This window comes from Calypte anna, chromosome 4A (assembly GCF_003957555.1).
Source record: "Calypte anna isolate BGI_N300 chromosome 4A, bCalAnn1_v1.p, whole genome shotgun sequence".
NCBI classification, from domain to species: domain Eukaryota; kingdom Metazoa; phylum Chordata; class Aves; order Apodiformes; family Trochilidae; genus Calypte; species Calypte anna.
Window position 1 is genome coordinate 33,179,752 of NC_044248.1, and position 136,622 is coordinate 33,316,373.

At 39.1% G+C, this 136,622-nt stretch overlaps 4 protein-coding genes across 6 annotated transcripts; 1 reads left to right on the plus strand and 3 right to left on the minus strand.

Annotated features, from left to right (window-relative positions):
- Positions 1-22,561: 22,561 nt before the first annotated feature.
- On the minus strand, positions 22,562-34,639 carry RBM46 (RNA binding motif protein 46). Its single transcript, XM_030450315.1, has 5 exons — positions 34,630-34,639; positions 32,644-32,805; positions 28,423-28,890; positions 26,227-27,009; positions 22,562-22,608 (listed from the first exon to the last, which is right to left on the minus strand). Exons 2-5 carry the CDS (start codon positions 32,792-32,794, stop codon positions 22,562-22,564), a joined length of 1,449 nt encoding a protein of 482 aa, XP_030306175.1. The 5' UTR covers positions 32,795-32,805; positions 34,630-34,639.
- A 13,474-nt stretch (positions 34,640-48,113) lies between these two features.
- LRAT (lecithin retinol acyltransferase) lies at positions 48,114-51,268 on the minus strand. The gene is made up of 2 exons (XM_030449855.1): positions 50,632-51,268; positions 48,114-50,114 (listed from the first exon to the last, which is right to left on the minus strand). The coding sequence occupies exons 1-2, from the start codon at positions 51,175-51,177 to the stop codon at positions 49,962-49,964; spliced, it is 699 nt and encodes a 232-aa protein (XP_030305715.1). The 5' UTR covers positions 51,178-51,268; the 3' UTR covers positions 48,114-49,961.
- Positions 51,269-55,555: 4,287 nt separating this feature from the next.
- LOC103528516 lies at positions 55,556-116,833 on the minus strand. Of its 2 annotated transcripts, none has more exons than XM_030450180.1 (20): positions 116,649-116,833; positions 116,163-116,263; positions 115,709-115,778; positions 114,718-114,848; positions 112,978-113,066; positions 110,668-110,767; positions 109,304-109,347; positions 108,063-108,140; positions 96,074-96,270; positions 93,900-93,964; positions 92,446-92,552; positions 89,284-89,395; positions 83,394-83,493; positions 73,449-73,488; positions 72,294-72,345; positions 69,673-69,784; positions 65,848-65,931; positions 64,213-64,336; positions 59,177-59,267; positions 55,556-57,323 (listed from the first exon to the last, which is right to left on the minus strand). In XM_030450180.1, the coding sequence occupies exons 1-20, from the start codon at positions 116,812-116,814 to the stop codon at positions 57,249-57,251; spliced, it is 1,938 nt and encodes a 645-aa protein (XP_030306040.1). In that variant the 5' UTR covers positions 116,815-116,833; the 3' UTR covers positions 55,556-57,248. The 2 variants fall into 2 exon arrangements, with proteins under 2 accessions (XP_030306040.1, XP_030306039.1); XM_030450179.1 differs by having other exon boundaries at positions 83,394-83,496.
- An 8,699-nt stretch (positions 116,834-125,532) lies between these two features.
- FGG (fibrinogen gamma chain) lies at positions 125,533-131,193 on the plus strand. 2 transcript variants are annotated; one of them, XM_030449635.1, is made up of 10 exons: positions 125,533-125,688; positions 125,780-125,824; positions 126,296-126,479; positions 126,588-126,681; positions 127,594-127,724; positions 128,386-128,519; positions 128,653-128,837; positions 129,817-130,094; positions 130,415-130,661; positions 130,954-131,193. In XM_030449635.1, the coding sequence occupies exons 1-9, from the start codon at positions 125,614-125,616 to the stop codon at positions 130,612-130,614; spliced, it is 1,326 nt and encodes a 441-aa protein (XP_030305495.1). In that variant the 5' UTR covers positions 125,533-125,613; the 3' UTR covers positions 130,615-130,661; positions 130,954-131,193. The 2 variants fall into 2 exon arrangements, with proteins under 2 accessions (XP_030305495.1, XP_008492021.2); XM_008493799.2 differs by having other exon boundaries at positions 125,534-125,688; positions 130,415-130,584.
- The last annotated feature ends 5,429 nt before the right edge of the window (positions 131,194-136,622 follow it).

Below are 136,622 nucleotides of genomic sequence, written 5' to 3' on the forward strand. Positions count from 1 at the left end.
GTGAATTTAGAAATGAAACAGTAGATGAGTGGAAAAAAAAATCACACAATTATGCTGTAAATGTGTCATTATGTTCCATTGAACCAGTACTTCAGAGGGACAAAAGGCCCTCAAAACTCTACTAAAAAGCCCTTGAAGGAACCCCAGTCTGTCCCAGACTCAGTTTATACCCATACTGATGAACATTTATGTGAGCAATCACTGCAGGATACTGTAGAGTGAGGCTGCTGATCTGGGGCTCCTGCACCGGCAAAATCCAGTGTGCACACCTTGAAAATAAGCTGCTATTGGGAAAAGCTGTGTGGAGAGGACAGCAAAGGAGAGCTCCACATAAACAGGATGCTGATGGTAATGGACGGGAACTGTGAAGTTCTGTCTTGTATTTACAGCCTGGCACCACTGCCTTAAAGTCAGAAACATCACTGTCTCTTTAGGCCCTGAAATACCCATGTTGGGTATTGGAAAAATGATGGGAGAAGTAATGCCATCAGAAACTTTGACCAGGTTCATCTGTTCTTTTCTCACTCTTCTTCCCATATTTAAAAGGTTTATGACAAAGAGAGGACAAGACTCTTCCGCCTACTAAGGGATTCTACGTATTGAAGCACCAACTCAATTATTTATGAAGCTTTTCAAAAATCTCCAGCACTGCAGCAAATTTTAGCCTGGATTAGCTTCTAGCTGGGAAAATAATAAGTGGAAGTTTTGTTCTTGTACATGTGGGAGAACAAATACATGTATATTTCTATATAAAATGGTTTCTATGTATAAATAAATGCTGATAACTTGATCTGGGGGAAGGAGCTAATGATTTTGCAATTGTGCTCTCTAAATACATCATTGTATGCCTAATAATTTGACCTTGTTCATGTGTATTTACTCTTTCAACCCCAAATCCCTTCTGTTTGCTGAAAACACAGACTAGAAGAGCAGAGAAGTTACCACAGTGATCATTTTCATTTGAAATCTCATTTCTAGGTTGCTTGCAATACTTGCAGCACCTTAATAAAAAAACAAAGGCTTGGGGTTGAATTCCATGGCATGGAAATACTTTTGAAATACTACTGATCAAAACTTTGGACAGGCCCTGTGAATTACACTGGAAATGAGCAAAATCAGCTATTGCTTTCCCCAGAACTTTGAAGAAATGTCTGTAATGCTTTCACAGTTTTTTGCTCAGGCAAATGCTTCAAATGACAATTAGTACCTCATTCTTCTGCAGCTCCAGCCCAGGATCCCTCTTGCACAGAGCCCTTGTGGGAACTTCGGAGTAACCTCAAGGGTGCACTCCTTTTCCAAGAAAAAAAGAGTACTGTACCAGATCCTCAGCACCAAAGAAGTTTTACCTCCCTGGGGGTCCTACAGGAGAAATTGCCCATTGCTGTCAGCTGGTGCTTAAGGCAGATCAGGATCTGGGCAGGTCCAACATCTCACAGTTAAGTAAGGATGTGAGCAGGACCTGCCATGGATCTTCTTCCTTCCTCAAGGAACAGAAGTGACAGAAGCATATTTTCTTATTGTACCTGGGGATATATGATGGATATGTGCTGTTGAAAGCTCTGTGAGGTAAGGTAACACCATTTTTATGTGCTTTTTTCCTATCCATATTGTCCACCAGCAAGTCAGCTCTCTCCGCTCTAAAGAACATTTGGGGGATGTTCTGGTTCACAATATGGTCAAAGTGGTGCTAAAGTTCTCGCTGATATCTTGTTGGTGTAGATGGTGGGGAAGGGGAGAAAGCATTTGTTTGTAAGCAAGTGGTTTGAGCACTTTTTACTTAGTAGTTTACTTGGTGTGTCACCTGAGAAATACAAATGTAGCTGAGAAAGATTAAATGACTGTTTTCTGCTTATTTCCTTCATGGTTGCACTTCTTCATCTGTTTTGCTAAGCTATTATTCTTGCACCTGAAAGGTTGTGCTGTGGAGCCAGAGGAAGATATACAGAGAAATGAGCCTGCAATGCAGTTCCATGGTATCACCCCCTGTCAGGTTCTTTTGGTGAATGCAGAGAGCTCTGCTCATAGGAAGAAGATAAAATGGTCAGGTCTAACTTTTTGTCTAATTTTTTGCAGAGAGGGGTGTAGAAGTAGGGAGTGAAACAATCCACATATTTATGTTCCAAGAGAAGGAAATTAATTCTATTCTCCAACACCCTAGTTGATACTAACACAGTGGTAGCTGATTACAAGAGGAAGTGTTCATGGTAGTGAACTTATTTTCTGATTCAGTTTTCTTTCCATCTGTTTTAAAATACATTTTCCTGTTAGGACACTAATAAGTGCATGTTTTTTAATGCTGCAGGCTGGGCACCAGTAGCTCTCACGGATTGCAATGCAAATTATATTTTGCCTGAATCTGGTATGCTAGGTCTACTCCCTCATTGAATTACAGATCTGGGAAAGGAGTGAAATGTTCATGGAAATGTATATTCACTTGTCCCTCCTCTTTTACTTGGGAATGGTCCATCAAAATGTAGCTAAACTCTGTAAAGTTTGTGATTGTGTTTTGAGTGGGGTGGGGGGATTTATAGCAAGTAAATATCTGATTTTCTTCATTAGCTGCTGCCTGACAGTTTTCATGATTATGCTTGATGTTTGTGCATTTCTTACAGTTCTAAGTGAAATGTATCTACTATAATGAAATTCGAGTTTTCCAAAATGGGAATTTAATTTATCGGCGTAGTGGGAAGTTTTCTCCCAAGCAAGGAAGAAACTCAGTGTTTTTTTTAACTGTTTAATGGGTTTTAAACAGTTTAATGATACTCTTATCAAAGGTCTGATGGCAAATACTTTGCATTTGTATGATATTTTTAATACCTGAAACCTCTGAGGACTGTGGTACAGTCTGCCAGTTGAAGTTTCTAGCACCACCACACCCCTTCCCTCAAACCTCAGTGCTTTGCATTTCCTAGAAGGGTTTTCAGCTCCTCAATAACAGAGCCTGTGTGTGAATGTGTGTATATAAAACATTTATCTGACTGTTCAAACCAATGGAGGGAACAGGCAAAGCATATGTGGGGTTTGTAGCTCATCCATAAAATTGGGGTTTTTTTGGTGTGTGTAGCCATATGAATCACCACCATTTTGCTCTCAGAGCCCACAAGAAGCAAAGAAAGCAGCTGAATGTTGAATTTGGCTGGTTTGTGGGGATCTGTATGAATCATCTCTGCTAAAATTAGCTAAGCTTAATTTGTAACTTGTTGCTCAGTAAACACACCAAAAAAGAACCTAAAAAAACCAATCAGACACTAAGGGGTGGCACTGACTTCTTTTTCTCAATAAAAACTTGACAAACTAATACCACTTGCTGGTATTCCTGATAAAGTCAGAGGATGACCTATGAATGAGCAAGCTGGAGTGTTTTTCTGTCCCCTGTCTTGACTCAGTTTCACTGCTGCTGGGCAATAAGCAAGAACATCTGAACTCTAAGCCAGGAGGTAGTACTGCAGATTGGACTCCCATAGATACCTTGTTTAGTTTTATAGCAGATGCTGGACAGTACAAAAATTTGACTGAATATTAACCTTGTCATTTAAACTTTGTCGTAGTGCCAAATAAATTAGTTTAACTGAACTTAACACACTTCAATATAATTGTTTTTTAATGCAGTCGGTTTTGTGTGCAGACTTCTTTCTTAGAACATGGATGTTTGGATGCTGTTTTTTTCATCTGAAATGACAGCTGCATTAGCCAGGAGAGTTATGACAGTTTTTTGCACTATTGAAAACGAGACGCATCTCCCCCAAAATGGGGATTCATTTCCTAAAAGGATGACCCTTAACTCAATTGTAACTGATTTCATAGATGGACATTAATACTGAGCAGATGATGATTCCTTCCGGATTTGCATTTTTATACCTTTTTTGTACCAAAAAATCTCATCGTGACGAAGTTAATTTTTGGTGTAGTAATAAACCTTAATCAGGAATGACTGCCTCTCATTCTTAATGTTATAAGCCATATACAAGTTTTCCATCTTAAAAAAACTTATTTGCAAAGAGGATTAGACAAGATCTTCTAATCCTCCTTCCATTTCATCTGTTTTATTACTAAGCTATAAATACTCATTCTAATTATACCACGCTCACTCTGGGCCTGATGCTGAGTAACCAGGCCCATGTGAACCACCACCAGCATCCAGCTCTAGCATCACCCTCTCTTTCTCAGCATCCTGCATTGGCCAGAGTTGTTTGTCCTCTTCTGTCCTGGCTTTGGTTGTATGAAATCAGTCTTTTTTTTCCAAGCAGGCTACCAGCATATTGCAGTTGTTTAGATATCTGTGGTTGAAAAATAGGATGTAGCTGAAACAAATTTCTCTGGGTACCAAGCCTGCAGAGGCCCACCTGGGCTTAAATTTCTACATTGCTTATTCTACCAGGTTTCACAGACATGCAAGCTTAGAAGGCATTATATTATACAAAGTAAGATGAAAAACTGCAAGTTCATGTCTGTAAGAAAGTGGAAGCCATGGCTTGAGATGAGATGAGATGAGATGAGATGAGATGAGATGAGATGAGATGATGAGATGAGATGAGATGATGAGATGAGATGGACAACATTGCATGAGAAGTTCTGGTGCTGGCAGACTGCTTTCTTGGGAACAAACTGGAGGCAGTGACAGGCTTGGTAATCCTGAAGAAGTGCCCTTGTTGGCCAAGGCAGGTTGAGGGAGATGAGACAAGACACACTGTGTGTGTTTGCTGCTACATCAGATGGCTCTGCTCAGACAGCTCATAAAGACAGAGACGGTCTTGGGAAAGTAGGAGAAAAACTAAATGGATAAAAGACTTAGTCCTGTGTCCATCAAACCATGCAATTTTCACTTTTAACAGCTACCTGAAAGAAATCATTGAAACCCACAATAACCCTCAAAATCGTGCCCTTACTGCAATATTACCAAACTCTTGAGACAGACCCTCAAATAGCACTAAAATAACACACAGCACGCTCTGTAGTTCTTGTTAAAAATTTATTGTTTGTCTTCTGATTTTTGAGATGTCAGAGTTCCCCTGAGCCATACTTACAAGTTTTTCTTTGTAACGAGTGTCAGGAGGAAGACATCACTTAATTGGTTAGACTGCTTTTTCCTGACAACAGCCAGAGCTAAAAAATAAACCCCATGTCAAAAAGTTGCAAGAAATCTATGAAAGCTGGAGTTTGAATCAGAGACAAATGCATTTGAAAACAGAGGTTAGTTCATTCTTTTAGCACAGTAAAATGGGGACAAGATTACTGTCTGTGAACTTCAGAAGGTAAACATCTATGTAACTCAGAGAGCTGTGTCAGGAAAAGCACAGGAGGAAATCTGGCTGCAAATAAAACTTCATTGCAAAATGTCCTTATTCTGAAGAGCAAAGTTCTGGGACAACCCCACGTCATAGCAATGGGAGCCAAGTGACTTGGCTTGTGGAGGGAATTGAGTTGGGTGCTCTGATTTCTCCATTAACATATACATATATATATATAATATAAATATATTTATTTTAGAGGTTTATATATAAACCTCTACCCTGGCAGCTCCCCAGTGGTGCTTCTTTGAAAACAGTAAAGTGCTTCTAAGGGAAAGCCGAAATGTTTAACTGTCTCACTTTATCTCCACACTAGGAGATTGCATTTTCTTTGAGGTGTAAGCCAGTAAGGATCTATACAATACGTATCTATGTATCCAATAGAAAACACTATTATATATGTTAGACTGAGGCTTTTGCTACTGCCTCCCAGACCACTCTGAGGTGCTGGCTAGGCATGATATCAGGAAATGTAAAAGAAACCAAAGAAAAGTAATTTTAACTTTTTAAATTTTAGATTGTGGCTTTTTTTCTGTATTTAAAATATTAAACACTTCAGGGTCCTTTTTTTTTTTTCTCTTTTTTTTTTTTCAGTCACCTCAAACAAATGTTTTTTGATATAACTTGTGGGAGAAGAAACAGATTTTGAACCATGCCCTATAAATGAAGACTTGTACAACAGTTTCCTAGAAATTATAGTATAGTAAAATGCAATTAATGTTTTGATGTGACTCAAATGTGGCACTTCCCAGTCTCCAACAGTAAGCTTGCTCTCACAAATCTTCTGCTCCAAAAAGCTGATGTGTGTGCTGGACATACTAAAATGAAAAATACAAGCTGATTTCTTCCCAGCTCCCAGTTCTCACTGAACTATCACAAATTATTACAAAAAATGGTGTGGGTCTTCAGACCTTGGGGGTTGAGGTGCACTGCTGGCTGGAATGTCAGCCAACTGGAAGGGCACCCTTGCACCTTTCTGCATTACATCCTTCACTGGAAATTTGTCTCTTCCAGACCAACACCACATAACCAACCCCTCACCCCTCAGAGCAGTTAGGTGGGAATGCAATTCATAACTTGTTGGATCCATTAGGAGAAGCAGATGGGATCCCACAGATGGGGTTTGACATCATCTCTTGATTTTAAAGACTGTGAAGGTGGCTTTAACTCAATTCAGATTAAGACAAGGGGAAAAAAAATAATTTATGAATTCAAACAGAGCTTACAGGGGTTTTTGAAGACTCAGGACAGAAAAAAAAGGAAACTTCATAAAGCCCAGGTGTTGTACCATGGAACCTCTAAAGGCTTCTCTTGCCACATCCCATTGAGAAGCAGACTTACCTGACACTCATTGCCAGTACTCCTGCCCTGCTGGACATCCTCTGTCCTCAGGTAGCAACCATGGGAGTTGTGCCCAAAGAGGGGGCAGGGAGAGGCCTGATCATTTCCCATTACTTTGCTTCACGTCTTGATGAGAGAGGAGTGCAAGGGTGTCCTTCAGTCTCAGGACTTCAGGCTCTCACAAATGTAGTGTTTCCCAGCTCAGTTACCCCCTGGAAATGCTGGCTACTCTGGGCATGACCAGCCATTATCATCTCCTATCCAGGCAACTAAAAATTTTTAGTTGGCTTTCCTCATGTGCTTTCTAGGCTCATGGAATAATTCCAGTCTGATGGGACCTCCGGAGATCTCTTGCTCAACCTTGCTTCTGCAAGACCAACATCTAAGTCATATCAGGCACTGGGAATCCTGTCCAGGGGAAATTTGAGCATCTGCAAAGATGGTGATTCAACATCCCCTCCAAGCAACCTTTTGCTGTTCTTAACCAACTCAATTGGGGTGGGGGGGGAAATATTTGGAATTTCCCATGCTCCTACCAATGACCATTTCTTCTTGTATTCTCACCATGTGTCTCTAAGAAGGATCTATCTGTCTTCTGCCCAGCCCTCCCCACACCAGCAGTAAGCAGCAGCAGCCAGCAGTCAGATCTTCTCTCAGCTGACAATTTTGCAGGATGAGAATGCTCAGCTCCCTCTGTGGCTCTTAGGGCATTGTATGCTCCAGCTCTTGACCATTACAGGACCTCTCCACTGAGCTCTCTCTCCTGTGCTGGAGAAAACACAGCTGGACACTGTTCCAGGTGTGTCTTTGAGTGATGTGTAGCAAGGAAAAAAATACTTCTCTTGACCTGATGGCTAATTCTTACCTAAGCCCACAGGCAGGTAGCCTTCATCATCCCAAGGATGTACTCCTGACCTGCCTGTGCTCTGCTGCAGAGCTTTGCCCCTGCAGATCCTGTGCTGCTTACACAGCCAGAATGCTGCAGCTATCCAGCAGAACAGAGTTTTCCTTCAAGTTTACAACATAATCCTTTTCCCCACGTACTGAATCCCATTTTGCATGAACCACATTTTCATCAGTCACATTCTGCATCACTGTATAGATACAATCGTATACTGCCTACCTCTTGCTGAGGACAACACTTGCCAGGAAAGGAGTACTGCAGTGACACTGGGTGATTTGAGATGACTGAGCTCCTCCATCCTCTTGCTGGCATGCTCTGTGTAAATAATATGCATCTGGCACAGCATTCTTGAATACAGTGGTATGATAACATTCCCTCTGTAAATCAAAAAGCTGTGACTTTTCCTAATGGAGGGAACATCTGACAAGTTATTGCTGAACCTGAGTACTATTTAAAGGTTGTTTTACTATTTAGTTCTGAACTCATGGTGACTGAAGATAAAAATGATACTGTACAACCAAGAACTATTTTTGACTTCTCTCCAGTAGGTTGCTACTAATCCTTTACTTTTATTATTTTGTTCATTTAGTAGAGAGAAGACAAAGTTTAAAACAGTTGTTCCTTTCCTTTTTATGGGAAAATAACCACTCAAGAGCATATTTCTAATCCAGAGCCTCCATAAGAAATATTGCACAATAAAATTTCAACACTGAAGTATCAGCTCACTGAACCCCGTGATTTTTCCAGGCAATTTCGTTGCTGGTCTTCCTTTACTCCCTCTTTCTGCTGATGGAAGGTTGAATCAGTCAGGGAGGAGTTCTCTCTGTTATAATTCAATAAAATTCTTCTCTGAACCAGAATCTCTGCCTTGCCTCCTGTTTGAACCCTATTTTTAGCCCATTTTAACTGCATAAATAGATTGAAGCTGTGCAGGTGTGACAGATACCAGAGCAATTCCTCCACAGTGGCAATATCAGACTGCAAGATGCTACCACAAGTAAATGTAGTTGTCACCATTGGGATGCAGCCAATTGCTGGGAGGACCTTTTCTAATTCCCTTCATATGTCAGCATGGAGTAAGGGTTTGAGAAATGTCACGGGAGGGAGACTGACACAGAAAGCAACATTACTCCCCTTTCCTTGCTGCTTGCATCTCCTGAGGAAACCCCTCTGTCCTCTTCCACAGCTGGAGGAACTTCAGTCCTGAGGAGAGTGGACTGAAAAGTGAGTAAAGGAAGAGAAGTAGGAATAGGCTTTATCCCTTGGGGTGCAACAGCTTGGACAGGTCTCCAATAATCCATTTGTGGCAGACTAAATGTGTAGGAGGGGAAGCAAGTTATTAAGGGCACAGAGCTGGATCTCACCCAAGTTACTTGCTGAACTTGCAGGACTTGCCCTAAAACCTGGCATTCCAAATTCCTGGGCTTGTGTAAGCATTAAAACTGAGACTGGGGGGCAAGAGAAGTGGGAGATGCTGCTGCAGGGGAGCCCCTGGGGAGCTCTTTCCTCCTCCCTGCCCAGCACAAGCTGGCACTTGAGCCCAAGCATCCCCGTGGATCCCACTCATGCTTTATTTTTCACATCACAGGCTTCTGCAGAATTATATTTTATTTGTATGGGCCAATTAGGTCAGAACATTAAAATTCCTTTTTATCCTCTGACAGAATAATCTCTTAGCCATAGTGTTAGAATTATGAGGTTTTTCAATTCATCTTTTTTAAAAAGTCATTTTTTTGCCTGAGTGTTGAGACTCCAGTTCAAAATAACAGCAGTGTAGCAAAGAAAAGCTGCTCCTGACAGAGAAGAAGCCAAGGGAGTTTGCAAAATGAAGTGACAACCAATAGGACCTGCCTGCTTTAGTGCCTTGAGAGGCATTGTTAATTTTTTTTTCACTGAAAGTTAGCAAAATCCCTACCTTTTGAGCATGATAAAATTTATTGTATGACTGGAAGAAGAAGCTGTGTATGTTGACAGCCCTTTGCTGCTCCTGGAGTTGCCCACTAAGGCAGGCATCCCCACAGAGATGCCCTAGGGCCAGCACCCCCAGCCCCTGCTCAGGACAGTAGGACCCTTCTGCATTGCCCAGATTTCACCTGTGGAGATGAGGATACTGCCAGCACTCTCCATCCCATCCCTCAGTTTTCTCCACTAAATTTGTCTTCAACAGCAATAGTAACAAAAATACATTTTTCAAGCCAAGCCTTGCTTCTTTCCCCTTTGCCTTTTCTCATCTCTGCCTGGATATTTCAGGATATGAAAATATAAGCATATGCCTGAGGATTATTAGGTGTGCAAAGCTTTCAGAATGAGCTGTTGTTTTGAATGTTTGATGCTGAAGAACTTAATGCTGAGTTTGGCTGTGGAGGTGTTACACTGAATGCAGGCTCTGGTCCATCACAGCTGAACAAAGCTAAGGCAGACCCCTCTCTGATCTTGTTATCATTCTATGATTCTCCTTCACTTGTAAAACTGATTAATTAGTTGCAGTACAGAGGCTTTTTTCAGTGAAAATTTATTCTGAAAATTTGTTATCACAGTGAGTGCCTTTGATTATAATAGAATGAATAAGTGCTGGGAGGGAAGGAATATTAAATAAAAACCTCTTAGTAATACAAGAATCTGCTTCTTTAAAGCCTCTAAAATTCCTTGCTTATTATCAGGTATTGAAAAGTTGGAGATAAAAGTAACCAACATTAAAAAAATTCCCCTATGTTCCATTTCATAAAGCTGTAAGCTAATTTAATAATCAGAGCCTTCATTGTCTGGGTAATTTAAGTTGCCATTAGTTGTCTCATCATCAGAGGCTGATCCAGATAATGACTGTTACATTTTGCTCTCACTCTGGTACCTTGCAGGTTGTCATTTAATAGCTCGAGATTTCAAGATCTAAGTCAGGTATGATTTGATTAAGAACAGTTTTTAATGTGCCTATAGGATGTTCAAGAAATCAGTGTCTTCATGTTGCTCTCCAACATGTTGGTGAATATCTACAGGAAAATAAACTTCTCAGTGCTTAACACTGTGTGAATTAAATAGTTGTATGTGTATCTCTGCATCTCTTAATGAATTGGAGCTTAGGAAAATAATCATACTTACCTTTCATAATCTTTTCTCAAACATCTGTCTCTCCAAAACCACATTCTCTCTTTGATGATCTCTCAGCTCCATGTGAATGTCTTTGATTTGGTTTATTTTTAACCCACAGGTGATATTGTTCATATTTTCAATATTAAAAATCATGTTACTTTCTCTCCTGGAACTGTAGATTTTTCTCATCAATGACTGGGATGTTTCCAGGTTGAGGACACTTTAATAATGTATTTATTTTCTCATACAGGTCAGGACTTGAGAGGTGTGTTGGTAAATACATACACCAAATATTTCTTTCTAGTTTGGGTTGGTGTTTGCTTTAAATGTTACTTGTTTACAGCCACGTTGGCTCACCCATAACTTACAGAGGCTGATCTGTCTTGAGGGATGGAAAGGGCTTTGCACAACCTCTGTTACCTCCCTCAGCTGGGGATCTGGGATTATCCCAGCTCCTCAACACTCTTCCTTTCCTGCAGTCAGATGTTTGAACTCCATGCAGCAGGGACTGTGTCTAACCAGATCTGAGTTTCCTAACATAATGCCTCTGGGTGCTGGGGAGCTACAGACAAGTCCAAAAAGACTGGAAGCTAAAAATTAATGAAAACGTAGAAGGAAACAAGTAGATGCCTTAATGTGCATTGGCTTTTCAATTTATACACTCAAAATAAAAATCTACCTGTGAGTAATTGGACATTATGCAGGAATGTACATGGAACAGTGTGGAGGTAGAGAGCACTGCTGCTCTTGGCCAGGCTAAGCAAGAGCCTGGCAGAGGGATTCACAATCCTGTGATGGACACAGCTGAGGCAGGGGAAAACTGCAGCATGGGAGGGAAGTCACTTTTTAAGCTTTCCCTCTTCCTTAACCAAGAAAGATCTTGCCCTACTGTAATAACTGTTGTCTACTTTTGAAAAACTTTGATTGAATACCATTTAGACACTGATTAAACAGGAATGAAGTTCACAACATCAAGACTAAACAGCCATTTCTTCCTGTCACAGATTCTGCTAGGATGGATGGTCCTTCATAAAAATAGTTCTCTGGAGAAGGGATTTCCATTGTGCTGCAGGAGTTTCTGATGAGAACTAACATGGGTATTAGTCATATCCATCTATGTGAATATCTGGGTGCATTCTGGATACGGACACACAGTCTGGGAGCATTAGAGTGAACTGGGCTTCCAGAATCTGCCTCATTCTTAATCCCCAGCTTGAAATCTCATTTCAGGAAGCCTTTTCTTGCTTTGGGGATTTTTACCCCATATATCTCTGCCACCTGGAGACCAACCTAACCATGAACTTTCCTATACTTACACTGTACTTTGCTTCAGACTTCCTCTTGCAATCTCTTAATTAATTTTCAGTAGAGATGTTGGCTGCTGTGGCCTGAGTTTGTTTTATATAGACCTTTCACTCCTGAAGTGACCAGATAAGGAACACTGAAAGATTATCAGGTGCTTAGTGAATTGTGTTTACATACTTTAAATGATGCTACAATCACACTGAACTATCATAATACTTGTTTATTAGATATATTAAATAAAATAAACACAATTGTCATGTGGGACCACTTTTCCACTGAGTATGTATCTTCTTAAGAATTTGAGATGTGGCATTGAACTCTCCCTTTGTAAAACAACAACTGCAAAAGTTGAAAAGAACTAAGGTTATATTCAATATTTAGCAGAAGCCTGTAATCTAAGCTTCCAACAGAACTCTGTAGCAGGCCCTGTTAAGTATATGAGAAAATACAACCAGTGACAGACACAGCTGAACTGGCAGGAGCCTTTGTTCCAGTGATGCTGAATCCACACTCAGAGTGATATTCGGGTACCATATCTCAAAAGCATCTTTAAAGATGAAAATAGTTTATCTGAAAATACTCTGGAAACACACAACAGTAGAGTATTTTGATACCGAACAGTTTGAGAGAAGTCAGCACTGTTTTAAGTAAAACAATGAAAGCAGATGTGCTTGAGGGGTGTGCTGGATTTTGGATTTATTTTTAAAGAAAAACCATTGTGTGCTGACAAGGAAAAAGCAGCAAATAGTTTTAACTTAAATACAATAGTAGACTGAAGTCTGCTGTGGAAGAATAATCCATGAACAAGGTCAGGAAGGACAGGGTTCTGAGCAAACTGCTCTAGTTGAAGATGTCCCTGTTCATTGCAGGGGGATTGAACTAGGTGACCTTTAAAGTTCCCTTCCAACCCAAGCCATCCTCTGACTCAGAAAAATACTTGAGGGGCTGGGGAGAAATGTCAAGCAGTGTCCAGAAAATGCTGAAGCAAGGAGAATCTAAAGAGAGCTGATGAGAAAGGCAGTACAGTTTGAGATACATCTTGCTGAACTGTCTTGGAAATTAGACCAGAAAGTGCAAACTTACAATGTAATGAAAAAAGTTATCATAGTTCATTTTCACTGAGTGAAATGTGTCTGAGTGTTATCTACGCTGACTAAGATTGTTTGGGTAGGATATTCTCATTTATAGTCAAAATGCTTATTCTAGAATTATGATTCTTAATGATCCAATAAGGTTTTTTTAAAGTTCTGAAAGATTTATCAATGTAATGCAATTTAAAATGTCTACTGGTACTTAGATCTTTATCCCCCACTTCTCTCATCTCTACAACTCCATCCCACGCAACAGTAATTAAGTTGCCTTTTTTAATTTTAATGAACTGTTAAACTTCCAAGAGTATGAGAAAAATTAATTTCATGTGGAATTTTTAAAATGTTTCATAAAATTCCAGAATAGATACTGACATGAAGTCTCCTTTAGGTTGCTAGTACATTCTTCCTTGTTTAGGTGCTTCTAGCTCTGCTAGCTCCTCTTGACAAACAGTGCACTAGGCTGTGAGCACATGAGACAGGAATCTCTCTGCTCTGGCTGACAAAAAAAAAAAAAAAAAAAAAAAAAAAAAAAAAAAAAAAAAAGGCTTTTCTGGCAAATAATTTCAGGGTAGGACAGAAAAAGTTCTGCAGACTCCATCACGGCAGGGGTTTTGTGCTAATCTTTAACCAGAAATGCAACTGTGCCTCCTTGGTTTTACTGGGGTTTGAAAAATGGGGGAGCAGGACAAGAAACTGAGCTTAGGAAAGACAGTAGCATTAAGCCATTGGCTAACTTTGTACAGAAGCATTTGAGAGTTTACTAAGTGGTAACATAACTGGTACAGTATGCACTACACTTCCCCTATCCCTAGTATTGGAAAGGCCTTAATAAGCATTAGCAGAATTGTTTACAAAAATGACAAGATCTGATGCCCTTGAAGAATTCCTGGTTTGCTTTAGGATGCAAAGTTTTCATGTATTGTTAGATTTTGAAATACAAGTATTTGTCCAGAAAATCCCTGACAGACAGACATACTGCCCTGTGGATACTCACATCCATGTTTTCCCCCTATAGTCCCCAGAGGGCACAATGAGCTCCATCTCCCCTCAGGAACTGGAGACCTGTGGTTCACCAGCAGCTCAGCTCCAGGGGTCCCATGAATAGAAGGCTTTGTCCCTCCTCCAGGTAAACCAAAACCAAAGGACTGAGCTCTGCTGGTGCACAGATCTCATCAGCTCACTGTGGACCAGGCCCAGTCTGGGAGCTCTGTTGTGCTGGTTCTCCAGAGCTAAAGGGAGTGGAACTCCACAATGCTTCTCAGTCCTCCTTTGGTGTTATTCACAGTTATTCAGTCGTGGCTGAAATATTCACACGAGGCTGTGAAAGGGAAGCAGGAAAATACAGCTCATGGCTGTTAAGAGAAAAGCTTTCAGAGTATATAGAGCTGGTAGGTAACTTTGAACATTTCTTGAGCCCAAAGCAGGAGGAGATGACAAAGCTTAGGAAATGCCCTCTGTATGTGGGAGAAATCAAATATTTCTTCAATGAAGATTCAGCACCTTGTGGACTTTGAGACCTTTCTGGAAGATCTCCCTTCATCAATTTATATTGGGCTTGCTGCAGGGGCATGTAATGAAATCCAGTGATGTGTTTGGACTGCTGGACAAAATGGGCGATGTGCCTATTTCCTCTGGTCTTAATCTACCACTTTCATAGCTTAAATCCTTGACTAGGATGAATGGATAAAATAAATATGATTTCACTGTAGCCAAAAACCATGTGCTTTTTTCAAGAAGAAATATGTAGTGAAAATTTATCAAACCATATGCCTTAGTGTTACAGAGATTTCAGGGTTTTTTTTTCTCATTGATGTTGCTTTGTATAGCGGAGATAGGTGGGGAGGGGCTGACTTTTTGACATTTTTGTCTTGTTTAAAAAAAAACAAACAAAACAACCCTCCAAAAAACCCAACAGAACAAAACATTTACTGTTCCCATGATGATAGTTTTCACTATAAAACTTCATGTGTGAAAGCTGCTTACCACCCCTTTTTAGAAAGCCAGTGCTACAAACGCTCATCCAGTTTCTGGAATGCCTCTACTCCCAGCATGAAAATATTACATTAAAGCTCAAACACGTTCTTGGATTCCGTGAAGAATTTGAGGTTTTGCTGTAGCTGTCTACAACAAAACTGAAATTGGGCACTTAGACATTTTTGTGTGGTCCTCAAAATCTGTGCCCTCCTGTAGGCACGTGGACTTCTTTTTTTGCATGCACCCAAGCCCACCTATGCTATTTCAGTTTCTGGGGCATCTCCGCCTCAGCCAGAACATGTAATTTCCTGGGAGATCAAGGCAGCCTCCTGCCCTTGGGGTGAGGGAACCGGCACCGCCATTTCCCGCCGCCCTTCCGACCCGAGAGCGCCGGGACTCCGCGGTAGCCCCGGGAGAGCGGAGGGAGTGGCCAGGTGACCCGAATGCACCAATCACAGCGCTCCTGCACATGGCTCCCAGTACAAAATGGCTCCTCTGGGAGCCCGCTGCTGTCTGCTGTGGGGCTTCCTTCCTGGTTCTGCTGCTCCTGCATCCTCTTTGCTTGCTCCTTCACTGGGACGGGTCACCTTCTGCCTCCCGGAGTGGTACCGGTGTGGCTGTGGTACCGGCTGGACTGTCACAGGCACCTCTGTCTGCTGCCAAATAATAGAGTTTGGGACTTCCCTGGTTGGGAAGGGATGACCAACTGAGGAGTGTGCATTCCATATTTACATATTTTTATGTATACTTTTAATTCACCACCATTAGTATTAATTAAACCTATTCCCATTAAACCTATTCTAGTTTTTTTTCCAACTTTTCCCTCTTTTATTGCCCTTTATATCTTCCCCTGGGAGGGAAGTGGGGGAGTAACAGGGAGTGTTTTGCCACCCAGTTATTGGCTAAATCCATGGCAAAGGGGCAGCTGAGGCACCCAGCACACCTAAGGTCCCACGTGCTGCTTCATGATGCTTGCCCACCCCAGGACAGTCAAGGATCCAGGACACATGTCCTCTCCTCAACCAGAAGAGACAAAAATCAGTTTTGGCAGAAAGGAAGACAGAGCTGAGATGAAAAGTACACAGCCAGGGAAAAACAGGAGCCTCCAGGGCCATTCTTTTTAAAGCACTAGCTTTTATTTTTTCTTCATTAGAGTGACATCAATATTGCAGCCCAGAGGTAGGCTCCTAAATCACAAAGGAGTAAGATTTAAGATGCTTTTTTTGTGTTTCACATTGATTCGCTAAGGTTCCTTTGCTCAGAGAGTTGACTGTTTTATCACTTGAAATGCAGCTCAATAGAGCTCTAGGTTAATGGTTAGACTTCACTTGGAAGTTTTTTCTCAATCAGAAAGATTCTGTGATTCTGTTTTAACTTCTGAAAACCTGTGGAACTTGGCAAATACCATTCTTCACATTCCAGTCTTATTCTCTGTCACGGTTTAATGCTGGGCCAGCAATTAACTGACTGATAGATGCTTTCTATTAATCCCCCTCCCTGATAAAGAAAGGAGAGAGAATAAGGGAGAGAGAGTTATGGGTTGGAAACTAAACTACACAGATTTAATGAAACCATAATGATAAAAAAGGAAAAATTATTAAATATATGCAAATATACAGAAAAGTGATATCACATTCCCCCGTCCTCCCAGTAGCATTCACATCACCACCAAGGCTGCAGGACAGCCTGGAAAAATCCCAGGCTGGGCTCCTGGAGTCAGCAGTAGTTGGGAGCTGGAGCCCGGAATACACAGATTCAGAAGGGCACGGATTGGGACCACAGGCAGACAAACAGATGGAATCCTCCCAGGATGTTGGCCATGGGTGAAGAAGAGGCTTGACCCTTGTGATGCCTCAGATTTATACCAAGCATGATGCGCATGGGATGAAACACTGTTTGGTCAATTTTGGTCCTTGTCAGATCCTCCCTAAAGGAGGGTTGCAGGTGTGACCCCTTTAGTCCTTTTCTCTCTTCAGAGCATAAGATGTTTCTCAGAACCAAGCAGTGGCCTTGGTTCTGCACACCATTCTCTAGCAGTAATTATAAACATTGTGCGTTATCAGTCCAAGAAGCAGGCACTGACTGAGAAACTGCTGTTAATTTCAGCAAGTACAGCTACTTAGCTGAAAGCAAAATTACATGAAAGGAAATTCATTCTAACCTGGCCCAAACCAAGACAGCTCTTTGCTTACAGTCATCTCCAGCTTGAAAAAGATCAGACAGTACTTGGTTTTCATGTGCTGGTGAATACTTCCCTCTGCAGGAATTGTAAGTCAATAGCACCCATAGCCTTTGGCAGCGTAGAAAACAAGGTCTGAGGCTCAAGCTAAATTTACTGAAGTGGCTACTTGTTTCTCAGCAAGCTGGTCCAGTGGCATAGTCATAGCACTGCTTCCATGCAGCAGCACCAGCTCCACCTCCTGAGATTAGGCTGTTATTTCATTACTGACACAGCTTGTGAGCAAGGCCTTTTAACTCCTGATTCTTAAACTGAGTAGTTCAGCCACAGACAACATCAGATGGTGATTTCAAGTTGTAGTAGCACGTAACAGCCTGTTCAGCATGGTGAAAAACTGTGAGAGGTTGAGGAAGGAGCTCTAAATGACTCCTTTAAAGCTTCCCTTCTTTTGGCCATTTTTGGGCCCTACTAGAAAAAGCCCTAACTGCAGGAGAGACTGCTGGATCATTACCTGTTCTCCTTCCTCTGGTTGTCCACTAAATAGCAGAAAGAATGCTAAATTGGCCATTCTGTTAAACACAGCAACCGTGTGAAGAAATTCACTGAAAGACTTTTAATACCTGACTCCTCACACACATTACTTTTACCTCAGGAGTGTGTGTTAACCTAGTAACTCCCGGCTGACTTGCTCTTTAAAACTGTTACCTGTTTAAAAGAAATTCCCATTAATATAATAATGTTTGTTCATGTTATGTAGGACACTAGTTCTTGATGACAAACAGCCTTTGTTACCCTCACCCCATCTACTGGTTTTTTCCCATGAAAAAGAAAGAGTTGGAAAATAGAGGCTGCTGCCCACAAGATGCTTGCTTCCTAACAGTGGCTTTACCATCTGTCACCAAACACAGAAAGCAAGCAGGTAACTGTATTAAGGACTGCCTGTTCTTATTTAGGGCAGATTTTAATGCAGTGGGTTTAGTGCAAATGAATAAAACTTTCTTTCACAGAAGTCACTGACCTCTACTTTCAGAGGGACTTCTGGTTTCTACATCAATTACAGAAGACAGTGTACAGATCCCCTTCTATCAGTTCTACAACAGTGCCACAAAAATTATGCAACACCTTGTTCTTCCATCGTCACGGTATTTTTAGAAAAAATTAATGGTTTGGGTTTTTTTTTTACAAAGGTTAATAAGCTCCAGTGAGACTTAAAAATATGAAAATATGCTTGCAATTTTGCACACTGCTGAGAGATTTTTAATGACATGTTCTAAATAAACTTCAAAAACCCTGAATTACAGCTACTGCATGGTACTGCTGCTTCAGCTCCTCATTCCTTACCCCTTTGTTCTTATCTGAAAAAGAAAGGCCAAAATCTGAGGGCTGTATTTGGCTTGCATCCACTCAGTACTCATTACACTCAAACATTTGATCACAGTTTTGTAAAGTCAAACTTGGTGAGAATACTGAAAATAATTGCTCAAGTACATGCTCATATTAATAATGATGGGAGTTGCTAGTTTTTAGCAACACTGCTTTTTGCTCAAGACTGCTTCAAAGATGGGATCAATTACAAATCCCAAGATGTTACACACATGAAAAATAAATTTATGTGGCTTTCTACAGTCCTGGTCACTACCTCCTTTTGTTTCTGGAGTAAGTCAGCTCTTCTACAGGTAGTTTTTTGAATGCTATGCAATCTTTGTGCAGCTCACCACAGAGTTCCCTCAAGTAGTTAACAGTATCAATTCTACTGAGGCTTTGTCAGCCCAGATTTCCAGAAGTATTACAGAATATTGTTCTACCAAATATTTCTTGCACATGCAAGAAGTCTACCATATTTTCAAGGTGTCATAAGTGATGTCTATACAGAACACTTGCAATGTGTCTTAATCAAGACACCTGAAAAATAAAGCTAACTTCAGCAGTCTGTAGAATAGAATTCTCAGGCTGCTAGGCACAAATATTTTCAAGACAGGTTCCCCCACATCTTATCAGCATGATACTGTACTATTTTATCTCAAGCACTCATTTTTCTCTTGGCAACAATGACCACTTACTTTAAACATGAAGTATAGCAAGACCCCTCCTGTTCCAGCAGATTCTTAAGAAATCCTAACACTAACAACTTTCAAATGTGATATAAGCTACTAAGCAAACTTGCTTTTTAAAATTCACTTTTCTTTTTTCAAGGTTTCACTAAGCAACTTAATTACCCTTCCTCTTGTGTAGCAAAGCACCTGCACTGGAGCCTCCAGCCAAAGCTTGCTTCTAGGGAAAGCAAAGTTAATCCTGTGAAGTGAGTTTGTGAAGGTTCTATGTGTAAAAGAAATAAGGGGTTTTTTTTGCACACACCAAATACTAACAGCGTAAGTTTAATATAAATGTTAATTCAAGTACAGAAGTCAAACACATGATTTCAACATTAAAAATTACAACACTTAAAACAACTACTATGTAGCTAATATCAAATGCAAATAAAATTAAACTGCTATAACTGCACCTTATTTAACATCAAAAAAGACAATTTAGTATGATGATAGAACACAATGAACTGATGTAATGGACCACAGTAGTTCACTGCTTTTAAGAAAACTTGAATCTTTCCATTGCATGGTTTTCTGTCTACATAATATTCCTTTTTGACAAACACTTTTCAGACAAAACAGCTTACAAGTAATACTTGCATAGGTGAGGCCTTTAGACTTAATATATGCCACTTGGCCCATTCCTTGACCAGGAACTGAAACTATATACCAAATCAAAAAGGATGATCTGCTGTGTTAGTTTCAGATTTTAAAACAGACAAAAGAAAGGCCTTTATTTTTTTGTCATTCCATAAATAAAGCAGTGTACTGAGAAATGCTAAACAGTCACAATAAAACTAAAGATGGCTCACTCAAAATGAATTACATATCCCCGATTTAAAACATTTAAGAACTATTTTCAGTTTAATGCTAAACAATGTTTTTTAAGAAGAACATGGCCTGATTGCAAAGAGAACAAGCTGCTATTCAATATGGCAAACACAGAAAATTCTAAGTGCTGGTTACAAGGGATATCCTGGATAAAAGTAAGGCCTCTGTTAAAATGGAAGCACGCACATGTCCCGGCAGAGAGGTGCTAACAAATGCAACTTTGTGAGTTGTACATTAAAGTACACATAATCTGTATGTTACAAGGGGTTTTATTTGCCCATTTTTGTCTCAAAGAATTATCTAAGGTACTGAACCTCAATGCTATGACTACAGCAACATATCTCATGTAGCCTGATGGTACACTGACATAAAGCCCTTCAAAATACCACTTCTTCATTGATGTAATGCTGTACCAGAAACAAAGATTTTGTTGGACATGTTCTTCCTATGAAATTTTGCATCAAGTTACAGAAACAAATCTGAGTGTGGTGTTTAAGGTTCCCATTATGTATGTTTATGTACGAAAAGGCAGAGGTGCCAGGGTGGTGTGTTTCTGTTTGTAGTTTTGTTGTTGTTTTTCTTAATGTATATTTCAGATTACTTACAACAGAAGCTGTAAAATTTTTTGTGAAACTCAAAATACAAAAGTAGAAATGGTAACAAATTATTTCAACACTATAAATAACCTACTCTTGTATAAAGTAATACAGGTAATAAAAACCTTCTAATCAGATTATTTTCTCAAAACAAATTTAATCAAGCTAACCGAAACAATGTAACATTCAATTTCACTAATCTTTAAAGTGAAATGTTTAATACAAACACATGCTTTGAAGAATTATTCACCAACAAACATGTAATGTGAATTTCCAATAATCATGTATCAACATCGTGTTCTTTTTTCTTTTGTAGAAAGATCCAAAGCAACAAATTCCCAACTTTTCTTCTTCCAGGTAATTCAAGCCAAGCAGGTTCTACAGTTGGCTGCAGAAAAAAGAGCAGGAAAGGTTGAAGAGACACTTGATTTCAACGGCATTACTTGTTCCAAGATGGACTTAACTATTAAGGAACTTAAGGTAGCAGCGTAATGAAAGAATTCACAGTCTTATTTATGGCAGTGCTACGTTCTTCCCTTTTCTCTGCACCCCTAATACTAACTCAAATCATCAAGAAATTATTTAGTCAACAGTTCAAGCAAAATCATAAAGGATCATCAGAAAGTAAACAAGATTAATGAAAAATGAAAACTTACTGAGCTCAGTTTTTTCTCCTAAAAGCCTTATACTTTGAAAAAAAACAATAATCAGCACTGAATGTATTTTCTCAGCCTATAGATATGTATTTTAACCAAACTTTTATGATAATGACTCTTGGTTTTACCTCCAATGAACACAAAATATTAATAAAGACAACTTTAATGTGCATATTAGATCACTGTTCTACTATTTTGTTGCATGCACCAGAACAGCAGTCTTTCATAGTGCATATTTAACACTCTAGATTGGGGTCTACAATTAACTAGGCACCAAGTTCTCCCTGACATACACTGCATGAACAAACCCCAGGTTCACTGTGGTCATGAAAAGGTGAATTGTCCTGTTTTGCAGTGACTGACTCTACTCAAGTCCATTAAGTTACTTCATGGATAAACACAGTCCAACACTGTTGTATCCTTGCCTTTTTTTCCTCCAATCTCTCCTACAGAGGCTCAGACTGACAAATTTACATTCCCTGTCCATAAGCAGCAGCAAGAGAAAACTGAATCTTCAGGACAAATCCTGGGTGACTCAGATTAGAAGCTTCCCACCCTGAAGTTAACACTAAGTATGGATTTAATGGTGTTTTTTGAAACTGCCTTCTAAGCTTATAAAAACCAATCTCACAGCACTCTGAGAAGATGGTAATCCCCATTTAAAAATGAAAGAGGCCTCAGAAGTGACAGACATACATTTAAATTCATTCTCAACAGCATATTTGAAAAAGGAGAACATTTACCCTTGGTAGCATAAAACCCAGAGACTGGAGAAGGGGACATCAGTCTCTTTCTTTTAAATGAAACTGACTACCCAAATAAATAATCCAAGTCACCAGTGTAGTAACAACTCCGCTTTTAAACATAAATTTAAATCTAAGCTGGAGATGTAAGTAAGTCAGAAACAACTGAAAAATTAGAGTCATTTTATTAAAATCCATGACCTTCCTATGTGCTGCACAATTCACATGAACATCAGACTGAGTGATCCATCAGCAGATTTACAGTAGCAGAGCTGTGGTCCCCTTTGAAAAAAACAAACTGTACAAAGGATTTCTTCAAAGCCTTCTCAGAGGTGTGTGCATGGGGAAATAACCTTGAGACCAAATTCTCTAACCAACAGCCCAAACAGTGAAACTAAGACAATGTCTTTGAGGGGGCAAAAAACCTCTATCAAACAAAATCCTAGGTCCCAGGGGGTTCACTTACCTCCACTATCCTGCTATACTGCATTCAGGGACAGCAAACTTATATATGCTTGCTCAGGGGCTGTGATAAGAAGCATTACATGTAAGTCATGTGACAAATATTTAAGACTTCTAAATTCATACTGATAAGGAAAATTTTATACTACATTCTAGCCTTTAAAAAAAATCACTTAAAAAACCCCACCAAGCACCACTTATCATCTGAACAAAGCCAGCAATTCCTGTGGTTTTTCAACATCTTGAATTTTGTACCAGGCTGTTGCTTGTTTCAACAACATAGTTGAATCTGATGAAGCAAACCAAGGCAGTGTTGAAGTAAATTCCTATAATGAAACAGTGACACAAAAACACTTCACTTGCAGATTAATGTCCAAAATCTAGGACAGTATTCTAGTGATGTTTGTTCCAAGACCCAGATGCTGAGTACAGACTCCTGAACTAGTTTATACAAGTTTTATCCTTTACTTATAAATTGCTACTGCAGGCAGTATTTAAGAAGCTTAAATAAGTCAATTATAGCAGTAAGATATAATGCCTGCTCCACCTGTTTCTGTACCATTTACTATATATATCCCATGGTTGTGAACTGGTGAACTGGAATTAAACTGGTATTTATGTGCTATAGTTAGTTATTAAAATGTTGTTACTTTATTCAGAAATTTATCCATATATTTTTCTTTTAAATACTTCCTGTTAAATACTTTTAAATAATATCTTCTACCTAAAAAAATTAATTTCTTAAATTGTGACTCAGTGAAACAACACAGGGAATAACATATGTGAGTAAACAAAGAATACCCTATTGTGAAACACACCTAAAGCCTGGCAGATCCCTGAAACTACTGAAGAAACTTCACTGAAACTTCCGTCTCCATTAAGTCAGACTCAGCAAGGAGAGAGCTATTTTGCAAGCAACACTGTGATGTGGTCTAACTTCTAAATACACAGATTTAGTTGTTTTGAAATTAGATTCAAATTAATGAAAAAGGTATTAAATTCTTCTATGGGGCATTCAAATTTTTTCTTCCTCTGTTCCTCATTCTTCTACAAACTTTCACCTTCTGGGACTTGTCAGCTCTGCTCCCCTTCTCACAAGTGGCATCCAGCCATGCAATTTCCCTATATTTAAAAAAGCCTCAATATTTTCCACTCCTTTCACATGTTCATGATTTGTCTTGTAACATAAAAATACAGCTTATTCATCTTTCAGTGAAATCATAGCTTACTCTATTTTCTTCAAGCATCGTTTTCAAAATATTCAGGTGACACCAAGTGGTTCATTGTTGTACTGCTGTCTGTTCAGGATAACTGTGCATTAGCAACCAAGTATTCTGTTACATGAAAGTAAATAACATAAATATGTACCACTAAAAAAACCAGCCAACAGGCTGCTTTGATACTATTAATTGTAACAGTCCAATTTTAAAATTCTACAGCAGCAGCCCTTTCTCATTCACTTACCTTAGTCTGGTTATATGCTTTAAGAAGAAAAAACAACCTGTACATCATGAAAAATTAAGTACCTCTAAGATAAATTACTTACCAGAAAGAATTATTCTCTGTGTCATCTTTGCACAGTCATGCTTATTGCTTCCACACTCAAGATTTTTCTCAAAATCACTGCTTCTTATAAACAAAACCAAAACCACAACACATGCCTTCATGCAGCATCATTCAACATGCCAAATCTCACAACAGGCACTTCAGCAAGAATGAAGGATTCTGTGTCACATCCAGCAACTCTCCTTTAGCTTCAGATGTTTCTTTGAATGTACTGTATATATTGAGTTGGAACAAAACAACTTCTGTACAGTGGATAGGAAAAAGAAATTCTTTTTCTAGACTCACTAGGGCTGTGCTTCAGTATCACAATAATGCCAGCATCAAAAAGAGGGTTTTTAATCAACACGAAGAGCTTTATTTTTCAAAAGCAATCCATATATGTTTACTCTGAAGTAGGGTTATGCATGCTCTGTGCAGAGCCAAATCCTCAGAAATAAGAATACACAAAGCATCAAAAGAAAAAAAGTTTTATAGTTCAAAGATAACAAGACAGCATTACCTGCACTAGGCCAGCTAGGTGGGCAGGTATTAAAACCAAACCTAAGATCTGAGAATTCACATTAATTGTGATCATATGGCACACTGAAGTGCTGTTAAGATTTTAAATACAGTTAATTTATATTCACCTTAAAACGTTTCCCCTATAGCACTTGTTACTACAATGGAAGAGTTAAAAATCTCACGCAATCTGAACATATGCATGCAGAATTAATTAGAAAATTATTTACTCTGTAGGTAAATGCATATGCTCATACAGCAAAGAATGCCACTCCTTTCAAAGCTGGAAGCCCATGGTTTAAGAAGGCTGATACTCTAAACTAGAACATAGAAAAGCACAGGAGTCTATTAATGAAAAGAAAGAATAGTAACTGAAGCACAACCTCTTTGAACTTCCTAGAAACTTGGAAAGGACTTGCCTACCACCACTCCAAAAAACAAACCCCTCTCTCCCAAAGAATTCTGGCATTGCTCCAATTTGGATACAGAAAAAAAAAAACAACAAACCAAACCAACAAAGCCCCCCACAACCTGATCTGAACAAGCTTAACACTTCAAATGTAATTTTTCACTGAAAGAAAAGTAAGAAAAAAAGAAAAAAATCAAATCCCTGACTCTAGGATTTGCCTGGAAGTAGGAGGAGTTTTAAAACATGAAGTATGGCCTTCAAATCTGAGTAACAAAGAGTCAAAATTCTGGTTTCTTTGAGGATAAAGTTTCATTGGATAATGACCACAATTACTAATGAAACAACCTGGTACTAGAAATAAGACCTCTGTTCTGAATGCTGTGTGCTGAATGTTCTGAAAAATGCTGAGTAGGAACTAGATGGCAAAAGCACTATATTTGGTATCACAAAGCAACAAGAACACTGTCAGAACTGCAGTGATCTATCAGTTTAGCTATTAACAGATTTTACCATAGCTTTTTGTAATATAAAACCTTCCCTTTTCTAGCAGCTGCATTCTTATTTTAAGAAACAATATATATATAAAGATGCTCAACTCATGAATTAAGAATAACTTTAATCCAAATTTTCTCCCATTTTCGCAATAAAAAGAATGAGTACTAAATAGCAGCATTCTTTATCCAAAGATAATACATGTGAAGCCATGTAATGATACTCTCCTACAGCCTTTACTATCTATAAAAAGGAATAAAAAGAGCTTCACAGACCTATTTTTTAGCTGAATACGGATCTATTACTTCTGTTTTCCCTACTGATAATATATCAGTATATATCTGGGAGACAGATAGTGTATCAGAAAGACAGACAGCCTTTTAAATACATTTTCAGCACCATAATCATCACATAGATTATCTTATACCTAAGTCTCTTAGCACATCATCTAGTTCTTCCATATAAATCATTATGGTGGACAAACATAAGCAAAAATTCCCCTGGCACTGCCCTGTACAGATGTTTGCACAGCATTCCTTCAGTGCATTCACCTGATGATCCAGACTCAGGTGATGAGAAACTAACTACTAACTATTGCAGACTAACTTTTTATAAACTATGATACACACACACAAGCCAAGATACATACACAAAGAACAATCTTAAAGAAACTTCTCTAGCTTCATTTCTTAACTGATTGAAAACATTTATGCTTACCTAGATGTAAAAGTGTGAACTGTGCTGCCAATTCCTTTGCACCTTCTACAGTTGTACAGAGTTTGTCGGGCATGAAGCAATTCTGGGAAGCATCTGCAATGCTAGGAATAAGCACCTTGTACACCAGGAGTATTTTCCCATCCTGACTTGTGGTCGAATACAAGTAGTATTCTGGCGGTGCCCAGTTATTTTTATTGCAAAAATAATCCAGATGCATCACTGCAGAACTGAAGTGGCTGGGTTTTAAAGAATACATGCTAACTGGAGTAAGCTTTATTCCTGGAAAAAATGGGTATGTACATCTTTCAACTTCAGGGGGGGCTGGACTGTGCTGACCATTAAGACAAACTGCAAGACTTGCTGGTTTCCCTAAGGATTTTTGATGACCATCTTCTTTGTGAGGAAACCCTAAGAGATTTTCAGAACTGGGACTTATCTGACCATTGAAGTGTTGCCTCCAAGTACCTTCTTTGTTTACTGGCTTTGCCAGTGTTACCTCAATACTGGCTCCATCAATGCACTTTCCATTCATTACAGACATTGCAGCAACTGCATCTTCTCGATGGAAAAAATGTACAAAAGCATAGTCTCTCAGCTTCTTTACACGTTCCACTACTCCTGGCTTGAACTTACTGAATTCAGCTTTTATTGTATCCTCTGTGGTAGATATCATTAAATTTCTCACATATAACACCTTAACTCTCTGCATAGTTTCTTCATCAACTTCTTTCTCAGGGTCTGCCCAGTCTACTTGAATAGTGTGACCCCAGAGCTGGAATGTTCCTACAGCAAAAGAAGCATTACATGGATAAGAAATACATAATGGAAAACAAAATAATTATCAAGTATCTCAACAAAAAGCAAACATGATACATGCCACATAAAACTTTTGTTGCCTGAATCTAGTTAAGCAAAATGTATTAAAAGCTGTTACTTGAAATTACTTCAGAAAATATGATTGTGCAAAAATTCAGTGTTCTATTTGCACCCTTTGGGTTCATTAAGTACCATAAGCTGTCAAAACTCTGACTTCATGATTTTGTGACACATATGTACACACATATAAAGCAACCATATGCAACATAGTATTTCACTAGTTAGTAAGTACAGCCTCTTCAACAATACTACCACTTAAAAACTAAGGTAAACACCTGGAAAAAGTCATCTAAATGTATATGCACTAGCATAAGCTTTACTCTGTTGCAGCAGACACCAAAACCATAAACTAAAAAAAAAAAACCCCTCTTTGTTACTAATTTCAACATTTTCAACATTTTGCATATTACTCAAATAGTTTATTTTAGATTCTGTGATCTGGACATATTTTTCTTACTACGTTGCAAGGCCTTCAAATGACTTAGCTAACACTCCTTCCTCACTCTGTCAGCAATTGTGAGACTTGCCTATATCTTAGTAACTACAGGAAGTTTTGTCATTCATTTCAGCAAGGCCAGTGATGCATTTTCTGTTTTAATCTTTCCTTCTGCAACTATAGTTTCATTTCCTCCCTATTTACCTTCTTTTCTATTCTAGAATTTTACCTTTTAACTGTTCTTTTACCATTTCCATCTGCTGTCAGTGTATTTAATCCTTCTACTTTCATTCCCTCAAAATGTCTAAGATTCAAAGAAGAATTTTTCTACTTCTTAAACTCTTAACATTATTTTCTAGTAAAAGATTAAAGACATATTTCCATATATTTTAAAGCTATGAAACACCAATAGCATCAATCATGACTTTCAAAAGAAAATAAGGAGTGCATTCCAAGAATTGTATTTTATAAGGAGTGCATTCCAAGCATTGTATTTTTTAAGCTTAGTTTTAAAAGAATTCTTGTGCTGGAACATGTGCGTGCAAATGAAAACTGGATGTGTGCTCGAGCAAAAATATATCTTGGTGTAAATTACAGTAACTAATGTTTATAAAACAGAAATCTGCTCTTTCATTCTCAGAACTCCTGAAATTTTAGATTCTTTTACAGGAAAATTTTAAAAATTTTAAGCAAAACAACACTAAAAAAACCAAACAAAACCCCAATTTATGGACAAAATAATTCCTCTTTAGCTGAAAGGTCCTACTGCAGCTTTGTAACTCAAAATATCTTAAAGAAAGGAAAACAGGGTTGATACACCACCACCTGCAAAACAGGGACAGATACCTCCCCAAAACCTCCATTTAATTACAAATCCCCTTTACCTGGGATTAGCCGCCTTCTGGCCATTGCAGCTGCTCTGTGAGATTCATACTCTACAAAAGCAAAGCCACGATTTTTAGTTTTGTCAGTGGCATTTGGATAAACAATGACATCCACCACTCCTTCTGTAACTTTTTTCATTTCATTCAGTATTTCTTCTTTCTTCCTTTCTTTTGGAATTGCTCCAATAAATAGCCTGCAGTTGTCCAAACTTACGCAGACACCAATAAACTTTCCTGGACGAATTTCATAATTATTCAGGATCTTGATGGCCAGCTGGGCATCCTCTTTAGTAGTGTACATCACAAAAGCATAGCCTCGATTCTCACCACTGAATTCCATCATCAGTCTGAACTCATAGATCTTCCCAGCTCTCTCAAACACAGGAACTAATTCATCTTCATACATATCACGAGGAATCTTACCCACAAACACTTCACATCCACGAGGTGGTGGAGGACCTTCCCAACCTTAAATTAAATTGTCCAACAACAATTTATTACAAATGCTAGACAGGAACACTTTCTCCCTCCCCCCCATCTCATAATTTGGAGGTGACACTTCTGTCGTATACTTTTAGTCTCAATTTAAAACTAGCATATTCTCTTCTATTATTTAATTTGGGATTTTTTAGATTTAAATAAAAAAAATGCCGTAAGCCCAGAATTTGCATTTCTTTTAATTACATCTTCTGGTTTTTCACTGGAATCTGTATGACAGCCCACTGAACCTTGCACTATTTAAACACAGATAGCTTTGCAATTAGAGTCTACATTTCAGGTTCCCCCGTACAGTACATTTTTTTTCCTTGACATCATTCAAAAGATCCAAACATTTGGCTTCCACCTTCTACATTCACTCACTAAAAGAGGGCTCCCTAAGGTATGACACAGAGCCACACTTTCTTCGGTAATGAAAAAGACTGAACACTTGCCCTCTAAACACAGACCACAGTTTTCACAGGCTGTAGCTGGATGGTAGGGAAAAAGAAATTAAAAACAAATTCACAGAACAAGTAAGTCCCTAGTTCACATCTGTTGATGTTTCTGTCCTTAAGCCATTGAAAGGTATGTTCAACAGATAATGTAAAAATGCATAGAAATATTTTAAAACATGGAGTTGTGGTCTGCAAATATGGCACTCCATTTTCCCCAAAATAGGCATTAAAAAAAAAACCAAATTATTTTGGTTTTTTTTAAAACAAATTAAGACAAACAAACCAGGCAGAAGTTTCAAAGGCAGAGCAACAGTCAATTCAGCTATCAGCATTTTTCTTAACTATCAGCTTTTTGTAAAGCTTTGACAAGAAAGGTCCTCTGCAGAAGATGGAGAACAAAGCTGTTAGAAAAAAATAACACATAACCTGCTAAGTAAGTGCCTAAAATGAAAAGGTAAAGAACAAGAGGCAAGTGGAAAAAATTACTGTTGACAAGTTAAAACAAGAAGCTAATTAAGTGTTTTACTTTGGCTTCAATTTCTGAATAAATTATATTTAGGTTATTTTGTTATTATCTTAAAACTTTTTCCCTCATGTAACTATCATTAAAGAGCATGTAATATACTTCTGAGAAAAAATTTTAACAGAATTGGGCTGGTTTTCCCTTCTCACAGAATAAATTTTCATTTTAGCCCTAGGGTTAGAACTACATGGTACACATGGAAGCTACCAAGGCATCAGAACCGACATTAATTTGGAGCCACTCTGCCATGGCTTACCTAGGAAAAAGCATTCAACACAGCACACAGCATTCAACATCTTTATCATTTTCAACTCCATAAACATTTATGACCACTTCATCTGAGGTTCAACAGGACACAGCAAGTAAAACAATTTGCAAGCTATAGTACTCCATTGCTCACATCATGCCTGTCTTCTGCTCACATTAAAAACCATAAACCAACAGTAAAGCATTTAGGAGCTCCAAAGACAAAAGCAACTCCACGCTTTGATCAGGAAAGGTGAAAGGAAGCTATGTTCAATTCTGTAGGGAAGTAATGAAATAAAAATGTCCATTTATTAACTAGACAAAATTTACCATCATCTTCAGCCTGGTAACTGATTGAACACTAAGTAAAAGCCCTGTACCATTCAAAAAGCCCACCTCCTAGTTTTAAAGCTGCATAATAACTTAGCGTTACAGCACACTACTGAAAACTGGGAGAAAGTTATGGCTCCCAACTTCAAGAAAACCTGGCCTGTGCCACATCTGCTGGTAAGTAGATATTTTAACAGAGCAAATATGGAAAAAAATTAAACAAAAGCACCGTTCCTCAGTTACCAAGTGACTAGAGAACTTCCTTGACTGGGTACTTGGCCCATCACAGAAAGATAGATTATGGGATGCCTTTTTTTCGCTGCAGTACAAATAATCAAACTAAAATCAACATTATAGTTATAATTCTCCCCCTCTTAGCAAGATCCAGGTCATCTGAAATTTTCTTCTATTCAAATGTACTTTGACTGACTTACATACCCAATGACATCATTATGTCTGCAGGAATCTAAGCACCAAACAAAGCAAGGAAAACTTACTTTCATAATTTTTTGTTGTTGTTATCAGGGTTTTTTGTTTGGTTTGGGGTTTTTGTTTTGTTTGTTTTTTACTCCCTACAGATATACGTTGTCTACAAGTGGCATAAGGTGAACAGGAACTGTGCTACTAATTGAGGTGGAAAAAAAATTTTTTTTAAGGTAATTTTGAATCAGATCAGCTGCCTGCTCTGGGTAATGTGCCAGTCAGATGATCAAGTTGTTAACAGGAAAACAAAGCTGATATAGAGACTATCCCGTCTGACAGCAACATAAGCTTATCACAGTGAAATCCTTAATTTACACACAGTTATTATAATTTCCTATAAACCATCTCAAACATTCAACTCTCATCTGGCCTTGAAAAACATTTATTTAATAACTTGGGGTAATTTCCAGCCTAAGCAAGTATGAAAATACACGAAGATTTAAAGGAGAGATATATAATTAATGTCAATGAAGAGATTTATGGAAGATGTACCTTCTCCAACACATCTAATTTCAGAAAAGATTAGCAAATTTCATTAATAAGAGTAACTGCCAAACAAATACACTCAACATTGTGTGACACTCTAATTAAAATCATAATTACATTGTAAAAAATGTATTAAATAATTTAAGAATGGGCTGAGCCTTCAGGAAGTGTGCCAGTGATGGCCTGCAGCTCACTTTCCAGTGCCATTTTCAAAATTATTTCACAGGCCTTCCTTTGGCTATTGAAGAGAGACTTGTAGAATTATGTCTATAATTTTAAACAGGAAAAACTCCCAAAGCAAAATACTTTTCATGCAGCTGTATCTTAAACTACATAGAGCCATGTACAGGCATATGGTTCATGCTTACAAGTTATGAGATCACAGGTCACAAGAGAGAAGGAAGTGAAACAGCAACACAAAGATTTTGCCTTCTTTCTGCCTGTGAAAGTGCATAATCTGACTGATAAAGAAGTTTCTGTATTCCATGGGATGAAGCCAGGACTAATGGCAAAATTCTTGTACACTGCTGATGTCAACAACACTGGAAAAATTATTCAAAATAAAAGTAATGCTTCAGAAAGACTTAAGGCATTTGATTAATTTCATGAGAAGTAAAAATGTTGCCAAAGAAAACTCACAGCATGATTACAGAGAATCACAGGTACCAGGTATTTCATCAAGAAAATGAAATAAAACTATTTCAGACTACAAAGTACAAATTCAGCAGGAAACATGCTAACAATTTTATCAAGGTAAGTGTACCAGTTGATAACCCTGCCTTTTAAAGCTATCTAAATCAAACCTGCATACCTCAGACTCAGCACCATGATTACTGGAGAGAAAGGAAATGTGTAAAATACACAGAAGTTGAACTAAATGAACAAGAAGTTACTTGCTTTCCTAACTCATTCTCCAGAAGAACAAAATGTCATTTTGGTAGGGAAAAAACCTCCACCGGGAATTTTAACTCTTAAATAGGAGAATAAAGACCAGGGGAAAAAATGGTAGGAAAGGAAAAACATCTATGTATTTACTGAACTATTCCTCCTCCTCTGATCAAGTGTCTTGACTCAGAACAGTTACAACTTCAGTCATTTAAGGTTTTACACATTTATCCCATACTGGTCATGGGGATACACAAATTTCCAGCCTGATTCAGCATAGCTCTCCTTACAGAAAATAAACTCGAACTTTGTAATCTCAAAAGAAATGCTTACCTGGAGGAGGACCACCAAATTTTCTTTGTCCATTTTCTTGAACCATGCTATAACCAGTCTTCTCCAGCAGGGCTAGTAATGCAGCCTCATTTTGAATGCCACTTCGGATTTTGCCACACCCATTTGCTGCAGCTTTACTTGCCTCATGCATACCTGCAACAGCTTCAACAGGACATTGCAGGCAACTCAGATAGTTCTAAGCTGTCAGATGTATACTGAAGCTACCAAAGCAGAGAAAACCAACTTACGCTACATTTGCCTATTTACTTGTGGCTTTGTTTAGTATAGGGCTTCAATCCTACATCCAACTACCATCATCTATATGTTTGATTGTTCTGTAGCTGTGATAATCTGGAGCCTTAACCAGCAACTATATATTCTATATTCTAAGTTTCAAAAGTGGTATCACAACCATTTTCTAAGTACGCTGCCCTTTCTTCATCAATTATATAATCATAATTGTGTGGAGACCAATATACTATTCAAAGTTCCCCTTTCTATTACATTTTATAGAAATAACAGTAATTTTGAAACTGTATTTTAGTACAAAAAACACTTCAGAAACTCATTAAGCCCATGCATAATTAATATGAAGATTTCAAAGAATTAATGAAAAAAAATTAATAAAACCAATATATAAAACTAGGCAGAACTGTCTGGCAAAACAAGGGGGTGAAAATTATCCCACCTCTGACATCCTTTTATGACAGTACGCATTTTCACAATTTCAAAACCAAAACAAGTTTATCACTATGGCTGCTGCTGCTCTATTCACAACTTCCCTGGCATGCCAAGATGTTGTACAGCCTTAGGTTTCTGTCATCCAAGTGATGGTAAACAATCATAACAAGTAACCCATTTGGTAATTACCAACTTTATGAGTCAAACTCCTAAAAAAACCTAACTTTCAAGTCAGATTTTTAACTGTCTTTTCCCTTCCCCAATGTACATGGCCTTCTCCTAAGATTTTCTGCCTTAAGGTCTACAATAGTTAGACAGGAAATCTTCAAGACTTCAGTCCTTACCCAAATAGTATATCCAAGGGCTACACCACTCACTCTCCAAAATAAATGCTGAAAAAAAAAACCAACCCACTACCAAAAGAGCTGTGACTCTTATTTCTTTAATGTCCCTTATATTTTCAGCTTGTTCTTCAGCATCCACCTCCAACAGATAATGTCCTGAGATATCAACTGTTTATTTTTACCAAGAAAAACAGTTAAATATTTGTCAACCCACTGTTATTTGCTGAACAATGAGGCTTCCTCAATTGTAAATGCCTCAATTATCTAGACAGGAGAGAAACTAGTTTAAATCATGGGAAGTAAAGCTTACATAAGCATTCATGTGTCTGTCTCTTCATTAGACCCACTGATCAAGGTCTATAGAAACCAACTATCTCAAGAGCTGCAAAAAAAAAAAAATCTGTTGCACTGAACTGAACACTGCCAAAATAGGGAGAAGGGTTGAAAAGCAGAATTGCGGTCTTTTTTCTACAGTCTGAAGATGAAGCTACTCTCTCTTCAGTTTGTCACTTTTGTTGCCTTTGAACTAAATGAACTATTACTTTTATCTTGATAATCCAAATTCAAACCCCATCCCACTAGTAATAACACTAGTGAAAACAAATCCATACCTAGCTGACGTACCAAATGTGAACCCACCTATCTTCTATGTGAAGGTTTTCAAATTACTACCCCCGTATCTCATAGTACAGTGATTTTGCACAGACTTCAAGTTTTTCAAAAATCTGCACCCTACATTTATGGAGTGATCGACCCCCCTCCACAATCAGGTTTATACATGTTATGAAAATCGTGGGAGTCGAGGCTGCGCACAGCGCTTCCCGACAGAAGGGACGCTGAGGCGTTAGGTCAGGTGTCCAGGACCACAGATCGGCCTCAGAGCAAAAATGCCATCTGAGGAGGAAAATCCGCACGTGGGACTGGGAGAGAAAAGAGAGAAAAACAGCAGCCCCGTAAATACCCTGCGATACTCTCGACGACTTGCGCGTTGAAGGCGGCCGCCGCGACCCCTTCTCCACAGGCCCTCGTCCCTCGCGCCGCCTCTGCCTTTCCCCACAGCCCGCTGAGGGCACCGAGTCGCCGCTCTCCCCAGGCAGGCGAGGCCGCGGCACGACTACCCTCTACCCCGTTAACCAATCCTGCGCCACACCGGGAGGAGGGGAGAGGGGTGAGTGAGAGCCGATCGGGAGAGCCGCTCGGGTGACACCGCCCACCCGACACCCCCGCCGGCCACCTCACCCGCCCGGCCCCGCTGCCACCGCTTTCCCCCGCTCTGCACTTCCGAACCAATCGCCAGGCGGCGGGGGTGGGCACAGGGATAATTGACAGGAGGCAGCAGCCAATCGGAGCAAGGGAAAGGGCCGCGCCCGGCACGCGAGCTCTGTTAAACCGGGCGGCGGTTGGACTGGGGAAGGGCGGGGTTGGGGCCGTTAGGGGTGGTGCGTGCGGGCAGCGCCGTGCGGGGAGCTCTGAGGGCGAGGGCAGTGTCTGCGGTTCAGGGCCCGGGCGGGGAGTGGGTGGCTGTGAGGTGCCGATGGGTGCCAGTGGGGTGCCGATGAGGTGCCAGTGGGGTGCCGGTGGATGCGGGTGGCCCTCGCGCCCTCGCCCCGCCGTTCCGAGAGGAGGGGCCGGCGGCGGGCTCTGATTTTCAGAAACTGGGTCTTATTTTTCGAGTATTCCAGCTTGTATATGATCTTAAAAGGTGTATTTGGGCCTCCCAGGTAGGCTTCGGTGAGCCCTTGTGCTTTTGGAGGGAGTTTAGTGTTTTGTGTGCCCATGGGGACAGGGGATACCTCGGTGGGATCGGTCTGGTTTCTGTCCTTACCGATTTGATACTTCAGTCTCTCCGAGGTGAACCATGTGGGTTTAACAACAGCTACAGGCACTTCTTATGCCAGCTGGGCTGCAGGACCAGCATCTCGGCACTGATCCTGAACTTATCAAAACTCTTCAGGTGTCACAGCCCTAAAAATCCACTTTGGGCACACATGAAATGCAGTGGGGATGATAAGAGTTGTAGAGGCTTAGTTTGTTGAGTTTTTCAATTCGTGGTTGTCAAAATGTGGCCCGTTTTCTCCATCCAGCAAATGAAAAAGCTGGAATAATTTTATCAGACTTCTACCCATCTTTTTAAGATTCAAATTTTACTTGTTAATAAGGCAGAGGACCTCAGAAATTTCAGGAACATGCTAAGCAATCTGTGTTAATATGTTGCAGAGCTTTTAGCGATCTAGATTTAAATATGTACTGGCATAAAACTATCTTATTAGACATTTACCCAAGTTTGCTTATTTTCCAGAGAGAAGGCTTATTATGTATTGTTATTAATACATTAATCATCTATTTTGCAAACTATATATCTTCACTTTAAAGGCCTGAATGGACAATATACCAAAGCTCTTGCCTTCAAGATTTAATTTAACTCTCTTCATTTCAGATGTCCTCTTTGTTTTTCATCCTGCTTAATCAGCTATGAAGTCTCCAACAGGAAGGAATTCGGGATATATTAAGTGAAATAAAGTTTGGGGCATTTTGTGATTGCAGCTCCCTGTTACCTTGAAGACTGCTCATTCCCTGGCAGAAATAATTTCAGTCGTTTGCTCGTGGAAAGCACTGAAAGAATGCAGACAACCTTGTCTAAGTGAAAGAAAAGAAAAAAAAGAAAACTGAACTCTAGCAGTTTCTTTGTATTTCATGTAAGTGATGTCTTACTGGATAGGTGACCATGTACAGACATTTCTGGAGTGCAAATTACTGTTTGCTATTCCAGGATAAAGGAGCTGAACAGCTGCCCAGTTGGAAATGTTAATCCATCCTAGCACTTAGCCACAAAGGTTCTCAAAAACATGCAAATTTGCCATCAGGTTTTACTATCTATGACATGAATAAAAGAGAAAAATAACAAAAAAGTATTCAATATCTGCGTTATTTTTTCTTATTAAAAATCAAAGACATAAGAACTAAGGGGTCATCTGGTTCTCTCAATGACCCCTGCCTCTCTAAATGAAATTAATGACCCTTTTCTTCCTTTGTTCCCCATGTGCTAATTGCGTATCAGGGTTCTCACTACCCTCTTTTTTTCTCTCTCAATATACTTGTTCAGTGTAATTAGGTTTTACTACGAACAACTCTTCCTAACCTGTAATTGTCTTGGATTTTTGTATGACTGGCAATAAAGTTGGAGCTGATTTTTTTTTTATTTCATTTCTAATAAGAGATTAACAGGGGTATACAATATTTTCACTAAATCAAGCAGTATGTCTGATAAAATAAGTTCTTCAGCAAAGAGTTTGCACACCTGAAAGCTTTTGATGGCTGTATCAAAGCTATTTATTCACCTCAACACTCCCTGAAATGTTGGTTTTCTTGTATTGCAGCAAGCAGAATTCTCGCCAAGCAAAGCCTTGATCCCATCTCCCATTTTAAAAAGTTTGGCTGAGCTACTTTTAAACTCTAGCAGCAATATTGCAGAGTCCACTAGTAGGGGATAAGCTGCCTCTCTCCTCCTTGACATGGGCACTGCTCCCTGTGAATTCCACCTTTTTTTATTCCAACACTGCATTTTAATTAACTTATTTTCAATAAAAATTTACAAAAGGGTGGGAAAGAAGACCAAGCCCAGACAAATGGTTATTATTTATCAGATTTATTTGGGTTTTTACTGCTTTATTGAATCATAACTGTCTTAAGTTTTAAACCTGAAAAACAGAAACTTAAATTTTAGGATTATTGTACAAGAGTTACAGTATAACTTACAAAAAGCATTCTGGCACAAATTCTGGTTAGAAAATTAATTTAAATTGCAAATAATATTTGCTCTAAAGCTTTGTTCACTTCACATTAACACTGGGTTAAGTCTCCTCACTGGTTTCTTTTTGAAACTCACAAATCTGATGGATGAGGAACAAGGGCGGGGCCCTGCCAAGATCATGACATTTATTCCTTTGGCTAAATTTGAAAATGTGAAAGAGGTCTTTTTCTTACACATTTTCTTTTATAGCACTGCACCAGGCAGTTGCTTTTCTTTTCCTTCTAAGTTATTTTAGCTGTAACACGGAAGCCCTTGATGTTTTTTAACTTCTGTTTCATTGGAATGCTAGCAAGCCCCAGCTTATATATTCCTGGAGGGGTCTATGAGTGCTGTTGTAATACACTTTAATAGAGGCATAAGCTTTTTCTGTCGGTGTAAATTTTACTATGTCCTGGAGCAGGAAAAGAGGGTATGTAGTACTCCTGCCCTCTGACAGGTTTGATATGTAGGTAGTGGAAACAGGTTAAAAGGAAGCAGACGTCCTTTGAAGTTTAAACAAAGGTCTCTGTAGAAGCCCCAGACATAATACAATTGTAAATCTAATTTTAGTAAGCTGTCTAGAAAGACTTAATTTCAGTCAATCAGTCTGTTTTGTTTTATCAAGCAGCTGCAATAGCTGCTTACTAGTATTCCACTAACAACCCACCTTAGTGCATGAAGGGGTTTTTTTCTCAAAAGGTGCTGTTTGCTCTCGTTCAGCTTTTTGCCTTTAAAAAGCTGGAATCTTTTTAAATTTTAAAATTACAAAATCTGATATTGCTGGAATGAAGTGGATTCATTTTGGAGCGCATAGAACTGCTTTCCTCTTTTTGTAAACTACTTTGGGACACCTGCCACACAATTTTGTCACGTAGATATGCAACAAGGATGAAAAAATGGACCCTGAAGCACGTGAAGCTAAGCATACCTCACTTAAATTAGTTTGATTATCAACATCACTGATGTAAATGGAACTGAATCAACTTTAAGCCGATAATGCTGAGTGCAGAATGATGAAAAATGCACATAAGTGCATTAAATCTGTTTGTTTTTTCCTCGTTACCACCAGAACTATTGCTTTCTGCTCCCTCTATGTCTTAAGCTACAAACCTGGATGCTGTGTGACACAGCCACACCTTTAATCACAGAGCAAACCAGCTGTTTTCTGACAACCCAACTGACCCCTGGGAGGGAAGGAGCAGATGGGAATTTCTGAAAAAAAAGGTAAAACCAGGGTTGGCGGAGGGAGAGGTGAATGTCAGGGAACAGAAAGAAAGAAGGATGGGAAAGAGGGAAGGGCCGAAGGAGATAGAGATTCCTGCCCTGCAGTACCGCAGTCTCACAGTGCTCCACTGTTACACAGTGCTTTCCCATCTGCTTTTTTAGGCAAGAGTTTTAAGTGAATTCTGAAATGACAGTGTGTCCTCTGCATGTCTGTACAGCAGCAGTTGAAGACATTTGGCTTTTTTAGTGCTTCTGAGAGTGCCTACTGCCTTAACAACCTGGGAAACAAAGTGTTCTTTCCACAAGGATGTAAAGCACAAAGTTCTAAGGAGCAGGGTCCCTTTTGCCACACCACTGTTGTCTCAGTCCTCACTGGAGGCTCAGCAAGATTGGAAACAGACTTCTCTAAGTCACTGGTCAGTTTTTTATTTTTCTTCAAGTATTGTCAGGAAATACCTGAATTCATGGTAGCTTCTGTCAAAATCTTACAGCATGGTTTCAGGATTAGAACCAAACAGACATCAGACACCAAATTGCCAAGTCTTTGGTCATCTTTGGACATGGCCTAGATCATAGAATCACAGAATATTTTGTGTTGGAAGGGACCTTTAGAGGTCATCTAGTCTGACCCTCTACAGCAAGCATGGACACCCCCAACCAGATCAGTTTGCTCAGGGTCTCATCAAGCCTCACCTTGAACATCTCCAGGGATGGGGCCTCAAAAACCTCACTGTGCAACATGTTTCATTTTTCTACTACCCTCATGGTAAAGAATTTTTTCCTAACATCCAGTCTAAAGCTACACTTTAATTTAAAACCATTGCACCCTGTGCTATCACTCCAGGCCCTTTCAAACAGTGCCTCTCCTGCTTTCCTGCAGGCCCCTTCATGTACAGGAAGGTCACTATAAAGTGAAGATCATTTATCCAGGCTGCACAACCCCAGCTCCCTCAGGCTGTCTCCATAAGAGAGCTGTTCCATCATCCTGATCATTTTCATGGACCTCCTCTGGACCCATTCCATTGGGTCCATATCCTTCCTGAATTGAGGGCTCCCGAGCTGGACACAAGTACTCCAGGTGAGATCTTACCAGGGCAAAGTGGCAGAATCACCTCCCTCCATCTCCTGGCCAGGCTGCTTCTGATGCAGGATTCCATTTGCCTTCTGGGCTGCCAGCATGCACTGTTGACACTGTAGATCCTAACTGGAAGCTTACCAAAGAAGTTAAAGATTATTATGTCCCATTACCTTTTTCATATTTAGTAAGTCTGGAAGTAAATTACATGGTGAACAACAGTAGAGAACAAAATTTAATTTTTCATTTTCCTAGATTTAAATATTTTAAAAACTTTAATTGTAGTTTGAAAAGTAGATAGTTCACTATTTCTTTATGCTGTTCATACTTGTATTTGAATTCCAGTTTACGCTGAGAATCCTGAGAAGCACCAATTTATCAAGCTCACATCCTTTTAAATTATGCTGTGAGCTGCTAACCAGCTTTTAAGTCAGGAAACTCTGGACTGTCAGTGCCAATTACAAGTTAAACAGCTCATGATGCTTCTGTGCAATTTTATTTACATTTTTCTTGAGGCTTTAGGGACATAGCACTTTCCTTGGAGACACAGTTAAGAAAGTCTGAAGCAATGTAACCTTTGTTTTAGTGTGCTTCTTTCATTTATATATTTATATATTATGCACACACAGAGTCCCATGACTTATCTTTGGAGTTCTTTTAGTGTTCATTAAGAACAGCTAGCATAATAATTTTAAAATTATTTTTTCTGTATCTACTATTGTCTTTCCTACTGACACAACCAAGACTGCAGTGAAAACTAAACCAAGAACCACCATGCGGTTATGGGCTGCTGTGAACAAAAGCAGTTTAATTTTTCCTTCCAGATTTCTAGTCAGAGAAAAACAGAACTTCAAAATCAACATTTCTAAACCTAGCTAGCAGTTGCATAAACTTATTATATATTTGATTTACTTGTTTTTTTAAATACGAGTTTTATAGTTAACTGCTACCAATTTGCTGGAGGTCGGCACAGTGCCTATTCCTGAATGTAAGAGAGCCACTAGGTGGGAGTATGTTATCTGAAAAGCTTTGCCAACCCCGCCTCTTTCTATTTTGTAGGAGCTCTGCACCTCCCTTTTCCCAACACCCAGATGATGCTGCAGCACCACCCACACCGTGCTCATTGATTTGGGATTTTTCGGGGCTCGTGTCCACACTGGATGCTGGGCAGGCACCTTCTGCCTCGCTGCTCCTTCAGCCCAAGAGGTGGAGCAAAGCAGAGGCAAAGGCTTACTAAAAATTACACCCTGCAAAAAGCAGATTTCGTATCCAAATATGGACCACACTCTGTGTAACGTAGTTATGTAGAATGCCTCAAGTACCCAGGCTAAAAGATTCAGAGGATCACCTAACTAACATACAAGCTACATAATAATATAAAAAGCCTTATTAAGATGTATCAAAAGACAGGCATTTGCCTGAGAGGAAACGAGCAGATGATAAAGACATAGAAAAGGGCTTTTAAGGAAGTGTAGACCATAGCAAAAACAATTATTTGGTTTTTTTACAGCAATATTCAATACAAAATTGATAGAGAAGTTTTCAAAGGAAGCTGATTCTTCTCTACAGGAAACACATCCTCACACTAGTGCTAAAATGAGGGATGAATAAGACTTATTTAGGACTGATGAGTAAACTCCAAGTAGCCAACTGACAAGGCTGGGTTTATTCAGGTCTTAAGAAACTCCAGGGTGATACTTGTGGACTGAGAGGTGTAATGTGCAATAAATCTCTGAAGGCAACCATGGTACTAGAAGTATGGTGCCAAATGAGCTGCTTTCAGAAGAACTTCAGCACAAATTTATGGAAACTGCAAAAAAACCTGACTTCCACATCAGGAATATCTGAGAGTTGTAAGACTGTAAGTGGAAAAAATGAGCACAGAATGATTATTCATTGTTCCCTGTAGTACAAGAAGGGGAGGGACAGCTAATATAATCATCAGGCAGCCAATTTAAAATAAAGTGCTTTTTCAGATGTCATAATTAATGCTGCCATAGAACCTTTTGGAAGGCAGACAGATAAGCTAAAAAAGAACTAAGACAAGTTCACATAGACCAAGAGTATTAAATGTGGTTAAATGACTGCAAGCTTTAAAGGTGGAAGTTTGTGAATTGAATTTTTTTTTTATTATATCCTGACTTTGTCTGTACCTGTACCCTGCCCCTAAGGGCTCACTGTTGCTCACTGGCGGAGAATGGGATGGGGCAAAACTGACTCTCAGGTATTGCCAAACTCATTCCTGCAAAATTTGGCCCTTGTCTATAAGCTCAAGGCTCTCAAAGGTTGTTAAGTTGTTAACAGTGTCTGTTTGTCTTGCTGCAGCTCTGGACTGAGAGTCAAATTTTTCTAAAGATTAATGGGAGTAGATGTGTTCACAGAAAAAGATCTCAGAATCCAGCTGAAGAGGGCATTGCCTAGACCAGCAAAAAAATTTGGTAGAAACACAAGTGGCAGCATTGAAATACCTATCTGTAGACAACAGTCTGAAGAGATTTGACAAACTACAAAAAAATTTAAAAATCACAATTTCTGACCTTTAAGATTCTTCAAATCCTAACTCATTCCCTTGGTTACTATAGGTTAATAGTGATCAGGGGGTTCATTTCTGAACATCATTATTAAATTTCCACAGGTACAGGATTTTGGGCAGGTCAGGGAATGGGCAGGAGTACTTCATACTTAATCTTGCTCCCTGTGAAGACACTGACAAAGCTCCTGTTGTTTTTATCTGGAAGAAAACACAACCCATTGATGCTGTTGCAATAAAGAAGCCTGGAGTGCTACATATTCAATGGCAGCCCTGGTGAACTACTCAGGACCTGTCCTAATGGGATAATTTTTAAATATGCAATGATAGTAAAGTGAGTTGTTTGTTTTTTTTAAAGTAACGTCTCTTACTATTTTTTTTATTAGATCAAGTGTTTTTTGTATAAGCAGATGTCTTCTTGCTCACATCCCAGGTTCTCTTTCTGCTAAATTATAGAGTGAGCTCACAATTTATGTCACAAATCCAGTGTCTTTCCTACAAAACCAGACTGTTGTAAGCACAAATTTGTTTTTAATTGCAGAACTGAATACTGTCTGTAAGAGAGCTTTTAATACAAACATTCCCCAAACTGAAAAATGAGAAATGGAAAATTACTGAGGGAAAGTAATTCCTATAACTGGTTCGGGTGGATATTTTCAGTTTGCTTGTAAAAAAACCTCTTTGCAAGTCATAAAAACCTTATTATAATTCTGAAACACATTTCATGACTATGCATCAGGTCTACTGCCTGTACAATTCTCAATGCTTTAACAGTATTAGTTACTGGAATTGCTGAAAGACATCAGAAATAGAAACTCTCCATCCCTCACTGGAATTTCAGTTTATTGGCCAAGCAGGATTACTGCTTTCTCCAGTCAAGTTTTTGCAAAGACATTGTTCCCAATCTACACCCTGTCAATCCATGGTCAAATTGTCATTTTACAATAGTTACTTGAACAACAGAGTGGTTCTTTTTTACATACTGTGGCACCAAAAGTACTTGCTGACAAATTTTGGGAGTAATAAATAAAGAAAATTAAAATCTGCCTTTACCATGTGGCTGTCAATGCTAAAGGGCTGATGTACTGGATCACTGGATTACTTTTGCCTCAAGGCTCTGTCCCAGTTACATATTTGAATTTCTGGGGGAGCTGAGTTTTGTGTATGTCCTGAGTTTGATGAAAGACTGAGAAACGGTACAGGGCAACATGACTGCTGAGTTACATCTTCATGTACCCTGTAGGCATTGCAGCAGACACTTGCCAATCTGGAGTGATTCTCAGACCTGAATGAGGACTTCAGGCTCCTCTTCCAAAGCATGGGAAGGGTTAGATACCTTGGGAAGCACGCCTCAAGAACTGGCAGAGCTGGAACCTCTCTAAAGTAACCTATGAATAAAATGAGGCCTGGGATGCAATTCAAACAGTCTGGGCTGTACCTTTCTGGCTCAAAGCTCTTGCTGAGTTGATATGAATGTACAAGAGAACAGAATCATGAGGTGCTCTGTTCAGAGAAGTGAGAGGATGATGCTGAGCCAAACAACCTTCTTCCCCAAGGGCAAAATGCAGTTCTAGGTTTTTCACAGCTATGCTGCTTCTGGTTCTGGAGGCAACCAAGTCACCAGTGGCTTGAGGCTACTCATACAGTGCACTACCACATCATTTACGCAGACTCCAGATAAATGTGGTTGAAACCAGGTGGCTCCCTCCTCCTGAGCACTCACATGGAGCTATGTACAGCCTCATCTGCAAACAGAAAGAGCAAAAATTACTCTGGTTAATCTAACTCTAATGTTCCCAATAGGGGTGCAGGAGACCCCTTATTTTCACACCTACCTTTCTTCACTTTGGATTAGAATTAATTACTAACTTTTTACCTGCTGTCACCCCTCCCTATGTTTCTGTGCAGTGCTGCATGGAACTGTGTGGGCACTTTCTGCAAAATTGCAAGGAACAAAGGTGCAAATCTGATTCAGGTCTCTGACTATGCAGAAGCAGAAGGTAAGGTGGCTTGGCAAGTTTAGCAGAGTATAACCCTTCATTTGTATTCTTAATTATACAAAACAGCAAGCCTCTTTAGCCTCACAGAAAACTGTTTTCACAGGCAGGGAAATGGTGTTGTGGCAAGGAATCATGCATTTTATTTATTGGGAATGTCTAATACAAGGAAGACACAACCTTATGCAAATATTAGCCAACTCTTGCAGCTGGGCAGAAGAAATGGGAAAGGACTAAAGAAGAGAAACTGTAGGCAATATAGAAGTACAGCAGGTATCTGCTTGAACTAGAATTGTTAAAATAACACCACAGCAAAGCAGCAAACCTTGGGCCTCACCTAATAGTCTTTCCCTTAATTTTACCCAAAAGTTTTCTGAATGGCTGCAATTCGTGTTGTGTCAAGGTCAGAAATATCCCAGTCTTAGCATCTGTAGTGCTCTAGTGCTCTGGTTCCCAATCAGAACCTTACTGGGGCCCATACACCATGAGATGCAGCAGCCCCCTTGGGAGGGGGCAAATACACAGAGCCCAAACAGATTCTGTTCCAACAGAGTGGCCAGAGCCATATTCTCTTTCTAATCCAAAGCCACAGGTGCTGCCCAACTTCATAAATTCATTAACTGTCCTCACCATGAGATAAAATTAGAAAAGGTGAAGGGTAGGCACCTCATAGCCTTACTAGTATGGTGAGTCTTCTGCAGGATGGACTGAGAAGAGCCCTGGGAACAGGTTTCCCAAATCCCTAGAAATGCTGTAATCATTACATTTTTGTACTCTTGATACTGCTGTTTCCATTTGCATGCTGCTCAATCAGGAGGGGACTCAAGGCTTTGAGTAACAAATGGGCAGATCTACCATAAACATTCTGGCCAGGTTAACAAACCAGGTTTGTGTGTTTGTACATGGTCATCCATAATTCTGCTTGCATGACCCTAGATGCATCCCCGGGTACCCAGTGCTCTCTTGGAGCATGCCCTGAGACAGGGCAGCCCAGGGGACACTAGCAGGGGACACCTGAAGAGAAGCTGTCAAGATGTGGACTCCAGCCCATTTGATTTGCTTGGTTAGATTACAGCCTGTGACATTAGCAGCCTACCTCTCAATTTTAAGGGAAGGCAAATGAATCTGTTTAATCTAGAACCTAACACAATCTTGCCTCTGGTCACCTGAAATCCAGCTGTGGGCAGGAGAGCAGGGACATCACTGTGCCCAGCATGCTCAACTAAGCAGCATCTGAGTCTCCACAGGCTCCCACTGCTGCGTTTAGTGACTGCTCCCTCAGCACACTGAGTGTGCCCTTCCCTGCCCTCACAAGTGTCAGAACCCCACTGACATTTTCTGCCTTCCACATTTCCATGGCCTTGCTAAGACTAAGCACCTCAGTGTAGCTGTTGTGATGTTGTTGCTGTTGTGATGTTGTTACTGCTGTGAAGTTGTGGCAGGGGACTCTGCAGCTGATTTGCTCCAAATCACACCCTCCCAGAGCAGCCACCAGCTCTTTTCCAATTCACAGATATGCTATAGAGAAGAGGCAATTCCTAAAACAAAGTCAAAGGGCTAAATAAAGTTCCCTATGAATCAGGGAAAACAAAATTACAGAGCATCTTAGAGTTTTCTACCCTATGAGATGCAGAAACAGTAAATACAAATCACCAATTTTGTCACAGACAAAAATGTGGTATTGCAATCAGTGTAATTCTGATTTAAGTCTCTTAAAGATCACTTCATGTTCTTGCCTCTCTCACAGCCTCTGAGCACCCAGGACCACATCCTTAATGTTCCCTTGACTGCAGAAGCAAAGCTGTGCCAGAAAACACAACACAGAATCGGTTTTTAAGAAATTATTTTTTTGCCAAAAATAGCCCTCAAATACTTTCACTGATCTATTCCTATTCTTACCCATGCAGTGAGGTTGGAAGTAGGTTATTTTTAAGGTCCCTTCCAATCCAAACCATTCTTTGATTCTATGATTTATTTTACCAGCACAACTTTCTAACAGATTTCTGTAAGGCCTCAAAAACTCCTAAGCTTTTGTATCTTCATTCCCATCAGCAAGCTCCTTCATGACAATTCAGTGCTCAGAGGGGCTCTGTCCCAAGCTGTAACAAAGCTCAAGTAGCAAATGGCTCCTACAGTCACCTGAGAACTATTTATTTTTTTTTTTTTTACCTCAATGGAGAAAGGAGATGCTAACTACTGACTGTTTAACACAATTCTGTATCATTTAGTGGTGTGTGACACTTCATTTAATGTGAGAACATGCAGTATATAATACAACACTGTATCATTTCTAGAGATCACACTTCTAATGTTTCTTATTGCTGCAGCTTGCTTTCTAAAACCTGTCTGGATGATGTCAAGTCACACGCAAATATAATTCTCTCTTCCCCACCCCCTAAGATTTTAACAAGTATTGCTATGATTTTGTTTTTATTAAAAGTCTCAATGGTATTTATATGTAGCATTCTCCTTCAGCACAGGAGGACCCAAATGTTAAATCAAGCAGCAGATAACTGCTCACCACAAAATGAGTAATCATTTATGTTCCAGGCTGAAATAAATACAAACAGAAAACTCACTGTTCTAATGTCTTCATTTTGCAGCCTTTTTTTTTTTTTTTTAAACTCAGGTTTTGTAAAAACATTGAGCCTTGTGAATGCTTATTTTATTTTTGTTTTCTTTGGAAAGCCTGAAGTGAACCATCCATCCTTTCAGCTTGCTGTCTTCACTACTTGCCTTTCCCAGTGGCAGAGGGGTGATGGTTATGCTATGCTATTACATATTCGAGTTTAACCACACAACTTTTCAAAACAGTCCCACCACTAAAATCTGCTGCAGATTTACACTCCTCATCACCATCACTTACAGCTATCGATGGAAAAGTGTGTGCTTAGAAGTGAAATTGTTCAAACAGCTGAACTGCTCCACAGTTTTCTGTGTTTTTCTTAGTATAACTAGCTCCTTCATTTCATTGGCATCACAGTTGAGCTCAAGTCTGAAATGCAACGCTCCACCTTGGGCAAGAAGGTTGTTTTTTTTTTTTTCACTCAAGTAATTACAGAAAAAGAGTTGACACTGACATTTACCAAAATATTTGAGAGCATAAGCACCACCCACTGAGCTAAACATGAGAATTCATGCCTGCCAGTCTTGCTTTTCCCCTCAGAGTATGACTGATTTGACTCATGCCTGACTTTAACACAATTTTCAGATCTCTGCTAGAACTGTACTTGGTAGGAAAAGCTCCTAAACATGCATTTGAATTTCTCTTCCCATGCCCATGGCATTACTTTTTTTGTAAAAACTACTACTATTTTGTAGTTTTTCATAAGCTTACAACTTTACACTTTGAGGAAGATTCTCCACTAATACAGTTGGAAGCCTGCAAGGAATACTTTCATTTCTCTCACACAGACACCTAACAAAATCCCAATTTAGTCCCTCATTCTAATCCAAATGCTCTTGCTCAATATCATCAGAAAGGCAGGAGCATTGGTCCTGTGATACTAAAGCCAGAGCAGAAATTTTGCCTTCCAACAGTCCCACTTGCAAGCTGGTTACTGGTCATGACCCCGTTGTTTATTGTATAACTGAACGATAAGAATTACTGGAATTCATATAAATCCTGAGTAAATAAAGAGGAAAAGAAAAGCCCACCTGTAATCAGACCCCATGTAACTGCACGTTAATGGGCTGTTCAGAACCCTGCTGGGATATGGTAGAGAAATGCTGTATCATACTCAATTTCAAGAGGCCGGCAGACATTTTTAAATGAATAAATTCTATTTATATAATTACAGTAATGACTACAGTTCATACCTTATGCAGAGCAAGTAAAAAAACCACACTGGAATTTATGTAAATAACACTAATGCATACACTATGAAAAAGCAATCCATGTTAATTAAAAAACACCTTAATTTTAAAAGTTTACCAGAAACAGTTACATGGAGCATTGCAATTGTTGAAAGAAGAACAGAAGTTGTGTACAAGGATCCAGCAGTAATTGATATCCAGTTGCTTTGGGGCTCGGCAGCAGCCTGAACATGTAGTGAAAGCTGGGCTGAAATCCCTTCTCGGTTGATGGCAGCAGCATTCATGCTGGTTTTCTTATGAGCCTGGAATTTCACCTCAGTCTTTACATTCTTCATCAGTTATAGTGGAGCAACCAGAATAAAGATGATTAGAGAGCAGCCAAGTAGACTCACAGTTCAAGAATCCAATCTTCAAAGAGCTGTAAGGTCTATGGGAAGGAGAAGGGGATGTATAGCACAGTTAAAATGAGCCTCACTCTAAAGATGAGGTAATGCGGCCACTTCAGTAGCAGAGCTGATGACAGGAAACTCATAGGACAAAGTAAATCTGAGGTTCAGTCCTTGGTGAAGACATAACCTTACTTGCCTTGGACTAGAAAGGAAGGCAAGCATAGCGAGCAAACTTGTAAGTGTATGTATCTCATGCAAGGCACTCCAGGAGATGGACATTTCTCTGCATACATCAAAATATAGCTAAGAAAAAATAGAAAAGGTTTTTAGCACTCAAACAATTGGTTGGATAAACTTGATTTGAAATCTGACTTTACGCGTTCTTGTTAAACAAAAAAGCCTCGACGTTGAAGACAAAATGTTTTTAGCACCGACTGCTGGCTTGCAAATGAATACTTATTTGCAAGAGATGAGTATAAAAGGACATGTCATCTTTCACAGAGAGGCATCTTGCTATAAGGCAATAGTTAAAATGACAGTGCAGCCACCACAGAAACTGATCCCTGATGCATGATAGCACCCACATGGGTTCCATCGCTGAGGAACTAAACTGGTGTCTGTCCTCCTCACCACCATGTGCCCTGTAACACTGGAGATTTCTGATGTTTTTATGTCATTAGTTGTCATAAAGCAAAGCTAGTTTCTTCCTGTATCCCCTAAATCCCCCTATAACCATTTATATTAGCCATACTAACCACTATCAGTAGCAAGGAAAATGCTGAGGAATTGACATCTTTCCTTACCTCTATCCCAATCAAAAAGTTGTTCAATAAAGTAAAAAGTGTTCGCCTAATTAATATGAATGAGAGATTTGTAAGCATTTCCCAGAAAGCAACTCCAAGGACTGTAGCAAATCTGGCCAGATGTGCTACTGTAGCACACAGGACTCAGCCTAGAGTTGGTTTTATTTCACTGCTATCAGTCAGCTTACTTGTTTCTCCACTAAAGGGTATTTTAGGAATGGAGGCAGTAACTTCTGATTATAAACTCTCTCGTATCAAAGGGAGAGGTAAGCAGTTTGTTCTCAGTACCCATCACTTTATGATATGCCATTATACATTTTTATTAATTAATAGTAACATCACCCAGGTATACAGCTAAGAAAAGAACATGAAGAATATTGCCAGAATCACTGATGGCTAAAGGCAAGGAGCAGAACTGCATCACAACCCTACTTTTTTCATGATTAAAAGGTGTGTTAAAATGTACCAGCTGAGATTTTCAGGAAATCTATTACTTGGCTTACACAGTAAGCTATGCCTTGTGTACTGTCTTGTATTTAAAGTTCTATTTAAAAATTGCACACAAGGTTAAGAAACTTTATGCGACACCAGTGAGTAATCTGTGCTGCCATAAATACAGTAGTGTACATCCTATATACAGACGCTGGCCACAAGCCCCCAGGGATGCTGCTAGCCAGCCATCCACAGAAAGAAGGGAACGAAGATAGTGGGGAGCGTGGTGGAGGGTGCCAAGCCTAGGCAGACTATTGATGCTAATCCCACGAGCATTGAAGCAAGAACGCTCCTCTGGTCCCGAATAATCATCTTCACAGTCTCACAGAACTGGAAAAAATAAACAAAACAAAACAAAACAAAAAGCAGAAGATCAAGGTTAAAGAGGAAAGCAGATGGCGGTGCCCACTCTCTCCATTCCGGACTAGCAGCTACTACCCCAAGCCCTCTCACGGGCTGCGCGGAGCGCAGCACAGGGCGAAAAGCGAGGCTGGCACTGGATGACAGCCCCAGCTTCAGTCCCGGTACTGCCTCCGGCTCCGGCAGCCTCAGAGCACTTGAAGAGCATGTTAATTGCCTTAAGGCTTGAGCCTGGCTTCCCTCGCTACCGGAGGCCACCAGCGGCCGGGTTCCCGTCTCTCCGAGCGGCTCCGCACCCGCGGCACTGCGCGCTGCGGGGAGAAGGGCCCGCGGCTCCGGCGGGGGCCGACGGGCGGTACCGGGCAGCAGCTCCCGGTGCCCGGTGGCGGCGGCTGACCCGGTTTCGGGGAGAGTTGCTCCCAAGTGGGCCGTCCCGTCCCCCGCCTGCCCGGCGGAGCCGCTCCCTGCGGGACTGCGCGGCCCGTACCTTGTCGGTCTGGAAGCTGACCGGGGATCCGTATCGGCAGTAGGTGACGAAGTGCTCGCAGTTGTTCCAGAGCAAGCTGTAGGCCGTGGCGCCCACCAGCTTCTCCGCCCGACGGGCCGCCTCCTCGCTGCCCAGCACCTGGTCTTTGAAGAGCCGGTCCATGTGGTTGACCAGGATGCTGCCGCCGTACGCGAAGTCCTCCACCGTGTCCACGCGGATGCTGGCCATCTTGGCAATGACACCCAGGATGAGCCGCTTGTTGGTCACCACCTGCTGGATCTGCCGCCGGTCGCCGGTGAAGGCGGGCAGGATGTCGGGCATCAGGTGAGCGACGCGGTTCTCCCCCAAGTAGATGCCGAAGTGGATGAACAGGGTGCGGGGCACCTCCAGCAGGTCGCCCCGCTTAAAGCAGCTGATGTCGTAGTAGCCAGGGGCCGCCGGAGCTGAGGGCTCCCCGCCGGAGTCGGCGGGCAGAGGCCGGACGTGGACGAGGAGTAGCAGCTTCTCCAGCAGCAGCGAGGCCGCCTGTGGCACCGGGTTCTTCATGGTCGGTGTGTGGCGGGGGACAAGGGGGTGAAGCCGTCGCTGTCTCCGAGCAGCCCCCGCCGTCCAGCCCCGCTTTTCTAGGCTACCGGGCGGGGCGGGGCTGGCACCGGAGCCAGCCCACCGGCTGAGCGGCGTGCGGCCAGCGCCCGCCCCGAGCAGCGGCCGCAGTTTATTGGGAAGCGCGGCGAGCGCACCCGGGCGATCCCGACCTTCCCGGCCCCGGAGGGTGCTCGGCCCGCAGGCAGGCATGGTGCCCGCAGCCCGGGGGTTGGGTACCCCCCGTGGCTCTTTTCCACGCCTCCCCCGACGCTGCCCAGGTACAAGGGCGAGAAAAAACGCGCTCATCCGCTCCGGAGAGCTCAGCAAAAGGCTCCCGGGCCCGCAGCTACTTTCTTCACCTTCCCCCGCCGATGAGACCCTTTAGGGGGACTCTGGGTGCCCGTCCCGGAGGCGGGGAGGCTGCCGCAGTGCTGAGTAGGCTGCGGGGACCGAGGCGGTGGCTTCCTCGGAAGGAAAGGGGTCCCCGAGGAAAAAAAGGAAGTCACACCTATAAATTAACTCGCCCCAGCGGTCCGCCGGCTCAGAAAGAGTGGGAAAAGGAGGAGAGGCATTCCCAATTCCCGTGCGTTTTGTTTCGTGCTAATCCATTATGTAAATGGGATAAATCCTGGCAACAGAGCCCACAAAAGAGCAGCCCTATCAGGTCAACAAAGCTGCCCCGTCTCAGCCTTATAAGTTTCAGTAGCTGAGCAAATTCCCGCCCCCTCGGGAACTGCGGGATGATGGATGGGACAGACATTCATCTTGTACCTGGAAGATGACAGAGCCCGAGTGGTGGCAGGGGAGGGGGCCCGCAGCCTTTCAGAGTCCCCGTCACCTCCGCCGCCCCACCCCGACCCGCTGCCATTGACTTTTGTTGGTGCCGGGGACGCTCCCGCTCCAGCTCCGCGGCTCCGGCTGAGGCAGGGCCGGGGGGAGAGTGGGGGTGAAGATTTCTCCTCGGTGAGAAAGCAGCGCTGGAGAGTAGTTTGTTAAAGCATCTTGCCCTAAACTCAGGCTCTATCCTGAAGGCTGTTCAGGCAACCACAATACGCACGATACCAAGTACAAAAAAGGGAAGCAAGAAAAGAAGCACCAATGTGCAACACCTTGGCACCTCTCCACAGGGAAACCGTGTTCAAACAGAAAGTTATTTTTTCGTCCTTGTTCACTTTGCACCTGAGAACCTGTAGATCAGAAAGGAGAACCCTAGACTACCCTCGAGCTGTAGCTCGACTGTAGCTAGACTACCCTCGGTCACACTAGCAAAAAAAAAAAAAAAAAAAAAAAAAAAAAAAAAGTTCTCCCCCCTTTATTTGCATCAGGGAAAAGCACTGGTATGAAGGAAAAGGGATGTGAAGAACCCAGCAGGTGAAAGCCTCCTACCACCACAGATACTGAACCCAGGTTCAGGCAGGACCTTGTGCATAGGAAAGATGAGACTTATCAATGAGCCAAAGCAGCTTTTCCACTTCTCAGTGAAGAAAATATTTTAGAGGAAGCAGGTTACCTCACTGCTTGGCAACAAGAAATGATGGCTTGTGTTGCCCTCTTGTTTCCTCCTACCTGGACCAGAGAGCAGCTTCTGGGGGAACTGGAGGTTATCCTCACCTTGCTTCACCTGCAAAGCAAGAGACACACCATAACCTCTTGTTTCATTGCTGATTGCAGGCCAGTGCCCCAGCACTACTTACCACACTGATCAGGCATTCAGGATTTTCTTTGGAGGGTCTCAGCCAAATTTTTACACAACAGAGGCTAAGCCTTCTAAAGCCCCGTGGTTCAAATCACATCACCTACAAAAGAGAAAATCCTTTATAGATTGTGGCTTATGATGCTGGTAGGAACCCTGCAGATTAGCTACCAGCCACTTATATAATTAAAACAGCATAGTTTTGAAATACAGATGTTTAAATATATTTGCAGGGTTTGAAGTTTTGCTACCAGACGGAGGGGAAGCTTTTCTCATTTTTAACTAGTGCATTATTTTTAGGAACAGGGAAAAAATATTAAAAACCCCTCATCATGATAAAGGGTCTCACCCATCTGATGATGGTCACAGTAGTTAGTCCAGAGTTTTAGCACTGCCACAGCTAAAAGGTTGTAAGAGATGCCACAGAAAGTCCTGGCACAGAAAGGTTCCTATCAACCTCCTGGAGGATGAGCACTTGTGCTGCCATCTCAAGGCATTCCCCCTCCCCTCCCCCAGAGCTCAAGGGAGTGTGGGGATGGTCTTCCTTGAAATAGGTGTTAGAGGTGCTTCAGTCCCACAGTTCAGATTTCTCTCCCCTGCCTAATGGAAGGCAGAGGAATACAGCTCAATTCCCTGGCAGGAACAGACATTTCCCAACGGGATCTTTTACTCAGAGGCATCCTGTGTTTGCTTTCTTAATGCCAGTTTGCTTTAATCCGAAAATCACCAGGGTCCATTTCAAGTAAATCCAGAAAGGAAACCAGTGTGAAACCGAAGAAGAGGAATCACCATGAGGACTCAAAGTCTTCTGCATGGGAGGGTTTCAAAGAAACACGATGAGAGGTGTGACATTTCTGCAGTGTTATTTCCTCATACCTGAGGCACCGATGAGCCTCCTCCCTCCCTCCCTCCCTCCCTCCCTCCCTCCCTCCCTCCCTCCCTCCCTCCCTCCCTCCCTCCCTCTCAAGCCTCCCCATCACTCTCAGGCCCAGAAGCCCCAACTGAACACAAAAAAAAGGCATCTCACATCTGACAGATCTGTGGAATGGCCAACACACATACCCAGCTCCAGAGAGTGAGATCGACTGCCCAGGTAATGCTTCATGACTACTGTGTAAGGAACTCCTGTAAGCATTACTGTGTGCAAAGCACTCAGAACAACATAAAGTCATTTCTGAATGAAACCATTCACATCTTGAAAGGCAACGTGCAACCCAACATTTTCTGCTCTTCTATTACTCCTATTATTTTCAAACTGTCATGATGCAAAACAAAATTCTAAAGGCCTATTTACAATTAACTTTCCTCTGCTCCAAAGGGGGGAAAGTCCCCTGTATTTCTATGGAAAAATGGCTTCATTTGAGGTAGCTAAACTGAAATTATTGTTGTTCCTTGAACAATCCTGGCACATCCTTTATCACAAATCATTTTTGTATAATATAATGACTTTTGTACCTTTGATACACAAATTGCAGTGGGAAAATCACTTTGAAACATTAAACATAAACCAGCAACCATTAACAAAGTATTTTCACTGTTTGCTGCTGTAGAATAATTTAATGATAAACCCCTTGATTTATTTTTGAGATTCAGGTGAGATGCAGTGAAAAAGCTGCAAAAGGTAAGAGAATGCAGCCTTTGTTCTGCAGTGCAGATGAGCCACAGCACAAAAACTTTCCAGGTAAGAGCTGTGAGTCAATTTTAATGACATTGAAACTCCTCCATATGTTGTTGTTTTTTTGTTTGTTTGTTTGTTTTTAATATGGTATGCATTACTATTTCCATCCTGCCCTCACAGCTAACAGAGTTGGAAAAAAAAAAAGGCAGAAAAGAAAGGCAATTGGAAGGTTAAGTTCTTGCTTAGATGAGGAACAGCCTGGTTCAACAAAATGCATTTTTAACTGCCTGCATACATTCTCATCTTCAAGTACAATTTATGTTCTACCAAACCTTTCTCAATTCCTCAGTTATCTACCACAGATGAAGAAACAAACACAGCTTTAACAAGCTTCCAGGTCAGCTGGTATTGCTGGAACAAATTCAGGTTCATGAATTCAACACAGATTAAGGAGAATAAAATCTTTGCATAAGGATTTTTGGAGGCTATAATTCGTGAGAAAAGTGTTTGAAACACAGTGCCATTTGGTTTAAGCTGTCCCACTGAAAGAAATAATGTGCAGAAAACATGTTTTTGAAGAATGTTTTTTCAGCATCCAAAAGGGCAATTGCAGAGATAAAAAATAATGCCTTTGTATTCCCATATCCAATCCATTTGAACACTGTACCCTTCTTTTCAGCAAACTACAGCTTCCATTGTAGAGTTGTAAATGACCAGCTCTCCAGAAAACAGTATCACTTACCTTTTCAGTTTTTGTAGTTAACAAAGACTAAGGACAGAAGAGACAAAACCTGAAGATGAAGGGAACCAACAAAACAATGCACCAAATTGCAGGCAAGTGAAATAACCCCCAAACAAAGAAACCTGGAACTAAATATCACTCCCTATAAATGTTCAGTTTTATTCAAAAAACATTGCATACACATTTACAGAGTCATCTAAGCAGTGTACTGAGTGAAGTGCAAATATTTACTGTAGCCTTTTTATCCTTGAAGGTTTATTATTGAGGTCTCTTACTTTTTTTTTTTTATTATTTCCTCTCAATACCTTTGTCTTTTATGCTAAACTAACAGGCTTCCCAGTTATTAGCAAGTTTTCTAACAATCAATGACTGAAGCATAAAAAACCAGCATGCTCTTTTCCCCTTTGAAGTTATTAAGTTGGATATTTTTCTGCAATGAAACAATGACTCATTTTTTTACAACTAGACTAAATCCTGCTGTGTACACAGATAATACTAATGACTTGATAAGGAATAACATGTTTAGATGGGTAAAATGTTCACTTATGACACTTTCAATTCAAGCGAATGAAGCCACAGAAAAGGTGGGAACAAGTCACTCTATAGACCTCAATAGCAAGCAAGAGCCTAGGAAATTAGTAATAGTGGTAGCATAGATTGCAATGTAGGCACAAATAACAGTTAGTTCTGTTGACAATTAAAAAATACTTATTTTCATAATTTTATCTGATATTAGTAACATCTAATTTTGTCAACATTAGAGTCTAGTCTCCCCCAAATAAAGGAAAAGATTAATTTCAGAATATCAAAAATGCCTGAACATGCAGAGTAGCATTTATATGGCTTCTGCAGAAGAAATACAGAAAGTTATTTGGTCTGAATTTTCACCCTGACATGTTCCAGGAGATAAAATATGAATTTATGTCTCTATTTGATTGGGTGAAGGAGCATCCTAATTTGAACATGCCAGTCATGTCGTGCAGGAAGGGAGATGGGGAGGTGAAAACAGGGCTTGAGGAGAGAGAGAGCACACTGTATTCAACAGGGTGTTTCTTCACAGCAGGAGACCTTTCTGTGGAACATTCATGGACCTTTCTGAGGGAAGGACAATGCAAGTCAAATGAACTGAATCCAGACAGGGCTCTGGTGCACAAAATGAGGAATTAGGAGCCCTGAAACAAAACGAGGTACCCATCCCTCCTGCACCATCACAAGGGCAGACAGAGCTCATAGCACTCTCTCTCCTGTCCATGCCTTCAAATTCATTCTCATGCCAAGCTCTATGATTTACTACTAGTCAGTGCCTCCAACCAATGGATTACTTAGTAAGAGTACTTTTAGTAAGAGATGGTGGAAAGTGTAATCATAAAGTCTGTCATTAATAGGACAAAGTGCTGGAAGGTTGGTGGATCCCAACCAAAGGTCAGCATTTACTACCAGTCACTCTGTAACAGCAACAATTATGACTTTTCTTCATTGCTCAAGGGAAAGCTGTTCCCCAGCAGCAGGAGTGCTGCCTGCACAGTGTTACCCAGCCTCACCCTACGCACAGGACAAACAGGGCTGAGAGGAGCTCAGTTGTGTCAGGTCATTTAACTTTGAAATAAATACTGAGAGAAGGAAAAGAGAGATGGGCCGCAGAGGAGATACTTTCCATCTTGGAACAAAGATGAACTTGACTTCTAATTAAATGTTGTGTTGAGATTTGATTAATTCTGTTTGACAGGAAATAAATTAAATCTTCATCCAATGTATTTAGACAGGAGATGTTATCAGTCACAGACAAAGCTTTTAGTCTGGTATTACTCAAAACACTTACTAATGTGTGCCATATAGCTAAGCCTCTGAGAGATAATTGCCACTGATTTCTAGTCTTTGACTTTTTTTTTTCTTTTAAAAATCTCATGCAAGAAGTCAGTTCTTGTTTATAACATGTTTTTATACCACTCAGTCTTAAAGGCATTTGTACTAGACACCTGTTACTCTATCAGTGATTTTAAATCAGGAACATTTTTAATCTGGAAATCTAGCAGCATCTGCCCAAGTGCTTTCCCCTGTAAGAAAAACAAAACAAAAACAACAAATCAACATTTAATTTTACTATCTAAATATATCACCTTTGTAAATTCAGTTTATGAAAGTGGTTGCTTAGGGCATTTTTCCTATCATCAGTTTAATAATTCAGCATGTTTTTTAAGATTTATGAATATTTATTACTACATATATATGTGTGTGTATATATATATGTGTGTGTAAATATATATATGTATATATGTGTACATATACTTCCCAAACACACAGGTGAATGCAATATGAACAAGGACAGCACTCAGAGCCATTATCAGACAATGCTGTGACTGGTTTATATTTATTTAAGCTGTCACTGACTAAAAACCATCTCCTTTCTCAAAGTGAAAGGTCTTAAATAGTATTTTTAAATCATTCTCTTTAATTAGGGATCTCGACAATGAAAGCAAAGCAAGGCCATCATTCATGTCCCATGACCTGATTATATTACTTGCAAGCAGAATGAATAATACTAACAGCTTTTATGAAGAACAGTCTAATTAAATGGATAGATGGGGCATATATCCCATGAAATAATTTTTTATTTCACCTTCATTTTAAATCTACAAAGGAGACCGAAATACAAAAAGATGCTCAGTGGAAACTGGAATTCAACTTATTACAAATGGAGACATCAAAAATATTCTTCAGCTCAGCTGCTTTGGTAAAAACATTCTCCTATATTAGAAGGTGTAATCTGACAGAAATTGGTTCTGTCTGAAAGTTTTCCTGCCTTCCCCTGAAATCATGCTGTCATCTGACCCTCTCAATTAACATAAGGTGAGCTCATGTCAAACTTTTATATAGCTTAGCACCACAGCATTTATATACATATATATATATCCACATATATATAAATATATATATATATACACATATATATATACACACACACACACACACATATATAAAATTTTTGGGTGAGTTTTATTAAGCTTGAGATTGTAGGTTATCCAAAGTTGTATCAACCTTTTCTATTTATTTGCCTCACTTGTGAGTCAATATAATTAAGAAAAACTACACAGTTGAGTTTTGAAACACATAAACTTGATCAGATTGAATAGTTTCTTCAATTTATTTGGTACCTAGTGCTATTTTGGGTTCAGTTCTGCTACCTGATTCATACGTAGCATCTTATTTTGCAAACAGTCTTCTTGAATATTTTGAGATTTTCTGTGCACTTAGGCACTTCTCAGCCTATGGTGGCAGAACTGTGTGTTACTGTATGTAGCCATACGATTGCCACATTAAGGGATCTCAGCTTCAGGTTTAGATGAATATTTAATATTGAAACTGAACACTTACAAAAAATGTTTGTTTCAGAGTCACATAATGTGATTGACACACAACATCTCTTATCCATCTATTTCTTTTTCAGGTTTCAACATTAATTATCAGTGTTTAACTATAGGAGTATTAGGCTAAGCTAGAGCAGTTGTCATACAGGTAGAGGTTCCTGTATGTACTAAGAAACAATAACAACTGTCCAGTAAATCTGCATTCTCCAAAACATTAGATTTTTTAAGAAGTTAATTTTGCTGATGCATCCAAAAACCACAGGTAAGCACATCATAAAGAACATAACTGATTTGAAGACTCTATTAATGATCCCTTGAACACGTAATTTTTTACCAAACATTCTTAATAACTTTCTGCTTCCTATGTTTTCTTCAAACCTTTAAACAATTAAGCAAATAATGTATATTAACATGAAATTAAAAGGAACTAAAGAATCAAAACTAAAAGCTTACAGCTCCAGCCCAAAAGTTGGTTATAAAGAGACCGTGTAATATTTAGTTATAAAAGATAACTACATTAAAATCAATGCTTAGATACATGCCTGTGGATCACTTCTTAGGGATGCTATGCCACCACCACCAAGGGAATTCTTCAGCACAAAATTCAATCCATAGATTCCTGGCAACTCGTACCTGTAAAATAAAATCTACACATTGTCTCTCACAAGATTAAATTTTAAAGAAACACTTGCACAAAACATCATGCAAAAGACAGCAAACCAAACCTTGATGCTTTTGATGGAATCCCACACTGCTGAGTCAAACCTAAATGCTAAGTGAAGATTAACCCATGGACTTCCCTGCCTTCTTGTCCCTTCCCCTTACTCCAAATCAACAGTACTTAATGGTTTTAAAGTAGGACTATAAAGTAATTATCCTCCTCTTATTCGACTTCAAAACTCATTCCTTTCTGATGAAGTTTTTTTCTACATTTATTTTTTCTTCTACATTTATTTTTTCTTCTTAAGAGTTAATGTCCATATAGAAAGCTTCATAGGCAAGAGGTTTAAGATCCAACATGAACTCAGAGAACACAGTGGGGGGGAGGGAAGTATTTTTAATATTTCTTAGTTCTGATCCTGACAAATCATTTATTTACTAGCAAAGGCTGCCAGCTAACTGGGAGGGCATCCTCTTTATTACTGAGAAATAACTATGAGTCACTAGATCAAACATATCACCAACTTCAGATAATTTTATTACAAGTGAAAAGTAGAGTTCCATTTCAAAGCTTTGTTGGGGCCATGTACTTTGTTCAGATAAAACTGTACTTCAGTGTGATAGGTCTATTTTTCTGTTCCATTGCTACTGTAAGCATTTTTCCATCCTTGCTTTTGACTGGTGCAGTTCCAATTTGGAAACTTTTGTAGAAGTTTGGCCAATGGTTCTGTGGTTTCCTAACAAAGTTATTTCCAATTCCATGAACAGGTCAATAGTATATTCCCATTTGCTTCTCCTTGCAAAGTTTTTCAGTGTTTTGCCATCTTCCTTGCATACTTCTCTGCTTTGTTTTTGTTTTCTCCCCAAAATTTTCTTTGTCGAAGGTCTTGACAGCTTTCCTTTTCTCCATAGGAAAGGATTTAATCAGAACAGCAGCAAGACATGAGGAATAACAGAGAAAGGTGATATTCAACTCTTGCTCTGTCTCCACATGTTTGACTGCTGCAATTCATATCACACTCCCTCCAACACTACTGAGTTTTATTTAGTCACCTATCTGAGCTTCAACAGTTCAGGACAGATTCTTCAAATCCATCCTCTGAAACACCTGGAATTTCTTGCATTGCTCTTGTACTGCTGATGTTGTCAAACTGAGATTTATCTTTTTCAATTCCTTTTTAGCACTGTGAAAATATGGCTCATAATCACAGCTCTGTATTGCCCTTGTAGCTTGGGTATATGACCCAAACCTTTTACAGAAGCTGTGTACAGCCCATCATTCTGCTGCGTGGCCTCTTGAACACTTCTATTCCCCCTATACTCTTGCAAGCAGTGGTCACAGTGTGTCTGCACATGTTTCCCAGGTGAGGAGTTTTCACTGTTTCATCTACTCTTTCATTACCACACCCTATTTCAGTATTAATCAGAAGAAAACTGGTGTTAGCATTCTGTTGACCTTCCTTAAAAACTAGTTGCCAGGCACATCACACTTACAGGCAAATCTGCTGGGAAGGCAGGAAAGTTCTATTAATCCAACAGTGCTCTACTGGACAACAGGGATATGAACAATAAAGCAATTTCTACATTAATTAATCTACATAGTTTACTAAATTCATGAGTATAATCAACTACATAGGAGGATCAGAGCACTCCACAAAATTTTCAACTAAAAAACTCAATACAGATTACCAGTAACCATATACCATGAGAGTTAGAGGTCTACCAAAATACTACACTGTAAATTTTACTCTGAAGAACTGTCTAAGACTTTCCAGGCAGCAAGCTATTTCACAACTGGCAGATCTCTCCATGAGAGCAGACTAATGGAATATGTATTCCAGAAGCTAATACCTCAGCTCTTAAAATAAGTTTCATGAAGAATTGATCATTTAAACAAATCATGAGAAAAGCCAAAGAGTTTACAAAACCAGAAACAAATGACAGAAAAAGTGGAAGAATTTCATTTCACTTTCTACAGTAATTCTGGCAGAGTGCATATAACACAAACAACAGATCTTGCTTTGGAACATCACAGAATGGCACACTCATTTCAAGTATTTACAGTGAGGTACTGTAGCTCAATCCAGGATTACAAAATAATACACAGAGGCCAGCATTTCCAATATTTTAAGGCCTGTTTGAAGCACTTGAGCATCCAAAATATTTCTGCATAAAAAAACTTCCACAATAAAAAAAAAGAAAAAGAAAAAAACACTATTAGCACCTACACATCCTTAAAAGCAGCAATAATACATCTACCAAAATGTTGGCATGCATTCACTCAGAATAATTAAGCAATTTAAGTTTAATTAGCTGAGATCTAAAGGAAGAAAATATTATCTAATTGCACAATTCAATCAAAAGTTTTAAGAGCTGCTTTTAAAAAGAACAGAAAACAAATAAACCCTTCAAAGACTACCAAGTCTGTGAAAGAAACCAATTAAACAAGGAAAATTCATGTTCTAGCTGGACTGCTACACTTATGCACAATGGGGTGCCTGCTTAACTACTTCCTTTATAGTGCTGTCAGTATGTATTCAAACAAGTCAGGTTTCCCTCTGAATTTCCTGTTTAAATGTATGGAAATAAGAATGGTATAAAAATTGTTAAGTGCACTTAGTTCGAGAAAAAGCCAGGATTCCTCCCATCAGAGGAAATCAGGAACTGAGTCCACAGGCTAAAAGAGGTGCTTGTGTACAAGATACACTGTAGAGAAGTATTTTCCCCCTCATAATAATTATAAATACAAAAAAAGCAATCTAGAAGCAACAGTATTCACGACCTAGCAGCAACAATATTCAGATTTCATGTTCTACAAACTCCTAGTAGAATTATTTGATAAGAAATAAGCTGACATATTTTTATTTCTGAGCATTGGAATGGTTTCAAAACATACAAGATGATGAACTGTATTTCAGAAGATGAAACCAAGAAGTTTTCACAGAATAATTTTACTATCCTTATATGACCAACCCACTAAATGGAAAGTTGCTTGTTCCATATTTTAAGATTATCAGATCTCAATTTATAAAGTTTTATATACAAAATAATGCACAGACGAACTACTAGTAACACTACAGAGGGCAAATTTGCCCAAGCAAAAAAAGAAATAACTCTTCCACAAGCAGCATGGTCTAGCTACTCATCTTAATGCACCAGAGATACTATTTTTATTCTTTTAATAGCATGAAACCTGTCAGAATTCAAGGGACTGACATCTTTTTCTAGACTTCAAGCAAATTCCTGTCTGAATACTGCTGTCTCTTCCTCAACCTCACCCTCAGACTGCTCTGACCTTTCATGTTCAGCTTATAATCATGTTCACTCTTATACTCAAGAAAAAACATGATTAACTTTTAATAATGTATTCTACAGGGAAGGGAAGCAATCACGTAAGTTTGGGGCTTTTGGGTGGGGGAGTTAAAAGACCATATTTTGTTACTGTTATCTGAAAATCTGGAAATAAGTTTTCAGTACTCTCTATCAAAAATAATCCCAACTTTTCTCTATTTAGTAACACCTATTTAATAGCTTTAATGAAAAAGAATGAAGGGCAACAAGCTGACCATCTCTGTTCTGTAGTGAAACAGAGACATGGTTGTATGTTTCTAGTAATAAAACTACTGCACAATTTTTAACCAAACACATTTTAAATAAAGGAAATAGAAGAAAATAAAAAGATAGCTCTTTTTATGACAGCTAGAACCAAAAATAAACAAGCAATTTAAAAAGAAACTACACAATCTGAAGCACATGAGTATAATCCTTATAATCCTAAATATTTCCACAAAAGGATTTATTCTTTTTCCCCAGTAGTTTTTCAATTCACTCACAGAGCTCCATTATCACATCATTAAAGGAAGCCAAACCCAGGAACAGATAATCTAATTAATCAAAATAAATTGTCTTCATCCAGACACAGCAAATTTCAACTTTTATTTATGAACATAAACAGCATTAAGGAATATCAATTAATCAATTTCTAGAAGTATCATTAGGAAGAATGGCATTTTTTACTTCTTCTCTGCTCTGTTTCAGAGGAAATTCAATTAGATTTCTTGATATCAGAGTTTATTAGATATATAGATTTGTTACCTCTTATGAAACTGGGCAAGATCTGCACTGAACCACTTATAAAGAACAGCACTTAAACCTCAAAGAGCAGTGTTAAAATAACTCTAAACTCACTCTGAGTTTTCAACTGTACCTTTGCAGCTCAAGCTTGTTGAACAAGCAAAAAGACAACAGTTCATCCATATTTAAAAAGGGAAACAGGCTGTGTTTTCTTCCCTTCTGAATTCTGTCTCAGTGTGTGTGGTGAAAATATGAGAACAGAAAACTTAAACGAACATTTTTTCTTAAGTGAATGAACTTTATAAAAATTAAAATGTTTTGATGAGACTGATAGGATGAGACATGTTTTGATGGAAGATCAGGTAAGTTTGGGCTCTAGTCTATACTTGCTGTGTGCACACTTTTTCAGATAGGGTTTTAGGGATTTCAGACTTCCAGTTCTAAAGCTCCAAGGCTTGGGAAGCTTCAGTTAATCAGTCTCTGGCAATCCCAATGTTTCAAAACCAGCAGAAAAATAGATTCCCCAAAGGACATTTTTTCTATTTTGTAGAGGCATTCTGTACTGGAACAAAATAAAGAAATAGCCTGAACACTGCTCTGCTAATTCTGAGAATTCAAATGGTTTCACTCAACAGATTCACCATCTTTGTCCAGCTCCAGGAAAGGTCCAAGTTCATGTTCTTTTTCAATGACTGTGGTTCAAGTTATTATTTAAAAAGGCCAAGTAAGATACATAAAATATACTGAATACACACAGTTTTCCAATATTTGTTAGCATACTTTAAGTTCTGAATACTAACACATGCCTACCGTAGAACTGTAGACTGAGCAGCAAGTTACTCACCTTGTTACTAGTTCTTCTTCAGGTTTTTCTTGCTCTAAAAGGTGTTGGAAGTAATTCCCCAAGGCCTGGGCAGTTAAAGTTTTCTTTAGGTATGGATAGTAGAGGGGATGCCGTGCTATGACACCTATTAAGTATAAATGCTGTTAGTTGGAACAGGAGCTATTAAAACCTATTTATATTTATCCTTTCGAAACTGATTTGATATCCCCCTCTTAACTCACACTGTACATATGGATTCTCTTTAATGAACTGAATAAAAAATGATGGTATGACAGCTTTTCCCTCTGTCAGTGGAGAGGTAGTGTGGATTATGACATGAAGGAACACTCCCATATTAAGTGATTACTGGACTTTTTCTGGCTGCAAATAATGCCTAAAAGACACTAAGAAAAACATCATCCAAACAAGCCACATGGAGTTCTCTTCCCTTAGATGGCTTGTATGGCTTAGGCAAGTAATCACAACCATAACAAGGTGTGATCAGTGACTGAAGTTCTTGCTGCACTCCTTGCATGAGATCCTGATGTAGCTGTGAGAAATCACAATTGACATTTTTATTGCTGTAAATATATGTCCATAACCTTCAGGTAAATTTGTGCTGAACCTGACATTCCAAAGCAGGGATCAGGAAAGCAGATCTGTGTCACAGGGATCTCTTTATCTGTGTACTTCAAAGCTAATTTAATCTTAGAGGTCAAGCTAGTTGTTATTGTGGTTGTTTCTTAATAAATCAATAGTGTCTTTAGATATGAGAAAGTCTATTATGCATCAGTTCTGATCTGGCAATGCTACATTTCAACAGAGGACAACATTGAGGAAAGAATAATGGAGGGTGGGGAAAAAAAAAAAAAAAAAGCATTCTTTTGTTCTTCAACCCAAAACACAGTTTCACAAACAAGGGTAAGAAAACTATATTCCTAAAAGAAATGAACAATATTCATGATTTTCAGCAAGAGAGCTAAGAGCACATCAAATCCCAAACGCACCTTTAATTCATACTGAGCTTTGAACACCACACGCTCTCATCTTCCAACAAGTAAGAGAGCCAATTGTTGCATGCAGAAGTAAGGAATAGAAGGAATTATTAGAAAATGTAAGAAGGAGCACAATGAATGCAAAGAAACTGCATATTGAAACACATCATTTGGATTAATAACAAAAGAAAAATATTCTCTTATATGCAAGCCCAACTTTGGTATGTCCTAACACTATCAATTATTCATCCATATATGTTACAAAATTAATATATGGAAATATTATATATGATCAGGCAACCAAGAGATTATAGTACATAACACACATGATGAAGTAGCCACTAATGTGTAAAGGAAGGCATTCCTGAATTTTTGGGAGCTGAACTTTGCAGCACTAAATGAAGATCTTTCTTTGTACCATGACATGCAAGTATTTTTTCCTAATACCTCAGCACTACACAGAAAGAGCCACTACATAGAAAACTGCAGACACTTCATTAGTAAAATCCTTGTTTTATATGGATTAGTTTTCTCTCAGAACAGAGGCAATAAAAAAAAAGAAATCAAGTGAGAGATTGTTAAAGAAATTAATAAGAGCAACTGATACATTACTCTTATTTCAAAATCTTACATCACTTCAGAAAGCAAAACAAAAAAATACCTATGTTTGCAGAGTTGCCTTTGTCTCCACTTCTAGTATAGGCAAGATCTTCTAAGCGATACGTATGTGGACCACTTGGTAGGTCTATTAAAAAAAAGTGAATACACTTTAATGATAGCTACAAAGAACAGCACATTTTTAAGAAGTATGCTTTCAGTATGTGTAGTATTCCTGGAAACATTTCTGATCCACTACCCCTACAGCTGATGTGGCATCTTTGGCTTTTCAGTCCCAGCATCTCTATCAGACTCACCTCTGCTCCTGACTCACATGTAGACATCTCTCACCCCAGCTGCCCTCTCCACTGCCTCAAAAGTGGCAGCTCTCACCCTCTTCACTCCTTGGACACCAGCAAGGTGTCAGAACAGAGAAAAAAAAAAATCAGCCTTCTTCTTGCTTTCTGTCACAATGTCTGATGCTACAGCTGCTGGTGGCAGCCACAAGAAGCAATTGAGATATGTAAATTTTGTTTTGTTTTGCTTTGGTTTTTTTGTTTTTTGTGTCCACATGCTTGTCACAGAAATTTTCAGTCTACTGTGTTAAAAAGTGTCAAATTTGAAGTAACTGAAGAAGGGGTCTTGTAAATCAATTATTTTGGCCAAACTTCATGTTGCAATACAAAATTTGAAAATGGATCAGTCTATCTTTTCTGCATTGTTACTGCTTCCACTGAGGATATAAAACTATTAAGCTTCCTTTTGTGGTTTTTCAGGGAGTAAGAGACCCTGCACTAAAGACATTTTGTTCTATGCTGGCCAAAGACAAACTGTATTCAAAACTGTAATTATCTGATTTACCTTCACTCTCAAGATAGAAATAAATGTTTAAATTACACTTAAAAACAAAAGGAACACTGTGGTAAGTTCAAGTATGATTTACATTAAAGTGCACCTACTATTAAGATATGCACTCTGTGAACCATGTCAGGTGATCAGATAAGCCCAGTCCAACCCAAATCATGATTACCTTTAACTCCTTCTTGCCCACAGAGAATTGCTGACTCCTCAGACTGAGGAGCTGGGCTGACCTGAAAAGCTTTAGCAAAGCTGGGTAACAAACTATGCCCAAGTCCTACTGTCAGCAGCTTTCACTATCCCTGATGACAAAGGAGGCTGCAAATCCATGTCAGTGGCAGCTGAACAGATCCAAAATGTACATTTGAGTATGGGATGAGAGAGAGTGTGGATGACAAAAATGCTTTACTACAAGATGACACATAATTTGTATCTTAATGCAGGAAACTTCATGGGCTGAAACAGGTCAGGCAACACTTGCAAGAGGAAGTTGTTTGCTCCCAAACAGCAAAGTATCAGTGTTGAACAGCTTTACCTAAAGTTTTGTAACTTGTATTTGGTCACTGTCAAAAATAATCTGGAAGAGTGATTATAGTTTAGTCTGGCACAATGGTTCTTCATTGGTAATGGTAGCATAAGATTTGAAATGGGGAAAGCATACAATGAAAGAGTTGACACAGGAGGTTTGTTCTGAACTTGATGCTCAGTCTTTTCCACCTTCACTTCCATGAAAAATGCAAGCAGAGATGTGTCATGGAACTTGGCAGAAAATATTAAAGGATATATTTATTTAATTGGGGAAGATTACTTAAAGTATTTCAATTGAGAGGGGATTTGAAATAATTTCACTCAATACACAATTCAAGAAAAGAGACATAGTGTTCAAAGACTGAAATACGAGAATGTTTAAAATTGCTTAAGCCACAGAAGTCTTTTCTCCATCAGAAATTTTACAGTCTTTAACAGTCCCCTTTTAAGTAAAGTCAGTTCAAGACAGGATAATAATAAATGAGAATATCAGAACACTATGTGATTTATCTTTCATTATCTATTTATCAGGAAATTGTTTTCAATTAATAAACATCTTAAACAAATATACTAAAGAATTCCCTTCAAAGTTAGGGTAAATGGTAAATTCAGATTCCACTCGCCCAGAATCACATCTAGAAGCATTTCTGAAATCCATTTTCACATATTTCCCTTATCTATGCAAAGACAACTAACAGTCCCTCACACTTGAGATAACCATGAAACTAAGAAAAGCACTTCCCTCCTTACTAAATGCTGACAAGAAAATGTTTAAGCAGAATTTATTCCTTTTACAGTCTAACTCATTTGTCCATTTCTCATCCATGCTGTCCATGTGTTAAGCCACAGAAGTAGGTAAGCATTTAGTCAGTCACCTAGAGAAAAATCTCTATTTACAATTAAGGGCAAAAATTTAGAGATTCTTCTCTGGGGAAATAACCAGAATTCTGCTGTCCCTCAGAAGTGGGGTTTTGCCTGAATAAAGCCTGAGGGTTCTGTACTTAAATGCTGATGTCAAGCATTTTAGAAAGTTTTCTTAAATGGTAAGAAGGTAACAGGGAGTCTAAGAGCTTTTTGGTTCTCCAATATTTAAAACTGCAGTCACCTTAAAAATACAAGGACCTTTGTTATATATTAAAGAGCAATGACTTCCTAGTCCTGAATTCACCCAGTCTGGTGGTGGAAACCCCCCACTGCTCTCCTGGGATCTCCAGATTCTGGAGTTATGTAAGATTTCCAACAGACTTAAGAGCTGAAACACACTTAGGAGTTGAACTTATCTCTGTACAACCCATATCCTTGCACTGAAGACATGGGGAAAATGAACTTGTCATCCAGCATCACTGGCTTTCAAAAGGCAACAAACACAGTCACAGATGTGTAAGAATTGTTCTCTACAAGATATAAAACATTATCTAATATTCATAAATACTTGCTACACTATTCTGTTACAAGTTTTGAGAAATATGACTTGCCTGTATCTGGAACCCAGAATAAATCTTCACAATTGGTACCTATGCATAGTGAATGTTTTGAGTACACACATGCTTAGACACTTGAATTCCTCTTTCATCATTAGCATTATTTTCAGAAATGTTTCTAAAAATTAATCTTTAGGTACAGTAACCTCATTCAGATTTGAAAATATATAGCTACAGCCTGAAATGAAATCTCCCATTTCTCTGGTAAGAAGGAATAAGGTAAAAAAACCTCTGGACTAAAGGGGAATTATGAAGTGTGCTACACATTAAGAAATACCTATATAGTTCTGCCATTAGATAGAACGTAATCTTCAAATGTTTAGCACTTTCAGTAACCTGTAACCTAGTACCTACCTTGTATCAGCAACTCTGATAAAAGACTTCTTCTTCACTGCAGACATCCTGGCCTGTTCCATTCAGCTCATTGGTTTGCCCTTCTCAAGTTTCTTCTCTTTCTTCAGAGTAGACTTGTTAAGACTTGGTTAGACAAGTCTTAACAGCAGCACAGGAACTGTCATGCTGGATCACTTGCTTAAGGTGTTTTCTCTAAAAGTCACCATTTCCAGGTTGATCTAATTTTTGTTCATTTCATAAAGGCTGCCATATGGAATAGGGCTAAGTTTTAATTACCTAAATGCTAAGCATTCTCTAAGTCTGTATTCCATTCTGAACGTAATTATTCTGATGTAAGGTAAACCCAGCTATTTCCAGGATTAACTAAGACTGTAGCATACTTTGAAATGATATTTCAATTTCAAGCCAGTGTTCAACTGTCTTCTGCCTAAGACTTCAGTTTTCTGAATAACAATTTACTTGCATACTTGGCATAGTCTCAAATACAGTTAATACTGTGTGATGCTAATGTTCTTCCTTTCAAGAAACATAGCTTAAGAGGTTTGCAATTAACTTAAAAATATGTATCACTAAAGAGATAAGATATATTTCATGGACAAAACCTACCACACAATTTTCCAGGACAACTACAGCAAATGGTACAGTCACAAATAAAAAGATGAACATACCTTTCAATTCACTACTAATCTTAGGTGGATCAAGTGAAACAACCTCCTCTGATGTAAAAGTGAGATCCTCCTCAAATGTCTCCACATGCTGCCCATTTAAAAAGAGGTTGATCTGGAAAAATATTCAAACTTTCCAATTAGAAATCAAGTGTAACATGCCCAAATAAAGCACATCTCTAATTAAAGATGGATCTGGCACATTTTCAGTAACAGCTTTATGTGTAAGGTTTGTTTCTCCCTTTTTAAAAGTCACAAAATCAGCGGTGAGCCATTATCCACCTGAAAGAAATCTTTGTGTAAGGGAAAAAAGCATAACAATTAAGAGAAATGTTGTACCCAACTGGGTGTGCTTTAAAGGAAGACAAATGTCTCTTTTTCCATGTGTCACTCTTGGCAGCTTGATCCCAAAACTTGAAAGCTTCCAGCTCTTCCATGATACAACCCAATTTTCTTCTTACTGTCACTGTCTATGCCAGGGACAAAGTTTGCTTTGGATCCTAAATTCATCTTCAAACACATTTTGTGAAAGCAACTCACAAAAACTAAATTAGCAATGGATATTTTGGCTTTATGTTGAGATGAAAATATGAAATAAAAAATGCCATGCGGTTCATCTTGCAGCTACCAAAAAAATGTGATTAAAAAAAAAGTCAAGTCTGCTACTTCATGAGCTGACTGGGTTATTGAGGTTTAAGAAAAGGTTTCTTTGGTTAAATTATATAACACCATCACATAGAAAAATGAAGTGAATCCATTTCATCTGCACTGGAGGGCTCCCAGGACTAAGACTCAGACATAGAACCAGGTTACATTACCACAACAAAAAGACATGGACCAAGTGAGCTGGAGCATTTAACAGTGCTCAGTTGTCAGAAAATGCAATATAGTTCTACTCATCTCAGCCCTCTTTCTTAAGATGTGTTTTAAAGAATAGATAATAGTGACAAAGGCCTCCAATGCTTATGCTATAGAAAGACTTAAAAAAAATTTTTTTTAAAGTATTTCAGAAAAGCTGTTCTTGCCTTCAGCAGGTTTGTTAGAATTTTTTTCCCTAGGGAAAGTTTTAGGTTACTTTTTAAACATGAAAAAACATACATTTAAAGTAACTCCTGTAAAACTAACACTGTAAAACTACTGGCGATCCAATAGAAATTATAAAATCAGGACAAGTGAATAAAAGTAGTAGAAACAACAAATGAGAAGCTGAACCCAAACTGACACACAGAAATGTGCTATCAAACACAAAAGGACCCACTGTGACAATATTAAAATATCTGAAAATCTCCTTACTGAGGGTTTTTTTTTGGGTTTAGGTCAAACACTGTACTACAGTTCTTTGTAACTGAACTTCAATCTAGAAAAGCACTTACCATGCTCTGTAATCTCTAGTTAGACCATTCTTGTTAATACAGGGATAAATCTTGAATTACGTACCCCACACTTTTATGTAACCTGTTACTGCAGTGTAACAGTGATAAATCACATGGCAGTTTTTAACAGTGTATCAGTGCATACATTAGATAAGCTACCTCCAGTGTAAGGATTGTGATTTTCTATATTGAAAAGAATAAGATAATGCTTTCTCTCCCTGCTACACTAGGTTATTATTTTATTTAGTCTCAACAGCATTTTACCAAGTCCAGAGCAAGTGCTAACAAGTTTACATATAACTGATAAAGAAAACAGTGTTAGGTTGAACTTCCATAAAGATAATAATTTAATACTAAACTTGGCAAAATCCAACTTGGCAAAAAATTGATTTATTTGTATAAATCAAAATGTGACAATAAAAACAAGTACTTGAATTTCATTAGATGACAAGAAGGTAGAATTTTTTAAAAAACGTTTTTCTACTATGCATGGTTTATAAACTTGGCTTTACTAACTAAATAGGATCTATTCTGTAAGATTAATCTTATTTTTTTCCTACTAAAGCAAAGTACTAATCAAATAAGGCAATATTTGCACTTATTTGTGCAAAGCACTGCATGCATGGTAAAAAGTGAAAATGAAACAGTCCTTATCTGAAATGCTTAGAACACTTTAATTGATTACTGATAATGGTTTTGCAGAGTTGTTTTTTTAATCAATTAGTTTTCATGTGGTTGGGGTTTTTTTCCCCTCCTCCTGCCTTTCACTTGCTGCCTGTGCAGGGAAGCTTTTTTACCACTTTTTCAATTAATGAGTGAGAAAACTCTTACTAAGTGGGAAGCATCATTATCAGGATGCCTTGGCATGAGATGCATGGAATAGCTAACATTAAGTTAAAGGCCCTGGAAAGAAAAGGGAAAATATGCAGCTTTGTCTGCAGTTTTCAAAGGATAAATTAAGTATTTGGTGGCATTCAAAAAGCAGAAACCTACATTTATAAATCAAAATATTTTATGTTTTCAGAAAAATCAGTTTCTTCAAATTTACCTTGAAGACTTCAGCCTACAAAGAGGCACTTGCCTAAGAGAAAAGTAGTTGTGCTCTAGCTCAGTGTTTCACCTTGCACAGTAAATTCTTCCCTAGGACTGCCCACTCACCTGAACCATAACTTTGAGACTGAAAAATGCCCAAGTCAGCAGAATTTTCCCAATTACTTCAAAGAGAACAGTGCAGGCTTTAGGCAGTCTTACCTGAACGTTGCTTTTGGGATAATAGAAGAAAAATGGCTTCAAAACTGGAGACCTAGAAACACAAAACAACAAATATAAATGTATTTAATGAGAAATTAATTGAAATGCCAGATTGTAGATTTTTAGACTACTCATACACCGGATAAGCACTTAGAAAATTGGAAGGTAGTATCTAGCTATTAGCATGGTTTTGCAAAGAATTCTAGAAGTTTGCATGCATTGCATTTCATTATGAAGAAAGTAATATTTTGTTGCTGTTGTTGTTTTTAGAAACAAACAACCCCCTGTCTTTCCCCTCCCACCTCCCCCCCCAAAAAACAAAAAACAAACCCAACCCCAAAACAAAAGACGAAGAAAGAAACAAAAAACACAGAAAATTTTCAGAGGGGAGTAGGCAAAATACCAAAATATCTTCTTGATCAAGGATGCACCTTTCTGACATCTTAAGTCTATTGCACAGTCATTAGCCCCACATTGATACCTAGGCTGGTTACTCATAGCTACTGAAAATGTATTTAGTTTCTTTCCCCATCCCCATGTGTGAGATACACATATCTAAGTATTGGCTTAGGGACAGGAAAGTTTTAGGTCTCTCATGAATAAGTACAGAAAGATGAGCATATAAATCACCAGCAGATTTTAGAAAAATACTGAATCAAAAGGGGATTTATTTTTTAGTATGCTCAATATTATTCTTATTCAGCTTGCTCACATAATGGGCTCATGCCACACATTTTGTGGGATGTTCTGGGACATATGAGCTCACATTCCTAAGTGAAGTGGGATGCTACAGATATAAGTTTATTGTGCTCATACACCAAACTAACAGGTGCATGAGAGATCTGGTCCAGAAATCTGCATATATTGGTCCATGCTCAAGCTGCTGCCTTGCCATAAAGTCACATTTAATGTTATCCCCACAGCTCATTAAGCAAAGATATTATGAGCTGATCAGAGATGTTATTCATTCATCAGAGAATTTTACTGTGGCACCCACTTCTATCTTCTTACCAGTCACTAAGCACAGTGTGCGACAGAAAGACTTTTGCTGCTTCTGTGGCTGCTGTTTCAAGGTGAGGGAGCTTGTGATGGTGCTTGTGATGGTAGGAACTCTACCACCACACACCACAACTTAATGAGCAGGAGTTCACTTACACTTTGGGGCGCCCTCCAACAACTCCAGTGAGGCCAGGTGCTGGAAATGGAAATTAAATTCACAAAAGAACAGTTAAAGCCACCTTCAAAACACTCTATCTCATAACTTATTGTCACTTGTCATGTTCCTATAATGCACATTTAATAAATACTGAGAAATATTACTGATGTTAAAATTTATTATATATTATAATACATAATTTAACATTGCGTATGTTCTCATAAATCAATAAAACTGAAAATTTTATACAACAGTTAAAAAGGAAAAGCATTTAAAAGGTACTATGACTTATAAAAAAAATTTATTTGTTTCAAAATGTGCCAAGTATAAACTAAATCTTCAGGCTCTTCTGAAACCTTGCATACAAGTACCAGTCAGGTGATATATTTGACAGAAATGAAACTTAGCTTTTTTTTTTGTTGTTGTTGTTGTTGCTGTTGTTTTGCTTAATTTTTAAGACAGCAGAGAAATAATTTCCACATGAACCATGGTCTGTTTTAATATTTGTTTAATATGACTTTGCTTACTAGATTAACTGTTTCAGATTAACTTGCATCTTTCTCTTTAACATTTCCACTGGCCAACTTCACTTTTTTAAGGTCTTAGGTACTGCAGGTCCTATTCTCTCTCTTTGGTACATAGATAATTTAAGGTCTTAAATCGTTAGCATGGTCCCAGATTTGCATTAAGTCAGCACTGCAACTAGACTCCTCTTTTTTCTTAGTATCAGGCTGACAAACTTTACTACCATTAAATCAATATACTCAGCTCAGTATTTCTAAAAAAAAATAAAATTCTGCTCTCCTTGTTGTGGGCATAGCTTCTCACCCTCCTTTCTGGCATAAGTAGCATGCATCCATGCTACTCCACATAGTATTGGCAGAGAAAAGAAATGATAAAGGGCATACATTAAATCAGTCTAGAAATTAACAGCTGAGTTAAGCAGGCACTTAAAAGCATATGCTGTGGAAAGCTGCCCACATACTATATATTTACCCAAATTAATCCCAGCTAAAATCAAAGCTTCATGATTGCTCCAGGTGTGAATTCTCTGTTTATGCTCCAGACTAAATGCTGTGGGGCTGTGCTGTTGAGGTACTAAGCTCTCTCTGTGAGCTGTTTTAGCTTGGATTCAGTGCCCTGGTGATGTGGACACAGCAGTGGAAGCACAGATGGTACAGCATCACAAAGATTAGAGAGTCTTGCCATACTCGTGTTCACTGGAAGTGGTTTCCCTGAAATAGTGGTTAGCAAGGTGTTTTAATCAAGTTTTTGAAGAAGGATGCTGCTACATAGCCCTTATCTTGATCACACTTCTCTGTAATCAGAGACACATTTGGAAACAACAAGACTAAAATTCAGTGTACATCTGAATGACTGATTCAGAGACAGCAGTCACAGTTAATAAACCTGAAGGTAGGGAAGAGGTCTTCTGCCTAAGAGCAGCCCACAATCACTCTGCCAGCTTGGCCACTGTGTTCTACTAACAGGACTTGAACATTTTAACTAATTCACACGATAAATAGGCTTCACTGGCTTTATTTTTAGTCTGAGACTGAAGACACAAACCAACCAATCTCAAAACATGGCAGCCTTTAGAAGGTGCTGCAGTTGAGGACAACTAGAAGGGTGTCCTGCTTAGGGCCATTAAAAGGATTAGGGCTGTCATTATTAATTACTCCTCTTTCATCAAAAAAACCCTATGATGTTTTCTAGTACAGGAGAAAAAGAATGCCTTTAACAAAAAAAGCACCATGAATAGCCAGCTCCCTAAGCACTAAGCTCTGCTGCATGATGTTAGCAGATATAAGGTAAAAGAATCTCTTACTTTCCTGTTAAGCAATTTTAAACAATGCACTGAAGATGCAACCATATATATATTACCCATGCACTCATTCAAGCAGAAAACTGCCATTCAACATTAAAACCAACTGCGCATATTTTACTAAATTATGCACCTGGTTTGTTTATTTAGGTTGTTGGGGGAGGCTGGATATGGTAAGGTCATGTTGAAAATATAGGTTAATAAAGTTAGTTTAAATTATCTGTGGATTGCCACATGGCTCACTTCCTGTCACTTAATGAGCAGCTGAACTGCTCATTAAGGACACCAGATTTTGCTCTGACATAAATTTCAACTTCCTGAAAGCTTTCAAAGAAAGCTCTTCACTTGCCTGCTCTCACAGGACAGAACTTGGCTCCTACAACAAAGTCTTTCTAAACACCCCCAAGACATCAATCCATCCAAAAGCAACCCCTGCTCACACCTTCAGGCTACAATAACCTTCTACTGCTGCTCGCTATTGCTGGCCTTGCAAAGTTCTCCCCAACAAGCTACTGTAACAGCAAATCCGAACAACAAAGCTACACCAATATCCCAGCTGCAACATTACTAACTTCTATCTTACAATTATGCAATTTGTTGTTTATGTTAAGCTAAGTAAGAGGGGAGTGCCTCAAAGTACAGCTGAATTTCATCTGTATCCAATTTCTTTCAGCAGAGAAGACGAATTAAATTATAAATTGATTATGGCTTCTAAGCAGTGATTTGTTACTTGTGATACAGCACCAGAGCACACCACAGCACCTTAACCCAGTGCTCAGATCCCCATTACATCCCTTCAGCAAGGCAATGGAAGCTAAGGCACAACCAGGTAATGGTGGGTTTGTCATCATGGCCAGCCCTGCTTCTTCAAAATTAACTGTTATCTCCTCAGATTGACTGTTGTCCCACGACACCTTCTTTAAAAAGAAGATCTACTCAAGCTGTACAGTATGTTTACTTTACTCTGCTCGCCTACATACCTACACAGAGGCTCGCCCTCCCTCCTTTCCCAAAGGAGAGTTTACCTTTCTGTACAATAACATGAATAACTTGCCAGACTTGTAGAGAGCATCACCCAGGCTGCAGTATCAAGTCAGGAAGATTATCAGCTAAATTGAAGCTGTTGATCTCCTTTCCCAGGAACTTTACATGACCACTTCTTGCTCAGAGCTCCATTCATTAGTCTCTCAAAGCAGAAAAAGCACCACTAAGCACAACATCACCCCATCTGCCACTCTTGAACAAGTTGTTTCACTTCAAGTTGATGAACAGCTCGTCACTACTATCTGCCAGCTTCTGTGACTCAGAATAGCACAAAAGTGATGCACTGCAAAAGGAGCTAAATGCCTTTCAGACCTTCCTTTTACTCTTTATGAACTATTCATGTTCATCTCTAGGTATAGTATTTGTCTGATATAAAACTCATCCAATGCCAGACTTGTAAATGCTAAAACTCCTGTATGTTATGATGGAAATGGCAGCAATTTTCTGAAAAATTGCATGAACAGCGGTAGCAGGCAAAAAAGAGCTTTGGGAAAACCAATGCTGCTCTCAACCAGGGCTGTCACAGCTGCCCCCTCCTCTTTCTCTGTCACTCATTTTTCTCCCCTCCCCTGCACCAGCTCCAGTATTCATGCAAGCATTTCAGGGAGTGGATCCACTGAAAACCAGCCCTGGCAAAAAGAATGCTTGAAATGGGCCCAAACAGGTACCTAATTTCAATTTCACTATATTCTAATATATTATAATCTATGCCACAGATATGACTGCCTGCAAAATTCCCCACGGGAGGAAAAGCTCCATCTGGAACCTGCAAGCAACCTACAGGACACAAATTCCCAGAAGAACGAGCTTCATTCCTTCCGGCTCTTGTAATTCCCTGCTGAATTTTCTAATGGTCTGAGAGCCTTAAGTTTTCCCTCTTTAATAGCTCCTCTGTCCTATTCAAATCCTACTTTAATGGTCACACCCAATTTTGTCTTATTATTTCTTATTCTTTAACCTACTTCTGTCAAAACCAATAAATATTTGCATACAAATTTGTGTATTTTTCAACAGAATAAAATATTATGCAATATATGAAAGAAAGACGATAGACTGCAATGAATATTTTGTAAAATATTTTGGACTAAAAAAAGCACGAAAATGCTCTGTCTAGTGGAAATCTAAAAAGCTCTAGCTACTTTAAATTCAAAAGGTGACACTTCTTTCTTTGGCACTTCATGAAGTCTCAAATGCAATGTCTCTTGCTCCACCATCTTACAGTTTTTGACTGTAAATGGATTGTCTGTTATACTTCTAGTGACTGAATTAGCTCAACCAAAAGGTTATTTACTGCATATTCTAAGGGATGAAGTACGTACTTATATACAAAAAATTGACAAGTCTCAAAAATAATGCCTGTAAAGTGACAGAACTAGGCAAACATGAAACCCAAGGTTTTATATTCAACAGTTCTAGCCATGTAGTTGAGTTTTTACAGGGGTCAGTTATACATTCTTAATTATTTTATATCCTCAGACAGGAGATATTTTGAGAATACTATTGCAGAAGATAAACTGGGAGCTACAGTAAACTGTTAGAACAAGGTCATTTCTGCAAGTATCTTCCAACACGCTTAGGAGATCAGTCATAATATTTACATATACTCAAGCACTTTAAAATCTCAAGTTGTATTAACCAGCTGTCATCTTGATGTCAAACTCCGGTCATTTTCATGTGCAATAAGGGTCAGCACATGATTTCAGCTATTAGTAGAACATTACTTAGCTACTGAACTCCTATTAAACTATAAATGCCAGTTTCCCACAAGGCTCTTCATGAGCCTCTTCTGCACAGCATTTTACTCAGAATAAAATATCTGATTTAAGGAAGACAAAATAAATAGACTGCACCAGCACAAATTATTTAAATGCTAACCATATGGATGCCTGGACTACACATAATGAAGACATTTTCACTGAGCAGTACAAACCTAGTCTGTGATTGCTGGTGTTTATGAAGTGAGGATGAATTTCTACAGAGTGGGCAATACAGAACTTTGCAGAACCGCCCTGAACTCCTACAGGCTACTACAGGTTTAAAAATCTGAGCCTGTGTATCTAAGATACTTCACAGCCAAGTATTGAAAAAGCTCACTTTATAGAGCAGGAAAATAGCTCCAAAGATCTTGCTATTAAGACTGAACATTACAGACACACCTCAAGCTTTGGTGTTTTTCAGGAGACCATACATGCATTGAACAAAACCAGCTTGCAGTTTGTTATTAAAAAACCTGAGAAATAAACAGAAAACATACTTTTACCAACTAAAAGTTTAACAAACTCAGATGTGAAATGCAAAAAAAAAGATACAAATATTTGACTATGTGTGTCAGTCTTTCTTTTTTTTTTAATAGATTGTATTGCTTTAAACCCTTCAGAAGAGCATAATACAAATTGAAACTAAGTACTCACACTAACAAACTAAATACCAAGCTCCACAGAAGTTTACAGTAAAAGACTTCCATTCCAAACAGAAAATAAACAAGAAATCACTCTCTAATGTATGGCATGTCTATATACAGGAAGATCAAATTCTTCTTTGGCCTTAAGAATCTCATTTGCAATTTTAATAGTACTTCAGAAGACTTCTGTGCAAGTACACTCATGTGCTCCACTGGTCTCCAACAACTGCTACAACTGCTTGTATCAGAGAGTGTGGCCAGCAGGACAGGATGCATGGATGAGCTGAGGCAAACTGCAGGAGGTTCAAGGCCAAGTACCATGTCCTGCACTTTGGTCACAATAATCCCACCCCATGGGACAGGCTGGAAAGTTGCCTGTCAGAAAAGGCCCTGGGGGTGTTGGTTGACATCCAGCTGAAGATGAGCCAGCAGTGTGCCCAGGTGCCCAAGAAAGCCAACACCACCCTGGCTGGTATCAGGAATAGTGTGGGCAGCAGAAGGGAAGCTCCTGTCCCCCTCTGCTGGCACTGGGGAGGCTGCACCCCAAGTATTGTGCTCAGTCCTGGGCCCCTCATGACAAGAATGGCATTGAGGTGCTGGAGAGAGTTCAGAGAAGGGCAAGCAAGCTGGTGGAGGATCTGGAGAGCAAGTCCTGTGAGATCAGGCTGAGGGAACTGGGATTGTTTATTTTGGAAAAAAGAAGGCAGGGAGGAGACCTCATCACTCTCTCCAACTATCTAAAAGGAGGTTATAGTGAAGTGGGTGCTGGCCACTTCTCTCAAGTCAATAATGATAGGACAGGAGGAAATGGCCTGAAGTTGCACCAGGGGAGGTTTAGATGAAGAACTTCTAAGTTCTTCTAAGATATTGGGAAGACCTTCTTTACTGACAGAGTAGTCAGATACTGAAATGGGCTACCCAGGGAAGTGGTGGCATCACCATCTCTAGAGGTATTCAAAACCCGTGTAGATGCAGCACTTCAGGACATATTCCAGTGGGCATGGTGAGGGTTTTGTTGTTGTTGTTGTTTTTAATTTTTTTTTTTTTTTGTGGATGGGTGCTGATGGTTGGATGCAGTGATCGTGAGGTCATTTTCAACCATGACAGACTGTGTGATTGTCCCCTGTACTCAGCACTGAGTGAGGCTGAGGGTGAGGCTGCACTTTAAATGCTGTGTTGAGTTTTGGGCCCCTAAGTACAAGAAAGGCATGGAGGTGTTGGAGAAGAGTCCAGAGAAGGGCAAGGTGAAGGGCCTGGAGAACAAGTTCAACAAGGAGTGTCTGAGGGAACTGGGACTGTTCAGCCTGGAGAAAAGGAAGCTGAAGTGAGACCTTATGGCTCTCTACAGGTACCTGAAAGGAGGCTGCAGTGGGCTGGTCTTTTCTCCCTCATAACAAGTCACAGCACAAGAAGAAATGGTCTCAAGCCAGGGGAGGTTTAGATTTGGTTTCAGAAGCAACTTCTAAACCAGAAATGTAATTAAACACTGGAACAGGCTGATCAGAGAGGAGGGTTGAATCCCCATCCCTGGAGGTGTTTAAAATATCTAAAGATGTGGTGCTTATGAACATGGTTTAACAACTGGACTTGGCAGTCTATTTTGCAGAGCACAAACACATCTAGGATGCTGCTTCTAATACAGCAGCACTGGACCAGAGCAGGAGCTCTTAAGGCTTCCCACCTCTGTTCAAACCATCAAAAGGAAATCCTTTCTCTCTCTCTTCTCCTCTACTCCCTATTCCGAAATTTGAGCCAGCCTGACTCCCCTAACATTGGTAAAGTCCCTCTCTAGTGCTTCTTACAGGAAAAGCAGAACCATCGTTGTTCTGGCTTCAGTTCCCAAGGTCATTGTACATCTATCAAGTTGGAGTTTTACTTTAAGTCTTGCCTATGGAGCTCTGTGTTTCAAGACAAGTAGTGAGCACTCCTTATTCTGCTTTTCACAGCAAATTCTGGCACCCTACAGCACTGTCAGAAACTAAGCATCGTTAAGCTGATTCAGTTATTACTAAACCACTAATTATTATTTGGCAGCACTGAGCTTTTTTTTTTTTTTTTTTCTTCCTAAGTCTTACTGAAGAAAATAAGAAGAAAGACTCTTCAGAACCACTGCTTTAGAAGTATTTCATATCAACAAGCAGCCTACTAAGCATTTAGATCTTGAGTATGACCCTTCTCAGCAAACATCAACTTTATCTGTGCAAGTAATACAGAAATCTACCAAACAACAGCAACTGAAAGAACTGATTGTATGAAGCATTCTCAATATATTCTAAACAAATTAAAAACATTATTATTTGTGGGGCTGTTCGAGCATTTGGAAGCATGTCAGTAAACAGCTCTGATACCCTCTGACACTACTCATTTGGCATGGAGGCCAAAAACCTTGCTGCAGTTCTGTACCTGGCAAGCAAAAGTCTTATTTATCACCAGATGCTCCAGATGATTCCAGGAGTATGTTCTTCCCAGCTGCTGCTCATTACTAGAATTTCTATAAATTAAAACAGTTGGGTTTTTGTTTTTTGGGTTTTTTTATTGTATTGTTTTAGAGGATAACTGCTACAGCATGTTCTAAACAGTCTAAACTGTTCCTTTAGGGTAAAAAAACTACACAGACGGCTTAACTTGATGCTACACAGGATCACATCTGTTTCATTACAAAGAGCCCTGATAATATGAACTGAAAGCTTGCCAGCCACTAAGACATAAGTGTCACATACAAATACCATGGTAACTCAGTTTCAATAATTTGCATGCTCCACCCAACCCAGGTATCACAGGTTTTTGACTTTTCATTCATGACACTGAAAGGCAAAACTGAAGCCTTAAGAATCCTAGCACTTTCAGACTTCAAACAATGTTCATATCCAGGAGTTGCTTTATAAAAGCAGCACAGATTAAGAATATGGAGACAAGCAGACATCTACTAGCTTCAGCTCTACCAAATCAGAAATCGTTTTAATACACCCAGCTTTTCTTTGGTTAAAAAGATGTTTGCTAGGGGATTGCCTATGCATACATAAAATAAAGAATAAGCATAGCTCTTTACTTCCAGGTCTGTTACATAGTCTACTTGAATAATGCAAAAGGAGAAACCAATTATGTATCCCTAATTAATACATAGAAATGGTAGTTTGGTCCAGCTGTGAAAATGCCATCTTTCATTCATTAGAAAAAGCAGTCTTGAGAAGCAACTTAGATTTGTGCTGAATGCTATTGTAACAGCCAGCCTTCAGAATTGCTAAATCATAAAAAATTATCATATTGAATATTCCCAATTAGTTCTACATGATCTGTAGACACAACTTCAAAAAATGACAAACAGACCCACCCTGCTGCCATTGTAAAGACTACAACACCGAATGTGCACTCATCCATACAGTTTTGAATCCAGTAAAAAGAAAACATTTATTAGTTTCATAACTGCAAGACAGTTCTGGTTAAGGTCATGTAATTTAGCTGTAAAGATCTACGTAAACGCTCAATATATTCTTACATAAGATCTGTAGATGCAAAATATCTGAGCTCTTGTCCTCAAAAAAAGCTGTCCAAGTTTTAAATAGATAATTAAAAAATGAATTAATATCCATAATGTAAGCAGCAAATCACAACACATGAATGTGCTACTTACAACGGAGATGGATATAATGGTGACATGGAAGTGACTTTGGAGAGGAAGACAAAAATAAAAGAAGAAAGAAAAAAGGCTACTCAAAAAAACCCAGCAGGTCTTCCTAGAAAGGGAAGAGGATCCAGTGACCGTTTTATGAAAAACTTCAAGTTTCTTCTTTGGGAACAAACATTTGCAAGTGTCATTTCATGCTGGGTGACCCTTAAAATAAACACTCAAAACTAAGACACAATTAAATTAGACTATTTTGACCTTGCCTCACAGGTCAATAAAAAAAAAAAAGTTACAATAGTTGCAATATACTACAAATTAATAAAAAAATAAATGTTCAAGTCAGATTAACTTGAGTTTAGACTTCGTGGTGCAAGATCAGAATTTAAGTTGGGTACTTAACATGCACTCTGATAAAGGACTAGATGAAGGTCATTAGCATTCTCACTGCAATATTGTATTAAAAAGTTTTGAATTGAATTTGAAAGTTCTAATTACCTACACAAGCAGCTACACATTAAAGCAGTTAGAAGTACAGTAGTATCTACAAAAATCCTTTGCTACAGCATCAGATAACCACATGCTGAAAAGAATCTTCAAATTCCTCAAACTGTACAGCTCTTCATAAACTGCAGACAATATGATATTTTTTTCCCAGCTGAATAACATTCTTAATGTTTATTGTCACTGAAGTCTAAGAGTGTTAATAACATGGTAAAACAGAGTATAACAACATGGGCAGGAAAACAAAACAAATGAGGAAAAGGAAAAAAGGCAGGAAGGGATAGAAAGCAATAGAAAAAAATTCTTCAAGGAATCAAAAGGTGGATTTTTGGAACTTTCATAATTTTGCTAATATCTGCAGGTGCCATTTCTACATGTAACATAAATACCTTTTAAAAAATTAACATTTCACTATGAACAGTACAATGAAGCTGAACATGACTAGGTCTCTGGGTGCGAGTAATGCTCAGGTTAAAAAAACCCAAACCAAACCTAACCAAAAAGCTTTAGAATTCTTAAATGTTAAACAGCAAATATTAAATATTTACCCATTCCAGTTCCAGCTGGTGCAATCTCTCTGGAGAAGATTTCTACAGCTTCTTTCTGTTTATGGTGTACAGCAAGCCAAATAACAGCTTCCCGAGGTCCCTGCTTCAAAAAACTAGAAATTAATTAGCTTAGAGGCAGAATTTGAGTTCATTTTATGAAAAATAACAGTCACTCAGTATTCAAGTTAAATCTAATGGAAATGTTTAACGCTCACTCCTCAAATAATTATAACAGTACTAGATAAGAAACTAAATACTTTGCTTCCACTTTCAGTGGAATTGGCAAACAAACTTTCCTCTTAATTGCACTGAGAATACTTTAGGGTCAAGCCAGAGAGTCAAGTTTCCTTCTCTTTTCATCAGAAATAAGCACATCTGCTCATGGAGCATAATTCAAACGTCATCCTTGAGAGTTAGAAGGGAGAATAGAACATGTAAAAGCAGCCACACTTCCATGGAAGAGAGAAACCACTCTTCTAAAGGTAAACTCAACCAGTACTCTGCTCCCTTCTCTACAGCCAACTAAGATACCCACTCTTGCAGAAAAGTAGTCTCTCTCAGTTAAGATTTTACTTGTCTAAAAATGTATTTTCTGTAAGATCTACCACTGGAATAAATACACTGGCAAAAGCCTTAGAGTGAAAATTAGGTCTCACTGAGGGAAAAGATTGTTTGTATTTAAAAACTTGCATCCACCAGTAAGCACCACTTTTAGTTTACCTTTAACATTTTTAGAGATTCAAACCTGCTTTAAATACAGGTCTGTGCCTAAGTGTCTCTTGGTTGTCCTTGTGCTTTAGGACAATTATTTCCATCACAGATACAAAAAGGAACTGCACAAGATCTCAAAAATCAACTGGTCAGGAGTTTCCTTCACAGCTTTAATTCAGATATGAAGCTCTGCAGCAAAGTATTTCCTTTCTCCAGCAGTCAGCTCTCTGAAAGTCAGATTTTTTTTTTTTTGTTAATGAGCATAAAGAAAATTTCCAAAGGTTCTTTGATAATTTTACATGAACTTCTTGGCTTACCAATGTAAAATTCAAAGAAAAGGAGATTGACTACAAGACACCCAAGGAATTTTTTCATGTCCCTTTTAAGGTCAACAGGACAGGATGCACTTCAGGAGAGCATGAGAGCATTACCAAAGTTTAGGGTGAGTTTTTCTGTGTTATTCTACAGAGCTCAGAGGATTTTTCAACTGTCTGAATACCCCACCTAAAAGAATTCTTGTAGATTTGGTAGCTGTTCCACTAAAAATGTAGAAAAGCAAAGGAAAATTGAACACAGAGATACTTAGGACACTAAAGAGGCCATTTTCTGGAAGAAAATCACAGCTGGATTTTTGGAAGATTCAAGCCTTTCTCAATCTATGCCAGATGTTTGCTATAGCATATATATATATATAAATATAGATGAGTAAATAACCAATTTTTAGTTTATTCCAATGTTCTTCCTTACATATAATAATTTCTGAAGCATTTAATAGCTTCCCAATAGTTCATAAAATCTTGAAGAATATTTTACAGCAATAGTTTTCCTCATAGTGTAACACTTTTAAGAATTTTTAACAAAAAGTGTACTTCTTTAGAGATACACAAACCAGGGACAGTTCTGAAAATATCAGAGATTAAATACTTAGCAGATGGGAAGGACACAGATGCTGCTAGAATTCAAGAGCTCCAACTTCAAAACAACGGGTTTGAGGTGTGGAGCAGAGAGAACCCATTATTTTGGTCGGAGAAGAACAGACCAATGACTCGTTAAAGGAGTTCTTCTTCCTCTGGGTTAAGGAAAAGCATCACCTGACACAGCATCAGATTTTTCATTACTTAACACTAAAAATACAGAAGAACCTTTTCCCCATCAATAGCATCTCGTCTTTAATAAATAAAAACAGGAGAGAAAAGATAAACACCTTGAGGCTGATACTATATGCAGGCAATTGTTAGAGTAAGTGAATTAAAACTGAGGTCAAACAAATCCACATCTCTTCTATCTTGACATGTGTTTTGATGTTTATTCATTACCCTAAGTTGAATGGGTGTCAATGATTTCAAGAACTAGGGGTCAAAATCAGTTCTAAAATTACTTGAAGCAATTACCAATTTACATAGCTGGCAGTGTTTACAGTTAAAAAAAATATGCTAGATTATTACACCTAACAAAACACCTATTTACTCAGAATTCTAGGAAATTTAACAGTATCACAACAAAACAGTCTTCCCTCCCCACCCTCATAAAATTTTAATACTTAACATTTCAAACTGTAAAAAAAAATTTTTTTTCTCTTAAGGATAAGCTGAAAAACTACATGCTGAATCTGGACTCGTACATTACCCCTTTTAAAACACATTTTCTAAGTCTAGAGCTACTTATTTTAATTGCTTATCTTTCAGTGAAGCTGCATTCTTTAAAAAAATTACATAAACCACCAAATTGAATACTAACTTTTGAAACTCCATAGCCTTGCATAGCACTACTATTTTTTTGTGTGCGTACAGTTCTTTTTTTCCCCAAATAGCAATACCCTTTAACATGTCAACATTCAAAAACCTTAAATCAATTTCAGGAATTTAAGTCACTTCAGCAATGCAGGAACATGGATGTACTTCCTACTAGCAGCTCCTGAAATGGTGTTTATCATCGTGTTACAATATGCTGCACCAAGTATTTTGGCTACTGTAAGAGTATCCCAAAGAGACCATTATGTTAACAGCCTACTAAATCCTCTTATCCAACTCAAATACACAGCAAAATCCCAATGTGAACAAGCTCACTTATGTCAGTTTAAACCAAGCAAGGAGAACGTCCTGAACTTACAGCTGGTGATCAGCTAAAACCCAATAATGAAGGCTCTTCTGGGATTAGTATCTTTAAGTCTGTCCTAAACATTCATGAAGCTGAAAAATGATTTTTCTCTGCTTCCTTCTGTAGTAGCATATCCACACAGAGGTAACTCTGACGTACTATAATAATAAGTATAACAGCTTTTTTCTTTCCTAAGTGTGATATACTCAACAGGGAGACACAGAGTTCAGTGCTCAGTCTTCATTTTCCAGCCTGGAAAATACTTGTCACAATATGATCATCTAGGAAATCTTGTAAAATCAACTGGAATTTTCATTAGTTTATCTTGATACCCATGTAGGGAAACCCTAAAATAAAAATCTAGTAAAGACAAGGTAGAAGAGATTATGTTACTCTATCAGATCATGTATCACTGAGATGACAGAAATTTCCTTCTATGAATACAGAATCAGATGTCCTGATCAAGATAATATGAATAAGAAAGCAATTTAACTATTGTTTTGAAAATTGTTGCTACACAGAAAATATGCAGCCATGCCACACAGGCTTTTCATTAAACTAATACAAATAATAATTAACAGAAAATACTGTTGCAGAAAACATACTCATGCATTCATATATGCTGCCTGGTTCTCAACTGTATCATGTTTTGAACATTTCATTTAAGTTCTAAGTTTGTATCCTTGCCCTCAGATGCAAGATGTAGTGGTGTATGAAACTAATAAGCTGAATCCTGAAATAAGATGAATTTGGAGTTGGTGAATCCAGTATCAAAACAGGACATATAGGCTATTTTGAAGTTATTTATAGTATCATAATTAAAACAAAAAAATAGCAAAACAAAGTTATACTGCACCAGGTCTTAATAATATGTAGCAAATTGGTTAACAGCAGGTTAGTAGGAAACCAAGTGACATAGCACATACAATTTTTAGCAACATCTAATAACTGATGGTACTTTTGGCATAAAACACATCCAGTATTCCCTAATCACGAAGCCATTAATGCTGTGACACTGTCCTAACCCCTTCTTTATCCCCAACAGAAAACCACAAAGCAGGAGCTAACTAAAAATCAGCCACCACTGTGGTTACTCAGTGCTGATTCAGGTTCCTTTCCTGCTCATGCTGGGCTGCTGCTGGCAAAGTAAAGCTGTCAGGGTGGCAAGCAGCAACCAGGGAAGCAGCCAGGGAAGACTGAGAAAGAATGGAAAAATATCTTGATTTCTCAAAAGATACTTTCTGTTGTCAGGAACAACCAATACTCCACACACCAACTCCAGTGCAAAGGCTTCCATAAGCCTCAGATACACAGAGATCTCAGAGATGCAAAGGCAAAACTTCTGCAGCCACCCTGACAGACCTGTCTGTGAGTCCTGCCACACCAGGTATCCACACAGAGCTCCAAATACTGTTCAAATAATTCTGTCTTGGTATTCACATACATATTTGCTTCTCCTCTTTAAATTTAAATGGTAGAATCTTCAAAGTAAGAACTGTTTTCCTTATGTGTTAATACGCTGCCTAACATAGCATGGTTCTGGTTTTCAGCACTGTTATTTGCAACCCAGACAACCAAGTCTAATTCTGTATCGAAAGACACAGTAGGAAAGAGCATTTATGAGACTACATTATTCCTAACTGAAGGCCCAATGGGTAGATGTGTTATTAAATATTCAGTGATTTTGTATTTTAAATATAAAAGAAAAGCCCTACTCTTTTTTCTCAAGTTACTATGACTGCTTTTCTAGATGAAAATTCTGGTTAGTTTTTTCTGTACTGCTGGAGGAACTGAGTGAAGGGAGAAGGTAATAGAGCCATTTCCTGAATTTCAGCCTCAGCTCTCACATCCTATTTCAGGCATGCATGGGAAGCACAAGGAATGGAGATAACATTCTATTTACTTTCACTCTAAGACCTGGGAACTAAGGCTGGAAATATGAAAATACTACAAATATTCCTTACCACATGGAAAAAAAATTTCATCTACCATAAAAAAGGTAAACTGAGCAAAATGGGAGAAGAAACTGCTCCTTTTTCAAAATTATTATTCACTCTGTAAAACAAGACAGAATACTCTCTACGTATAGAAGACAGACAAATTCAACATCTGGACCATCTGCTCCTATGTTTCAAAATTTTGATTCTACAATGTTATCATTGGAGGTTTTAGGGCTCTAAAAGGAAAAAGACCACATCATAAAGCTGGTTCATCAGGAAGCAACCCTTACTACTGTGTGGAATGAAACTGAAGCCCAAGCACCAAAATGAGCAGCTCTAGGTACAACTTGCCCAATTTCTAAGAAATTGGTTTCTATAGCAAAAAGCTCACAGTTCTTCACCACATCATGTTTTTATTTCCTACACCTACAAAATATCAGCTATTTTAAGTGTTGGAGTTCCTAAGATAAAACTCAGAGCTCATTTTTGCCACACATACCTTAAGAGTTCTGCAAGACTGCCACTGATGAATCAGATGCTACTGTTTTGGAACAAACAAAGCTAGCTAAATAATTACATGCATGTAAGTGAGGACAAGATTTACATTCTTTTTCATTTAAAAAGGAGTTTTATATTCCAGATAAGGAAAACAGACCACTGATATCACAGCTGCAGTGGCTATGGCCATAATTCACATTGTTATATATGAATTCATAAAGTAACAAAATATGATGCAGAGTTACATAGCTGAAGATTGTTACACAATCTTAAAGTTGCACTGGTAAGAACAATTCTTCCATTTCCTAACTCTGCAGCCTTTATAATGTGGTCTTTTGGCTAACACAATTTAAATCTACATCGTAAGAACTTCTATGACATGGTATTTCTTTAGATGAATAAAATCAGAAGAGGCTGCAACATAATTTTCCTAAGATTTCATATCAGTGCTCTGGAAGACACAATACTGTAAGGACCTTGTCAGTGTTAATTTTGTACACTAAGTAGTGACACTGAGTTCTTTGCAAGATGACAGGGTGAAATTCCCTAGAGGATAGTGACTTCCTTAAAAGTTGTAGAAAAGATAACATCGAGAGATTAAGAGAGGTCAGTAAAAGTTTAAGAACACTCCACTGAATACTTACACCATCTATACTCCTTCTAGCATGAGGTCCATATGTATCTTCAGACCCTAAAACCTGTATGTTAACTGCACTGTAATCTTCATACCCAAGCTGACTGAAAATAAGACGAGTCCTGCAACAAATGATTTTTTTTTATTAGTAAACTGCCTCAAAAAGATTATCTTCTCATCTGAAGTAACCCTGTGTGTTCCACAGGAGTTAACTCTGCCATGGAAACTGGACTAGGAATACTTTACACTAAACAAATATATCTGAATACTACAAATAAAGCAATTACTGACAAGGAAGTTATGCCTCTGCATATATCCCTAGGTTTCAAATTGAGCCTTTTGTTTATTCAAGTTATTTGAAAGATGACAGGCAAAGACAAATAAGTGAATATCAGATCTTACTTTTATCTTCAAAACAAATACAGCTGGGAATGTGATTACTGCATATGCAATCTTTTCCTCATTTTTATACTGGCAATTCAGTTCTTAACTGTTCCTGATGTAAGGCACAATGAACTACTAATAAATACAGGAAACTAACCCATTATTAATATCACAGGAATCAATGCAGAAAAATCAAACTGAAGATGGAATTTTTATTTCAACTTTAAAGGTATTTATTTTGGATTAATGAACATATTACTCAAATGCCAAAAAATAGATAAACTTTTTAACGAGAACATTTCTTTGTTACTCATGCTTCCAGTCTGGCACTGAAATCTCAAGCTCTTCCTGTAAGGATATTTCCACCAAAAGCCAATGGTATCAAGAGTGCCAAGCTTGTCCATTCATGATTAATAATGGGGATGAAAATTACCTTATTTTTACACACTGTGAAAGCACACACTGCTTTAAGAGAGACAGGAATTAATACTGGGTTTTGACAAATAATTAGATCTGGATTAAATAGGCTATTAGCAACACCTCTTAGAAAACAGCCCAACTCTCAAGCAGAACTCTCAGAACTGGAAATTACTTTGATATTTAAAAATAAAAATAATATGAAGTCCAAAATAAATTAAAAATGCTGTTAAAAAGTTAAAAAGTTTTAAAATAATCCAATAATTAAAAATAGTCCTATTTATTAACACATTGGAGATTGGAAAAATAAGTTAAACTCTGAAGCCCCTAAACTTTTTTCTCAACAATCTTCCAATATTACCAATCATCTTGCTATAAACAGATGAAGGTGATCCACACACCACAAATGAAGTAATCTTTCCTTTGATGAACACAAAAAGGACAGATACTTGATTTAAGGTATCCTAATTTGTAAAACCATGTCTGCAGTAAGGTATTTTAAGTTATTTTTCTACAAATACTACTATTAGATATACCAGAGTTAAAAAAATGTTCTGTGGAAAATTTTTAGTCTTTTAACATGTCTGGTAATGCAACAGAGACCATCAAAACTAACAGGATACCAAAGACTACTCCAAAGAGAGTTTTTCATACACCGACTGTCAAATATTTCCTGCTTTCAAAAATGAACAAACAAATAATGGAGATGCATGTAAGAAAGAAGCAAAAAGAAGTCATGTTACAAGCTGCCCAAACTGCTTAATGTCTTAGGCTGCCAACTAATCTGACCTGTACAATTGAAGCACCTCAAATTTGTGCAACTTATTTTGTACCTGTTGTCACTAGAGACTCCAGGGAAGAATTTAATCTAGACTAGACTGGAAGCTGACCACTCAAAAGATCATGCCCTTAAAGACATTCTCTTGCAAAAGGAATTTGTGCAAATCTGAAGTCAGAGCTGCCTAAGAGATGTAGTTGGTGGTAGAGCATTTTCTGACAGTGATCAGCATAGCTTAACTTTCACTCTGTATCTGGGTTGCTATAAAAAAATCTTTTGAACATGCTGAATAAACAATTCCACACACGTTAAGCTTTTGAAGACTGTGTTTGAGATGGAGAATTCATTGCTGGGCAATACTGTATTTTGTGATTTTCAATGCAGAGAAAAAGAGCAGGTGCTCTGGGCATGCCACACGGGCTAGAGGCCACTTCTCATGCCAGTTAACCAGTCCTGGCTATCTTCCATCAGCTCTCTTCTCAAAATTATTCAGGACAGCACAGTAAGCAGGCTCAATTAATTTTCTTGTGGCTACAGAAGCAACAGCACCACAAGCAGTTTCAGTCAAACAAAAGATTCATGTAGTCCAGTCTGAAATTATGTCCAGGAGCAAACATGACAGAGAAAATATACCATTATGGGTTGTTTCCTCAAAATCATCACCTAGCTTCCATAAGGTTGCTTTTCAGAGACTTCGAGTCCCTGCATCTTTATATTTAACGGCTCTTGAAGGTTTCTTTTTGCTTCACTAGTTTTATGAGTATCTCTTAGACACACAGCATTTACACCACTCCAAAAAAAGGATTCCATAGCTTAATTACACATCCTGTATCAGCCCACTCTCATCTGCTGTGTCTCTTGAGGGAAGTCAGACAGCCTCCTCCGTTTGGTTAAAGTGTTGTACATGGGCACATGAGCAAGAAGTAACTCTCAGTCCACAGAAAAACTTGTGTTTTAAGTTAGGAGCTACATCTCCTAACCAGAACAACTGGGGCTACTGGAATAAGTTCTCAGAGACTTCTTAGAACTATACTTGAGAGGAATCCCTTCTCGCCCAAATATACTGGGGCACAACAATGAGACTAAAGGTTTATCAGGCTATCTTGCAATTTTAAAATTCTTCTAGCAAACAAAATAATCAGTCACATTTTACAAGATATTAAGATAATTTTGTTTAATACCCAAAGTTGGTAAACTGCCTACATTTCATAGCACTGACACTTTTGCTAAAAAGTTCTGTGAAAATCAGGAAAAAGTAGTTTTATATGGGTTTCTCTCTGGCACCTAATAAATCTAAACCTGAATCACAGCTTTTTACCCATTAATTTGTTTTTCTTCCTGCTGTCCAGCCATCTATTTTCAAAAATAACTGAGACCCTTCTCACTTTATCAAATGTAGCTGAAGTGTAGTTATATGTTAGAAACAGCTGAAAAAAGTAACCTGTTTCCTAAACAGGCTACTTAAGCCTTGAAATCTCCTCACAGATGGAATATTATAATCTCCTAGGGTTCTTACAAGGTGGCCAGTTCTAGTTTCATCATCTCTGAAAAAAAAAAAAATGCCAAAACCCCTCTGAAGACTCAGACACCAACCTTTTCAGAATACTTTCTGCAGTGAGTTTTCCTTTCTGTACTGCCTTTGGACCTCCCACTGGACAGACAGCAGTAGCTCTGAAGCCATCAAGGTAAGCAGCATTTACCTAACAAAAAAGGGATCATGAAATTACACTGGATTCAGTACTAATATGCTGCAAATGCTATCTGACAATAATTATCTATATGTTAAGCAGAATTTTAAAAATCAAATGCGAAAATTCATTATTCTGTTTCCTGCTTTGCACATGCCCTGCCTTCTGTATTTGCCCATGTCAGGTGCCACTATTAACTGCAGGAAGAGTAAGATTAGCATAGCTATCATTTGATTGATGGAATTATTTTTTGTACAAAAATATACTCTTTATACCATGTAATATTTAGGAATTAGTTCTACCCTAACTTCTCCATCAAAAACATCGATTAAACTGTAAGCCTTATTTTAAAAACTAAACATCTTTTAGAAACATGCTTCTAATTTAAAATTTAAGATTCTTTTGTTTTTTCAAACAAAGAATACAGTTTCAGATTAAGTTTTTCTGAGATGCAGATACTGCATACACAGATCACTTGGAAAGAGGAAATTTTTTGTCTGTAACTGGAACTCTTGAACTAAAAATTAAAATTTTGAGGAAAGGCAAAAAGCTGACAATAATGTACTGAAACTGCAAGTTGCCTGTGAAAACAGAACAGCAAAAAAGAATATTTTATTATATTAGGTGACAATTTAGAGAAAGCAATGTTCAGACTACACTCCTACAATACTTTTAAAATACCAAGCTCCTCTCTCATAAGGCAAATAGAAATGTGATTGCTAGATAATTAGAAAGCTGACAGAAATTAAAGACTTACTAAGTGCATGTGGAAAGTGACCCGTGGTATACTACTGGATTCTAAAAACACTTTGTCAGTATGCTTCAATTATGGAGCTTTTAGAGAACTCTTCTATTCTTACTTTACAACTCACCAAAACCAAGCCTGATTTGGCAGTATTATTATTTATCTCTGAATACTCTGTCTTTAAAAACTGAAATTCTATCTTATATAAAACTGGTTTTAAAAGTGTCACCAATATTTTTAAAACGCAGGAAAACATTTCTAAGAAAAACTGTGCTCAGGCATATATCGCATTATTAAACAGAACTATTAGCACAATTTCCTGTTTAGGTTAACTCACTTTTAGTATGGCTGTGCTAAGCAGGTAATTTCTGATCTCAACCTTGCTTCTGAATAAGTCAGTTCTGGCAGTAGTTTAATTTAAAAAAGGAATGAGCCCTAGTGGGACTTCATCAGAACTGTATTACTATAGTAGCCATTCAGGACACTTGAATCCATAGTAGACCAGAGTAACAAACAAAATTTCACAATTTCACTACAAGTACAGGTTCCAGCAGAGTATTTCAGGCTCCACAGATTGAGATAATACCTTATAAATAAGATAAATGAGACAATACCTTATAAAATGGTGAAGGAGGTGACCCTTTTGCTCCAAGAACTTTCACTGCTCCACCATCAAAACCTATAGAGGTTAAAAAAAAAATTAAGATTCCTCAACATAACTTCAAAGACATTAATCTATGGTGAATCTATATTAATCTATATTAAGCAAATGCACTTTACTAAAAAGCAAATCATTAATGCTATACTGCCACAGAATACAGATACTTTCATGAAACAGTCCTCTCTGCCTTAGAAATATAAACAGCAAATTGTTGACTAAATTTATTACTTCAAGGAGTCTTTTTAATAGAATGCTGAAAAAATTACATAACTCAGAAAGCAGTCTTAGGACTTCAGACTCAATAGTTATTTTCCACCTAACAGCCAGTTATTCCACATACACACACAAAGTATACAATTTACTGCAGTTGGCTGGAGTGGACTGCAGTCCTTCAACTGGCAAAGAAACAAAACAAGGAGGATGAGAAATCAGAGAGTGGTTATTTACTTATAGCTTAATAAGTGAAGGGATAACTTAACTTATAGCATTCCTATCAATTACAGAAAAAGAACAGTCTGAATGTATGCTCCAGGGCAATGATCATGTTCAGCATTAGTAACATTAATGCCAAAATAAAATTGGAGAGAAGTGCTACCATACCATCAGAGTCAAGGATGTAATGGAGAGTATCAATAGATGTGCTCCTTGTTAGCCAGCAGTGCAGGATGAGCACTTCATGTCAGACAGACAGAATTACACTGTAGATCACCTGTCCCTAATCTATGCTTGCAAATATTTAGGAAGCAGTCCAAAGTTTTACACAAATACTCTGAAGAGATCAAATGAGATCCTGTCAGCAAAAGTGAATGTGACTAGCAGAAATTTTACACCTCACTCAAATAACTTTGCCACTCTTTCTGCAAGATTCACATAAGGTTAATTTAACTCAATACAGCCCAATATGCCTATTGGATGATGATCTGGATGAGCTTCATGTTTCAGATGAAAGAGCAACACAAAGAAAAGAAAAACAGCAAAACAAAAGACACAGCATCCACTGACAAACAGAAAACAGAAGCACCTCTCAGTTCAAACACTGCAAGTAATTCAGCAGGATAATAAAATTGGCAACATAAACAGCAAAAACATAAACAGATAGCTTGCCCATTACTGGTGTACATGTCAAAGCACTTCAAACTAAAAATATTTAAGAAATCTGCCTATTTTCCATCTGCTATATTTCTAGGAGGGCTAACTGAAAGTTCATGTGAAAGTTCATTTAAAGTTCAAACATGTCATATGGGGTCATTTGCAAGCTAAAAGTTCATAGGAAGGTTAGGGTTTCTTTTTTTTTTTAAAAAAAAAGACTGGTGGCTAAGAGCAGCAAGCTGGCCTTATCAGACTGCCATTTGGTTATGCTGTATGAGCAGAAGGTCTACTGTACAATTTTATGGTACTTTTTTTACTGAAGTGAAACATTTTTGATGATTTGGTGTTTTGAGTTTTATCGCAGAAAGTTTATAAATTGAGATTTCAATTGTTCTAAGTTTTATAAAGATATTTGGCATACTGTCATAAATAAGTACCATTAGAATGAAAAAAGATTTCAAATATCGGAGCAGTAAAAAATGAACTTCAAATAACTGTAGCTAAGTATTTTTTCAAGCTGTCTTACCCAATTTACAGATCTTCAAATCTGTTAAGCCCGGGGTTTTTTTGCTTTGTTTTACTTTGATTTTAAAGCTAAATCCAGAACACCCATTATATTCATCTTTAGTCTACCAACTGTTGAGAGTTTTGAAGACAGCAAACAGACTTTTTCGAATAGGCATTCTCTGGTTGAAAATCCTGTACCTAAGCAAACTTCTACCACTTCAGATGTTCCACCTAAATGCCTAAGAAAACCATGGTTTAAAGGCTTGGTAGATGCAAAGCATGCAATAAATGCAAAAGGAGTAGTGATCAAAGATTTAAATTAGTTAGTAAGCATCACAAATAACAGTACAGTTGAGATTTCTAATAGAATGTCAAGCAAAACTCTTTCAAAAAATTAATTTAATATTGTATCCCACTCTAAGGACCTGATTTAATGAGAAATACATAGGGATAACATAGAAGAAACGTAACTGCTTTAGTCTGATGACCCAATTCATTGAAACAGACCTCATAACATGTAAGAGGACTAACCTGGAATTTCAGTGATGGAAACTTCAGAAAAGTCACATGTGACATCTGGTAAAAGATAGCGCTGAGGATTGCCCAATTCATACACCAATTGCTCAGCTACAGTGCCAAAAGAGATCAGTCCCCCTGTGTCTGGTGGTTTAGAAAGAATAAAGTCTCCTTCAGAGGAACATTCTACAATGGGAAAGCCTATGTTGTGCCTAAAATGTGAAAGACATTGAAAAAAACCCATATAAGTACAAACAGAAAATGCGAAGAAAAGGAGTAAAAACATACCAGAATTTAGTGATAATGATTAACTAAATAAAATTGATCAAGAGGTATAAAATATCTGGTTGTTTCTGCAGGAACATACACAACAAAAAGCACTACACAAACTATCCAGCCAAAATAATAAGCAGATTGCCGGGCAAAGGAGTGAATATATAACAACAGATACCAACAGTATCAGACAGTCGGGCACAGAATAGAGGATGAAACTAAGAGATACAGTTAAAGTAAAAAGAAGGTTAAAGAATTAGATGACTATGGTTAAAGAGGTAAATTCAGATGAAAAGCCACAGTTGCTAATTCTATCCCAGTTTGTCTACAGCAATACAGCACACACAGCATGAAGGCAAAGAGGCAATACATCCAGTACTCTGGAGTTGTCAAAGGGCAGTCAAAGAAGGAAGAACAGACTGTGCTGGAAGCCTCATAGAGGAGGGAGGTAGGAATAATCACACCTACTATGGAAAATTTCAGATGTTAATAATGAATCACATATAGAAAAGTTATAATTAACAACAGAAAGATATATCAAAGTTAAGATCTTCAGCCCAAAGCAATCATGATAGGATGAACAGGGGTAGAGCATGAAGAAAAGCAGTAAAATGGAAAATTATAGAAATATCTGTAAATGAAAATACTTCTCACATTCCCACGGGAGTGACTACTTCTTAGTGAAAAGCACGTGTTGGGCATTGGAGTAGCAGATCAGAATTTTCAGGGCTATATGCACGAAACCTAGGTATTTGCTTTCCTGGCTAGAAGGCTTTTATTTTATATTTACAGAAAATTTCATAGAATCATAGAATTGGCTGGGTTGGAAGGGACCTCAGAGATCATCGAGTCCAACCCTTGAACCACCGTTGCAGTTGCTAGACTATGGCACTGAGTGCCACATCCAGTCTCTTTTTAAATATCTCCAGGGACGGAGAATCCACCACTTCACTGGGCAGCCCATTCCAATGCTGGATCACTCTTTCCATAAAGAAATTCTTTCTAATATCTAACCTAAACTTCCCCTGGCACAACTTAAGACCATGCCCTCTTGTCTTGTTGAAAGTCGTTTGGCAAAAGAGACCAACTCCCACCTGGCTACACCCTCCTTTCAGGGAGTTGTAGAGAGTGATGAGGTCTCCCCTGAGCCGCCTCTTCTTTAGGCTCAACAACCCCGGCTCTCTCAGCCTCTCCTCATAGGGTCTGTGCTCGAGTCCCTTCACCAGCCTGGTTGCCCTCTTTTGGACCTGCTCCAGGACCTCGATATCCTTCCTGAACTGGGGGGCCCAGAACTGGACACAGTACTCGAGGTGTGGCCTCACCAGGGCTGAGTACAGGGGCAGAATCACTTCCTTGGACCTGCTGGCGACGCTGTTCCTGATACAGGCCAGGATGCCATTGGCTTTCTTGGCCACCTGGGCACACTGCTGGCTCATGTTCAGCTTCCTGTCGATCCAGACTCCCAGGTCCCTTTCTGCCTGGCTGCTCTCCAGCCACTCTGTCCCCAGCCTGTAGCGCTGCATGAGGTTGTTGTGTCCAAAGTGCAGGACCCGGCACTTGGCCGTGTTAAACCTCATCCCATTGGAATCAGCCCAACTCTCCAGTCTGTCCAGGTCCCTCTGCCTTCCAGTTGATCGACACTCGCCCCCAGCTTAGTGTCATCTGCGAATTTGCTGATGATGGACTCAATCCCCTCATCTAAATCATCAATGAAGATACTGAACAGAACTGGGCCCAACACTGATCCCTGGGGGACACCACTAGTGACCGGCCGCCAACTGGATGCAGCCCCGTTCACCACCACTCTCTGGGCCCGGCCCTCCAGCCAGTTCTTAACCCAGCACAGGGTGCTCCTGTCCAAGCTGTGGGCTGATAGTTTTTTCAGGAGAATGCTGTGGGAGACGGTGTCAAACGCTTTGCTGAAGTCCAGGTAGACCACATCCACAGCCTTCCCCTCATCCACCAGTCAGGTCACCTGATCATAAAAGGAGATCAGGTTGGTCAGGCATGACCTGCCCTTCCTAAACCCGTGCTGGCTGGGTCTGATCCCTTGCCCATCCTGCAAGTGCTGTGTGATTGCACTGAGGATGATCTGTTCCATGACCCTGCCAGGCACTGAGGTCAGGCTGACGGGCCTGTAGTTTCCTGGGTCCTCTTTCCGGCCCTTTTTGTGGATTGGCGTGACATTCGCCAACTTCCAATCATCTGGGATGTCCCCAGTGAGCCAGGACTGTTGGTAGATGATAGAGAGAGGCTTGGCAAGCTCTTCTGCCAGCTCCTACATTACCCTTGGGTGGATACCATCTGGTCCCAGAGACTTGTGGGGATCCAAGCATCTCAGTAGGTCACTGACTGTGTCCTTCTGGATTACAGGGGGGCTGTTTAGATTCATGTCACTTTCTATGAGCTCCAGAAGCCATCCGTCTTCAGGGTAACCTGTCTTTCTGCTGAAAACTGAGGTAAAGAAGGTGTTAAATACCTCAGCCTTTTCTTCATCTTTGACAACTATATTCCCACCCGTGTCCAGTAAAGAATGGATGTTTTCCTTGCCCCTTTTTTTGCTGCTGATGTATCTGTAGAAGGACTTTTTGTTATCCTTCACAGAGGTGGCAAGATTCCGTTCGCATTGTGCCTTTGTCATCAAAAGTAATAACTGAACAAAATTATACAAAATACTTAAAAGTACTTGAAAATTAAAATAGAGCCTTAAGATCCTTCAAACAATGCTACCTGTCTCACTCGCCGCTCACAGGAAGTTTGAGATTTGTTGAAGGAAAGTGTCCCATAGACACAAGAAGAGAAAGTTAAGGAAAAGCAAAAACTGTTCTAAAAGCAAAAACGAAAGGTGGTGAATGTTACCATTCTCATTAAAGTCAATGACCTTCAGTCCTTCATAGGACTTAAAATCAGTTCATCCCTGAAATTAATTATTTCTGGGTGACACTAAGAACGACATGCTGAATATACAACCAAACTGGTTATCAGCAAAGGTTAGATTAACATAGTTTGTATAACATAAATCCACAAAGTTTTGAAGGAAGTAAGCAAAGAAACCAGAGAACTTTTAAGTGACATTTGTAAAAGTTCATGGGAGTCTGAAGAGCTTCGTTATCATGGGGAAGCTTCAAATATAACCCTGTTATTTAAAAACAGGATTAAAAGAAACGCCTTCCTACTAGAGATCAGCAACTTTAGTACTGCTAGTGTTCAAAATCTGGAAAGTATGGTAGCTGGAGGACACCTAGAAAAGCCTATGACAAATCAGTAAAGATTGTAAATTTGTCTTGGAAACTATTTAAACCACTAAAGAAAAAAAAAAACAAACCCCAAAAAACAAACAAAAAAACCCTCCCTAAACCAATCCAAAACAAAACAAAAACCCGCAACCCACCCCAGTGAATACAAAGAATTTAATAGAAATAACAATTTTTTGTAGAAGCTATTCCACATTATTTTTTTTGTGCCACCAGAGTAGCTGGAAGGGGGCTATAAAGGTACAAATGTATTTGCCGCAACAGCTTCTAAATAACCTCTAAGGTTGATAAATATTTGCTACATAAGACACCCAGCTCCTACTACTTGCAGCAAAATGTTGAGCCAAAGCTTGTATGGAGAAGACAGTTTAACAATACACACAGACCCCCCAAGAAAACAAAAATAAAACAACAAAACAACAAAGGGGAAGAACAAGTCCTAGGGAAGGCATGCTGAGACTGGACACCAGGTTGTCCTGGCATTTGGAAAAATAAGAGTAAGTTTTAGCTTTTATTTAAACCATTCTGAAATCCACAACTCAGAAGGTCAATGGAAAGAAATCTACCATCAGTAACTTACTCTTTAGTCATCTCTTCCATTGTCAGTCTGTTTCAACAGCTAGTGAAGACAGCAAGGGAACACTTTTTTCTTTATCTGAGCTAAGCATGAGGGATGATTCCTCTTCAAGGTCTAACACTACCCAATATACTCTGCAGAATGCTCAGTCAGTCACAGATGTGCTTTTTTCCCAGCTCACATTAGCTCTGAAAGCTTCCCTCACTTGGTAACAATTCAAAACAAAGAGGTGCAGTGAATTCAGCAAGAAGTCCCTGGATTCCACCTGTGTTGTAAATGGATGACTGGGAAAATGCATACATCCTGTACTACCTTGTAGTAGATTCCAATAACATATGTTACCAATGCATGCAACACATATTTATTTACATATATGTATTTATAATCATATAAAAATTGTTTTTCTATATTGATAAAAGACATGACTTAATTTTCAGCTTGGAAACAAACTGGGATAAGTCACCCCTATGGTATGATTCAGTCACAGAATGGTTTGGGTTGGAAGGGACCTTAAACATCATCCAGTTCCAACCTCCCTGCATGAGCAGGGACACCTCCCACTACACCAGATTACTCAAAACCCCATCCAGCCTGGCCTTGAACATTTTCAAGGATGAGGCATCCACAACTTCCCGTGGCAATCTGTGCCAGTGTCTCACAAACCTCACACCAAAGAATTAATTCCTAATAGCTAACATAAACCTACCCTCTTTCAGCTTAAAACCATTCCTCCTCATACTGCCAATTTGTAAACAGTCCCTCCCCAGCTTTCCTGTAGGTCCCTTCAAGTACTGAAAGGTCACTGGAAGGTCTCTCCAGAGGCTTCTCTTCTCCAGGTTGAACAACCCCCAGCTCTCTCAGCCTGTCTTCAAAGGAGAGGTGCTCCGGCCCTCTGATCATCTTCATGCACCTCCTCTGGACTTGCTCCAACAGCTCCATGACCTTCTTGTGTTGGAGGCTCCAGAACTGGACACAATACACCAGTTGGGGTCCCATGAGAGTGGAGCAGAGGAGGAAATCAGCTACCTCAACCTGCTGCCCGTATTTCTTTTGATGCAGCACAGAATATGGTTGGCACACAGCCAGCCCATGTTGAGCATCTCATCAACCAGCACCTCCAAGTCCTTTTTCAAGGCTGTTCTCAATCTTTACTCCACCCAACCTGAATTTATGCTCAGAACTGTCCTGACCCAGGTGCAGTACCTTGCACTTGGCCTTTTACTGAACTTCATGAGGTTAGTGTGGCACCACCTCTCAAGCCTTTCAAGGTCCCTCTGGATGAACACCCTTCCCTCCAGAATGCCAACCACACCACACAGATTGGTGTTGTCAGCGAATCTGCTGAGGGTGCACTCCACTCCACTGTCCATGTCTCTGACTAAGATGTTAAACAACATCAGTGCCTGTAGTGACCCCTGAGGAACACCACTTGTCACTGGTCACCATTTGGACATTGAGCCATTAACCTTCACCCTTCACGTGTGACCAGCCAGCCAACTCCTTCTCTACACTCGATGGAAAAGGACAGGACAGGAGTGACTGTCCTGAAATTACCTGGGTCTTCCTTTTTTCTTTTTGAAAGTGTTTATTTTGGGTTTTTTTTCCAATCAGTGGGAACTTCACCAGACTGCCACAGCTTCTCAAATATGATGAGAAGTGGCTCTGCAACTTTATCCACGAGTTCCCTCAGAAGCCGTGGAAAGATCTCATTAAGTCCCATGGATTTGTGCACTTTCAGGTTCTTTAGATCATCTTAAACCTGCTCTTCTCCAGTGGGCCAGTCTTCCTTTTTCCAGTCCCTGTCTTTGCTTTCTGCAACTTGGGTGGTGTGGCTAGAATGGCAGCTACTTAAACCATTAGAGCAGCAGTAGCAACCTGGATGGGGTATTCTAGCACATACCACAGGAACTATGATCACACTATCAACTGGATCAGCACCTCCACTGATAGAAACTCTTTGCCCAGTTCAGTGGTAGGTTTTACTGAATGACTACACAACATGTGGCATCTGCCCTGTAACAGGCAAATTTTATGTTGCTCATAACCCACACCTAGGATGCAATCTTGTACAGTGTAGCAGTGCAGCTAAACCACACAACTGTGACCTTGAACTTTGGCAGTAGCTACAGCCATAGCATTCAAAGCAGTGGCCAAGTGGAACCCATTAATAACAAAAAAACTGCACCAGTTTAATAATAAAATTCCCTAGTAGAATGGGGCAATATTAAGTTATGTAAACAATTCTGAAAGGAAACTACTAAAATGAACTCTAATTAATTACCCCATCATAATTTAATTAAATACTAGAGTTAAATGAAAGTACTACTTTTAAAACTTTTGCTTTTGTTTTTTTTTTTGAGCAGTTATATTAATACAGAGTTAAAATACAAAAGAAACATAAGTTTGTGAAAGAACTACCATTCTGTTATCAAAACATCTGTTTCAGATTGTGGTTTTGGTATTTAACAATAAATACATTACAACCATTAGTAAACCAGAGCACTGATTGAATCCAAGCTAAGATTAGACTGCAGAAATTCCCTCCAAGTTGGGGCTAGGTAAGGAGTTAAGAGTTCCTGCAGGTCCCTACTGACCACAGCACAGCAGCAATGAAGTTCCAAAACTATTTGCTGAAGTCTCCTTGCCATCAACCACCTACAGCTGCAGTTCCACTCTAATAGGAAGCAGTGCTCTGAAACCAAGTGTCTCATCAGCTCTTGGCCTGACCACAACTTACTGTTGAATAATTTTTCCTATGTAAAATGCTGCTTTTTTTTCAGTATTGGCTCTCAGAAGTATCTAAGCAGAGATCTCTGTCTACTCTGGGACAACACACTATTCAATGTCTATGAAGACAGTCTTACATCATTTGCATCACAAAAAATGTAAAATCCAGGATCAGTATTGGGTCCTGTTTTGCTCAGGGAGAAAGACATTGTCTAAGATAAATTGGGTATTTCTTCCCCCATAAGGTGCAAAACCCCTCATGTATCTCATTCTGGCCACTACTGGTAGACAGGCAACAAAAGATGGGACAGCTTGTGTAGTATGTTTATTTGCAGGGGAAGATGCACCAAGAGTGCAAACAAAACCCAAAAAAAAGCCACAGCAATGCATGTAGCAGGGTCCAACCAGAGTCCAAGCAGGCTGTGGTATGAACTTAGAGCTTTACAGAAAATGCAGTTTCCTGGGATGCTGATGAATGTCACACTGAGGAGAGCTCTATGCTCAGCTTCTCAACCCCTGGGTGAGTATTTTAACTGTGGTGCTACTAAGCAAAAAAGTAGAAACTGCTACCATTTCTGTCAGAGTTTATACATCCAATTCAAAACTGCTAACATGTGTCAGGCATATGACATATTATGACATGTGTCATAAGCACAAACAGGAGTAAGGTGTGTATATATATATATATATATATATATATTATACCAACATATTTCCTAACTTCTACTGCAACTCCAATTAAGGCAAAAATTCTTGGTTGCATCACTTATCTCCTCTGACTAGAGCATGTCAGAGTATGCATTGTCTGTAAACTCTTAATGCCTAGATAATTCCAGGCCAATCAGACAGCCTGCCTGGTGTTTTCAGCTGCCTGGAATAGATGATGTTACAGAGAAAAAGGCACTCCACATTGCTCACTGGGACTTGCATGCTGGATTCTGTTTAAGTCCCAAATTAAGCAACCTGGATCCAGCCCTTAAGAGACTCCAACTATAAACTTACCCTTTTGGTAATCCCAGGCCAGAGGATTATGCAGTCTCAACCATTGTACACTCTTGTCTTAGGACAAAATGTCAGTCTTTATCATCTCCTCAAAATGATTACTCTACTGATCAGCATTAGTTTATTCTCTCCTGCATTTCAAAACAAAACAAAACAATGTACTAATCACCCACTGGCACTAAATACTAGTAAGAAACAGCAATGTCTGGTCTTAAATGAGACTACATACAGAGCTGTGCATTATTAATTTAGTTCTAGCATCATGGTTCATTTTGACATAGTGTTAATTCCCTACTGAATTCTGCACAAAAGACATTGCATGGGAGCAGCATGTATTATCCCTTCTTCTGACCATGTGCTAACATATATTACTATAGAAATAACAAAAAAAGGAATAAATGGCTGTTTTGATAACATTTACTTAAAATTAGCCATCTAAGAATACACATTAGTCTTCTACAAATGGTGAACTGTTTATTGCATTTTCTCCTCTAAACATCAGAGAAACCACGGAAGACTCAAGTCAAGCAACTTTCCTCTCTCACCCTGGAAAAGCAAATAGCATTTATTCCTTTTGCCTGTCTGCCTGCTTTTGTGAAAACTGGACAAAACTCTACAGGTTCAAGATTCCTGCCTTTAAGTCAAACACATTAAGGAGAGACACCCAGAACAATTAGAGAAACCCCAGTGCCTTAGGTCAGCAGAGAGAAATCAGCTGTATCAGACTTATCAACTAAGATAACTCAAAGTCATGAGCTGGAACATGCACTTTACTTGTTTTACATTAAAAACTTATTTTACCAAGACAAGAAAGGAAAAACATCTTAGGTTTTAATAGCTAACCATCCCATTGCCACAATATACCCACATGAGCATTCCTGAGACTCAAAGAAAACTTCTGCAGTGAAACTGAGTTCCCAGAAGTGATCTACATCAGGCACTTCAAGAAACAAACACTTCAAGAAAATTAAAAATAGAAAAAAACCCCAAAAACCTACAGAAAATGAAAATAAAACTATGTTGGATTAATAAAGTGGGTCCAATCCAGTGCCTCAATACTCAGAGACTCAAACATTTGTATGGAATGTGAGTGTTGACTCTGGCTTTACTTAGTTTAATTTAAGTTGCTCTTGTTTACATAGTTATTTTTCCTTATGCACAAACTATAGACAAATAATGTTTATAAACCTAAAATTTGATCACTTCATTATTTGTGTAAAAATTAGAAAAACTCATACCCATCAGCAGCCAAACACAGAAGAGCAACATGGACTACTGTTCTTGGGGAAAAACAAAACCAAACATAGAAAAAAAAATTACCTGAATCTAATGATAACCAAACATCCTCTGCAATAGGATGTGAGGAAAAGACAGAGATTGCCCTCTAGTGTTTAACCACCAGAGAACTGCTACATAAATGCTGTGAAGGCCCCATTACAGTTTGCAGAGTTGAACCATAAGGGAAAGGTGCTCAAGGCAGCAAGAAATTCTGATTTGAAAGGCACCTTAATGACACACACAGATTTGATTTGGCTTATTGCTCCCATGTTTACTGACTTTGTTGGTCTCTTTTGGATTTATTATATATCATGGACACTGTAACTTCCTGATATCTAAACGACACACGCTTACTTTCAGGAGACTGCTAAAAAAACCACAGCTTTTCCTAAATTAGGCAGAAATCATTAATAGACTATAGTCAAGTAACTTCTTCAAACTCTGTCAGACCTCTGTTGACTTATTGGCAATACAAGTAACGCTGGTGACAGCAGATAACACATTTTTGTCATTACTGGAATTCTGAATTATCCTAACACTATTCTGTGTTATGCAAGGTACAACCTGCATGCATTGAAAACAAATTCAGACTGAATATAACAAAAAACCAAACCCATCAAGTCTCTTTAACTTAAGGAGTCAGCTGGTTACTACTAAGCTAATCAATCAAAAATGCATTTCTGCAGCTCAAAAGCTTTCGTATTTCCCCTTCACGCACTTGGGCCTGAATATAGTAGCCAACTATTTATGGGAGGGGAAGGGAAACAGAAAAACTCTCTAACAAATCTTCTCCCCTCCCCCCTCCCCCAGCATCCCAAACTGATGTGCTAAACCATAAGTCCACTTTAGTGAGTCTTGCACTTTATATCTACAAATATAAAATTATAGCTCTCACATTATTTTGCTTTTTCTCTGACTAGCTTTAGGAGTTTATCAGAGACTCTTCACGTAACATGCTTTTATTAAATAATTTCACCAATCAAATGCCTGAGACTTCTTCAATTTGCAAACAAAACCACTAGTTTTAAGGAATGGTGATTAATTCTTTAGCAGACTTAACCAGAAGGTAAACAAATTACTGCTGTATTAGCAAATACACAATCATGCATGGTTCAGAAGTATGTGTGCAGATGGATAAGGGGTAGTACTGGGTGCTAACCTTCCAGATTCTTCAGTATTCATTCAGCACCAGTCAGCTTTAAGCCTCAAGAATATGATTTTAGACACAGTTATGAAATTTTTACATATACACACAGAATATTTGCTACACATGTCCATATACTTTTCTGTAAAATTCGCTCCTCCTGCTCCAGTAGCTCATTGCTTAATACAGCCAAATTCCTTTTTTTTCTTTTTAACCAAACTGCCATTTCTAACAGAAAAGTCCTTAAAAATAAAGAGCTACCAAGCATTTTAGTAAGAAAAGTAGTATTATCCTTTTCATTCTTTTATAAAGCAAGGCCTTCTGGAGTCCCAGCTACAGGATATTTTAAGAAGTTTCATAATATATATTAACAAAATCATCACAAGATACAGCAGAATAGGAATAGGATTAGCAGTTATAAATTTTCAAACCAAACAAAGTGTCACGTTACTATAAACCCTTCTATCTGATTTCCCACTGAACACAACAGTTAAGAGTGAGTGCAGTTTGTTCAGGGCTAGTAGCCTTCTAATTGGTGAAAAGAAATGTCTGACCCCGTTTCTTTCAATGCCTTCTGTGCCTTCACCTGTGAATCAGCAGTGTTCAGGAGCTCAGAAAAGCAGAATAAATCTTTCAGAATCAGGGTCTGAAAAAGAAACACTAACTACAAGCAGGAGAAAAAAAATTGGCAGCGCTAGGGAACTAATTCTGGGGAGCTGCTTCTCAGATTGCAGGGCACACAAACTGTCCTGCTGGTTCATCTACCTGAACCTCCTTCCTGAGGCCACCCTGGGAACAGGAACACATCTCATAAAAAAAAAAAACCTTCTCTCCTGCATCTCTCCCACTGCCTTTCTCATAGAATCATAGAATTGGCTGGGTTGGAAGGGACCTCAGAGATCATCAAAAGTCCAACCCTTGAACCACCGTTGCAGTTGCTAGACTATGGCACTAATTGCACAGGACAAGATTCCTCACTTCTATCCCAGGGAAAATAGGAATAAACTGCAGCCAGGATCACTCATCCTGTACAAAAAAAAAAAAAAAAAAAAAAAAAAAAAGAAAAAAAAAAAGTGCAATTATTACTTTTAAGCTACTCTTAAAAACAAGCTGGTCAAAAGCATTAGTCCTTCCTTGTGGAACTTCTCAGCAGGAAGCAGGCATCCACATGGAAGTCTAATTTAGTACATCAGGACATAAGATACACACACTTTTTGAAAGGACTAACAGCTCACCACGTTTGTGAAGAGAAGGTCATACAGCAGGAGAGGACTGTAGCATATTCATCCCTACCAATGCAAATCACATGAAGTGTGTGATTTAACAGTAGGCACCTCTCATCTAACTGAAGATCGACAAAAAAGCATCCAAAATATGCATTTGGTCTTTTTTCATACCATCATTCGTGAAAGCCAGTAACAAATCTTTTTAAAAAGCAGACTATAAAAGAGGAAACCAAGAAAATAAGCTAAAAGAAAAAAAAAACAAACCAAACAACAAAGGGTTAAATTTTTACTAACCTAAGAAGCAGATGATTTGAAAACAGAAAGCTCCAAGTACATCAGAAAGGAAAATTGTAATAGGGGGAACAGACCTTTTAGAAGAGTAGTGTTATGGTACAAAAATAAATAGGCTCATATTGCCTCCCTCAAAAGAAAAAAGTCAAAGCAGTTTTCACAGCAGAAATACAGTAAGAAACCTCATCTTTGTTCCATTACCGAAATACAGGCTGCTGCTATGGCTACCTACCAGTCTGGTACTGCATGCCAGTCAGTGAATATTCCACCTGTACATTGAGCACCACATTCAATGAGATGACCTGCAAGGCTGGGAAAATGGTATTCAAATAACTAAGTATTCTGTAAAGGAAAGTTTCACAAATCCAGCTTTAAAAATGTCATAGTACAGTGGAAATAAAGCTAAATAACAAAACATGCTCATTTTTCCCCCCATAGGCATATAGGACATTAGTAAATTCTGCATTAAACACAAATAGGGATTCTGAAAGATGAATATATCAGGACTTAAAGTAACAACTCCTACACAAAGAATCAAGTGAATTTCCTGAAAAAAAATGAACACCTAGAATATTATCTGACACCAAATAGCAAGTTTCATTTGTCATTTCAAGAAATACTGATTTAAATTATCTTTTCAGTCTGCATTGTGTGTAACTAAATATGCATAGCCCATATTTAAATCAAGAGATATCTCACTTCCAAGCTGAAGGACAGAAGGTGTAATGATTGTGTGTTATGATGTTCAAATCTTTTAGTGTGATTTTACATAAATACTCAATAGTATTACAGGGAAAAACCTCATCTCTTGTCATCCCCAATTCAGAGCAGCAGAAGTTTCTTTCATTTATTCTCAAGCAACACGAGGTACAAAATACTACTAGTAGTACTCTCCAGTTATCGAAGTAATCACTCATTTTCATGGACATCAAAGGAGACAGATGACACAGAAAGTCGATAGAGGTGACAGAATTTTACCCAAGGCTTTCTGCATCAGATTCCTAACTTTAGGACTTACAACAAGGGCTGTTGCAACCAGGAGCACTGACACTGAGCTCCTGCAAAACCATACAAGGATGCTGACCTGACTGAATCTCCTTCTGCTTATCTTTGAGAAGACTGCTACCATCTCAACTACCAGTAGTGATGGCCAAACATAAAAAGCTGTGCATCACTACTCTGAACTGTAAGGTTTTACCTCTTGACACAAAATGGACAAGAGAAGATAGTTAACCCATTCACTCCATTCCTCATTTTACCATTTTAAGTTGGCTCCAGAATGAAGAATGAAGAATGTAATTCCAATGCCAAACAAGAGTACTAAGTGAGCCTTAAAAAAGCACCGTAAATGGAAGAAAAACATTTTAGTATATTAATTCAACAATATTCAAAACCACTAAGTGGTAAAAAGTTCTCTTATCCTGGCATTATATATGAAACATAAATTTACCAATTTTTTCTTATATCATTTACCTTCCTGCAGCTAGCAAGTCAAATTCATCCCTATTCCAGCCAAACTAGAAGAAAAATACACATATGTTACGTATATATATATGTTTCATACAGTACAGAAAACTGCACATAGTATGTTCACTTCTTTGAGTAACAATGCAATGGATATATTTTTACCCAGAAATCTAATTAACAAAACCTAGGAGGCACTGTACATGGATTTGAGTTGCTGTACAGTAAATTAGTAAAAGAGCTCTGATGTATTTCAGTTTTTCTCATATTAATACACTCAATAAATTATAAATTCTCCAAGTCACACTCTCTTCAAAAAATTAAAGTGCAATATTCATATTATTTAAAATTTGCATAAACCAGAGGTTTAAGCCTAGTATCTATTTTGTGTCATGTAAACAAACTACTGTTTTTTCAGCTTCTGAAAATTATCAGTTCTTGGAGTACTACCAGTTAACCTTAAAGACTGGCAGTGTGTTTTGTTTAACTAGAATTCTCCTCCCACCCCCTCAAGTTCAACAAAGTGTAAAACAATACATTGATTGTTTCTGACTTAGAACCTAGCAGGAACTTCCCTAAAACCATCCAATAAATTAGATAAGGTCTCTCTGGAACACATATAATACACACTGACAGCTATTCTGAGAATACAAACAGCTAGGAATAAGAGAACAAGTCATAATGGCAATTATAAATGAGAAAGTTTAACTGGATTAGGCAGCATTTGACATGCATGAAGTAAGAACAATACAAATTTTTAGAGAGGATGTTTTTAACTAGACACTAATACATGCCCTCCTTCTTCCAAATGCACACCCAAAGAAAGATTCCATATTTCATGGTGTGTGGCCATTCACAAAAATGTATAACCCATGCAAAATACTTCAGAAAAACACATATCCTGCACATACAACTTTTTAAATTCCAGTAATTTCAAAAATGTTGTGTTGAAACTCAACTATTTAACGTAAAACTGCTTACCCGTTGAAAAAGCCTGGTGGTTTAACCCAAAATGAGCTCTGCTGTCGCCACCTTGTGGCAAAGAAAAATACACCTTTTTCCTAACTTTACACACCAGGTTTTTAAGATGAAGGGAAAATAAGCAACAGGGAAATACTGGTGAAATACTGGAAGACTTTAACTTCCTCGAAATGCCTTCCAGCATCATGATACACAATTTCATACATCTGCCTGCTACAAACTTAAAGTGAAAGCTGCCAATCTTTTCATGCATGTAAGGAAAAAAATAAAATATAATTAATTTTTTAAATTTAGTATCTATATTTTCACAAGGAGCAAAAACTGCCTGATAGTGATTGCTGAATATTCATCCATTTATGCTCATTATCATATGGAAATCAACTTGTACTTACAGAATGAATGAGTGGTCCCAATACAATCCCACTGTCAACGCATCTGCCCGTCACAACAATGTCAGCTCCAAGGTCAAGAGCCCTGCTTATAGGTCTTGCACTAAAGATGAAAATACACAGCAGTAAGTACTTTTACTTTTTAAAGCATAATTTTAAGAAAAAACACATTCCCCTGCCACACACAGGATGGAAAAAAAAAAGGATAAAAATCACTTTAAAATCCCATGGGAAATCAATGAAATCCATTCTAACAATCAATTTGTCATTTTGTTTATACAGGAATATTTTTAAAAGCAATCATTAAAATACTAATTCAGGTGGCTAAATGGCATACTCAAAACACTTGTCTTGATACTTACAGAAACTGTGCTGAATGAAGTGCATAGAAGGTTACTTCTATTACCAGAAACAGAAAAATTAAGCATTTTTCAGAGACTCATAAGCCTTATTTCCTCTGTGGATGACTGTATAAAGACCAGTACTCTTCATAGAAAGCTTGGGGACTTTGCCTTTCAATTTCAAACCTTTCAGGTTAATTTCCCTTTTAAGGTTTTGGATTTTGCACTATCAACCAACTTCAAAAAGAGCACTGGGCAGTCATCATTTTTGAAAAAACTCAGGCAACAGATTTTTGGTTGGTTGGTCACATATTGATCACAGGTTGGTCACATAAGAGTTGGCCCAGTTGAAGTTATTCAGGCTTGGAAACAGTCACCCAGTTGAACTGCTCCAGCCCATACACTTCAGTGACCAAGCTTTGACCAGAAGATGTGGCTCCCAGCTGCTAAACCCACACTGCTGAAGCTTTCTATTTCCCCAATGCTACACCAACCAAAGGATACTAAAACCAAGCAAATACACAGCATACATACTCAATTACACTTCTGGGTGTACATTAAGTAACAACCACAGGAAAAAAGCACAGAGTTTCTGCATCCATGCAGGATATTGAGAGAAAAACTGTGTAACTATTTGTAAAAAGCAGTAAAGAATGCCATTTGGCTCATATTGTTAAAAATGCTTGTGAACTCAGTCCACAGAACTCCTCAGAGCCCAAATCAGAAGGGACAGAAGAAACACTGTGATCAACATACCAATGAAAATTTTTCAGATGGACTTTATTCACTTGAATCAAGAATCAAACTGTAAACATCATCAAATTTAGAAAATTATAAGTGAACTATCTATAGAACTTAAATTTCACCCAATGCATTCTGATGTTGATGTATATAAGTTTATAATTTGCTTCATCACAACTTCAAAACTTGAACATTATTTCTTAGATTTCATTTATTATTACTCATGATTTTTCAAATGTTGCAAGTCAAAGTTTAAGAAACAGAAAATTTAGCAACAACAGAAAGCATTGAAGACAAATTTAAGAGAGTCATTTACTAAAAGGTTCTTACTTTACAGAGAAAACTACACGTGTGGTACAGCCAGACCCTGTTATCTGCCAGTGATGCATTTTTGGGAAGTGCAATGATAACAATAAAAGACAAAGTACAGGACCTTGCAGTTTTTCCATAAAGTTTAATGTAAAAGAAAAAGGACTGTGTTGCACAGACTTTAGAAATACTCCAAGCAGAAATACAGAAGGGATGCTATACAAGACATTGAGGATGGAAAAGCAAAAGCAGGACCACCAAGTAGAAGAGATTCTGGGTTTTGGGAATGTCTGATCATTGTCCCACTTCTCAGTTCTTCCCCTGATAGATTTGATTGACACTGATTCATCTGAAGAAGTTGATGGTGACAATGAAAAGGCAACCATACACAAACAGGTAGCTGAAACACTTGCATTTAGAGATTTATGGGAGGCCTTTAATATCATTAGGCAAGGAAGATCTTCCAAAATGGAAAGCCAGCTTCCAAAATTTCAGTGGTAGAAAGCCTGATGCACAGTTCAGCAGTCTAATGGATCCTCAGAGAGTGTCTCAGTGCTTTAATTCCTAGGTTACACTTCTCTAGTGACAATATCCTAAACAACTGCTCCATGCAGTAGCAATACTTTGCATATGAAAATGGACTTTTGCAATTGTTATAATTAAACTACAACTATTTTGGCTTGAACTAAGACCTAAGAATTCACAACAGATGTAATGCTATTGAGACACAACTGGAAACATTCTATCTATATTAAAAATTTATTTACAAATTACAAACAAAATTTTCTTTCCTGGTTGCCTGAATAATGCAGAGGTGGACCTCACATACTAGGTGGTTCTACTTGCAAAATGAAAGAACTTCATGTAGTTAATGTCTTAAAATTATTTTTCATAATAAAATCAACTTGTTAAAATAACTCACCCAAGATATGCACTCATACTATGAATGCTCTCTGGAAATTGCTTGCCACTTTCTACATCAGTAATACCAGCTCCTTTTAGGTTCTCTTTCTGTTAGAAAGCAAAGAAAACAACAAATCTGAGTATTTTGTAGTATTTACTTTAAGCCTTTAAGTATCAGACAACGGATTCACTTCATAGCAATTCTAAGCTAAGTATACTAATTAAAATTAGCAACAATTTAAATTATTTGAATGGCTAAAAGCACTGGGCAGACCTTTTAACCATAGTTCTCCAGCACACAGAAAAAACCCAAGTCTTTAAAGAACATTAGTCCCTTCACAAATGATCAACTACAAATGAATTGGTGTATTTCCCTAGGCTTTTAAACTCTCTTTTACTGCTGTATCACTGAATAAATCAAACCCTGCAAGCTGAAACATCTGTCACAACTGCAGTGGTAGCACGGCCAGCAAGCAAGGCTAATTCTGCAGCTCCAGGTGACACACAGAACACAAGGTGTTTCCAGAGAGGTGGTTAGGAGAGAGGTGGGCAGCTTTGATCATGTGTTAAGACATCTTGGGAAACCAGGGGCCATTGACTGCATAGACTGAATGTCTAATGCTAATTATAAAAGGAACCTATACTGTGGAAAAAAACATTCCACTTTGAGTTCATTTGGCAAGGATAATCTATGGGAAGGGTTTAAATCCTCCAAACCACAGATAACATTACTAGTGTAATTTATGATGCTTGGTATCAAAAGAAAAATTGTTTGCATACAGCAAAAGCTCTCCTTTTTGCTTCTGTAGGTTGTGCACGGACAGCAACATAGAAAAATAATCCATTTCAGATCAAAAATGTCCATGTCAAGCTGAAATAATGACAATTTCATTGCTGTTCTCGTAATAAAATTCAGGACCACTGATGCTAAAGTAATTTCAGTAGGGTATAAGTTTCTTTAAAGGAAGTCTAAGCACTGCAAATAATTTGCAAATAAAGAATCTTACTTGACATTCTTCCACATTCAATAGCATGCAAGGAGTAACAGAGCCTACACAGATAAATAATTTTCCAAGTTAGAGGCAGGGATTTAACTGTAGTGCAAGACTGTCCCCTCTTAATCACTATCAATGTATAAACTTTTCCCAGAGTTTTTTCAGGTATGACCATGCCTTTTTCAGAACCAGACTTTGTGCACAAAAGCATCATACTCTATGTAAAAAAATATTTTATCTAGATTTCATGGTTGTTTTTAAATATTACAACTTCAATCCTCCCAGTTAACATTACCTTACTGGCCAGAAACTAATTAGCTAAAAACAGAGAAAACCTGTAACCTGAAATCTGAAAAAAAAGCTAGAAAGGATGAACATTTGAACAGTGGCAACTATACCATGTTCAAATTGAGAGATCTGGATTACTTAGACAGATTATTTAGTTTATAAAGAAACAGTATGTAACAGCACATGCTAACTTCTTCTGAAGAACAAGCAGACCTTAGGTCAGCTTCAGCTTCCTTCAAAAAGATAAAGAACAGATCCAGTGTCTTAAAAAATTCAACCCCATCATACACCAAACATAAGATGTGCCAGGAATTGATTTCGTGCATAAAAATTGAAGAAAATGAAGCCACAATTGAGTGATGCTTTTAAAGATAAAAGGCTACTGCATGAAGATACACAAAATAAGTTCCTATAGGACAGTAAATATAGACTAAATTAATTTCCAATGTATAAAGCCTCAGGACAAAGTAAAATACCTCACTCATTAGGTCATCTCCAGCAACAACAGCTATTTTCATATCAACATCTGCTTTCTTTGCCACCTCCTGAAGGGCTGCTGCACAAGCAAGTGGATTAATTCCACCAGCATTACTGATGACACGAACACCTAAACAAAACAAATTAAGTTCTGCAGCATCAACAATCACTTGATTTTAATAACTCAAAGCATGCTAAAACACAAGCAAGATATCATATTTGAAAGTGTCAAACACTTAATCAAGTACTAAAATCACATTAAAACAAGATCTCCATTTAATATGAGAAAGAATCAGCATAAGCTAATCTGAAAATTGTTTATGGAATAAATCAAAGTAAAATGGTTTATAGAAACGTAATTGTTATAGATACTTCTGCTCTTTCCTCTATGCATAGAAGGAGAGAAAACACAGGAGACAGAAAGACTCAAAACAACTCCTACAGGAACAGTATTTGGCACAAGCCATTCAAGCATCCATGCTCTCCAAACAACTGGAGAAATTTTAGCAGAAATATACATCTATCTCTGTAAATTCCAGACTGTGTTAGCAAAACAGATGGTGCTTAAAATTTCCTTTCTGCTCTCAGGCTCAGAGAGCTGCTAACTTGCACCCGTAGACGGAAACAAAGTAACAGAAAACAAGTGATGTTATAGAACTATATGGGAATGTTCAAAAACTTATAGATTACATTGAATATGTCTAGATCTCACATTTTAACAAAGACGATTAAAGCAATTTTTTCCATTCACAAAGCTACAACAAGCAATACATGGAGATACAATATATGTATTTAGTTACAGCAAGCGTTTCAAATTACCCAATTCAGGTGTTACCATCAGACCTACATTTCTTACAACAGGATGTCTGCTGGTTTAAATCATTAAGCCCAGAGAACAGCAAAACACTAAGGTGAAAACCAGCTGTTTATAGGAGCAGTAACTACAAGAAACCCCCCTAAACAATTGAACTCAACATAGAGTAGCATTACCTTTCCTGTGAATATCTTTTATATAGGGAGCCATGGCAGTGGAGACAAAATCCGGAATGTAACCTAAAGCCTGAAAGAATTAAAAGCTGTAACCCTTTAAGTCAACCTAATCCCTCTTTTCTAGTTTAACAGAAAAAAGAAGACAAGGGAGAACGACTCAAAACGTCTGGGTAACACTATGGGAAAAGGCACGAACGCTTTTAGTGAAACCGAATACACAAAAGCAAATAAATATATGCAAGTAAGACGTATCCAAAAACGTCCCCACCAGAACCTGTCAGGTTCTTAAAGTGACCGGGGTGGGAGCAGAGCTGGGGAAGCACCGGAGCCGCCCCGCCCCGCCCTGCCTTGCCCTGCCCCCCCCTGCCCTGCCCTGCCCGTCCCGGTCCTCCCCTCCCTCCTGGCCCAGGCCGGGCACGCCGGGGCTGGACAGGGGGTCCCGCCGGGTACTTACGGGAGATCGGGCTTTAGCGGCCGTCAGCAGCGACATGGTGACCTCGGAGAGGTAGTCGAAGACGAGGAAATCCAACTTCCCTCCGTACAGCAGCTGCGGCACTGCCAGAGCAAGGGAGAAGCCTCTGTTAGCACCGCGGTATCCCCCGTCCCGGCTGCAGCTCGGGGCAGTGCCCGGCGATCCTGGGCTGCCCCAACCACTCTGGGACAGGGCTGAGGGGAACCGAGCCAGCGGCCGGGCCGTCCCACCCCTGCTCTCGGTGACGGTCCCGCGGGCGGCCCGGCCCGCCCTGCCCGGGCGTGCGGCGGCGGCCCCGGCCCGGCCGCTTACGCAACGGGGCTGTTTACGGGGCTCTTCGCGGCGCTGGCAGCGGCCGCCGCCGCCCCCCCGCCCGGCGGCCTCTTCAGCCTTCGGAGCCCCGGCGAGCCCGGCCGGGTCTTCCCGCCGCCCCGGGGCAGCCGCCTCCAGCCCCGTACGGTCCCTTACCTGCGGCCGCCGTGTCCCCCCAGAAGCCCGAGGCGCAGCCGATGCGGACCGCGGCTCCCGCCGGAGGCTCGGAGCCAGCGCCGCGCTGCCCGTTCCAGCGGGACGGACGGGCAGGGGCCCCCAGGAGCCGCGGCCCCCTGAGCCCCAGCAGAGCGGCGCGGCTCATCGCGGCGGCGGGCGGGCTGGTGGGCACCGCCCCTGGCTGAGGCCTGGGCCCGCCCCGGCCCGGCCCAACAGCTCACGGGGGACGGGATGGGGGCGTGGGGAGGTGGTTGTGGAAAGGAGGAGATCCCTAAAGCCCCAGATTGCTGGGGAAAGTGAGCGGAGCTCTGGGGGACCCGCGGGCCGCTTGTCTCGGCACCGGCTGCCTCAGCCGGCGGTAACTGAGTTCTGGGGTGGGACCGAACAGAGCGCCCGGGCTGATTCTGGTTTTATCCCGGGTCACACAGGACGTGGATCAGTGGCAGGGGGGTTTGGGGCTGCTGCATTCCTGAAGGATGGCAAATGCTCCTGAGTCTCTCCTGAAGCACCATGCATGGAGTGGGTTAACCTGAAAAGTCAAAACCCTGCTCAGGGTTGTGGTAATACAAAAAGCATGGCGGATCGTTTGGTTTTGAAATTCTTATGAAAACCTTCCCACTACAGGGCCAAGTGCAAGGTCTGTATATGCGTGGGTTTAATCCCAAGCACAAATACATGTTGGGTGGAGAAAGGATTGAAAAAAAGCCCTGGAGAAGGGCTCAGGGGTGTTCATCAATGAGAAGCTCAGCTGAGCTGAGTATGGGCACCTCCAGCCCAGAAAGCCAAGTTCATCCCGGGCTGCAGCAAAAGGAGCGTGGCCAGCAGATTGAGGGAGGTTTATTCTCCCCTTCTACTCTGCTCTCATTGGACCCCACTTGGAGTACAGTGTCCAGTTCTGGAACCCCAAACAGAAGAAAGTCATGGAGCTGTTGGAGCAAGTCCAGAGGAGGTGCACGAAGATGATCAAAGGGCTGGAGCACCTCTCCTTTGAAGACAGGCTGAGAGAGTTGGGGGTTGTTCAGCCTGGAGAAGAGAAGCCTCTGAGGAGACCATGTAACAGCTTTCCAGTACCTGAAGGTGCCTACAGGAAAGCTGGGGGGGGGGGGGGGGGCTTCTTACATGCTGAAAGAGATTTAAGGTTTGGATTAGACATGAGGAAAAAAAATCTTTAGCATGAAGGTGGTGAGACAGTGGCACAGGTCGGATGGGGTTTTAAGCAACCTGATTGAGTGGGAGGTGTCCCTGCCCATGGATGGGTGTCAGAACTAGGTGACCATTAAGGTCCCTTCCAAGCCAAACTATTCTGTGAATCTATCATCAAATACAAAATGCATTTATTAAAAAAGAAGGCTTTCTATGGAAGTTTCAGTTTTGACGGGAAAGGTTTCTCAGGTCCCAGGCTGAATTTCTAGTCAGTGGACTTGAATTAAATGACACCAAACCAGCAGATTCTTAAGTATATAAAAAAAGAACAATTTCCCAGTCCTGACATCTAAATTGGAAGGCTGCTTTTGGACATCTCCACAGAGTGCTAATTACAAAGAGTTGCTTCCAAGTGATTCCCTGTCTACAGAACATCTACATTATTCACCTGACTGTAACTGAATCAGTTTTACATACTGATCCCATGCAAGTAACTGCTAGGTCTCCCTTAGCACATACACTTTGATTATAAATGTTCATCAATTGTCTCTTGCAAATGAAACAATAATAAAATTTGGGTTCTTCTCAGCCATGCTGAAAAATACAATGTTCAGTGCAACATGGGCAATTCTGCTAAGGATGACAAAAGGTGGTTTCACTGATGTAAAAAGTAGCCATGTGGAATAAGTACATTTGCAAGTTGTTGCAAAATCGACCAGCCAGACTGATTTCTAATTGCAGTTAGAAATTAGGCCACCGAAAGAAGATATAAAATAGTAATTCTGTGATCTGAGAATCTGGTTATTTAAGGAGGTGCAAGGTGTTCTTACTGCAAAGAAAAAAAAAAAAGGTCATAAAGCACTATTTTCTAACCTTCTCAGTGCCTAAAAAGTTATGAACAACTACTAGTCTAAGTTATTCAAAAGGTAGAACCGAGAAGGTCACAGAGAAGAAAAAGTTGGTTCCTTATACCTATAGAGGACCTAACTCTCGATTATTAAATTATTGAGACATTTAATTATTGTGTTGAAAGCTTGCTGGTTTTGAGTCCTATAAAGTAGTAAACAAGTAATCACAGTGGGAAACAAAAATGTTAGATATGTAAAGCTGACAGGAGATAGCTTTTCCTGAAAATATTTTGTAGCTCCCTGTGTAGAAGCACACACAAGAAAGAGCATTGTCTGGTACAAAATACACAGCTATCAGTACAGCCATAAAGACAATTGCTTCCTCTAGTTAAATTTCAGTGTGTCTTACACATGTGTTTCAATATGAAATGGCTTGCAGTAAGATTCCATCATGCTGTAATGTAGCAGGAAGGCTAATCCTTTGCAAGTCTTGCAACGGGCCCAAATCCTGTGGTGAAATTCAAATGCAGATTTCCTTGGCTGAGACCCCATAATCAGCACGGTGCAGACCTCACTCACTGCTGTGCTGAGATGGGCTGGACCAAGATTTCATGCTGCAGAACTGAATTTCTGGACGTGAGAAGGCAAAGCTCCTCAAACAAAGCAAACCAGAGGCCAGCAGATGGCTGCCTTTCACCACCTTCCAAAACATCCCCAACCCTGCAAGTGTCATCTGCTCCCAACAGGATCCCCAGGGCTGTCTGCACTGTGCAGAGAAGCAGATTTGTGCATTTCCCCTGGGGATGAACAAATGCATTTTATCTGTAACTAAGATGTCAATACTGACAGGCACATATGGACCGTGGTAGGACACTCTTGGAATCTGGAAGGAACTTTATTCTTTTAACTACTTTCAAGTATTCTCCAACGGCTCGTGGTTCAGAAACCGCGTTATAGCACTTCCTGGAGCATGACTAAAATCTTAGCAAATTTGCATATGGATGTTCATATGTGTGTGAGAGAATTTATATCCAACCTGTGTAAGGTATTAACACAGTGCTGCAATAATGATTACTCCAGAGTCTATTGTTTATGAGGCTTGGGTTTTTTTGATGAAAACAGAGGCAAGTTACTAAGGGGCACTTTTGCAGGTGGACTTGGGAAGCAACGTTCTGTAAATTTGAGATTTGAGCTGGTTTTAATTTTTTATTTTGAGTTTTGTGTGTGATTCAGAGATTTAGAAACAGTTGCTCTTAGAGGACATCAGGTGGCACTGTGTGGCTGTCAGTGAAGCAGGGCAGAAGCTGCAGTCAGTAGCAAATCTATGGGAAATTCATATACAGAGCTGCTGGTAAAAAAACTTGACTGTACTTGTGGCTAGGTAGGGGATATGAGTCAGTGGTAATAAACACCATAACTCTGCCACATGGTAGGAATCCACATCTAATGGCTTCATCGTTTAATGTACAAATTTTAAGAGCAAGCCAGATTTTTATTCATTTCATAAATTGTGAGAAAAAAGGGGTGGGGTAATCTTCTGGCTTTAATTTTTATGCTGGAGATAGAAAAAGGTTACAGAGTGGAGAGATTTTTTTTTTTTTTCTTGTTCATGGTTCAAATGTAGGTCAGTCTGAGATTCAGTTTCCTTCAGTGACCCTAAATACTTAGATTTACTTTTATTATGCTAATGCCATTAATATCTGAACTGTAATCCTATTGTTCCCACACTGAAAACAGATTTCTGCACCAACATGAAGCACACATGATGTGTGAAAGAAATGAGAAATTCATTCTTCTACTACAATCATCTTGAATTAATCCTGGGAGCCAGGGAGAACAACACAGAATACATTTTTCCAAAGCAAATACACATTCCATCATTCTTTCTGGGATTTCTCTGACAGTCAAGCTTCCTCTCATTGCTGAAAAAAGTATAAGCTAAGTACTTCACAAACCACGTTTCTATTGTGAAATATATTACATTTTTGCTGTTTTCTTTAGTGACACTGTAAATAAGTTCCTATCCAAACCAACAGTGTCAGTAGATACCGACAAATATTTTACTTTATTTTGGAGGCTCTGTTTAGTTTATTGAGGATCTGTCTTCTCAACTAATTACAAAATATTCAGCAAATATTTGAATTTATTACTTATCTCCTTCTGACAAATTAGTGCTTTGTTTAACAAATGGAGTTCAGTGCACTTGCCCTCAAGGTAAAGCATACATTGCAATCTCTATTTTGCAGACAGTCTGGAAACCAACCTTTTCTAAGTGAATCAACAGTTGAAGATGATCTCTGTAAATCAGTAAAAGGAGAGAATTTGCCATGTTGCATCTAATAACCCTATACAAGACACAAACAACTCAGAGCTCAGTAATGATGTTTAACTGATCCCAGGTCATAGTTTGGGGCATTGTAGTATTTTAATAGCTTTTTAGCATATTGAAGTAAAATATTCTATTCTCTAGGACTTAGAAAAACCTCAGTTGTCACAATACAACAATATAGTTAATCTTCTGAACTGTATTGATTTTGTTCCCTTATAACACATTTCTCTTGGGTTTAGGTGAAATGTTCTTTCTTAATTCCTTAACATTTTAACATTTGAATGATGTTTAAATAAAATCTGAAATGTATGAAAGTAAGCATTAATAAAGCTAGAGGACTTTTTTAAAAGTGAGTTAAACCATCAGACATCTGTCTTATGGATATGAAATATTTTCAAAAGTACTGTAAAAGGGAAGTGTGTTGATTTTTGGCCTTTTTTATTTTTAAATGCTTTTGAAAATTTGTTTGTTATAATAGTTGAAATCAAAAGAAGAACTACAGATTAAAGCAAAAAAAAAACCAAACAACTTGGTTATTCTTTGCAGAAGTGAAAGGGTTTTTACATTGCTATATGCAGTAGAAAAAGTATTGGAAAAAATTATCACCAAAACATGATAACACCAAACAACTTTTAGCAGTCATGCATCAGTATAGTTTATCTGCTTAGATTAAAAAAATATAATATATCTTATGTGGAGAGATTTAGTATGGAGGCATGGTTATGCTTAATTGACCAATTGTGCTTGGTCCGGTCTTCCCAAACGTCCTACTGGAGGACCATGCACGATTGGTCAATTAAGCATAGCCATGCCTCCATACTAAATCTCTCCACAATTTTCCCATTTTCTTAGCAGTTTTATCGTCATCTAAGACCGCCTCCCATAATATATCTCCAAACTTATTGTGGAGAGATTTAGTATGGAGGCATGGCTATGCTTAATTGACCAATCGTGCATGGTCCTCCAGTAGGACGTTTGGGAAGACCGGACCAAGCACGATTGGTCAATTAAGCATACACTCAAAAGTGAGTGGATTTTCTATACTTACAGTGTGTGTAAAGCAAAATATTGTATGAATTCTTTCCAAAGTGGAAATTTTATATAAATTTTTTTATATAAATAAATATAACTATTTTTAGATAAATCTATTTTTAATAAATACATAAATTCCATTAGTTTTCTCAGGAACAGAAGCATTTACAGTCTGTATTTGATTTGAAGGAAGTATCTGTGCTAGTTTCATAAGTAAAAAGAAACAAAAGCCCCTCCCAGGTAGAGCAACTAAGGGCTGTTTTTTGCTGACTCACAAATCCCCAGGCATTCCACTTCTGGAAAGGTGAGAAGAAGGCTATTCCAGGGTGGACTATCAGATTGGCAAAAATTTTGCCTTTTGCCTTTTGTCCAAGGTCTGAATACTGAAAGAGAAAGATGAGTTACAACACTTCGTTCTCACTTTTTTGCTCCTGTTTGTAAAGCAGTTGGATTTATAGCAAACTAGCAGCATAACTTTAATGCTAGGCATCCAATGCTAGGATGTCTTTCTTTCTCATCCTAATTATCACTCCCTCACTGATTGAAAGGGATTTTGCCCACTTAACTGTGTAGATTACTAGTAGTACAAACAACTTAATGCATATTGACTATAGAGAGCAAAACAAAGAATGCATTTTTTTTCTCTATTTAGTTTTGGAGTTTTTTCAAAATTTATTTTTTATATTTATTTTTACATTAGAAAATTACATTCTGGAGTATCTGGAAAAAAATGCAAGTTCAACTCAGATCCACTGAACACTTTCAGTGAAAATGTAGCAAGACTCCATTAGAAATATTAGAATGGATCACTGTAGGATCTCTGAAATGATATACACTGATTTTTCAAGTTAAATACTAAAGGCATAGGTGTCATAAGTTTAAAATACAGTTGTTTTTCCAAGAGTACTCTGATATTCAGGAACTAATTTACAAACATAGTCATATTCTGATTTATATTTTTGAGGAAAGATTTACTATGAATAATGGGAAGACATTGGATAGATTCCCAGTGACTCTTTGGCAAAATTGCTAATCAAAACTAAGTTAAAGAAGGCTCCTTTAAACAAATAAAGATTCACCTTTACTATCTACTCAAAATAAATTCCAAGAAAAAAAGTAAACTGACTTTGAGAACTCTTCCTTCTGCCCGTGCTACAGGAATCATTCCTCGTTTGCTGCCAAATTAGCAAACAGAATTACCGGAAAGAAAAAACTGGCCAGAAAATCAACACTGTCAAATTATGTTGGACAAGTCTCAGGGTACAACTGGGTCTCTAGCACATTTGTTTGGTAAATGGGTCAGGTGTTTGCAGCCAGGGCCAACCAAGACAAAATAGTATGTAAGGGAGGAGAAGTACTGCATAGCACATTGGTTTCAATTTAGTGAAAAGCAGGAATAAGTTGCTTCTAAGGTGAAACCACAGAAGAAAAGAGAAGGAAGAAAAGATATGAAATGAGTAGTTATTCAAGGCTAAATCATTTAATCAGAAAAGCAAACAAAAATTTCCTGATGTTTAAATATTTATGTCTTCTACTAAGAAGTACAAGAGTTGTGATAAAAAATGGAGCTAGGCCACAGTTACAAATATAGCGTATAGCAGATACTTGGTAATAACTAAAGCAATGATTAATATTTATTAATTCTGGAATGTAAGCCTATAGTTATAATTTTGTGTAACAGAAGCATCTCACCAAAAATTCCATTTTCAAAATCTTCAACCATTTGTAGGCATAATTTCCTTTTTGTTTTACCCATCCAACTAGCTAACTGTCTAGAACAATGAAACTATTTATGCATTGAAACTACCTCATTACAAGCATTTTCATGTTTTAATTCTAAAATATTAGGTATTTTATCTCAAGATGAACTAAGCTGATACTGCCAACGTTGACTATTGTCATCTTTTCTGACTTCTAAAATTCTTTCCCAGGAACACAAAGCAAATTTTTCATAGCCTGTTAGCAAATATTCTTCTGAAACAGTTTCATCCTATAAGTACCATGTTAGTGACAAAAGGGAAGGGTGTGTTCTTTGTTAGAGTTTGAGGCATCCATGTGTTATGTGGTTCACCCTGTCATGTCATGAACATCATGTGCCAACCTGGCACTCACGAGTGTACACTCGTGTTTGAAACTGGGATAGTAATTTTGAAAAGTTCATAGCAGCAACCTGCTCACACTATATTGTCATCTCTAAGGCAAAACTGGAGGTTCACACCCTCCACATCCTCTGGACATGGAGCAAAGCAGCAAAGCAAGCTCCAGCAATGCTTGAGCAACAGTAGAAAGAAGATTCTCTGGTGGTTTCCTGAGTCTGTGTTAACTGCATCAATGAACCAATAACACAAGGGCAGGAAGACTTTCACCCAGTTTTATTTACTTTATTTTCACTCTTCAGGAAACAGCACTAGCCACCTAAAAGGTGGAGCCCAATCCTATTTGTATCAGTAAGGACTACAGAAGAACATACTGCACATGGCTTTTGAAGGTAATTAATTCCAGATTTGGAAGGGTAAACGTCTAGCATTGGTGATCATTTGGAAAAGACTTTTGGCAGCCTGGCAGCTTGTTGATCGAATGTGACCAGATGAGAAGAGGATATAAAGGTCAGGAACTCTCCATGTTTAAGGACATGATTATATCTAATTTTGTAATAATGTAACAGCTGGTTCTACAGAGTACTTTTTTCCATAGATTTTAAACACTTACTAAGCAAAGTTGAAACACCCATTCTGCTGTACAGAGGTGAAGTCATTAGTCTGAAAGCACAGATCTAGTAGTGACCACCAGTCCTACCATTCTATTCATCACTTGGTCAAACATGTATGGAAGTCAAAAGCCTCATTCACAATTGTCTCATCACACATGACATTGCACATTACCAGTGCTTCAGCTTCATATAAGTGTCCCACAAATCTGATTTTTAGCATAAAAAAGTCTAAGATTTTATTCTGACATTATGTGGATGGATCCTTATAGGATAGGGAAGATTCACACTTTCATTGCTTGTGAGAAATACCAAGGCTTCCTTCCCAGACATGCCACAGCTCAGCATGACTGCAGACCTTTCTTTGCCTTAGTTTTGGCACCTGCTGAATAGGAAAAATGGTGTCAGTTCTCTTTGCAAAGCACACTGAGATCTGTGGTGGGAAAGTAACACATAACCACAAAATAGTACTTCTTGTTAGGCTGTTGGTAGTTTTCACACATAATTCAGATAACTACTGTGGCTTTTCCTTGTGCTGTTTGAGTGAAACTTCTGCCAGCCCCATGCCACAGCCATGTGCAGTTTCCTTATGCTTGTGTTACTAGCAGCAGCATTTCCATTACCTGTCCTACCTTCCTGCCTGTCCTGAGACCTCCTGACTGGAGCAGAGATCAGACAGATAAGAGAGAAGCAGACTCTGAAAATGGGAGGAGTAAGAGATGTGTGCAAATTCTGGGAATCCACCTCAAACCTCTACTCCACCTCTTCCCATCACCTCCCAGTGCCCGCCCCCAGCTCCAGGTCCCTTAAACTCCCTCTGCCCTGGGCTGGCTCGAACATTAGGAGCTGCCGACTGCACCCTCAGCAGCATCTGGTGGGACAGACATGATGGTGCTGAGGTTAGGGAGCTGGGCTCCCCTGGGCTCTCTCTTCTCCCTGCTCTTTTCTACCTGCATGGCGGTAAGTGAAGGGACAGCCTTAGAAAACACATCGGTGAGGAAAGCTCTGCCAGAGAAAATTCACTGAAAATGGTCTTTTTTCTTCTCTTCAGTACATCCCTACCAGAGACAACTGCTGCATATTAGATGAACGATTTGTAAGTACCTGAACAATTTTTTTTTTGTCTTCAGAGTCTAATTAAAGCTTTCCCATGCCGATTATTAGCTGCCATTCTCACTTCTAGTTTTATTTGATCTTCATTGGTGGTTTCAGTAATTATTACATGCCCTGAGCTTAAGCCTGTTATCTGTTCATAGAGGAACACACTTCTTAAAATGTAGGGAGGCTGTGCTGATGGCAGAAGCCACCACAAGTAACTTCAGAAGACACCACAAGTAACTTCATGAACTCTTTGCTTACTAGGTGTATGCATGTACACAGAGAGTGAACCTAAATTGCCTTTTAAAATTCAGATTTACAGAGAAAGAGGCAAATGCCTGATCTTTTTTATCCACAATCATTTGTATAAGCAGTGCCTGAAAATTCCCCTGCCCAAGTATTCTGCTTCCCCCTTTTTTTTTTTTTTTTTCTTCTGAAACATTGCCAGTGATTATTCTTTCCTCTTTAGGGTAGCTACTGCCCAACGACCTGTGGTATTGCAGATTTCTTTAATAAATACCATCTGACCATGGATAATGAACTGCAGGAGATTGAGACAATGTTGCGGCAGATCAGTAATGCCACAGGAACAGCAGAACATTTGATCCAACACATCCAAAGCCTCTATTCTCCAGAGAAGCAGACACTACCAAGTGAGAATATAAAAATAGCTTCATAACTGAAAAATATATATTATGTAGTTTTATTGGTTTCTGATTTTCTTAATTGCAATAATTTTAATACTTTTGTCTGCTTTACAGATTCACTCGATAATTATACTCAAAAGTCCAAGAAAATAATTGAAGAAATTATCAGATATGAAAACACTATTTTGTCTCATGAAAATACTATACAGTAGGTATCTTCCACCTTTTACAACCCTTAACAGTCCAGATTATGGTGTTTTCTGTTCTTTTATCAAGTGCAGCTAAGGCTCCCCCAGAAAGGTTTTTTGTGTTCATGTGGAGCATTGTGCCCACACTGTCATTAGTAATTGCCTAGCAAGACACAGAAGGATCATGAGGATCTGGTCTTCTATTCTCTGTTCATTTAGATGAGCCATTAATGGTGCAAGCACTGGAAGATAAGAATGTCAGGAAGCATGGCAATAGTTTTGTTTCTGTTTCTTTTGCTGTGCCAACTACTCCTAAAATTTTTATAATCACCTTAGGAGATTTTAGTAACATGAGTTTGTGCTGTAATGCAGAGTATATGAAATATTTGTACAGTCATTTCCTCCGCCTACTTTGGCTGCTTATATCCATGAAAACCAGCTGAGTTGCGTTGATATAAACCATAAGTTACTATAAACTCAGTGGTAGTCTTTTGTAAATTGACATTGAAAATAAAATTGAAAACATCATTAACTAGTCTAAATCTTAAGGTTGCTTTTTCCCTGAAAGTAGAAGAATCTCCAGTTCTAAGACATCAAGGATGAATATTCTTCCACTTGCAGCATTTTATTTACAGCATTTATATTTTACAAATGCATTATCATTAAACAACTTGCCACAGGGTTACATTTATACATTAATTACTGGTTTGAGTTTTGCTGGTTAGAGCCAAGTCAAGTTTTGCAGAAGGTTATTAGGTGTGCTTCCCTATTTTGGGCTGGCTTCCTCAACTTCAAACACCAGGCACCCCCTTTCAGAGAGGCAAGTGTAGCACAGCATGCTGCAGAGGTGAAGCATTTGTGAGGTGAAATGGGCATTGTATATTGAGCAAGAGATGAACCAACAAACCATTTGTATGTCTCTCTCTGTCCAGACAGCTGACAGACACACACATATTGAACAGCAACAGGATCACACAGCTGAAACAGAAGATTGCTCAACTGGAGTCCCGCTGTCAGGAGCCTTGCAGAGACACAGCTGAAATACAGGAGACAACAGGAAGAGGTATGCAAAGTGCTTCTTGTATGGTGGAGGGCTCAATGAGTTATGAGCACTAACAGCTGGCAACACAGCAAGGAGTTATTTGTAATCTCATGGGGCATATATTTCTGCAAAGATCCAGAAGATTGAAAGTAATGAAGCCAGTGTTTGGATCAATATTAGTGCTAGGAAGATGCTCTCTGCAAACAAGGCATTCGGATGGAACAGAGGTGTCACTTGCTTGTTTGGATTTTTTGGCCAAAGTATGATTATCCCAAAATGTATTGTAAACATGAGGGACATGGATAGAATTTCCATAGGAAAGACAACTCATTATCACCAAAAAAAAAAAAAAAAAGAAAAAAAAAAGAAAAGTGATTCTTCCATTAACTCCCAAAGTACCTTTTTGGTTGCTGTAGAAATTAGTGAAATTAGTATATTTTACATTTAAGTTGCTTAAACTCTGTGAGACTAAATTCCTCCTAATATTAGTCAACTCCTGTGACCTTCATTCAGATTTTTTATGGCAATTGCATTAAGGTGTGTGGACTAAACAGCTAATTTTGCAACAACAACAATTTAGATGTACTGGATTTTTTGCACTAAGAATGTCACAATATCAACTAAGTGTGAAGATAGAAATGAAACTAGATTAATAACAATCCTTTTGATATATTATCTTCAGATTGTCAAGATGTTGCAAATAAAGGTGCCAGAAAGAGTGGCCTTTACTTTATCAAGCCTCAAAGAGCCAAGCAGTCATTCCTGGTCTACTGTGAGATTGACTCGTATGGCAATGGCTGGACAGTATTACAGAGGGTATGTCACTTACTTATTCTTTCCAAGAGCAAGCTTATTTTGTCAGCAATGTTTTTATTTACCCAAATAAGGTACATGTATTTCTGATTGAGGATTTTGGTGTTGGTTTTATGTTGGTTTTTTTCCCCCTCAGAGGCTGGATGGGAGTGAGGACTTCAAGAAGAATTGGATTCAGTACAAGGAAGGATTTGGACATCTGTCTCCAGATGACACCACTGAGTTCTGGCTCGGCAATGAAAAGATTCATTTAATAACTACACAGTCCACTCTGCCATACACCTTACGAGTAGAACTGGAAGACTGGAGTGGCAAAAAAGGGTATTTGCTTAAAACCTACTGTTCCCACTTCTATACCAGTTTGCACAGCTCTCTGAAAAAATGTCTAAGGGTCTAAGGGCCCTTAGACCTGCTAACATGCATAGGACACTGCTTTGCCTCTGAACTCACAGCTGTGGCAGCAGTCACTATGTGTGACTTGTTGCCAGGTATGTGTGTGTGTCTAGAGGCCATGTGCTGGCAGCCCTGGTTTCTTTGGTGGGAGGAATCTGATTCGTCAAGTTTGTTCACATCTTATGCACCTTATGGATGAGATAGCTGTTGTAGATCACTTCCAACTTCCTCCTTCTTTTCCTTTTCCTTTTCCTTTTCCTTTTCCTTTTCCTTTTCCTTTTCCTTTTCCTTTTCCTTTTCCTTTTCCTCTTCCTCTTCCTCTTCCTCTTCCTCTTCCTCTTCCTCTTCCTTTTCCTCTTCCTTTTCCTCTTCCTTTCCCTTTTCCTCTTCCTCTTCCTTTACCATTTCCTTTTCCATTTCCTTTTCCCTTCCTCTGCCCCTTCCCCTTCCCCTTCCCCTTTCCCTTTCCCTTTCCCTTTCCCTTTCCCTTTCCCTTTCCCTTTTCCCTTTTCTCTTTTCCCTTTTCTCCTTTCTCCTTTCCCATTCCCTTTTTTCCTTTTCCCTTTTTCCTTTTCCCTGTCCCTTTTCCCTTTTCTCTTTTCTCTCCTTTTCTTAGTTTCTTTTCTTTGTATTCGTTTCTCCAGGACTCACTATCCTTGCAAAAACTGTCGATCTTTCACACATGACTGAAGACCAATATTCAGAAAACGTGTCCAAGACTGGAGCCCAAACGTTGGTTGAATGTGTGTCACCGAGCTGAGGCACACAATCATGTAAAACCAATCCCTTTTCAAATGCTAGGATGCCATAAAATTTTTTTTCTGCATTTCTAAGGCCTATGTGCTTTTCATCGGTGCATTTACTGGGAATGCAGCATGCTTATATTCACCATTCTCTTTTGTTACAGCACTGCTGACTACGCTGTGTTCAAGGTGGGAAGTGAACAAGACAAATACCGACTGACTTACGCCTACTTTATTGGTGGTGAAGCTGGGGATGCCTTTGATGGCTTTGATTTTGGAGATGATCCAAGTGACAAATCCTTCACCTTTCATAATGGCATGCGGTTCAGCACCTATGATAATGACAATGATAACTTTGCTGGCAATTGTGCTGAACAAGATGGATCTGGATGGTGGATGAACAGATGTCATGCTGCCCACCTCAATGGCAAATACTATATAGGTAAAGTAGCTTCTAAATATCCAGGACACCACATTTCAGTGACAAAAAAATATGAGTCAGTTACACTATGTTTTGCCATCTGGTGTAGACTATTCTTTGCAATAACTTTTAGCAACTGCAAGTAAGATCTTATGGCTGCTCTGCAGTCCAAAGTGGTAGAATCAGTCCTGAGAGAAACAGACTCGTTGGAGAAGGGCAGTGAGTGGGGGCTGTTAGCATGCCCAGGGATAGCATGGAGGTGTTAGTTCCAGAAAAATGTAGGGACACATTAACTATTTTAGAAAGCAACTAAGTGCTTTGCTCCAACTGATGTTTTTCAGATGGTGTATACACATCAGAAGATGCTGGTCCATCTGGATATGACAATGGCATTATCTGGGCAACCTGGCGTGATCGGTGGTACTCCATGAAGAAAACTGCAATGAAAATCATCCCTTTCAACAGACTGTCAGTAGATGGACAGCAGCACAACCTAGGCAGTGCCAAACAGGTTCGACCACAGGCCCGAGGAGATATTTAAAATGGCAACAGGATATAGTTGTGATTTCAAACACTAAGCATGGCCAGGTGAAGTGTTAAGCCCACTGCATCTTAGGGCAGTCGGCTTTGTTTAACATTGTGTCACATAAATATTAATAAATATTTCATTTTCATATATTTTCCAAATCACTATTTGCTTTAACAGATACGCAAATGGCTAGATCAGAAATAATCCCTTGTCTTCATGTGTTGTAAATGTTACTTTTTAAATTTCCAACTAGTATAACAACGTGTCAACATTATCAACATGTAATCATAGCCTTATGTGCTTCTTTCTTTAGAAGAACATTAAAATGCTCACCTCTTTTTTCTGTTGTAGGTTGGAGACTCCTAAAGGGACAATTTCACAAGGAGTGGTCTGAACAGGAAAAACAAGTATTTCATCTCTTAGACACTGAACTTACCCAACATTACACAGTTCAGTTTTCACTGCAAAGCACCACCGACTGTAAAGGGCCCAAGTCTCTTCCCTGAGAAGTGCTTACCTCTGTACATGAGGTTCTGGTTTGGTTTTTTTTCTGTACAAATTATCAATAAATTTTTGATAATTACAAAAAACCCTGAAGTTGTTATCTGTGCTCCACTGTTGGCCAGAGAAACCAAAGTAAACTTTATGATGGTTGGAAGGTTACTCTGATCAGAGCTGTTTGATTCAGTTATTCCTGAGTTGCCTGCCCGTAGTTTCTGCTTTGTTCAGAGGCCACTGTTGGAGTTATTTCCCCATAATATGTGGCTTGTTTGCAGACATTGTTTTCTGTTTTCTGATGAAACTGATTTGTGACACAGATCAAAGTACACAGCAACTTGAAAGAGGCCTCGTTTACTGCTGAAGGCTTAATTCTTAACAGAGCTTACCACAAAATAATAAACACATTTTCTGTCAGGATATGTTAGGAGTATACTATCAATGACCAATAACAGATATCTTACTCCAGATATCCTCTCAAATATTACTCAGAATAAATGCTTCATTTGCTATGTAGCACATAGTATTACACTGTACCATCATTATTCCTATAGAACCCATTTTTATTTATAAATGTTTTTAAATTAATGTAACGTATCTGGTGCCATTATCCAACAAAAAATATTAAAAATTCCAGAAGAGATTACCTGTATTTTATTGGTACTTATTTTTTCTAGACCTGATTATGATTTTCCATGTGATTCATTTCAGCAAGCTTGCAGCACAGACTAAGAACAGCAATGAGTTTGTGGTGTTGACTGAATGCACTCAGCACGATGAGTGCTTTTGAGGAATAGGTTAGGAAATCACATTAGGGTTGTAGATAAATTGCTCAACAAAAAATGCACTCAGAACTAAATTATATATCTATGTAGCTATCTCAAGCTGATATACTAAGAAGTGAAGTTTGAAGTGTATCCTAGTCTTTATTTTTAGCTGCTAGTCAAAGGCCAGTTCACCTGGCATTTCTGAAGATCTCATTCAAATGCTTTAAGGACAGGGAGACATTACAGTAATAAGACAGATCTTAAGGGCAGTTTATACCCCCTCAACACTTCTTAAGTTTTGGTGCCCGGGTCTCTAGTGAGTCATGATAAGCGGCTGCCCCCCTGTCATTTTTACTGGGATTGTTTTGGCTTAGTTGAAGTTTAACCCTTGGGCCAAAATCTAAAAGGCAAGCAAATTTCTCAGGAGTTGGTGAGCAAAAGCCATCATTAAGACAGAGTCAGCTTGGGGTTACTGATAGTTCAGGATGAGGGGCAATGCCTCCACCCCACTCAGTTGGGACATTTGCACAGGTCCATGCAAGCAGCCAGGATGAACAGCACAGTGCCAGCCTTGACACCCAATTCCTCAGCAAGCAAAGCGTTTTTCCTAAATATTTTGTGACATGAGGCCTCTCCCATGGTTTTTGTAACTGAAGTAGTTGGTGTAGAGAGGCAAGGGGGGAAGGATGGGAGCTGAGGGCTGGCGAGCCCAGTCTGACCCTAGTTCTGCAAACGGACACTTCAGTCTCTTCCACTTTGTTTTTTCAGTTTATCCTATCTATGGTATGACTTCAAGGTTGTTATATATTTTTTTATATATATATATATATATATATATATATGTATATATATTTTTTATGCAATGTGAGATTAAAAAATATTCCTTTCCTTACTGTCACTTTGACTTTGTATCCACACTCTGCTATGTCTGAGCTCTGATTTGCCTCTCTCAGTTTAGCTTTACCACAGGCCACCATGGATTATTCCATGACAGCCTGCTGTAACTACACCCATTTCTATGGTGTGAGCTGGCGTTTTGTGGGTTGCTCACTAGAACTAAGATTGGCTTATTCTTCCAGTTCATTCATTGATCGGTGTCTTAAGTTTTCATAAATCATTTTAACCTCTCTGGAGAGCACCATCTACTCCAGTGGTCAGACAGGTGAGTTCCAAATCCTAGAAGCCTGATCTTTCAAAAAATCCTATGCCAGATTTTATCAGTGAGTCTGCAGGATCCCAGCTTGCAGTTCTGTTCTCTGGGTCCTGAAAGAAGACTGTTAAGATACATGCCTTCAGGTCCTTTGTTTCACTATTTCTAGCCCTCTAAATACCAGAAAGTGGCCTAAAAAGACCTTCTATTTCTTTTCACTCTTAGAGGGACAATAATGTTCTCGGGGGTTTTTTGTTTGTTTTTTTTTGTTGTTTTTTTGTTTTTTGTTTTTTTTGCAAGCAAATACATTCCAATTTGACTTAATGCTCCCGATTTGTATACAGATGCTCATATTTCTCTTTCCTTAGTCTTTATTGTACCTGACCCTCAGACCATAGCCTACAGTGAAAGTTGTCTGTATTTCAGCAAGCCCATCCCCCCATGAGTTTATTATATGACCTTGTGGCTACAATGAATCTGCTTTTCTTTCATACCTTGTACTTGCAATCACTCTTCCAAAGACCACTGTAGCACAAAACAGAAAAATCAGGAACAGAAACACTTTCTCTTCTGCATGCTCACTCCAAATTAAAAAAAATCCCCAACAAAACAAACCAACCAAACAAACAAAAATACCCGCATCAAAAAAAAATGTGGATGAGAAAAGGATAGTGGTAGAAAGAGGCAAATAAGGTGGATGGACTGAAGGACTTGCTGGGTCTTTTAGACCCTGGTACTGTTTGGTGAAAATATGGGACCAGATGCAGGGACTGGCTGGTAATGAATTCAGAAATGTTAAGTGTTCCAAGGAGAACATGAAGAGACAGTGGAGCTGAGAGTTGGAGCTGAAGGAGTTGGAGCTGGACCAAGAAGAGGGGAATGAGCACATAAGAGAAGGAGAAGGCAACACTTGGAAACTGGTGGTGGGGACTGGTGGTAGGACAGGAGACAGGGCAGTGCTGGGCAGCCAAGGTCTGGCTCACATCTGTGACTCATAAACCAGAGCTAAGTCCCAGACTAGTGCTGTGGCAACCTGCTAAGTGCAGGACACCTGAAGCAGTGGACTGCAATTCCATCCTTTGGTCATGAATTAAAGTTAAATCCAAAGTTTATCTAGCTCCTGGCCTTTAGCCTTTCAAACAAACACAGGGAGAAGTGACTGGATGATTGCAACAGGAAAGCAAAGGTACAGGCTTGAGGTCAGGACCAGATTCAGCCCTTAACTGGAAGACCTGAGAAACTCCTCCTTCACCCCAGCTTCACCCGTCAATCCCTTTCATGTGAAGCAGGAAACCCCTCTTAGCTTATTTAATCTTTATGATCAGTTACCAATTTTTTCCAGTCCCTCTAGCCCTGATGGCCAAGTTTTACTTGGACCAGAGCTTAAGTTTTTGATGTCTGAAGGTCACCAGGGAGCTGTGTTCTCCACCAGCACCAGGGGAGACCTGGCACATGCTGCTGCCATGTCCAGTCTGACATTGGTTGCCAGTAACCAGGACAACACTTTGCAATCATCACACCCTCTGTTAGCATGACTAAGCAGGCAGAAATTCCACTGCTTGATGTGCCCTGACTGGTCCTGATTTTTAAGATCAATTAAATTACAAAAATAATCTTTGGAGAGTAGTGAAGATCATAAAATCGAGCTCTTACAAATTGGAAAACCCAGAACTGGGGTGACACTTCACATCTGAATTAAGAAAGATGCTTAGTTGTTGCCTAGCTTAGAATGCATGCAGGAAGATCAGGCAGGGCACAGCTGAAACCCTGCAGAATTAGATGCTGCTCCTGCCCTCATCCCCTTGTTCCTGTGGGACCAGAGGTCAGATGCTTTGGCATCTTGGAGCTGGCTGCTGGATGTTCCTCTGAGCCCCAGTGCAGGCACAGAGAGCACCACAGCTGCCATCATCATGGTTTGAGTGGGACACTCTCAATGGACCCCAGCAGATTTTGGAGTAAGCTTCTTTTACTCTGTTCTGTAAAATAATTAGCCCTAAGCCTGCAAGGCTTCCTCCCATGGGAATCTTTCCCTCCCTCAAGCACTCTGTTGTTCTCTGAACTGTTTCTAATTCTTTCACAGAAGTGCTGCAGCACAGTGAGCAAAACTGGGTAGGGCTTGTAGTGGGCAAGCATCACCAGTCTTGTCCCTGCTGAAGTGAGCAGCTGAAGATTTTGGTCTTTCATTACATTTATTAAATGCTTTGAGTTCAGGAGCTGCTTCACAGACATTTATCAACCAAACAGCAGAGCCACAGTTGGCTGATCTTCAGACTGAGCAAAGGTAACATGGTCTCTTTGGCCATTTGGTGCTGAAGTTAGCTGGGTTGTCTGGTTGCTGAAATCAGGAGAGGTTTGTTGCATCATAGCATTACTGGCACTTCATGGGATTCAGTGGAAGACTTTACAAAACACACCGCAGGGAATCAAAATAGACAAAACATCTTTTTTCAGACTTTGCACACATAGGATTAAGCCTTATATATAATATAAACCCTTTGCCATGCAAAACTAGACCCTGATGGTGTAGCTATTAATCAATGACATAAATCAATGTAGCACCATCTTAATGAGCTCTTCCATCTTCTGCTACCTGAGGATGTGACTCACTCTCAGAGAGATGGGTATAAGTTCTGCTAAGTTTAAGAGGGCTTTCCTAGGTAAGAGAAGCATGAAGTGCAAGACCAGAAATGGGGTCCAGTTGATCTGCAGTGAACTTTACACAGAGAGGTTTCAAGCCTCCTGAAGGCAGAAGACAAGAGGAAAAAAAGAGGAAAGGAGGATAAGAGAAAACCTGAGACACTGCTGGAATGGATCCAAAGTTACAAGCAGCTATTTTGCATTAAATATGTTATACAATGCCAGAGTGAAGCTTAAACGCATCCCTCTAAATCAAAATACAAATAGATGTTGCAACCTGCAGATGATGGAGAGTTATGTGAATATCATGTGGTCTTAAAAAAACAAGAGAGGGTTTTGTTCTTTCAAATGATTAGGCCCACATTTGCTCAAATAGAGGTTTTCTTGCTCATTACCACTTACTGTGGTGACAACTTTTGAGACAGGCAGCAGCTCAAGTGTCTGACAGCCATGTACAACACTTCTCAGTATAGTTTGTTATAGACCTCATGGCAGCTTTATCATCACACTTGAAAACTCTATGTACACAATTACACAAACATTTAAGGAGACACGACTCCTTAGGAAGACCTAGTTATGATTAAGACCTGTTCTGGGACATTTTCAAGTACCACTCTACTCTGCTCTTCCTAAATAGGTGTTCATTTCAAGCAAGTTCTGCTTGATAAAAAATCAGAATACACCATTTGTGTAAGAAACAGCGTAATGTCACACACATTGCACATTATACAAACACCAGTAAGGTCCAGCTTAAAAAATGCAGTAAACTGATCTCTGCAGGCTTCAGGAATTAGTTTCAGTTGATGACCACGTGGTCACATATAAGCTGTATCAGACTTTCTTAGACTAATACTTGCTTTGGAAAGCCCAATGGATTTCACAGCAGTGGAAGACAATCAAAGAGAAAGGGTAAACCAGTTATTTCCTTTTCCTAATATCAGCTCCTTGATTATGTGAGTTAAATGTCC

Excerpts from the sequence above, each read along its gene's own strand:
- RBM46 (XM_030450315.1), bottom strand. The coding sequence starts at position 32,794 with ATGCATGAGGCAAGTAAAGCTGCAGCAAATGGGTGTGGCAAAATCCGA. Across the intron at positions 28,891-32,643 it reads ATTTGGTGGTCCTCCTCCAG|GTTGGGAAGGTCCTCCACCA; the intron begins GTAAGCATTTCT and ends ATTTAATTTAAG. Across the intron at positions 22,609-26,226 it reads GTTCACACTTTTACATCTAG|CCCCTGAGCAAGCATATATA; the intron begins GTAAGCATAAAT and ends TTCTTATCACAG.
- LRAT (XM_030449855.1), bottom strand. The coding sequence starts at position 51,177 with ATGAAGAACCCGGTGCCACAGGCGGCCTCGCTGCTGCTGGAGAAGCTG. Across the intron at positions 50,115-50,631 it reads TCAGCTTCCAGACCGACAAG|TTCTGTGAGACTGTGAAGAT; the intron begins GTACGGGCCGCG and ends TATTTTTTCCAG.
- LOC103528516 (XM_030450179.1), bottom strand. The coding sequence starts at position 116,814 with ATGAGCCGCGCCGCTCTGCTGGGGCTCAGGGGGCCGCGGCTCCTGGGG. Across the intron at positions 96,271-108,062 it reads TGGCATGCAGTACCAGACTG|GCACAACATAGGCTTTCCCA; the intron begins GTAGGTAGCCAT and ends TTCACATTTTAG. Across the intron at positions 59,268-64,212 it reads GAAGAAGAACTAGTAACAAG|GTACGAGTTGCCAGGAATCT; the intron begins GTGAGTAACTTG and ends TTTATTTTACAG.
- FGG (XM_030449635.1), top strand. The coding sequence starts at position 125,614 with ATGATGGTGCTGAGGTTAGGGAGCTGGGCTCCCCTGGGCTCTCTCTTC. Across the intron at positions 128,520-128,652 it reads GCTGGACAGTATTACAGAGG|AGGCTGGATGGGAGTGAGGA; the intron begins GTATGTCACTTA and ends TTTCCCCCTCAG. Across the intron at positions 130,095-130,414 it reads CAATGGCAAATACTATATAG|ATGGTGTATACACATCAGAA; the intron begins GTAAAGTAGCTT and ends GATGTTTTTCAG.